Here is a 118967-nt window from a genome sequence, read left to right as displayed (position 1 = left end):
ATGGAAAGGATGCATGTCCTGTTCAGATGGAGACATCAAAGACACCTAGCTCCAGAGCCCAAAACAATCCCTTTTGGCTTGCATAGTTAGTTTATTCACAGTAAGACAAACCACCAAGGAGTGAAGTAAAAACAGTACCCACATGGCAATACCTTGACCTTTATTTTATCTTTATTTTAGCATAAAATATGGCCTTGTTTTGGATCAGAGGAATGTCAGACTGTGCGTCTGTACAGATTGACTACTTTTTCTATTAACTGCCTGCCTGCTCAAAATACTTCTGCATCAAATACTCTGCTGTGGCATTACATAGGGGTCATCCTTTGTAAACATGTATTGGCCATCTGGATGAGCAAAACAAGAGCTCTTTGTGTGGTAGAAAATGACACTGTCATTTCAGAACACACCCCAAAATTCAGATAGGCATTTTCCTCTAGGATAGCCCCCCCCCAAACTTAGCAACTTTAAGACTTGTGGACTTAAACTCCCAGAATTTCTCAGCCAGGTTTTCAGTAAATGTTTAATAGCTGTTCTCTACTTCTTAGCTAATATGCTCTGCAAAGCACAGTTTGTCATCCTATTTTATGCTCCTTGGAATATTGCAAACTTTGAAGTAAAAATTAACTTATAAGTGCACACACTAATAAACAGTTGATTAGGGACATATGGGTCTCTTAGTGATGAGCAAATGTGATGAAATGAAATCGTTATTCATCTCTGATGCTTAGTTCAATACGTTGCCCTAGTGAAGATTTAGTTTTCCTAGTTTTCTTCAGTTATTCATGTGCTGTATATTTAAAACTGCAGATTAATGTAGACATAGGCTTTCACACAGCCTGATGAATTAACTCATTCATAACTCTATACATTAGAAAGAATCTGCCTCCCTGGCTTTAATTGGATTTTAGCTCCTGGTGTTTTTTTTAAAAAAATCTGTACATAATCTGTGGGCTCTAGGTAATTGTGGAAAAAAAGAACCGTGAGAGTAACTGGCATTTTTTTGTGTGTGGGGGGGGGAGCCCTGACATTGCTTTTTTCCCCTTACTATTAACAGCAGCCTTTCCCTTCCTGTTGTTCCTTAAGTGCATTGGGCTTCAACTCTAATTACCTAGTATTGAAACATCTATCTGCAAGAAAATAACCACGGTTGGAAAACACCAAGGAACCCACAATTCTAATAATCTCAAGCAGATGGGTTTTGTAGCAGCTGGTCTAATGTATCAAAAGGACAATTAAGGACAATTAAGTTCGTTCATTCATTCATCAAATTTCTATATTTGACCTAAATTGAGTTGAGAAGGCTGACTTCTTGGTTCTGGTATAATTTAGTTGGAGCATCTGCAACACCCTTAAAGGTAATTGCTAATTCTGGGAACTAAATCTTGATTTGTTAGCAATAGTGGTTAGCTTTTGAGAGATGGATATATGCCATATGAATATGACAAATAAATGAAATAAACTATAAAAAGGTTCATTCAGTGGTATTAAGGTGTTTTTTTTAACTTAAAAAGGATATTAAAACAATGTAACTGATTGGAAACTTGGAGTTGCAGAATCTGTAGCAAAATTTAAAATGAGCCAGTCCTTGTTATGTTGATTTCAAGAACAACAATTATCAACAGATTGTTTCATTTTCTTGCTCAGGAGCAGCTGGGAAATAACTTGATACAACAAGTGTTCATGTATGCTAGATGCTTGAATAAAATGGATGCAAAGTTCCAAGGCCAGGGGATATGAGAATCAAAGTCATGGCTCAACCACACTTTGGTAGCCTTGATCCCCGAGAAATCCCAAAGGAAGGGAAAGGAGAGTTTAACAAGTAGCAGAGTTCCATATCATACAGCTGCATTTTATTTCTTGATGAAAAATTAGTAAAAATGAAAAATAAGCTACCCAATAATTGAATTACAAAAGGAGCAAAACAAGTCTGAGTTCACGTTTGCACTGAGTTCATTGTTTGCTCTGGATCTAGTGGGATTTACTTCAAAAACTCATATACAGGATTATAGCATATATTTGCACTGTTAAAATTCTTTATCAATCATTAAAAAAAAATCACAACAGTAGAGACTACCTGAGTGTCATTGTACCCGTATCTTTGAAGGAAACTAAGTCTGATAAATGATCTTAAAATAAAAAGTATTGGAAACATCACAGAAAGAAAGCCCAAAGCCACAGTGAGAAATAACAATTTGAGCTGTCAGTAAACATTATCTACAGATGGAATCAACGATGCTCTGTCTTTTAAGATTGTGTTTAGAGAGTGTAGCTGCAGGACAGATGTTATAGCAATAACCCCCTCCTGGGAGTGAATTTCCTCACATAGAGAAGAGAGCTCTAGACGTTAATGGTCCCCAGACTCTGCTTTTGGGTCCCATTCCATGGCATTGCACAAATAAGGGCTTTTACCACAATATTTGCAATTGTTACCTTATGTTCTAAGACAATCCTCATCTGTTCATTCCTTAGTTGGCTTGTGGAAAGAGGATGATTTAATTTATAAACTCTGAAAAAGGGCTTAAATCCCAGTGCTATTTTTAACTCCTCCCCACTGCCACAGTGAGTTTTATTCCGTTTATTCCACTCCAATTATACCATCGCAAAAATAGTTCTGGCAGAAAAGATAGGAAGCAAGAACAAAAAGTATAGCAGAAGTAGACAAAGGAAGAAGGGTGGGGGAGGCAAAGTGAGAACAGAAGGCAACAAGGAATTTCAGTAGCTAAATTGAACTTAGAAAATACATACATAATACATAATCAGCTGAAAGCAAACCACAGATATGCACAGGAATGACTGCGTATAAGAATTCAAGATCAAGAATTTGGGATGAAGAATTCAAGATACAACCTCTGGATAAGGAGTTCAATACACCTTAAAAGATTTTTACTACTGGTTCTGTGGCGTGCCTTGGTGGGCGTGGCTTGGTGGATGTGGCAGGGGAAGGATACTGTAAAATCTCCACTCCCACCCCACTCCAGGGGAAGGATACTGTAAAATCCCCATTCCCTCCCCACCCCACTAACCTGCTTTCTAGCTCCGTTCTCCTGTGCAGGGCAACAAAAGAAGACCCAGCCAATCAGCTGGGACTTGGGAGGCAGAGAATAGATGGGGCCAGGGCCAGTCAGAGGTGGTATTTGCCGGTTCTCCGAACTACTCAAAATTTCTACTACCGGTTCTCCAGAACTGGTCAGAATCTGCTGAATACCACTTCTGAATCTGACCATCTTGCACATTGTTATTGTGCACTTCTTTCAAGGAACTCAAGGTGGTGTATGTTGTCCTTTCTATTCTTATTTTATCTTCACAATAATAGGAGTAGGTTAGATGTTTGATGCAAAAGCCATTATAGTAGTGGTCATCCCAGCCAAGCAAAGAGTTCAGTCAGATTTCTTTTATTGGAATTCAGGCCTTAGTCCTTTAAATTACTGTCTCTTCTATCTCTAGGCATCAAAAGAGTCCAATTATGGGGGAAAATGAGTTTAGGATGATGATAAGAGAGGAAGGAAAATCAAGGACTACAGGCTCAGCAACCTTGCATTTGGCATCTTTTTAGAGCAGTCTCTTTAGGAATCAATTTATTTCTGTTCCCACATGTACCATAGTGTTAAAGGACAATGAACACTTCTATTAGAGTTCACCATTTCATTTTTAAAAGGTTTCTAAAGTAACAAAAGGACGCTTCTGCAATGGAAACAAGTTGCAAGGTTACATTAATTATGATTTCCATCTTTTAGATTCTACACAGCCTAGGTGCTTTGCTTGGAATTGTGCCCACCTGCCAAAGGGAAAAAACCCAGTCTAAATTTGACCGATATAAAGCATTCTGGAAGGTTAAGAGTGGGTAGGTAACTGTCTCGATGATTTCCTTTCAGGTATATGAGTACTTTGAGATTGACCATACCTACCATAGCAACTGTTTCATAGCAGGAGTCGTAATATGCTCTCAAACCCAAAAGGCATTCAATAGTATAAAGAAAGGTTGTGAGCCTTGCAAAAACCTGATCGTAATTCTTTTTTTACTTTGTAGGCAAGCCTGGGAGATTTGCTCATTTGGGTTCCCCCCACCTCTGAAGCATGTTTCTAATTTTTCTGGACTTGAAAGAAAACTTCCTGCAGAATCATTGTGACTTGGTTGTAGCATTTCCTTCTGGTCTATTACAGATTCTCCACAGTTTTGCATTTAGAATGTTTTCTAAGTCAGAAGAAACTTCCCTGGGAAAAGGGAAGCTCTGGAAATCAACCTTCTTGCTCCCTCAGGGAGCTGGGTACCCTCAGAGTGCTTTCTGAAGAACTAATCAGTTGAGTCTCCAGGGGTGGGGCAGCCAAGAAGCAAGTTGACTGTGGAAGAACCAGCCATTCTTCTAAATATTCTCCATGGATGCCCCTGATGACAGTCTTTTTAAAATTGGTGTCTTTTTTTTAAAATTGGTGGGCTACAACTTTAACAATTCTCAGCAATGATTACCATTAGCTAGGTACAGTAGGAAATGCTATCGCAAGGTAAATGACAAGAAAGATGATAGCCATGAACACATCACTGAAAGTCCATCCATTTCTTATCTGCATTTTCTGAGCTCCAGGGTAGTATCTGATTCAGGTGCTGAAATTTAGCAACATTATTCATGATTCTCTTATTTCATCCTCCTTTTGATCCAGCCCACTTTTACCATATATTAAAGTTCATCCTAGCTTCCCCTGTTGTAGAGTTGTAATTGCAGGAATGTTCCAATCTCGGATGGCAAACCTCAGATAAAGAATGTTTCCAAGCAAATACAACTCAGGCAAACAAAGTCACTAATCTATGGATAAAGGTGGATTAGAGAGGGAAAGTAGACATATGTTAGACTTTAACTAGAGATAATTAATTGTATGGATTACTGTACTAAACAGTAACGAAACTTAAGCAGTAACCAAAGTTAACCAATGATGGTGGATAGCTAAAAATGTATATAAATGCAAGACTATACTCCAATAAAGATCATCATCATAATTCAGTTGTTCATGATCAAACAACTCAACTGCCTCGACATTATAACACCCTGTGCATTTTTATAACCTAATGTAAATCTCTCTCAAGAATAGCCTGACCTGTTTTTCATAGCTTTCCTACTTTAGAATCTATTCATATCTTCAACAGCATTAAGGAAGGAAGATTTGAGGTACAGACCATTAAGGTACAGACCGGAAGATTAATGTTGAAGATGAATTACCTCATTCAGTTCCGATGTGCCACTAAAAACTTTCATTGAATATATACACATGAACTTTACAGAGAGCTGTACTATACCTGCATACACCAAAACAAGTTATTTCATACATCTAGCAGAATCTTTTCAAATGCAATTAAATCACTAAATTAACTTTTGGTAACAAGAGTTCCAAGCTTATTTTTCTATGTATTCTTTTAAGGCTGTATGACTGATCCAGCATGACTCTTTTGGTCTCAAAAATGCTGCCATATTTAGAATTCTCAAATCTGTAGTTTCAAAAAGTCATAATAAAAATATAGATTGCACAAGTCCTCAGCCTGGTGCCTTTCAAATTTGTTGGACTGTCTAGATAAATGGGTTATTTATTTATTATTAGATGTTATCCTCCTTTAGCAGTTTGTAAGTAACTCAAGATGGTAAACATACTTTCCTCCTCCTAGTTTTCCTCACAACCCTGTGAGGCAAATTGAAAGAGATGAATAAGATTCACTACATATTCAAGAATCACTGCTGAGGCTATAGTTGAAAAAAAGATAATTTCAACCTTCTGCTTGAATGTTGCCAGGCAAGTCTTTCTTTTTCTCTTTTCCCTCATCACTCTCTTTAATTTTATAAAACACAAAAAATAAATAAAAGTGTTTTGGAGAGACAAATACCTCTACTCAAACAAGCAAAAGGTTATGATACCAGAATATAGCCAGGTAGTGGTTAAGTCCACCATTTTAGTGACTCTAGATAGAGTCATAAGAGTCATATACAAGTGTGTCATTGAATAAATGAAATTGAGTGTTTTTTTCTGAGAAACAAAAAAATGAATTCCCTTTTTTCAAGCTGTCAGTTTACTAGTCCACTTACTAGATAGATGTTCCAAGGGCACTATTCTGCCATTCCAAACACTAGACTTTTGTCACAGACAAGCTGAGGTTGCTCTTACAAATGAAGAATGAAATAGCAAAGCATCTAAATTATTTCTAAATAGTTTCTTGCTATGCTTAAGTCATGGAGTTAATATTACCTGTAGAGTTTTCATCTGTTATTGTATTTGCAATCTTAATAAAATATGTGCATTTCATCCATGATATAGCTCAGCAACAGCCTTTCTATCTTAGTATTCCTTACCACAAAATCATTTCTCTAATCTAATCAGCTTAAAGGTTCAATTTGGTTGAAATGTCAATTAGGAATTACCCTACTTCACTTCATCAGGGAAAAAAACCTTCCTTGTTTCTATCTCATCAGGAAAAAAACTTCGTTTCTAATTGCTTTTTCTTCTTTTATCAACCAAGAAACTTAAGGAAACTCTTCTTATCCTAACAAAAGCAGAAAACAAAATCCAATATAGTAGTTACTATCCTTGGAGGCAAATATTCTTTAACTATAATGACACCTAAAATAAATTCTAATCAGAGGTAAATCCATTCTGTATGAACTATATAAAGTGCAGGCATCCTTATGATTTAAATAAATAAAAAATAAATATTTAAATAGATAGATAAATCTAATTCTTCAGCCATAGTTCTTCATATAATTACATCTCAGGTGTACTGAACAGCCAGGACTATGCTTAAACAATCAATTCAGCTGAACAAGTATTGTCTATACATATTAATCCAGCTTGATAACAATCTCATCTTTCTTCATTGCTTATACAATGATCCAGCACTTAAAAAACTTCCTAAAATAATTTAGTTGAAGAAGAAATTTAATGTGAAATTTGAGGATATATTTCTACTTAATTTTATTTCATCATCATCCATGACCAAGCACCCAATCAATTTAGAATCAGATAATTGGAAGGGACTTAATACAATCCCCTGTTCAAAACAGCATCAGATAGAGTATTTCTGAGGGATGATAATCCAGCATCAGTTTGAAGACTTCCATTGAAGACCTCACTATATTATGTGACAATTTTCCTTTGGCTGAAAGCTTATACAATCAATCTTGCCTACTTCATAATTTTAACCTGTTCATTTTGGGCCTATCTTCTGGGACAATAAAAAAGTCCACTCAATCTGTGGGTAATTTTCATATATTTGAAGATTCAAACAACTTCCCTGAGTTGACTGATCCATTGGCTAAACAAAAGTAGAAACTTTAACTGATCTTCCAGATTCCTCACCATTTTGGAAGCTCTTCTCTGAAGTTGGCCAATGTCCTTTCTGAATTATGGAATACAGAACTAAGTATTCCAAATAGAATCTGATCAGGGCAATGTAGAGTGGAACAAATATTTTGCATGACTTGGATTCTACAGTATATTTGCTTAGTGCAATATTTTATGATGCTTCACTAATCTAGAGAAAACACAAATTCCTTTGGAACCTATTGATTCAGATTAGTCTGATAAAAAAAAATGGTCAGAAAACCGAAAACTGAACACAAATACCCAATATTTAGAACTAATAATCATATGGATTGACATATAAATGTACCAATTGATGTGTGCATGTGATTACCAAGTATTTGGTAATATCTCCAAGAACATATACAATAAAAGAGACTTGTCTTCCAAATGCAAAAGCTACCATTTTATTTCAATTTATTTCTACCATTTATTTTCAGTGTTTTTTCACAAACAAGAAAATTTAAGTAACCATTGAGATTTTTAGTTAAGGAAGGAAAAGTAACTATCACATCATTTCCTTTCCTCTGCCTATCTTATTCTAGTGGGGCTGTTATATTTGCAAAAAATTGTTATGTACAACTGTGCATTGGCCCCTTCTTTTGTGGATTGTCCCAGCAACATTGCTGTTTATTTTAAACAATGATTCTTACCTAGAGGTGCTATCAATAGATGCAGCTGCCTTTCCCCAAACTGCTGGCAGTGTAGGGTGTTTTACAGACTTAAAAAAAAAATAACCTGGTAAGAATAAAGCTATTGAATTGAGAAGGCTGAAATCCCAATATTCTGGGGCTCCTCCTGAGTTAAACAAATAGAAAATAGCCAAGCAATGCAAGGTGTCTGGAGTGGAACAAAACTGTAGGAAATTCCTGCAAGTTCTGATAGAAATAAATTGTTCTTGAACAAGTTCTTGAACCAAAGGTTGAGAGAACAACAAAGAAATCAGAAGCCTTCAGATTAAGTGAGCTGTCCAATTGGAAGACTACATAAGAGATGCTACAGGACCTTTATTTTTGTGCTCATTCCTGTTGCAACAAAGAAAATGAAGTACATTCATGGAACTAGGCAGGCATGACTAAGCCAAATGCCAACACTTATATGAGTCAACGCTAAATTATGTGCTTAAAACAGCTCACATTTAACTTTGGCTGGGTCATGCCCTGAGAGATTAAGACTGCCTTTCTCTGCTACCCTCCAGAACTTCAAAACTCCCATATCCCAATCTAGGAAAGCTCAAAGGCTCTGGCTTCAAACATCTGGAGGACATCAGATATGAAAAGTCTGGATTAAGGCAAAGTATTGTGTTATCCATAATTTAATGTTTACTCACTCCCTATATTATGTTTTAAAGAGGCTAAAAATATGGAATGTTTCTGCTAATTCTGGAACCAGAGATTCTCAGATTCATAATAAAAAGTTTCTTGAGTGATTAACGTTGCAACCACATTTCTGGTAGTTATATGCATTTTATATGATAGGTGGCAGGTAGGAATTCCATTACTTGCCAATAATCAAGAAGCAATGAATAGGCATTAGGAAAAAAAAATTGACTGTAATTTGAGATGTACTCTTTGAGAGTTTCCAGTGAGCCATCATGACAAACTGATATTAGAAAAACATACCGTGGCTGAAAATGGCTCCCAAATGCTTTTGTGCTGCCAAAATATCTCTAAAGTAAAGAGATTGCAAGGTTACCCGCATGTACCACACACAGCTGTTTTTGTGAGGAGACAGCAGGAAATGCATTCTTTTTGTGGTCAACTAATTATGAGTTGTGAATTGTGGGGTTTCTTTGTGCTTAATAGCCACTAACATTGTCTGTATCAGGGGTGTCAAACTCACAGTGTCATCATGTTATCATCACATGATATATCGCAATTCCCCCGCCCCCTTTGCTATACCAGGGGTGGGCATGGCCAGCATGTGATGCCTATATGGATCATGTTTGACTGAGGTTCATCTCTTAATCACTTTGTATTTAATTTTTCTCCCATTTGGCTGGTTTTTCAAAAAAATAAGATTGAGAACTTTCAGTCTGGCAAACTTTATTGAAATTACGGGTGAGTTTCCTTCAATTCTTTAAAAAAACATTAAAGATTTCTAACATTTTTAGTATATAGCAAATAATAATTATTGCTGGAGTTAGAAAATGTTAAATCAAGGGATTGAGGTGACTTGATTTAAGACTTTGAATCTAATTGAAAGGGTGGATGCTCATGGGAAAAAGCTCTTGTTTATACTTTGAAACTGATAAGATGACTTTGAAAGTTCAACACTAGAGGACACCAATGGTTACCTTAAAATAAAGGTTTGATGAAAGAGTGAAGGAAGAGTTATTTATGTTTATAATACAGGGGTCTCCAACCTCTGGGTCATGGACTGGTACCGGTCCAGGCCATGTGGGAAACTGTGCAGTGCAAGTGATGGGTGAGAGTGCAAAGCTTCATTTATGCATGTATAGGATTAGGTTACACACACAAAACCATCTCCTCCCATCACTGATGCCGCTGCTCCATGGAGCCAGAAAAGTTGGAGACTACTACTATAATAGAATCAGAAGGTGTTATTGAACACATCCCATTGAATAAAACTGAAATTGACTTACAGATGGTTTAAAAAATTATAGCCTATAAGAAAGAGATAAAAACAATGAATTTACAAACTGAAATTGAATGAAGATTTTAAAAATATTAAAAAATGTACAAATAATAAATCAGAAGAGTGATGTGGATACTTTTCTTATATTGGATTTATCAAAAACATTTGCTGAAATTGTCACACTGGAATTACAAAAGGAGCCTGACAAAGTAGTCTGACAAAAATGAAAAGAATTTTGCGAGAAGAGAGAAATTGAACATGCGAAAGCAGATGTTGGAACTTTCTGTGATGAATTCAAAGATCGTTGGGAGAAAGAAGAATGAATACAACTCAATTTATTTGATCAAGATTAAAATAATGAATTGTTTTTGCTGGTGGAGTTAAATGGTTTCTGAGTGGGACTGGATGATGATGGTTATTTCTGGTAATGTTTAATTGTTTTTGATTGGGACTAAACTCTGATTATTTGAATAGAGGAAAGGGGGATTTTTAAATATAACTAGATATAAATACAAAAGGGTTCAAATTGGGTGTATCAGATAAAAAATTATAATACTTATTTCTGCTAATGCTTACTGGGTTTCACTGATTAACATGGACATTTTAGAGACAGCATGGAGAATAGAGTGAGCTGTGGAATGAAGCGGTGTTTGGTTGTATTAGTGATAACTTGTTGAGTATGCTTGCTGAGGATATAGGGAGAGGTTTTTTCTTTTACCTTTTTTGTTCCTTTTATTTCCCCTTTTTGCACTTCTTAAATTTTTAAAATGTCTTTCTGTACTTGCATTAGTTTGATCTGTATAACGAAACTATTGAGAAAGAGAGTCCAACATTTCATTAGCTATAAGAAGAAATTAAATGCCTGTTTGCTCATCATACAGTTGGATTTCTTTGCTAGTAGTACCATACATATAATTAGTGCACTTGATTTATAATATTGAAACTGTTGAATTGAAATTTCTGAAAGCTTCTAAGATGCGTATTTGATAACACTTCTTAGTGTTCTGAAATGTGCAAGAACTGATTCACCAAACATATTGCATTGCCCATCACAATGTCTCTAGCATTTCTGGGGAATACATTCATATGGACATATTAATTTCTTAAACAAGCTTTTCTTCAGAAGCTCAGTGTGGTATATATGGGTAGATAATTATGTTCTGTTTTAATCACAAGAAACCTATATTGCATGTTATCCAGGGCAACTATTTCCAATGCAGATACACAATGAGTTTGACAGGGCTGATCAAATTACCCTAACTGTCTAAGACTAACTAGATGCCAGCTTCCCTAGGACAATTTCACATATGGTCAAAAACTACATAATTAAATTATTAGTTTTTACTTTTTGGAAAACTTGAAAATATATGGATGCTTTTAATTAGCGAAACTAACAGAGGAAATTATCTATACAACCACAGAAAACAAAGTCAAGTGTCCTCTCAATATATAAGACAAAATATTGACATGAATTGTAAGTAATTAAAGTAATTCTTAAAAGGCCTCTGAAATTCCACATCAGGAATAAAACTAGAGAGAGCTTGCATTAGTTTGATTTTGGAAAATAGACCAGGTGACTGTAATCAGATTTAAGGCAATATCCACATATCACACTGTCTGACAAAGTTTGCCTACTTTTGGACCTTTTAAAACATTGGCCATACACTGTAAATGGTTTTTTTTTAAAAAAATCTATTCCTCAATGAATTAGATATTGTAGAATAGATGAGACTAATTAAGAGGAAAAAATGCCAGTGATTTTGATTGCAATTGTATATACAGTAGTAATTAAGAATTACATGGAACCTGAAACAAATCTTTAAAAGTTTCTGTTTAAAGCAAGCATGATTCTGTTTTATGTCAGCTCTTGTAAAAATTGTGACTGAACCAAGCAATGATGCAGAAAACAATCTTGCTGGTCCTAGTGTAAAAATGTAAATGTACAGCCCATTGTTGTTACTGATCGGCTGTTTAGGCATGGAGAATGATAATAGACTTTCCTGTTTGCTTATTCTAAAATCCATTCTGTTAAAGTGCAGCTGTCTGTCTACAGCAATGGCTGGTGAACCATGCATGCACATTCATATGCACACAGTATCTCTTATTTAGTTAGGAATACACACATGGCCAAAAGTTGGTTTAGGCTGGTTGATCCAGTGCAAACAGGCATTTGTAATGTTCATTGAAGAGAGAATTGGAACTAACCTTCAGGAGGCTCAGTGTAAGTGAATCACATTAAATTTTCTTCAAACAGCATGACAAGAGGTGGGGAAAATTCAAGAAACATATGCATATGCAAATCCCCAGCAAGTTTTTATCAAAATTCAGAGAAAACATTTTGCAGCTCTGATTCTCTCTCTCTCTCTCTCTCTCTCTGTGTGTGTGTGTGTGTGTGTGTGTGTGTGTTGGAAACTGAGAACAGAAGCTTCATTTGACGAGAGACAATGCTTCTTATTTGATTTTTTAAAAACAGAATTTAAGCATTTTCACCTGATGATTTTGGAAAAGGAGAACTGTTCTATTAGATGTCTGATAATACTTAGTTACTTGATCTTAAATCAAATTTAAAAAATCAATATCTGGGATTTGTTCCCCTAGATGGAATGCAAATTGTTTTACCTGATATTTTAGATATTATTCTCTGAATTAAATGTATCTCACCCTTTCCTCCTCTTTTGTATGACCATTATTCAGGAGGATAAATCCTTAAATGTGTTTGTTTACAGTTGATTCTTTGAAGGAACCAATTAAGCTTCCTGTATTTAATGTAGATCCAATGGATAGCTGGACTCTATGTAACCCAATCACCTCTGTAGCTTTCTTCAACCTGTGTTTTATAGAACCCTGGAGTTTCACAAGAGACTAAGAGCAAGAAAAAGATCCACTTAAACCTGCCTGCAGCAATTTTTCCATGATACAATGGAAAGGGTGGGGCTGTTTGGCTGACATTCAAAAACTCCAACCCAGTTGGGGAGGATGTTTGTATTAATGATGAATCATTGCTTTGTATAAATTTAATTGGGTTCTTAATTTTTGTTTTCAATTGAAGGTTCCAATCCTGAAGAAATTTGAATATCCCTGGGATAAGAGACAAAGCTGGAACTACAACAGCAAGACTTAGGAGAAGATTCAAAGATCAATTTGCTCCTTCTTTCACACCTTTATCTGTTCTCTTTAAAAGGTCCTAACCTTCTGAGCTACCCTTTGTTGAATCTTTTCTCTCTCTTTTTCCCCCCCAGTATCTGACACATCTAAAATGCCTTCTGATTTAAAATAGGTTCCCTCAATCTGCCTCAACTTCAGTTTGACAATACAGTACAGGAAACTTCTTTCCAAATGTGTGTACACATACAGACTGAAATCAGACAAGAAGAATACACATTACCCCTTTCCCCAGCCCTCCCCTTTGCTAAGTCATTCTCTTCACCAAAATCCAGCTTCATTTATGGAGGTAAGCATCCAACCACAGCGCTCCAGATTTCTTTAGGGATCTAAAGAGTAAAAAGAGAGGTGTGAGATTCCAATAGTATAACAGAAGTCTGATTGTGTAAGCCGACTCTGAGCTTTCTCCCAAGCTTCAGTTTATAGTAAACACTCCCAGATCTATCAGCATACAGATTAAGTATTTCTGCACTTCTGCATGTGGAACCCATTAGTATATAAAGTTGGCTGGCTGGCATCATGAAGTTGTACTGGTGTCTCTATACTCAACCAAAAGATAAAACAGACCAACAATCCCCATTGGGTCTCTTACCCAACAATGTCTGCAAATGCTCTCAGAAGAGGTTTTTCTTCATAAGGAACTTCATACTTGGCACACAGGGACTTTACCAACGGTGCTATCTTGTGGTAGTTGTGGCGTGGCATTGTGGGAAACAAGCTCAAATAAAACAGAAGAAGAAAGTATGAGGAAAGCTCAGGAGCAGCAGTTCTGAGGAGACATGCCATGCACTATGGAGATAAATAGAGCCTAGTCTGTTCAACAGCCAGATGAGATAGCTAAATCCAGAAGCAACATGATGGTCAGTAATTGCTTCAGCATCTAAGATATGAATACATTGCTTTGAGGCACTATGGCAAGTTTAGCTGGAACTCAACACCTTTTGCATTCTCTCCCTTTTTCTATCTGTATATCCAGGTCATTTTATATACACTTGCATTATATACTTTAAACTAAAACTGTGAGGAAAGATTTCATAATCTTGTTATTTTTTAATTTTTTCCAGAAGACAACAATTGCTTAAAGCTTTGGAAAAATGGGTTTTAAAACTCCATGGGTTTTTTTTTTTTGGGGGGTGCGGTTAGCCTTTCCATTTCTTATTAGATGGAATATTTAGATGTTTTATATGGAAGACCACTGGAATGGTCAAAATGTTCAAAATTCAGATGCTTGGCAACTAGTTCATACTTATGACCATTGCTGTGTCCTAAGTCCATGTGACCGCCTTTTGCAAGCTTTTGACAAGCAAAATCAATGGGGAAGCCAGATTCACTTAACAACCATGTTACTAACTTATCAACTGCAGTGATTCACTTAACAACTGTGGCAAGAAAGGTCATAAAATGGGGCAAAACTTACTTAACAACAGAATTTTGGGCTCAATCTTAAGTCAAGGACTACCTGTACAATAGTTGTGTACATTGCATTTTAGTTTATTGTCACTGCATCTTGTACAACGAAATCAAATACCATCTTCAGTGCATATCATGACCATGAAAATAAACATGAACACATCCTTCACCTTCCACACATTGAACTGAAAACCCCTGACACTGCACCAAAACTGCACTATACAGTAGAATTCAACAGAGCTACTGCCCTGGGATAGAAGCTGTTTTTTAGCCTATTTGTCCTTGTTTTTATTATTCTGTACCATCTGCTAGATGGTAATAGTTCAAAAGAAGGGTGCCCAGGATGAGATGGATCTTTAAGAACGTTTTGAACTTTCTTAAGGCAGCGGGAGCTATAAAGCTCTTCCAAAGAGGGGAGAGGGCAACCAATGATCTTCTGGGCAATGACGTTCACCCTCTGGAGTGTTTTCCTATCTGCCACTGTGCAATTGGCAAACCATACAGAGGGGCAGTAAGTTAGGATACTCTCTATGGCGCAGCGGTAGAAGGTCACCAACAGTTTTCCATCCAGTTGTGGTTTCCTGAGAAGTCTCAAGTAATGTAATCTCTGCTGGGCCCTTTTGACTAGAGCTGCAATGTGAGCATCCCAGGTCAGGTCCTCTTTTAGGGTAACACCCAGAAACTTAAAACTGGCCACTTGCTCCACTCGGTCTCCATTGATAAGCAAGGGCTGGAGGTCTGATCTGTTCCTTCTATAGTCCACTATAAGCTTCTTGGTCTTACTGGTGTTGAGGACCAAGTTATTGTCTCCACACCACAAAAGCAACTGGTCTACCTCATCTCGGTAGGCAGACTCATCCCCCCCGGAGATGAGTCCCAACACTTTTATTTATGTATTAAATTTATATGCTGCCCATCTCACTCTGCAAAATGACTCTAGGCAGCATATAAATTTAATAAATATTACATATCCTTGTGGCATACTGATATTCTATGGTTATTGCTTTTGGCCATCATTTTTTTCTTATTCCAGCTTCTCCAAGGTGACTATTACATCTTGTGCATGCATTTTCATTGCCAACATTCCTTCAGAAACAAATATTACATACTTACTGGTGCTCTATTTGAAAGTTCAGATGTCCACTGAACCAGTCATTGAAAAAAGACTGCTCAATATTGCAAGTAGCTACCAGCTGTGAAAGAAAGGCAATTGTGAATCCCAATAAATCTGAATTTGAAAAGGGATTAAGTTCAAATTCATTACTTTTGTAGGGGAGTAAAGTCTGCCATTACAGAACTGTGGACATGCTACAATCTATTACTCTGACTGCAGACTAAAATAGTAATCTTTTGAGTTCTTCAAAATAGTGAGGTATAGCAAGGGGCAGGAAATTAAAAAATAATATGTTTCAAACAACATTCAGAACAAAGTATAGATCTGAATTATAGCCAGCTTCATGTTTTTAGAAAAATAGGTCAACTATTGTTCCTTTGTTTCAAGATGCCAGACTAAATTGATATTTGCAGTATTAATGATGACTAAGGATTTAGCTAAATTAAAATTTTGCTAAATTAAATCCTTAACCCAGTATAGTCTGCTTTGGAAGAAGTGTGGAGCATGGAGGAACATTTTTTTAGTTTCATCTAACCTGAGATAAAGTCAGTAGGACACAGTAGGATTCCAAGCATGGTTGCTCATAAACTCCCCTGGACTCGGTGACACTTATTCCCAGATAGGAATGAGATTTCAGTAAAGTACGTTTACCTGGGAGCTGAGCCAGTCTCTGTGCTTCTCTCTGTCGATTTCCATTGGAATATGATTCATCTGAGTAACCCAAACAAACCAATGGCTTTCCATAAACCTAAAGAGCAAGAAAGAGAGAGGCGATTGAGCTCAAATGCCCAGAAGCTTTAATCTAGAGAAACTATGGCTAACAAAAGGATCAAAATTAGGTTTATGTCCAGTAATTTAATAATAGGTCAGAACAATCTGAGCAGTCTTAAACTTCCCACATTTTATAGGCATACAGTTGTTCTCTAATGTGCCTTTATTTTATTGATTTATACATCAAGTTTCTATCTCCAAAATTATTCTGGGTGGCTTCACAAGGTAAAAAAAAGAGACAAGCATAGATATATAGACACACAGATATATGCACATTATATAACAGCACAACAATCATCTGAGAGAACAATACATTGCAATATATATTTACAACATCCGGCAACTAACCCTCCACCCTCTCTTGAAACATCCAACTCAAGTCCTGGAAGGAAAAACAGGTTTTTAGAGTCCAATTAATAGTGGGAAAGGGTTATATGTGGAAATAGCAATAGCACTTAGACTTATATACCACTTCACAGTGCTTTACAGCCCTCTCTAAGCAGTTTACAGAGTCAGCCTATTGCCCCCAACAATCTGGGTCCTCATTTTACCGACCTCGGAAGGATGGAAAGCTGAGTCAACATTGAGCCTGGTGAGGTTTGATCTGCCAAATTGCAGGCACCAGCAGTCAGCAGAAGTAGCCTGCAGTACTGCACTCTATCCACTGTGTCACCACAGCTATTTCCATCTGTCTGTTCAGCAGCATTGATTAATGTCATCTTACAGGATTTTTCTGCTGTAAAACCTAGGTTTTGGAATACCTCATCTGTCAAGATATGGTTGAACTCAACTCTGCTAAGCTTCTGGAAAATGTTGAAGTCATGAATGTTTTCTGGGGGGTCAGGAGGTAAGTCGAAGCCAGCGTAGTTGTGGTTCTGAGTTCATTGTAGATTGGCTTTTATCAATCAGCTGCCTTTCTAGGTGATTTATTTTGTTAAATGTAATTGTCATTCATTTCACTCTGCAAAACAGCTCTTAATATTAATACTGTTTTGATGTTATCGTGGATTGTGTTTTAATGCATTGTTAGCTGTTTAGACTGGCCATGATGAGATGAGCAGCCACACAAATCAAATCTAACCAAATCAATCAATCAATGATAAGTATATATTAGAACAATTGATAAAATCAAGGACAGTCCTAGGAGGGCAAAATTCCAACAAAATAACCCACTGCTGGAAGGTTCAGATAATGCTTGTCTATAGCAAAAACAAGCACATGTAGAACAACCACTCATTCAACAATCAAAGTTATGATGACACTGGACAAGGGAACAGAAGACAGGTCCTTAAAGTTGCAGCCATTGCAGCATCTCCACAATCACATGATCACAATTCACAATTGGCTCCTATTTACACTGCCAGCTTCCAACAAGCCAAGACAAAGGGGAAGCTGGCAGGAGGTTGCAAATGGCAATTACATAACTGTGAGTTGCTGTAACCACACAGGATTCACCTAACAGTGACAACTGGGACTGCCACAACTGCTGTCGTAAGTCAGAATGATCATGTGAAGTCATACTTTACCAACCACGTTGCGTAGCAACAGAGTTCCCTCTTCCAATTACCATCATTAAGTGAGAACTTATATCAATCAGTCACAATGTGGTCTTTTTGTGCACGAACATTGGGCAGATTTGTTTGGAAATAGATGAATTGACATTATGACATTTGACATTAAAAATGGCAAATGCTATATGCCTTTTATCTCTAGGCCAACAGTTATTTTTTTCCAAAGAATATGCACAGAGAGCTTGCTTCATCGCCTCAGCTGAGATCTTCTTCAGATGAACTTATCCGGTCTTGAACTTCTCAGACTGTTATAAACTAGCAGAAGTACTTTTTAAATGTTTTAGTAGCTAACCCTACCTGACAAAGGTGAGGAGAAGCAGGGACCCAAGAAATCCATAAAATGGGATGTAGGTGATAAAGTAGCGTACATAGTAGCTGAAGGCCCATGCCAGGTCCTAGGAGACAAGGAAAACATTATACATGGCAAATGCTATATTTTTTTTTATCTCAAGGCCAACAATTATTTCTTTTCCAAAGAATATGCATAGGGACTTTGCTTCACCCCCTCAGTTGAGATCTTCTGCAGATGAATTTTCATTTCATGCAGAGAAATGAAAGCAATAAAAGGCATGTGGGATTTTTCACTTACCACCCAGAACTTGTGTTTGAACATTGTTGTGAAGATTTGCATTTGGAAATAGACTGGAATAAGGAGAGGTGGGAAAACTGTGAACAAAACAACACGCATTAGGGGAAGCAGGCAACACAAAACATAGAATGGTGTCCTGGGACTGTAAAACAACATGCAAAATAAATGTCTGCAGTGAAGCATTCTCTCTCTCTCTCTCTCTGGAAGTATATGGCAGTAAATGATGAGAAATGCTGTTTTGCATCTGTGTTTGGCCCAATATTTTAAGCTATTAAAATAATCAGGACTTGCGTTTCCAATATATACCCACTCGGAACCAATGTACCTACAGACATCTCCCCTCTTGCCCCCATGGCTCCTGACCCACTTCTTTAACTTTTAAAATATTATTTAACTGATAAAAAGGAAATGAGAATGCTGAAAGCAACACAAATCTCTAACATCAACACAGCTACTCCAGCCCTCCTTAGATAATAAAAATGGTAGGTGTGCAGCCCTGAACTGGGCTGGAAGTATCGATCTGCCTTTAAAAATACATTGGGTAAGATTAAGTTAATAAGAAAGATGTGGTGTGGCTGAGGGAATTGTGAGAGTGCTCAATAGGTGTTTCACCATACTTTGATTTCAATTTTAAAATGTTTACAGCTTAAAATACTGTTTCCAGTTCAAAACAGAAACAGTTGTTCTAACTTTACAGGAAATGTTTCAATGCTGTTCCAATTATTCTGGAAGCGTTCCAAAGTTAGGCATCTTTCAATATTCGACTACGGTCAGAACAACACACACCCTTATTGTGAGTGTGAAACGTTTTAAATTCAAGCTGCATTGCCTGTGCCCAGCAGCAATTTGTGCTTGTCATGATGGCCATTTTGGAATCTTGAAGTTAGCCAATTCCCAGGACTGTGCTCTGACACTGTCAAATATGTCCACTTCCCAAAAAGTTTAGAAAGAGATAGGGCTTCTAACTTACAAACCATTTTTAACATATAGGGGAAAACATCAGTGAATTGATTGTAATATCTGTGTTGGGGACAGTTTATGGGAAAATATGCAGAAAATAAACATCAGCTCTGCCTTCCCTGTAAAGAACTATACTTACTCAAAAAAAAGTATTCATGTTGATGATTATAAGGGAAGTATTTCAGCTTCTTCTTTCCATACTGAAGGGAAAGACAAAAACTTTTCAGTGCTGACTATTCAAGACAATAAAACCCCAATTTGGTACTATACCACTAAAATTATGTTAAATGAACAACAACAAAAAAACAAGACTTCAATGACATTGGGAAGATTAAATATATTAATTTGATACAGACATATTTTGCTGTGCCTGTTCACAATACTTATTTAAAATTGTAGGAATTGTAGTCCTAAAACACTCATATTTCTAAATATAAATACTAGAAATTTAGCTTGGTGCTATTTCAGATGACTTCCACAGATTTCAAGATTTTGAAGCAACATTATATTGCTTCAAAGAACTGAGATTTAGTGGCTACCATAATACAGAGGAGATAGTTTTGCATATAATATACAACCACAGATTCAGCAACAGCATTGAATGAATGGTAGTTATAATTGATCCTCAAAGTTCTATTTGTCATATCAAACTGACGATCACATGATTGCAATATGGGTGCTTAGCAACTGACTTGAATTTCTAATTGTTGCAACATCCTGTGATCATATAATCATTATCTGTGACCTTTCCTGCTGGTTTCCCACAAGCAAAGTCAATGGAGAAGCCAGCATGAAACCAGAATTCATAATTATGTAAGAAGCTTGCTTAATTACTACACCTGTCGTCCTTGCTTAATAATGGTGACTGGGGACAGCTAGATCTGCCATCACTGAGTTACACAGTCACATGATGTCTTTTACAACTGCATTGCTTAGCAACAGAAATTCTGGTCCCAATTACCATTGTTAAGTGATAATAATAAATATAATAATCATTTATATGCTGCCTGACTCCCAGTAACTCCAGTTAGTTCACACTTATTAAAAACAATTCAAAACAAAGAGCAGTACAAAAACAGCGTAATCGAAAAGAACAATAGCAGTCCTAATAATATGATTCTGAAAAAGAGTAATGCATTGTATCATGGCTGTGAGTTTTGCTAATAAATGTCATTCTGAGGAACTCCATCAGAGTGATGGAGATAAAGCAAGAGATGAGGATTAAGAGAGAGCACACCTGTTACGGACACTGGTTAATAGAAGCGTCTGTAGTATTCCCTTTTCTTCCAGGAATTAGTAATTTATCTATTTTTTTTTTTGCCTTGAGGGCTAAATTTTCCTGGGTACTGCCTCTGGGATTTTCTTTGGATCTGAGGTGCTTGAATTCACATCTTTTCATCTTACCTCCACAGGTTGGGTATCTCCCAAGACAAAGAGATGCAGCATGTTCACATCTGGGTCTTTCTTAAAGATGTTTGGCTTTGCATGGTGCTGAAAGTGCCGGTGATTCCACCAATTTGCTGAAGCACCCTATGGACACGTATGGAGAATCCATATTTTTTAGTAATGTTGAGGTCATCATTTGAATACCACCAAAGAGGGGGATTAACAATGTAAAGCCTTCCCTTGATAACATGGTAGACAGACCATTTGATTTTTTTGGCAATGACACAGTAGTTCTCTTTTGCTTCTGAGGTTCTTTTGATTTCTTTGATTTCTACAACCCTATGATTTGCTAGTTGTCTCTCATCCAATACAAACCTAAGTCCACTTAGCCCTTTCTGAGATTAGTCAAGATTAGTGAGGTGCTGTCCCTTAGCAGGACAACCCTTTCATTACAGGTAATAATTTATGTTCAGGATGATAAATATTTATGAAACAACTGAAAGAAATATAGAGTCCATTATAACTCTTTCCTCAAAGTATCTTCTGCAACCAACTAATACTTGGTAAGCTATCAAATGTAAAAATAAAAATGTTGGAGTCCTGCCAAATAAGGAATTCTCCCTCTTTTGATAAGAGTTGCCAAAAAAAGCAGCATGGCACAAAGGTAGAATGTGGAATATATACAGTACTATAGGTCACTTAATAGAATTAAAAGACAATTGTCTGGTTGTTGTTATTTGAGGATTGCAACATTAAAAAAAATCTTTCTGCTAAAATTGCAGAAAGATAACACCTTTTATTAATCCTTTGCCCTTTAGAAATGGGCTGCTAGCCAGAAAACCTTCAGAAGATTAAATATGTTTTTTACACAATAATAAAGCAGAAATAACAATTATTAGAATTGCATAGGCAAAAATATGGGACAACATAGGATCAAGTAACAACCAGCCTATGAACATGAACAGAAAAAATATTGGCATTTACTATGTTACAGATAATTATTAGTTTATATCTTTGCAAGGAAGAATTTGATAGGATCAGCTAATTTTTGAAGAGGTGCTCAAAATGCATAATTGGATCATATGATGCACTTTTTTGTTATAATGGTTCCCTTTTACACAGAAGTTGTTTCATGTATTACTTTTGTTCCAGATGGCTTATTGTTTTTGTGGATCCTCATGTTCTTTTCAATTCTATACCAGTGGCTTAGAAACAGAAGGACAATGGAAATAGATACTGCATGCTTTCATGATTACAAAATATAATACTCCAAAGTTGGAGGACACCCATTCTTCATCAATTATACAATGACTTTAAAATGTATTCTCTTTCTCCAATTTAAAAAGCTGGATTGCTTACATTAGTTTATGGTGTTTTCTCATTTTGTAATGCTTTTTTCCCGAACAATGCATTTTTTCCAAATAATATGCTTTTGTATATATAATTTTTCCTCATGTACATATTGTAATTTTCAAAGAATTATGAAAAGCAAGAAATTAGTAGATTTGATGCATATATCTTTATTAACTATATTGGTATTAAAATACAAAATACACACCTTCCTTCCATTAAAAGTAAGGGCCTGAATTCAGCTCACTGTGGCTACTTAACTGCATTGTGTTCCTTCCAACTAGATATACATATCCTATATTTCTTGCAGAAGATTTAACCTGACCCCAAGAATATCTATAGACAATTGTTAATAGACCAATTGCATTGACAGAGCTGTCCTCTATGAATTGAACTAATGTTCCATAAAGCCATCGAAGGTAATAGCCATTAGGGTTTGTGATTAAAAATTCTACAGAATAGAATAGAATATATTTTTTTATTGGCCAAGTGTGATTGGACACACAAGGAATTTGTCTTGGTGCAAATGCTCTCAGTATACATAAAAGAAAAGATACATTTGTCAAGAGTCAAGAATCATACAATAAAACACTTAATGATAGTCATAGGGTACAATAAGCAATCAAATCATACTAGGAAACAGTCAATATAGATCGTAAGGATACATGCAACAAAGTTATAGATAGTATAGAATAATTATAGAATAATTATAGATAGTCCTATTTAGCAACTGAATTATGCAAATAGACTCTAAACAAGTTGCCAATCCCAATTGTGACTGCTAAATGTGTTACATGGAGATTTTTAAACAAAGCTGTTCTAAGTGTTCTTCTAATCAGTTTAAAATAGATGATTTCTGATTATTCATTTTGTGCATTCCATGTATTATCATAAAATCACAGAGCTGGAAGTAGCCATAAATTTCATCATCTATCCCCTGGTCAATGCAGGATCTGGACAAACATCTCTGAGAGAAGAACATGCAGCTTCTGATAGAAGGTCGCTAGTAAAGAAGAACCACATGTTGTAGCAATCTGTTCTATGGGTTATTTAGTACCATTAGGAAGTTAGTCATCCTGATATTTAGCTTAAACTCCTTCCTTGTAACTACAGCTCCTAGCATCTCTCATTGTTGGCCATGTTCCCTGTTTTGTCGTGCCTTTAAGAGTTTATTGACCATTACTATAATTAACTTATCCTCAAGTAGCTCTTTCAGCTTTGGTTTCTGAATTATAAATTCTTCCCATGCAAATGGAGATTAAGTTGGATCTGGCTAAAATGGTGACATGATAATTGCAAAGAAAGGTATGCTTGTCTTCTTTAATACTGTTTAGGATCTATGAATGCTAGCTACCAACATACAATTCTCAACACAAACTCTTTTAAAATGGATTGCTTATTTCTTATTCAGAAGCAAATCTGGAAAGCATGATTGTAGAATTTAAGAGTGAAATATAACCCACCGGTTCTCTAAATTTTCCTGAATTGGGAAGCCCATTTCCTATGAGTACCTTCTATCGTGGTTATGTGAAAGGCCTAGAGTTGTTTCAGAAATGAGTGAGCAACATAGCATCATTAGATCTTGATGCGGTTGTTCTATTGTAATTTGACAGACATAGGCCTTACCTTCAAGTGACCAATCACAAACTTATGAACTATATGGTTCCATACAGACTTCTGAAATACAGAGAGATGTCCAAAGTCATGCTGCAACCACCCAGCCTGGGCCTGGGAAGAAAAAAAAAGGATTAAGGAGTGCAAAAACACTTTTGAGATGGCACAGTGGGCATCTCACCATCCATGAGTTGCACATCTAGTCTCTTCATCTAAATTTGAACTACAAAAACCAGAACTTAGTAAACCTAAAAAACTGCAAAGTTCATTCCTTCCCTAAAAAGAGGAGAGGAGAATTCCACCCCTGCTCCATACAGTAACATCATATAACTGATCTACACCTTACCTTCCATTTTAATTAATGGGACAACTGACTAAATTAAAGTTGCCCACTCTTTGGTTTGTACAAAAACACATACATTTATACATGTTTTCCACTCAGAATTTGTGGTTGAAACAAAATGAATTCAAACGCCACATTGCCAGCTCATAACCCAAAGGAATGGGTCCCCAAAGTTACTTTTAGTAGAGCTACAGCAGCCTCCGTCAATGGTTTTTGAGAGAAGGATGTTTGGAAAGTTGCTAACAACAATCTGTTAAGCAACATTCAGTAATGCTTCTCCAATATTACATCTGTGTTCAAAGGAAAGGTAGTCCTTGATGTATGACCACAATTGGGACTCGGATTTCCATTGTTATGTAAAGCAGTTGTTAAGTAAGCCTAATTTTTACAAACTTTTTTGTCACAGTTGTTAAGCAAATCACTGCAGTTGTTCAGTGAATCACAAGGTCATTAAGCAAACCTGACTTGTCCCATTGACTTTCCTTGTTGGAAGCCAGTTGGGAGATCACAAGTGGTGATCACATGACCCCGGGATGCTGCAACCATTGTAAATATATGCTAACTGCCAAGTTTTGATCATGTGACTATGGAGATGTGGAGATAGTGCAAGATCTGGTCATAAGTCACTTTATAAAAATACCAATGTAGCTTTGAATAGTTGTTAAATGAATGGCTGTAAGTCAAGGACTACTTGTAGATGTTTTTCCATTTAAATATTTTTTCCATAATGCAGAAATCTCTGCATTTGGAGTGTCTATCCAGTACTTGACCATCTTGTTACTGGCTCTTTCCTTACTCTGGAGCAGATCTGTGATTTTTGCATCTCCTCCAGTTTTCCTGCTTTTGCCCAGACTCTCTTGCTTCCCGGCCTTCAATTCTTAAATTGACATATTAAATAGTGCAAGTGGCTTTCTATGCAACAGTTGCATGCTGATTTTCAGTCATTAACACTCAATTGTGTGTAATGCAGGATAGTTGGTTGTCATTACTCTAGGCCTGGGCAGTGATGAGACCTAGTAGGATTGTCTTTTAGTAGGATTTTCTTTTTTTCTTTTATTTGGCAAAAACCAATTTAAAAAGTGGGGTGATAAATTCAATCAATTTGCAAGTCAAAAGCTGACAGTTTGCAACTATTTGGGGTGAGAGCAAAAAAATAATAATACTGAGAACAAATCATCTTTCGAATAATGACTAATTGATTTTAGTTTCTTGAATTATAATTTGTGTCAGTTTCCCCACCAAAAAGCACAGTCACCTAGAAGTTTAAGTAACTTGTATATTTATTTAAAGAGTTCAATGACAGATGAACATTGCGACCAAGCATTGATAACTTTCAGTATTTAGCAAACAAAAACTCACCTGAGAGACTGTGAGGATGATGGAAAGGACAAAGGTTATGCTCCAACTTGTCCCACAATATGATACCATTAACCAAGCCAAAACTTCCATCACAATGATGTGAATCAAATAAAGGGAGAAAAATATAGGATTGGATTTGAATAGCTTCATGTCCTCTGCTGTCTTTCTCAGGGCACGAAAATCTTCTACTAGCTGAGGCTGAAAAGAAGAAAAAACAAGATATTGGATGTTTTATACTCAAATGGGCAGCTTTACTTTTAAGCACTACACAATCTTCACCCTGCTAACCCTTCTCTCTCAGGCCAATGCTGAATTTCATGGATTCAGTGCTTGATTGTGTAGCAAGATTTCTATATAATTTTCTGCTTTAATATATCTACTTCAACTGCCCTGTAAAATAATTAAACACCATACTATACTATACTATACCACACCACATCATAAACAGCCAATTTGTGTTGCATTTGAAGCTCCTGGTTAAAAACTAGCAGACTGTGGGTTCTAGTGAAAACTGGCAGGGTGATTTTGGGTCAGTCATTCTCTCTCAGCCCTAAAAGAAACCACTTCTGAAAAATGGCAAACCAAATCTGAAAAACCTTTCCAAGGAAACTGCAGGACTTGTCCATACAGTTCTGAGAATTGGACACAAACTGAACAGAAGGGAAAAAATATTAATATTGATTTAGTGGTTAAGGCACTAAGCTAGAAACGAAGAGACTGAGCTTTAGTCCTGTTTTACTCATGAAAGCTAGCTGGGTGACTTTGGCCCAGTCACACTCTTTCAGCCCAATTCACCTCACAGTGTTGTTATTCTGGGGAAAATAGGAGGAGAAAATATGTTCGTCACCTTGAGTTATTTGTAAAAATTATACAGGTGGGATAAAATATGATATCATGATATGATATATGGTTTATATATGATATGATGTAATATAACACAACAAAACATATTATACACATCCTGATGCTCCAAATGCTACATTCTAGATCCAAGGATGCACAGAACACAGAGTTCTACTTTTTATTTCTGAATTCTTCTTGACTTTAGTGTGGGCTGCTAAATGAAAGCTCAATATTTTTTTAATTATTTTTTATTTTTAAAGTTTTATTAAGTAAATTGTTAAAAACATTGGGCGTGGTGTGATCATCCTGACAATCCTGTTTGTCATACATATTATGGCATGGAATACATGTTTTATATTCATTTATACATCTATATCTTTATACAGTATTTTCTAATTCTAATCATCCATTCTGCCAACTCTACTTTCTTTTGATTCTAGATCCTTCTAATTCTGGTACTTGGCAGCAAGGCTAACCTTGCTGCTGTAATCACATGTATTGAAAGCTCAATAATTTGACACGACAGGTAACTATTTGGTTCAGAGCAATAAGGATCTTTTGTATCATCCTTCAGATGTAGATGGCACAAATGTAGGGAAGTTTTTTTTAACATGAGGTCTTTATATAAATGGTAAAAAAATAATGCCTCCTGTGAGATTCTTTGAGTTTCTGCTCATGAAGTTTGGAGGACATAAATACCAAAGTATTTTGCCATTTTAAATTGTGGTGGCTGCTGTGGCCATTGTCAGGACTAATTTAATGAGATATAACATGATATATCTTATGCTTCTCAATATTTCCACCTAGCTGTAGGCTGTAGGAACCAATTAATACCACTTAAGCGTCACCACTCTCTTTGTTTGATAAGGAATACTGAAAACATTAATGGAGCATTTGCAGGGTGATGTTTAGACATTGGCTTGTTGTCCTAATTGTAACCTCCAAAAATAGAAAGAGGGAATAGAAGGGCTTTTGCCTGCAACTGCTCAACCAAAGCAGAGGGGCTGAATAATTGATAGCTTGAACAGCTGGGAGTTGTGGGACTCTGAATGGCTGGGAGACAAGGGACAGATGAGAAAAAAGAATCAGGGGCCATTTTTAATGAAGCTACCTTCCAAGTCAGAGTTCAGAAAAGCTTCAGGTTACTAAAGGGCCATGCACAGGTTGTTTTCAGGTAGAAAAACCAGATCCGATCTCATGTGAAGAAGAAGGGAAAGGGAGAGGGCTGTGAGCACTTTAGATTGGAAGATGAAAAGGTATTTTAAATCCTGAGAAAGATGCAGGGATTAAAGAATTCCCAACAGATCCTACATGCAGACCTATGTGCCTTCCCAAATTCTTTCTTTTTCTTTTTCATTTGAAGATGAAATATATATGATTGGTTTGATAAGTAGCTAATTGAGAGAAGGTAGGGAACAAAATCCTAGCACGTGGAATAAGAAGTGATGAAAAATCCCTGAATATTTACTTCCCTGATAATTCCTGCTTCCTGGTACCACTGTTTCTAACCTCAGCTGCATGCTTAGGCTTGTGTGAGGAGTCGAAGCTTTGCCTCAGGAAAGATCATACTTCAAAAGCAACATAACAGTCTTTATCAAGGTGTTTGATATCATCTTAAAGCCTCAATCAACAGTTGAGATATAGAAATTAAATTTTGCACAAGTTATGAATGGACAAATGCTGTTGCACTTTTAGTATTGCAACTGGAACTTCCAATTTTAAAACCATCAGAGATCCAGAAGACAGGCTTCTGGATGAAGGATGGCGAGCTAGCACATCCCTGAACAAATAGAGATGATGTCATGGTCTAAAAATTAAAAACTGTGAAATAGAGCAGTTCAGTGGTGGAATTCATTTTTTTTTTACTACCGGTTCTGTGGTTGTGCCTTAGTGGGAGTGGCAGGGGAAGGATGCTGTAAAATCTCTAGTCAGAGGTGGTATTTGCTGGTTCTCTGAACTACTCAAAATTTCTGCTACCGGTTCCCCAGAACTGGCCAGAACCTACTGAATATCACCTCTGGAGCAGTTCCATGGAAGTGAATACGTGTAGCTCAGACTGGAATCTTTGTGTTCACTGCTTGTTTGTTTACAGATGTTTCATTGTCCAACAGAGTAACACCAGTGCTAGTGAGTATGGGATTTGCTCCCTGTTTATATAAGTCCCCTCAGTGGGGATGTGATTTTCTCCTTGGTAGTTCCTTGATTAAGGTATTGTTTCCTGCAAGATTGCTTGTCTAGTGTTGTTTGTCTAGTGTTAATGCTTGTCTGGGCATTGGTTGTTGGAGAGGAAGTATTCTTGTCTTTTTATTTCCATCTTAGTCTTTTTATTGTCTTCTTTGAGTGGTATGTAAGTATAGCTTAGCTCTATCTGTCTATTTGTGATAGCTCATCTAGTAATTTGTTTGAATGCCAAACTTCTAGGAATTGCCTAGTATTAGATAACATCTAATTGAATTAAAGATCAAAATTGGTAGAGACAAAAGGAAGAAGTACAAAGTTGAATTCTTTGACCAAGGTTAAAATAAGACATTTCTATAAAATTCTGTGAATCCTTTACATACATTTTGCTGACCCTGATTTATGAAGTTGCATATGGATAAGGGAAGAAGAGATATGTATGCAGTCTTATAGAGATTGAACATTACTAAATTTGTTTGTTCTTGTGATGAAAAGTGGGAGTCATTTCTTTAAATATTTCTTTTCTCTTATCTTGCTTTTTTGCTAATTTTCTTTTCTCTTGCAGTTTCTATTCTTTATTTTTCTTTTCCTTTCTGGGTTTAGTTTGCATTGTCTTTTATGGAGGAGGAGGGGGGGAATAGGAGGGGAAGCAAAAGAGGGAGGGGGGAGAGGAAGAGGAAGAAGAGGAAGAGGAGGAGGAAGAAACATTTGGCTCTTCCAAAGATTGATTCTTTTGAATCTTTATTAAAATGAAGCACCCCTTCAAAGATTTGCACAACTCTGTTGGGTTAAATATCTTAGACATAATATAAATACTTTATGCATGGGTTTCCTTCAGCATATTTTGTTGCCTGAGTGGAATTCAGCTGGTAATAGGTAAGGAGACACAACAATGTATTCCCAACTTAAGGCACTTGCAATTTCTTCAGTATCTTATCTTGGTCTTCAGTTTCTCTGTTTTATTACTTTCTTTTCCACTTTATTTTCTTGCTGCCCTATTTTTAACCTCAATGCTTCTCTCCACTTCTCTCTTACAGATGCTTCATGTGATGCCACTTCCTTCAGGCTCTTTTTAGTCTTGCTATGTAAAAGAAAGGGAAGCCATCTCTTACTTACATTCTTTCCTCTATCTTGGCTGGGTTCTCCTGGAGCAAGTTCTCCGATTAATAATGGCTTAAGAAACTTCTTTACAAAGGTGATATCTGGATGAAAGGCCCGAAATGCATCCTGAAATTAAAAAAGAAGACATGGATAAGCATTGATATCCTAAAAGACTTTATATACATTATACCTCTGACATTTATTTCTGATTCTCCCTTCTGACTGCAACTATTCACTATGAATTATTTAGCCTTATAAAAAAGTGAGAAAGTACAGCCTGAAATATAGTTAGAGTTGAACCATCTAGAATGACTTATTAATTCTCATTTGTAAACCTGGCTGTATGATAGTGGTTTTCCCTTGTTATTCCCCTTTTCCCAAGTAAAGTTTCTTTATATGCAGTTTTGGCCTAGTGCAGGGATCCCCAAATTTGGCAACTTTAAGACTTGTGGACTTCAACTCCCAGAATTCTGGGAGTTGAAGTCCACAAGTCTTAAAACTGCCAAGTTTGGAGACCTCTGGCCTATGGTTCAGAAGCTGGGCTGTCAACTGAAACATTGACATTTTGCAGCCCAAGTACCACATGACTGGGTAAACTCCCATTCTTGACTCAGCTGCTGCCAACCTAGCAGTTTGAAACATGCAAATACAGTATGAGTAGATAAATAGGTAGCACTTCAGTGGGAAGGTAATAGTGTTGCATGAGGCGTGTGCCTCAGTGTATAGTCATGCTGGTCACATGTCCAAGGAAACATCTTTGTCAAAGCTGGCTCCCTTGGCTAAGAAGTGGGGATGATCACCCTTCCCACTCCAGAGTTAGACACGACTGAGCTTTTTATGGACATTTGGTGTCATTATTTTAAAATGGGATTTCTCATCGAAGCCTTCCTCATGTACAGAAATGCATGACTGCTAATCTAGCCTAAGTTGTGTAATACACACACACACACACACACACACATACACACACAAAACAGTTTTTTAAAAGAAAGTCTTCCATTATATTTTATTCTTTTTAGAGCAGAACCGAAGAGGCAAGGTTAAAATGACAAGGATCATCAAATAGCTGAAGAGACATGGGCTTTCAGGTAAGGATTAGCCTATTGATCATTTAGTTTTGAGAAATGCTTTTAAGGAAGGAACAATCTGGAGGAAAATTAGCCCTTTTTACCAGATCAATAACTTGAAGGAAAGAGTAACTCTGTATTGTCTTTGTGGAGAAAGCTGAACTGTTTCTTTCCTTCCAGAAATAACAGCAACATTACACGGGTGGTTTTTTTCTCAGTAGGAGTTGAATTTGAAGGTCCCCCCCCCCACCTTTTATAGGGTAAATGAAAGTCCCCCTCCTCTCTGTCAGGAGTCCACTTTTCTTGAAGGCAGCAACTTTAATATTTTTTGCTGAAATCCAGCTGAAGCTCAAAATTTCCCTCTATTTTCTCCAAATATGGAACAATTTGGAAAGGAGGTATCATTGGATATATGCTGGTGGGCTACATGTGTATACATTTATGCACACACACACACATTATATAGAGAACATACCACAGAGTTTTAGTCTTTAAGAGTACTAGATCCTGGGAGTTCCGGTTGACATCACGGCGGCAATGGCTGGAAAATAGCGGAGCCCCACGGGGCTCCATGAAATGCAGCTGACAACTGCTTGCTGGGAGACCCTACAGGTTAAGCCACCCTGGAGGTATGGTGAAGAAAAGAGATGGGCTTCGTCGATCTCAAGGAAACCTCAGTTTCCTCACTGATCTGAAGAAAGCTCTCCCAAACAGCAGCAGGGACGATGGCCATTTTGGTCTGTCACAAACTGGAACAACCGGGACAGTAAGATCTTATGCTGGAGCAGTGCGTGGACAGAGTAGTGAAACTGGGTGAGATAACTTCTAACTCCTACACCAAAGATTTAACCCAGGCAAAACTTATTAAAAATACCCTCCAAATAGTAAAAAGTGGTGATTGGATTTATTGAGAAGGAGTAAAGGCTAAAAATTAGAGATTAATTAATTAATTAATTAATTAGAGACTAAGGATTAAAAATTCAGATGCAAAAGAAATATTCTTTAAATTTCAAACTAGAAAAAGACTGGAAAAAATTGAACAACTTGTGAAAAGTGACTATTGGGAGAAATTGCTTTTCTAAACTTTATTTTTAACTCCCCTGAATGAATGATAGTCAGCTGTTTTGATTCTTATACTGTGTTAAAGGTTGGAATTGGGAGTGGGAGAGCCATCTACTGAAGGAAGAAGATTACTGCAATGTGATAAATTTGAAGGAAAGTGCTGAAAGGAAAAACAACAGCTGGAAACTATTTGACCTTGACTTTATCATTGCAGACAATTAGGGAGACCTGGAAATATTTACCAAGCTGTCGGAAAAAGTTTGAGGCAATTTGAACTATAAAAATTAAAACCTTATTGAAACGTTCATTGAAAGAAGAGAAAAAGAAGAAGAAAAGATAAATAAAACTTTAAAATTTGGACAATTGGGAAGGAGTAAACTGGAAATTACAAAGACTGTAAAGTAAAATTTATACCTTCTAAGGACTAGAAGCCCAGAAGTTTTGGAAGAATAATTTTGGGATTGATAAATTTTATTAATGATTTACTCTTTTGGCGTTTTTAGATATTGGGATACTGGAATATTAAAGATACATGAGTAATTTTTAATACATTAACCTGGTTCAAAATGATTCAACAGGAGACAATAGAGTTCTATGAAGAAATGCTAATGATGGTTAAAAGTTTTTGTGAAAGTATGACAAAGAAGTATAAGGAAATGATGGGATCATTTAACAATAAAGAAGTGAGTGTAGAAGACCCTCAACAATGATGAGAAAAGATGAATAACATATTCAGGTGACAGATGAGAAATTAGAAGAAATGGGGGAGGAGACAAATCAAAATAAGCTACAAAAAAATAAAAACAATGAAAAGACAATAACAATAAATACTAAGAATCAAGAAGACAATCCCGTAAAAGTTTACAATAGTATAGAGAAAAAAAAGGAGAACTTCCCCCAAATAATGGAAGGTTTATGGATGGGTATCCAAATGATGCAGCAAAAGGAGATAATGGGAAAGGCAGAAGGAACACTCTGTGTAGAAATGTTAGAAAGAAATATAGGATCCCAAGAGAGAAATATAAAAGAATCATTAAAAAATCAGTAAATGATGGAATTCTAAAAAGGCTGAGAGATGATGGATAGAGACATAAGATTATGTAATACTATGATTGTATTAAAAAGTAATGGATAAACTGGGAAAATAGCAATACATAATGTAGATAAAAATAGAATTTATTATAACCATAAATATATCAAGTTAGGAGATGGAAGACTCTGATTAAGCATACCCAAATGTACTATCATGATTAACAATGGGGAAAAATATATTGGAACTCCTAGTTTTTAGGATTACAAATTCAGGGGACTCAGAGATATAATCCCGGGAGCGACTGAGTTTTATTAATAAGTGTTTTTTTATTGGTGTTTATAGAAAATTGAGATTTTGGAAACATGGTAGATTTTGAGTAATATTTTAAATACTAAAATATTGATGATTTAATAGGGGGTCAACGAACAGATTTTATGAAGAAATGTAATTGATGTTCAAATATAGTATTATAAAGAGAGAATACTATTGTTTAAAGATAAAGAGGTGAATATGGAAGAACCTCAACAAGGGGAGAGGTACAAATTGGAAGTTAAAACCATGCATAAGTAATTGTATTATTATTGTCAGCACTGTGTAAAAAATGTATTGACCCACTCATTACACTGTCCACAAATTATGTTGGTTGTTAAAGAAAAACTGTAAATAAAACATATACCAAAAAAAGAGAGCACTAGATCTTGGGAACATCTTGGGATTGTCATAACCTAAGGACATTTAATTAAATTTGTTAATTCAGGATATGCAAATGACTTCCAACTTGGATTTAAAGGGAGATCAAACAATTCATGAAAAATAAGCCTATCAATAGCTGCTAATTATGGCGAGACTATATTCCCCCTATTATTAGAGGCAGGGTGCTTCTCTTTATAGAACTCAGTGACAAATACTAGTGGACCATGGCTGGTTTCAAAATGTATGATCAGACCTGGTTAGTATTTGAACGGGAAACCATCAGGGCAACAGGGCAATGCGGTCAGACTTAGGTATTGCATACAAAATTATACGTAGTAATGTTTTACCGGTAAATGACTTTTTTTGTTTTAATCGCAATAATACGCACACTAACAACCACTTTAAACTCTATGTAAATCATTCTAAACTTGACTGTAAAAAATATTATTTCTGTAATAGAGTCGTGAAAGTCTGGAATGCTCTACCTAATTCAGCTACACATTTTCAGAGTTTCAGTCACAAATTGACTTCCATGGACCTTACATCACACTTAAGTGATTACTAGAGCGGGCATGCATAAGTGCACTAACGTGCCTATCGTCCCTGTCATTTGTATTTGTATTTTTTTATTCTTGTTCTCATTTTTGTTTGACAAATTCTATTAAATAAATAAATAAATAGACTGGATTTGAAAATTAAAAAAACAAAACAAAACTATGGGGCTACTACTACAAAAGAGATGACTGCTTGGGGAGGCAGTAACGAGGAAATTCTCTACATCTCTGCAATTATCTTGAGTCATCTGCCACTTTGCAGACCAGTAGGGTTAACCCAATGAAAGAAGGCAATGGCAAATCATTTGGAGCCTGTTGCCAAAGAAAACCACAGTAATATGTCTGTGTAATTAGCAGGAGTCTCAAGGGAGTCCTAATCTTTTCATGCTTCTTAAAAATAGTTGTTAAGGAACACCCCTGGGAGAATATTACTACATTCATGTTCTGCAAATGGGCTTCTAAAACCATACATAATAACTGGCTTCTGTGGAAGCTGAATGAACAACCAAAGGGAAACACAGAAACATTCTTTTTCTATTAGCTGAAAACTGGTAGAAACTATAACGGTATTCCTTGACTCATAGCCATTCATTTCACAACCATTCTGAGTTATAACATCAATGAAAAAAGTGACTTATGATATGGTCTTTGCACTTAGGAACGGTGCAGCACCTCCAGAATCACATGATCACCATTTGCAACCTCCCCAGCCAGCTTCTAACAAATAAAGCCAATGGGGGAAACCAGTTTAACTCAATGCAGTGATTTGCTTAACAATCAGGACAAAAAGCAACTGGGAGCAACTCACTTAATAACAGCAGTCTTGCTCAGCAACAGAAATTCTGGTCCTCAGTTGTGGTTGCAAGTCGAGGACTGCCTGTAATATACTTGTTCCAGACTTCTGTCTATGCAGCTGGGTTTCTCCCACTTTGATTAGCTGCGGCACTTCAAAAGAGAGGATTCTACAACCCTGCTACATGCTTATTTTAGCTAGAGATGCCAACTTTGGATATGGGATCCCTTGTATGCCATGCTCAGATATAAATACTCCTAGCAGCTTCCCACTGAACTGTTTTATTTGATACAACAAAAAACCTGCCATCGTACTGTTTGATGTACTGATTCATTTTCAGAGATTACATGCAAAGGAGGTTTCCAGAGGTGGTATCTAGCAGGTTCTGACTAGTTCTGGAGAACCGGCAGTGGAAATTTTGAGTAGTTCGGAGAACCGGCAAATACCACCTCTGACTGGAGATTTTACAGTATCCTTCCCCTGCCATGCCTACCAAGCCATGTCCACAGAACCAGTAGTAATTTGAATTCCACAACTGGAGGGTTCCCCTTTTCCCAGTCCCCATTTCCCCCCCTACAAGACTGATAACCATTATTCAGGGGACAACGTTGGATTTGATATTTGCATGGCTGAATTCGCATTTCAACTGCGAGAGGATTATGGTGGAAGTGTAAGTAACTGTGAAGCAGATATATTCTTTGAGACATCACCCTCTCCCCACTTCCATTTAGCTCACTAGTAGCTTTAAAAAAAAATCTTTTTCTTCTTCTTAGATTCGTATACTCAGAAAAGACCCTTCTTCAGTCAACCTCAAATAGATGTCGGGACAGCTGGTCTGGAAACTGGAAGTCTGGCAGAAAGAAGCTATGGAGGCCATGAAGCTATGAGTCAGAGAATTGTTCCCAGCAACTTCATATAAAAGATTCTCAGGCAAGGCAGCAAAAGAAACAAGTCTTTAGCAGATCAGAATGGCCTTTGCAAAAGATTACTGGACAGTATCATTTAGAGCCAGAGAAAATACGATGTTCTTGAAAAGTTACCATTAGGGCCTTATACCTGGATCTTTTGCTAGTGGACTAAAGGATGTGGGGAGATTGTTAGCAATGTATTCTAGGAACTTCAGCCGATGAAGTTCTCTATTTCTGCTGCATTTTAGCACTTGCGTATACCATAATTTGCTTCTAACAGGACATACAGGAGTTATTGTTACAATCCTGCACATTTGATTATTTTCTTTAAGCAAAGAAAAGGTAATTAATAATAAGCATGGGTCTCCTTAAGAGCCATAATACTCTGGGGTCAAATGTGTTCTTATGGACAGGCACTAGGGAAGAAATGATCAAATTTCTACTTCCCTGAAGGATGGAAGATGAAAGGAACAAGCCTGCATGGATTGGATTTCACTAGTGAAAGAAAATTGGTTCCAGCACAGGATCTTGCAGCTGGCCATCAGAAACTTCAAGACTTCACATTCCTTGGCATTGTGTTTTTAAACTGAGTTCCAAGGAATACCAGTTCTCTGTGAACAACTTACAGATGTGCTATGCAAGTGCAGGTGACATCCAATGGCCAGTTTGAAGTGTGGCCCTTCAGGCTGGGTGCCCAACTAGCTAATTGGTGTTCTATCTGTGATCTCCATCTGTGAGACATACACACCCAGGCAAATGGGCTGTGCAAAGGAAAGCCAGGTACTGAATTTACCAAGTATCCTCTTATTTATTTTGAAAGTAACAGTCGAGATATTCCTCTTAAAAAAAAACCTGGTGTTCCATGCTTTTGAAAAATTGAAGAAACCCTATTATAGGGGAGCATTGTATACTTGCTTTGCTGTCTTTTAAACTGCATATTTATTTTTAAAAAATAGTCTAGTCTAGTTTAATCCTAGAGTTATGATTCTACCGTATTAAGTTAAATGAAGAAGGAAGTGTGGTAGCTCATGAGGTTAGGATGCTGGGCTGATGGTTGGCAAGCTTGAGTTTGAGACCCAGTTGCTGCCATGGGTGTGGGGAGAGTTCCCGCCATATGCTCCAGCTCTGGCCTACCCAGCAGTTCATCAGCAAGTGACTGCAAATAGATAAATGGGTTCCACTTTGATGGGCAACTTAATGGGGATGTGAAAGAATCTTTTCAACCCAGAAGTGCATTGGTGCTCTGACACAATTGTAGCAGCAATAGTTAAATTAACATATTCCTCAAAAAAAAGTATATAGGATTGTACATTACAAAATAACAAAAGGAAAACAGTCTTTTCCACAATCCTCTTCTACTGTTAAAAACATTGAAATGGAATACAAAGGATCTTTTTTAAGAAGCTTTGGATTCTTGGATTACACACATAGTTTAACTGACAAGCAAGCAACATTATTAGTATTTCATAATCCATTTAAGGACATGCAGCTGCTGTTGCTGCTACATACCCTTCATGTTTATGGCAAGCCATATTGCAAGCACAAAGGCTGATAAAGGTGCCTGCAGGGTATACTAGACCTCAAAGATGGCTAGCACCAGTCATACAGATTCTATTAAATGCTGACTGTCAGCAGAAGTCTGTTGCTTCCTCACCTGTCTAAAGGGACTCTTCCCATTATATTTTATGAGTCACTCTCTCCCTGTGCACTTCAGCTTGCATTTCTGCTGCTATCAATCAACCTCAATCATGGGCTCTAAGCTCACTGTGCGTCTTGCCCATTTCTACGCATCCGGCCAAGATCCATTGTTACTATCTGGATTATCCTTGAGTCAACTTTGACTATTTGTTTTTTATGACTAGCAGACCCCTCAACATCTAGGAGGAAAAGGGGAATAATTCTGATGGCAGGAAAGTACTGTTTTAATTTCAGGACTCTGAACCTCAGAGATGGTTTGATAGAACTAAAAGTTGCATAAAAAGTGTGTGAACTATTGGCTGCTTTAATTAACATTCAGTTCCTTGACAGAAAGCATCTTCCAACTGAAGGGAGAAGGTGGAAACTTTATGTCATCCTCTTCTGACAGCCTCCGTCCCAACTCCTAATAGTTTCTAAATGGTTACACTGGAGTCAGAATTGCAAGAGTGAGGAAGAATCTTTCCCTACCCAATTGGGCCAATTAGAAGCAATTTTTACCCTGAAATTCTCAACAAGCTTAGTTGATTTTTAAAAAAGTCTTATAGTATTGGATTAGTGGGGTTTATTTATGAATGACCATGTTTATGAATAAATATGTTGTTAAATTTTCATCTAAAAAAGAGAATAGAAGGCAGAAAGGCCAATGCCCATTTTACTTTTCTTAACCAAATAATCAAACTGGGTTAAAAACTGTTTTATCTCCTTCTAATGAATGTAAACAATGTATAAATCTTAGATTCCAGGATTTGTACGTGATAGAGGAGCGGGAAGATTTTAATATATCAATAAGGTGGAGTTTGCTGTAAAAAAGACGACAAAAGGCAGTGAAAACTGTCCCTTTGAGATTGCTAAATCATTGGGAAAATAGGATTAGCAGCTGCCCCATAGTTTATGAGGGGAACCATTGGCCTTAAGAAGTCCACATTTTGTGGACTCCATCACATACCCAAAAGACTGTTTTTCTATAATTCATGTTTTGCTCCCCCCCCCCACACCTGCAAAAGTAAGGAAATTGATACAATATCATTCTGCAAGAGAACAGCAGCTATGTCTACCCTTATCACTTTCAAAAAACAAAACCCCCAAGAATCCTTGGATTCCCCTCAATACACAATGCCCCTCCCCAAGCTTAAATTGTTAGCTTGTGCTCATCTAGTGACAACTTTTCATCATTGGACATTAACTCTTATGGCTTCTGAAGGGCAAAATATTTTTTAAAACTCTTATCCTGACCAGGCCCCAAAGGGTTGTCTATTAGGGACATCTTGTGATGAAAAATTGTTTCCTTCCTAGAAAGCAGTGACAGTATGTTTTTTAAAAACCCCTTTTTGTTCTACAGAATTCCATGGTTCAGACCTTTTAGCTCACAGTGTTTCAAGTTTTTAAAAATGTTGCCTTAGAAAGCAACATCTATCTTGAAACAACAGAGACAATAGAACCAACCTCTGTGTGCTTCAGTACCATAGACAAGCAGAACAAGTGCGGTATAAATTGTAGTATAAACAATTCGATAACTACAGTTGTAGATTGGTGGATCATCTGGACCAAATATATTTAATATGACACTGTTGCAAACTTTTTTTTGGGGGGGGGGATAATTGATGAACTTGACTCCATCTTCTGAAATCCTCCCTCCTCTTCACCATCATTTTAGTCTTTGAAGATTCAACTGTTTTGAAAAGATATGGATTTCTGGAACAACACAATATTCCACAAAAACTTTTACAGTGGGTCAATCCCAATGCTGACAGCATAGTTCTGGCTATCAGTTTTCTTAATTCTACTGTTGAGAAAGTAGAGGAAAAACTTAAAAGGAGCTGATTGGGAATAAGATGGTCTCTCTTTATATGGAGGAGGAGGAGGAGAAGGAGGGGTGATGGTGGTGGTAAAATAAATGCATGAGTCCACTCATTAAGCTACAAACATGTTCTGGCTCCTCAGGCTTTGCTGTAGATCATAAAAAGGATGACACAAATGAACAGGATCATTGTCTAGAATGCCTCTCTTAAATTAAAAAGTCAGTGTTAATATATTTAGGAACTAAGAAATAGCAATGCCCTCAATGCTTTTCATGGCCAGGACTACTGAATGCTAACAATTGGTGTTCCTCTCTCAGGATTTAGTTCCAGGATATAGGAGACAAATTAAAACAATGCTTCTCGGCATATGCAGAGATCCCGTCCTTCAGCTCTCATCACCTCACATTTAGCCACTTAAAGAAGGCTCTACTGTTAGCCTTAAGTCTTTCTTTTCCTCCTGGTAAGTTTGGTGCCCGGTGGCCCCTCGTGGAATGTCATAAGAACCCTGCCAAAATCGGGCTTGGCTGGATCACCTTAGAAGCCGGGCACCTCTTTGGTCTACAAAGCACGGATTCCGTTTGATCCTGGATCAAGCCCCGGTTAGGCTGCGCTTTTGTGGCTTTAGAAACCAACCGGCATCGCAAAAGACGGCCCTGGCTTTGCCAAATTTGGCTGCGTTTTATTGGAAAAGAACTCCGCTACTATTATTGCAAGGAGCTGAGGTGGGGTTTTGGGGGGCGGGGTGGGGTGGGGGAAGAGATGACGGTGGTGATCCAGGGTATCCAAGGCAACAAGCCAATCCCGAGCAACTGCCGGCCCAGGAGAGACAGCCGATTCTAATGTTGACCTCGCGTCACCCCGGGATGATCATCTCGGTGCAGGAAAGGGAGAGATGCAAGAAATGGGCGGCCGCGGTTTGCTCCCCGGCCCCGTTTACCAACGCCCGCTTTTGTCCCTCAGCGCTCCCGGATTCTTGGATGGGAAAAACTCCGGGCCGGCAGGCACTCCAAACCCTCAAAGCAGAGCAAACGCAGTTTTAGGGCAAACCCATTCGGCGTGTTTCCACAGCGCGCCAGCCGGAGCGACCGGTTTCCCTGCCCCGCGGCCGCGTTTCTAAGAGCAGCAGGTGAGAGAAAGAGATGGAGCCCCGGCGAGGGACCGGAGCAGCAGCAGCAGCCATTTGCTCCAGGCAAGGAAGCCTCCTCCTCCTCCTCCTCCGCCGCCGCCGCCGCCTGCGAAGAGCACTTACCGTGGCATCTTCGCCGGCGTAGTGACTGATCACGCGGATTCCCCCCGGGTGCCTTTTAACCCACTGGGTGATATTGTACACCTTTCGCTCGATCACCAACCACTTGTCCGTGCGCAGGTTGTGCTTTTGGATCTCCTCCCAGGTGTACGCGGGAATCGGCGCCTCCCGTTCGCCGCATTCTTCACCTTGCTCCCCGCCTTTCCCCATGGTCTCTTTGTCCGCCTCGTCCGTCTTTTCTCTGGATCCTGCGGGGAGCTGGAGAAAGGGCTGCTCGAGCTTCCCCACCCCCGACGTAATTCTGCGCCTTCGCTTTGCCCTCCTCCCTCTTTGTCTCTCTCTCTCTCTCTCTCTCTCCCCCCGCCCCCGCCTTGCCTGCTTCCCAAGCGGGTGAGATTCCCCGACTCCGCCGCCAGCTCAGAGTGCCCCCTAGGCTGCCGCGGAGGATTTTCCTTCGCCTATACCCCCCCCCCCCCCCGCCAGCGGGGCCACCTCCGCCTCTCCATCCCCGCGCCAAGAAACATCAAGGAGCTTTCCAGAGTGGATCAGCAGAGCTCCTGCGCCAATCCCCGCTCTCCCCCGGCAAACTGATGGTCCGCCATTGGCTGGCGACCATCTTTCGAAGGTGAAGGCCGGCCGACTTCGGCTTACATTTTGAAGACGAAGCCAGATGGGGCGACGCGATCCGGCATTGGCCGAGCCTGCCTTCCAATAAGATGCTGTGCGGAGGCTGCCGTCAGGCTTTTTTCGGCAGAAAGAGAGAGATTTTGACGTTGTCTGTGAAGTCCCGGCTTGCTTCTCCCATTATTATCATCATTATTACGATTATTACTACTGTTCTTATACACCCAGGCGGGTATAAAATCTTCAATTTTAAGACGGCTGGCCTTTAAAGGATGCCTTTCCCCCATCCCGCTTTCGTTGATCCTCTTGTTCCGCTGCCCACTCATTTTCTATGAAATGAAACACAATGAAAAAGAAACGGAAATTTCATTTCATTTCTACGATTACTGAGCCATCTCCTCGGAATGCTTAAGTGAATAACAGAGGAGCCCCGCAAAACGGCAGCTTCGAGGCCAGGAGAGAGCTTCATAGCTCCATCGGATTTTTGGATGGGCCGAATACTCCCCCCAAATGCCAGTTTACTCAAAAGTCTCACCCGGTCGCCTTCCTCGTTTGTGAAGGAGCTTTAGAGACTATAAGTATGAATTAATCACAAAATGTTGGCGGATCCTATTTTAAATGGCTGATGATCCCAAATTAGTCAGCAGGCTTTCATGGTAGAGATTCTCATTTTGCTGTTACCCAAACGATGCAAAGCTGGAGTAAGAAGCACAATGTCCCTGGCGGCATTTTTCAATTCTTAGCTCGTTGTATTCTGCACAAGGGCCAGCTGTCCAAATGTCACAGGATGCTTTTTTAAAATGATTTCTTCACCTAAAAACAAAGCATCACTCAATGGCATCAGTTTCTTATCGAAGACTCCATCCCCTGAATCTTGGGAGGGAAGGATGGTTCTGTTCCTTGATAAGGAAGAAGTGAAGATGGGATTGTGGGGTGGGGTGGATGTGAGATAACCAACATTTCCCAAAGATAGAAGATGGTCATCAGCTATTCATTTAGGCTGTTTTGCAATGCTGTGATGCAGACAACTTCTAATATACTTTCCCTGCCAGTTCCAGCTATTACCCTTTTAGCTAACTGACTCAAACTTTACCATCATTAGCTTGTTTGTATAATTAGCCTTTTGATATATAATTTGAGACAAATAATAGGCAGGCTGGCAGGCTGGCCATCCATTCCCAGAACAGCCAGAGATAGCTGTAAGTAAGAAAATTGGGTATCCCTTGGCCAGGATTTTTATTCTGGTAGTGCAGACATTTCATGACCTTTGAGCTGCATGTCATCCATAAAGCTGGATGTAAACAGCTTCTACAACCTCTGTAACATCTGGTTTCTGGTATTTGGCACATAGAAGAGGGCAGCTGCCAACTGAGACCCATCCCTGAACATCTGTAGTCACAATGGCGATCGGAACAAAGCCTGTATAACCATGAGTGAGTGTTCCAAAGCTGCACTTCAGCTTGTTTGCAAGACAAGTGTGTGCGGATGGATGGGTAGAAAGCTTTCTCCACCAACTCAAAGTGGCTCATATGAGCAAATCTCAATTTTCTCCCCATAATTATCATGTTGTATGGCAGACTGAGCTGAAAGAAAGTGACTAGCCCCAAACCATTCAGTGATTTTCCATAGTGGAGGGTGGACTTGAATGTAGGACTACTTCATCCTAGCTCAGTGCTTCAACAATTTATTCTTATATTTGCTTGTTCTGAAATGTATCTTTTATAACTGCAGAAACAGATTCAACTGATTCTGAGCCAGAGAAACTGATTCACCCTCTCCTACTCTTAAATATTGTATTTATTTTCCCCAATATAATGCAATCTTTGTTTCCCATTCAAATATACAAGTACCCATAGAAAATATACTTGTCCATAATCAGCTTTAATTCTTCTATGCACAGGTGTCAGAAAGAGAGAGAGAGATCCCCAGTTTTAGTAAAATAATATACCAATATCATTGTTCTTGAAGGTCATGCTCAGCTATTTCCTGTATCTGTTTTGTTTCTCCTTTGCAAATTATAAACAATTATTATATGCATTATGCAGCCAGTTTTAGGTGCACAATATAACCTGAGGCACTTTGTGAACCTTAAGAGATTTGGAATGGATAAAGAGTCTGGAGAAAGACAGTCAGGAACTTTGTGCATGCCACCTAGAACCTAGAGAATGAAAGAAATATTTAAACAATTGTTATTCCTTGTATGAACAGGTCTAAAGATATTTGCTGTTTAGGTAACTTTAGTTCCTCTTCCTTCTCCCGTTACAAGAATGCCAATTGATTTCTATATAATTCTCATGCTGTGTAATAAAAAGGCAATGTTGGCATCACCTTTATTACTAAAATAAATATTCTATGCTTCTGTATACAATAATATTAAATAATTATAATCACAATTGAACAATTGGAGCACCATTGGACACTATTGGCATTAACAAAATCGCCATCAGTCAATTTCAAAAGGCAGGTTTACTTGGAACAGCTTACACCCTTCAATCGTATCTGTAACAACATTAAACATCCACATATGCCTCTCTCAGGTCCTTGGGAAGGACTCAGTAGGCAGACAAAAATGCCAGATCCAGTCTGACCATCTGGCTGATTGTACAATGAACCATAATAATAACAACAAAGATGAAGTCCTTTTTTCCTGATAGCAGACTAAACATCATCTCCCCGCCTCCTGTTATTAACATAGGCTTTTATTTGCTGGGGCTTCTAACATTAAAAAAAAAGATTCCTCTTCAAACAATGTACACCATGTTCCTGTTTAGATCTGTGGAGAGGATTCTGCTTATAGGATGACAATGGGACATGGCACAAAGTGTTTGAAAAGTCACTTCACTTGGGTGAAAGTTTAAACAGAACAGTCTGTCAAACCTGCTCCATGAAATAAAGCAATTATTTTTGCTTTACTACCAATGTTGCTTGACCTTGTTTCCTCTGGAGCTCTGAAAGCTTTCTTCTGTAGAGCTGGCCTGCCAAGAAAATCCTGATTAGTGTTGGAGAAGAGGCTTCTCCTTTAATGTTGGCAGAGACAGTTCATAGGCCAGTTTCTGCACATCTAGTTGGCCAATCTGGCCAGTTTCAGATGTATTCCCAGCATCTCAACTATGCCTCATGGGAGAAAGGTAATCATGAGGCATAGTTCAGAGCACCCACCAGAATACCAGCAGACCAGCAACTTTTCAAGCCAAAGGATATGTCTGGATCACATTCCCAATAAATGAGCAGAGTGAAGATAAAAACTAAATGGAAGTTTTATATTGAAAAGTTTGACTCTTCAATAATAAAGAGTATTATTATTATCATGGTTCATAATACAGCCAGTGTTCAGACTAGATTTGGCCTTTTTGTCCACCTATTATTAAGTCCTTCCCAAGGACCAATGGCAGGCAGATGTTGTTTGATGTTGTTAAAGATATTGTCACAGGATTTAAGCTGTTCAAGGCAAAGCTGCCTTCTGCAATTGAATGATGATGATTTTGTCAATGCCAACAGTGCTTAAATGTTGCTCCAGGTGTTTTGGAATTGCACTCAAGGTGCCTATTACTTTTGATACTATCTTTACTTTCTTTTGCCACACTGGTATTAATTTATAACAGTGTGGCAAAAGAATTACTTAACAATTACTGCTATTATTACTATTTATAATATATTTCATTATATACTATTACATTCTTCAAACTTTATTCAAATTAATCTCATTCATTTATATAGGGTTACACTTTAAATATTTAACATTGACTTCTTATAAGATTCAAATTTATCATTTAACAGCCAATTTTCTTATAGTTCCTGGTACTTCACCTAAGACTTAGAGAGGCACAAATATTTTTTGTGGTACCACACACAGTTCTCTTTCCTTGCATGTGGTACATCATGCTTTCAAATGCTTAGTGGGGACTAACAGAAATGTGGAAAATGTGAAGGGGGAAAAAAAACTGCATTGCAAACTTCTCTCTTAAAGGGGTAGGTCACATATACCAAATTATACCCCACCCACAACTGCATGGTTGAGCTCAGCTAATCTTCCAATTCAAAATACTGTAAACATCTGAAAACCTTTCTCCAACTTATTGCCTTTCTGTTAACAACCACAGCTCCCTGAGTTGGCCAGCCTAGCTGGGAATGCTGGCAGTTATAGTTTCGACACTCTTAGGGGTTGGGAAAAAAAAATCTGAATCTGGGAATCAGGGATTCAAGCAATAATTCATGATGGAAAGGCAAGTTATGTATCCTTACTCCAGTTAACACTGCCACCAGATTTAGGAGGAGGAGGATTTCCAACTTGAAAATAATATCTAGATTGGACGCCAGAATAGCTATATTGAATTTAGCCATGAAGCACACAAAGGTTGTCAGATTGTACCAAGACCAGATACCCCAGCATTCTGTGACTTCTCTAGCCTCCCATTGCTTAAAGGTATCCTTAGGCTGTGAACATTATTATGCAGAAGACCAGTTCACCTCATTTAGCTGAGTTTCAGCTTTGGTTGCATCCCAAATAACATCTTTCTGTGGGGCATTCAACTTTGGCCACAAAAAAGAATATCAATTAATTCACCCTATTTTCTTTGAAGCGTGGTGCCAGTGGCCAATTAGGCAAAAGGTTACACATTGTAGCAACAGCTTGGGAAATCAGTGCAAACTAGAGTTGCTCTGATTAAAGAAGTGCTCTGTGTCTTGGAAAGAAGGAGAGAGATGGAAACTGAGAGGGTGGTGTGTGGGAGAAATAAGATGAGAATTACAAATAGGAAAAAGAAGGAAAAAGTATAGGGCAGAAAAGAAACAAAAAGATAAAGGAATGAGGAAAATAGATGCTGGCAGGTTTGCTGTTTTTTTTTTTTTAATATACAGAGAATCCTCTGCAGCTCAAGTCTCCTGCAGAAATTCAGAGTTATCTATATAATTTAACATATCATTTCCTTTATTTGGAAGAATTAAAATAGTCAAACGTGGTGCTAATTTTGTTAAAAGAGGATTCCCTTTAGAAATTAGCTTAAAGAAGAGATTATTATAGACAGTCTCATGTGGAGGCTGGTGTTTTTATTTATTTTTAGTTACAAGGTGGAAAAGAAATGTGAGAGAAAGGCTGTCCTGCATTGCTTGGTGCAATAATCTTTCCAGGAAACTGAAATGAAATTTAAATAGAAATTAGACTTTTATTTATAGACATAGAAGCACAGAATCATTGGGTTGGAAGGAACCTTGGAGGTCTTCTAGTCCAATCTCTTTCCCATGGAAGGACTTCTCAGATTGTCCCTCGACCAGGGTCCTCAAACTTGAAAGCTTTAAGACTTGTGGACTTCAACTTCCAGAATTCCTCCTCCAGTCATGTTAGCTCGGGAATTCTGGGAGTTGAAGTCCACAAGTCTTAAACTTGCCAAGTTTGAAGACCTTTGTCCTAGACCAGGGGTGTCAAACTCAAGGCCGGGGGGCCACATCCGGCCCATGGGGTGCTTAGATCTGGCCCTTGAGGCCATCCTGGAAATAGCAAAGGACTGGCCCATGGTGCCTCTGCCAGCAAAAATGGAACTTGTGAATTCCACCCAAGCTCCATTTTCGCTGGCAGAGAGTTGCAGGAGGTCATCACAACCGAAAATGGAGCTCAGGAGCCTGTTTTTGCTGGCAGAGCACTTGGCCACCACAAGCGCCCCTGACACTGGTGATGTTATGCCGGCCACACCCACCCTGGTCACACGCATCCCAGCCACCCAAGGTCAGACACAACCCTGATGTGGCCCTTAATGAAATCAAGTTTGACACCCCTGTCCTAGACCAATAGCTAACCAGCCTTGACTTGAAAACTTCCAATGGTGGAGCCCCCACAACTCCAGGAGGCAGACTGCCCTTAATACAGGTAGTCCTCAACTTATGACCACAATTGAGCCCAACATTTCTGTTGCTATGTAAGGCATTTCGAAAGTGAGTTTTGCCTCATCTCACCACTTTTCTTGCCCCAGTTGTTAAGTGACTCATTGCAGCTGTCAAGTTAGTTGTTGTTAAGTGAATCTTGCTTCCCTATTGACTTTGCTTGTCAGAAGCTTGCAAAAGGTGACCACATGACCTCAAGACACTGCAACCATCATCAGTATGAACCAGTTGCCAAGCATCCAAATTTTGATCATGAGACCCTGGGAATGTTGCAACGGTTGTAAGCGTGAAAAATGGTTTTAAGTTCCCTTTCTTCATGTCGTTGTAACTTTGATCACTAAATGAACTGTTGTAAGTTAAGAACTACCTGTAATTCTCCAATTCAGGAATTTATCCATTTTTTAAATTTTTTTTGAATTGCTCTGTAAAGCTTACATACTGTGGTTCTTGCTGTATCCTCAGGCAGGGTGGAAATAAATCCCTGCTCTTTTTAATTTTGGCAGCTCTTCATGTCCATTTTGCATAGGCAAAACCTCCTGGGTTTCGAGGTGTTGATGTGGAAATTCTTGTTCCTTATAAAGGAACAAGTCTTGCCCTTTCTCTGGGGTGTTTGTATCTTGGCAGAGAGTTAGATAGTTCAAAATAGTTCATAAGGTTTGCACCCTAACAATTGTTTGGCATGGAATTGCTCCAAACAAACTTTGCATAATTCACTCATTCAAAATGTACTGTGCAACATTCACACAATCATTTGTACGTTCTTCTTTAACTTCTCTTCTTTTTCCAAAGCTATCTTCCCAATGGCTTTAATGTGATCTTTGAGCTATCCACCATCATTTTGGGGGGAGGGGGGAGGGGTTCCTATATTTTAAAAGTGAATCTGGATTACTAATTGAGATTGTAATGTCAGGCTCAAAAGACCAGAGTCATACCAAGAACTAAGGAGAAATTTCCTGCCAGTTAGAACAATCAGTGGAACAGTTTTCCTCCAGAAGTTGTGAATGCTCCAACACTGGAAGTTTAACAAGAGATTGGACAACCATTTGTCTGAAATAGTATAGGATTTCCTGCTTGAGCAGGGGGTTGGACTAGAAGACCTCCAAGGTCCCTTCCAACTCTGTTATTCCAAAACATTAAGTTCCAATTAAACTGATTTATTGCTCATGCCTAGGCACAAGAATCTAGTCAACTAACGGTCAGCATTATTTTGGTGCTAGATAAGGGTTAATGGAATTTAAGAGGAGTTGGACTTAGACTACTTGTGGAAACGTAGAGTTTGATTCCTCTTTTGACTCCGCCCCCAAGGCCTGCCACTTCTTTACTTTTTCTTTATTAAAATCCCAAAGCAAGTTTGAATCTTGATTTTGCTTTCTGCATGCAGGCTTTCTTAATTAGTATCAAGTGGTCTGTGATTGTCTAGGCATCAATACAGACTTGCAATTTCTTGTTCCAGCCACTGGTTCAAATAGTTGTTCCCACCTGCTTATTATGTTCCCTTTTCTGTGCTTTATGTACTTACTGTTGTTTACCCAGAAAATAAACAACATGATGGGTGTGTATGTCTGTGGTGCTCATAATTTAAAGGGGGGGAAAAAAACCAAAGCCTTTTTAACAAGTGGAAACCACACTCTCTACTTTGAACCAAGTTCATTGTAACTGTACAGGGAAGAATGCTAGATGCTGCCCATTTGGCAGTGACTCTCCCACTCAAACCTTTGTACCATAGGCACGACATCATCTTGTCAACTGGAGAATGGTATTTATTTCAAAGATCTTTTTTTTTTTTTACTGGAAGTCAATAGAGATCCCTCTGAGGAGAACAAATGCCATGTGTTGTTACTGTTTGAACATCACCACAAAAGAGTCCATTCAGATCAAGAGTGTACATGGATGTGAGTGAGAACTGTCAGACAGTAACAAATCAGGATCTCTTTGTTTCACACACTGCATAATTCCAATGGAACGATTCCACAGAGGCCCAGGGATCTATGGGGAAATTTGGGTAGATTTCAGCGTGATTGACTTCAACATGTGTGGTTTTGAGAATAGGATTGCCCCAGGTATCACTATACATTCTTATGTACAACAATGTACACAATACACATGTACATTGTATATTGTGTACATTATACATAACACAATGTATTCTGTATAAGTACATAATACACAATGTAATATATAATAATATAACAATATACAGAATACAGCTCCCAATACCCTAAAATGAAATGGAAGCCCGCAAGTATGATCACATACTCTGCATTAATAATACATATTAATTCTCTCTTGGAAGTGCCTTGGTTTCCATGAGCAGATTTAGTAAGGGTGATAAGGGCTAATTAGTTGTCTTACAGTGGCCTCACAGATGCTCTATATATACTGTCAAATAGGGATTTGGGAAAGACTAAAGAAGCACCATCAATCAATGGTCTTGTCTGGTGGAATGATAGGAAGTGTTATGCAACAGAACTGAAAGGCTCCAGGTAGAGAAAATGCCTTAAATTTGGAAGAGCGTGCCAACTTTCTTCCTCCAAAACAAAAGCATCAAATGGAAGGCAAGGCACTTCCTAAAAGGAAAATAGAATAGAATTCTTTATTGGCCAAGTGTGATTGGACACACAAGGAATTTGTCTTGGTGCAAATGCTCTCAGTATATATAAAAGAAAAGATACATTCATCAAGAGTAAAGAATCATAAGGTACAAATCATACTAGGAAACAGTCAATATAAATCTTAAGGATACAAGCGACAAAGTTACAGTCATCCAGTCACAAGTGGGAGGGGATAGGTGATAAGGAGTGGTGAGAAGATTAACAGTAATAGTAGTGCAGACTTTGTAAATAGTTGGACAGTGTTGATGGAATTATTTGTTTGGCAGAGTTATGGCATTCGGGGAAAAAACTGTTCTTGTGTCTAGCTGTTCTGGTGTGCAGTGCTCTATAGTGTCGTTTTGAGGGAAGGAGTTGAAACAGTTTATGTTTGGGATGTGAGGGGTCTGTAAATATTTTCACAGCCCTTTTTTTGACTCTTGCAGTATACAGGTCCTCAATGGAAGGCAGGTTGGTAGTAATTGTTTTTTCTGCAAGCCTAATTACTCTCTGAAGTCTGTGTCTGTCCTGTTGGGTTGCAGAGCCAAACTAGACCGGTATAGAGGTGCAGATGACAGACTCAATAATTCCTCTGTAGAACTGAATCAGCAGCTCCTTGGGCAGTTTGAGCTTTCTGAGTTGGCGCAGAAAGAACATTCTTTGTTGTGCTTTTTTGATGATGTTTTTGATGTTAGGTGTCCATTTTAGGCATTGTGATATAATAGAACCTAGAAATTTGAAGGTCTGTACTGTTGATACTGTGTTGTCTAGAGGTGGTGGTGTGGGAGGATTTCTTCTAAAGCCTACCACCATTTCTACGGTTTGGGGTGTGTTCAGTTCCAGATTATTCCGGTTACACCACAGGCAAGATGTACCACCTCCTGTCTGAATGCGGATTCGTCGTTGTCTCGAATGAGACCAATCACTGTTGTGTCATCAGCAAACTTCAATATTTTAACAGATGGGTCGTTTGAGATGCAGTCAGAACCTGTTGGGAATGTGGGGAGGCGTCCAGAATTTTGACTTTTTTTTTTAAAAAAAAGGGTTTTACGGTATTCTCACGAGAAAGGAAGCGCTGAGGCAAGGAAAAGAAAAGGCACGGCGTAGTTCCATCAAAAGCAACCAGCCCCCAGAGCGCAGGCACCCGGCTACCGCGAAGGATCCCTTCCAGGGGCAAAATCCGGCAACCTTTCCCGTGCGAAGGCCGAGGAAATCGGCCTTCCAATCGGATCTCCGAGGGGCGGGCTTGGAGGCTGGCCCAGGCTGGTCGTTCGGTAGTGGGCGGCGCTCAGTCCCCACGGACCGCTGGCTGCAAGAGAGAGCAACTCTCGGTCCCTTGAGGCTGATGTTGCTGGGATGGATCCCTCTCCGCGGTTCTTCAGCTGGGACGAAATCAAGTCTTACTCGAGCCGGACGCCCGAGCGGTGGCTGGTGATAGACAGGAAGGTCTACGACATCAGCCGGTTCCACAAAAGGCATCCGGGGGGCTCCCGCGTGATCAGCCATTATGCTGGACAAGACGCCACGGTGAGAGGGAGAAAAGAGAAAAAGAGGGAGGGAGGGAAGGAAGGAAGGAAGGAAGGACGGTTGTCTGGAGGAGATCCCTCTGAGCTGTCGGAGACCTGGGAGGGACCGTGAGAGGCTGGGCGGCAGAGATCCTTTGTGAGCATCCTCTGGTTTGATGATGGAGGCTGGGAGAGCGTTTGCAGAGAGCCCGACCGGAAGCATGGATGGAGAGATGTTTCAGGGGCAAGATGTTTTGGCCTGCAGAGCAGAGTATCTGAAGCTAAATGAATGGAGCTTCTATGTATCACAGTCCACATGATGCATTCTTAGAAATAATCTCCATGCTGCACCGGTGTTCCCAGAGGAAGAGCACTGTGCTCTGCACTTTCTGTGAATTACGTTGGACGGCTCCACCCAGCCAGGCTGAGGTCCTTTTGTATGGCAGAGCTGTCCTGTTCTCCTAGGGTGTTATGATCCATTTGTTATTTGGATCAAAATTAGAGAAGGGGCCATGGTAAGCTTCTGCTCTGGCAACAAGGTGCAGAAGAGCTGACGGCAGCTCCTGTGGGGTGAAAGAAAGAGCACTCTGCACATGTTCAGAAAAACAATGGCTTAATGGCTTGAGTTCTGAGGTGAGCAGTGATCCAAAGGAAGGTAATAGACTGGAGTCTCTCTAAAAATTCGGAGTTATAGAATGACTAGCAGGATGAAAGAGGTTGTTTAAGAGTTCATGTAAAGGAAACTTTTTAATGTGGCATAAATTTTCCTGGATTAGAGGAAAGCTTATATTTTGACTCCCATAGACCCTAATCCAAGAAAATCATTGTTAGAATGTTCCCTCCACTGTAGAATGTTTATGATCAAAGTAAGATGAGAAGGACAAGAACAAAGAAAACTCTGTATGTGTGGAATGTAGAAATTTACCTCCTTATGCCAAAAGCAAAAACTCAGTCCCTGGATCAGAGGTACAGTAAATAATTTTCTGCAACCACACGAATGACTAGACACTGACCAACATAGTAAAAGTCCTGAAAGGACCTCCACTCCTCATCCTTCTAGAGTTTTGGATTTTACCTTAGTCCGTCACTTCTGGAAGATGTTCAGTTTGGAAGCTACATTTTTGCTGGAATTTGCCCCAGATCTGTTGCAGCTCCAGTGGTTCTCTGAATGTGGTAGATCTCTAAGCATGTACAGGGAGTCTTATTGCCACCTACAAACCTCCAAGGTAGTTTGGGCTACATTAACTGAGAGACAATAGAGGAATTGGACTATGAAGATATCTCTAGCTCTTTCTAAGAACACCCATGTAGGTAAATAGCATCTTAGACCAGGAGCCTCCATTCAATTTTCAACCAGTGGAAATATTGAGAATTCAAAGTATGTGGCATGGGCCCTTCCACAAAATGGCTACTATGGAGGGCATGATCAGTCATAGTTATCAGAAGGTAATGTGCGGATGTTTTTCATGTCACCACCCACGATGCTGTCTATTATCACAGCTTACCATTACTTTTTCTCTGGGTACTGGGTGAAACAACTTTAGTCACCCACATTATTATTTTCTTGGAATGCCTGGGGTTTTTGTGGCCCCAGAGTCGTTCGTAGAAATAAAGATAACACTTGACCATGATAATTTACAACATTTAAAGTTAGGAAATGAAAACAATGAGGAAAAAAAATCAGTAGTACATGTTCCTGGGAAATGCCAGGGAGGAATTAGCACACATGTTAGCATCCATAGGTACCATAATCCAAGAACTTGGTGGTGGTGGGGGGAATGGAACTTTGATGTGATATGTGGTGACAGCAGCAAGAATATGCAAAAAAAATGGAAGTGTACTTTAATTCCCACAATGGATGAATGGCTGCAAAAGTTGATGAAGTTAGCAGAGATGGTTAAATTGACTTTTTGATTAAGAAAAATATTTTTCTCCAATCCCCCTTTACCTTACTCTTCCCCCTTTTCTCCCTATTTTCCCATTATGGTCATTTTCCTTTGTATTTCTGTATTTTATATTTTGATAAGCTAATAAAAATATTTGAACCCAGGTGTCAGGGTTCCAGAAAAACAAACTCCAACATCAAAACTCTGAGAGAGGCATTTCCTCAAAGTTCCACTTTAATAGAGTTGTCATACTGGCACATCTGGGAAAATCCGAATCTGAGAGTTCCGTGTTTTCCCTCAGTAATTCAAAATCACAAACCCATCCCCTGCACCCATCAGTCCATCACATGGTCCAATCACCATCCACCCCAACTTGAGACATCCCTTAACCAGTCCCTCCTCCAGGTGCAGGAAAGACATGACCCTGACTGATAGAAAGAATGCTGTTATGTCTAACTACATAGGCTCTACAAAATCCCCCCTCCCAATTTCCCAGGCACAGGAATTTGGCAGTGTGGAAGCTTCTGGTGTTAATATGGCTTTCAAAGCTGACACCAGGCTTTAGAATATATGTCAAAAGAAGACTGCAGTCACCTTTACATATAAGAATTATAAGGTGGATCCTCTACTAGAAAACTTTCAACCTTTCAACTTTCAACCTAGCCATAAAAAGAAAGTATTTTCACACATACTTTTTTCAAATGACAAGCCTTCACAAGACCAATAGAAAGGTCACCCCTCTTCACCCCGCTTCCCCCAGTGAAGAATATTTAAGGAAATTCAACCCATTCCATGCCTGGGCATCTGTACATATAAATGTTCCCATGAATAATTCCCCTGACATTTTTGCTCATCTGATATTTTGGAAAAGCTTAGTTATCATGTAATTTTACAATAATTAAGAGAAGCTAGTATGTAATACTCAGGCTAAAAAAGAGGCCAAAAAAAAGAGAGATAATCATAGGAAGGCCTAACATTTGCTTTTGGAACTAATTTTAATAGCTCTTAAGTGCATAACATTCTGTTTCTAAGGACCAAACTGTACATTATAATCAGGAAGAAGATCTTAGGCTGTGGTGTATCATTTCAGACTGCAGGCAATAACTTGTACCCTTGTATGTCTCCCCTTGAAAAAAGGCCTCTTCCAATAAAAAAACCCTGAACGTATCTGAGATGAGCTGATTTACTAAGGAAAAAAGCTACTACCGGTACCAGGAGGAGACTAAATTTTCAAGTGGTAGTTGTTGGCCTTCATTGTCTTTCATCTTGTGCAATGGCACCTAACAAGTTTCTCCTTGTCCTGAAGCAAAACATTAATCCTTCTAACTCAACTTTGTCAAATAGAATGGCAGCAGTCATTCTCAAGTGGGGATCTTCTAGGATTGACTGGTTCCAAGATCTGAATTTAGGTTGCCCTCCATGCCAAATGTTGCTTTAACCATTCAGCAATGCTCTTCTACTCCTCCACCCCTACCCCCAACAAGTCTCTGCAAAAACTTCTTTGGCTTTGCTTCCCCACTTCCAGGTTGCTATATAATGCTCAATCAGGATTCTTGAAAGCAGGGCTTGTAAAACAAGCCATTGTAAGTTTGCACACAAGATGTGGAAAGGTGTACATATCACGCTATGGCAGAGGTGGTGAATCTAAGCTCTAGGGCAGGAGTGCCAAACTGGCGGCCCATGGGCTGATGCGTCATGTACAGGCCACGCTCACCTCGGCTCCACATATGCAAAAAAAACATCATGAGAAGTCACATGGTGCGATCGAGTTTGATCCCCGTGCTCTGGGGCAAAATGCATTCACCAAGCCTCTTTTTTTTGCTGGAATCTGAACCACAACTGTGAAAAAGACTTGGCTTTTTATTATTTTGAGCCACAAAACACCAAAACCAGTAGTACAGGTCAGGACATCTAATGCTTAAAAAAACTGAATGGAAATCATTATATTATTTATATGTATCTTTACAAATAACTCAAGTGGCAAATATATTCAATACACCTTCCTTCTCCTATTCCCTGCCCCACCCAACAGCAATCCTATGAGGTGGGTTGGGCTGAGAAAGAGTGATCTGCCCAAAGCCACCCAGATGGCTTTCATGCCTAAGGTGGGACTAACCAGTAGATCAAACTTCCTAAACTTGGAAAAAACTCCCCAAACCTTGATCACATCCATGCATACATACAGGCTCATTCATTTTAAATCAAGGCCCTTGCCCTTCTCAAAAATGGTCAGTGTGGACTTCATCTCCAGAAGGTTATATCATTTGAACACTTGACAAGTTCAGGCATGCAAATCATTGTTTAATTAATGGATTGGATATATTAACATGATATTCCTGATAGAAAATCTGGATGAAGTATTTTATATTAGTAACCTAGGTATATTTTTCCTTTTCTTTAAGCTACAAGAACAACTTTGCAAATACTGGTGTATTTTTTGGGACAACATTCTGAGCTTTTTTGACACTTTTATGGCTAAACATGTCAGTGAAAAATAGATTTTTGTTGTGACCCATTGGAGAGATTTTGTAGCTGCATAAGGCTCATGGTGCAGAAGACAAACCCCACTGAATAGCTGATTTTTAGAATGCTGTATTGATTGATTTTTATTTCACGGTTGCCTCTGAGAATGGAAGCTAAAATTTTCATTTGCTTTAATGCGCATTTAAAATCCAACTACTTTGCTAAGGATAGTCACTGCTGAGCTCCCATTTGTATCTAAATCAAGTCTGCTCTTCACTGATAGGATCTTTAGCCCAAATTTAATTTAAACCTCTATGTACAATTTTCCTTAATCTTAGTAACTGAGGGGAATCATTTCTACACTTATTATTTAATGTTTAATTGGACTCTTGGAGGTTCTCAGATTATTTTGTGCACACAGTGAACTTATTATCAAAACCCAGACCTTGTGATTTTGCATTGCAAAAAACTTTCAATCACTCAAGAGTTTCTGAGAAATATTAGGGCAAAACATCTCTGTATTTCTGAGATACACTTCATGGGCCTAGTTCATCACAAACATAGCCAAAGCTAAGCCTGTACAAGCTTCCCGAATCATGTTGTTCAGAGGTGGACAAATTGTCTTAATAATCCAAGACAATTTAGTTTACTAGAGAGAAATAGATGCTTTCGTCTTAATGTAGCTAGAGCACAATGCTTTTTGTGTAATCTGAAACAAAGCTGTTTATATAAAGAAAGAAAATATTGGAATAATTCCAATGTTTTAAAAATAAGATTTTTTTTTCACTGGCACGCTAAGAAAAGCAAGCAAGTTTATTTTTAAAAGAAAAAATATATAGGATCAGACCCTCATTTGTGTCTTGCCAACACACAAAGCACTGTGATTCTAAAAAAAAAAAATGCTGTGGAAATGTTCTGCCCATCATTGCTTCCTTCCTCTTCATTTCAGACATTATTGCCAGGTTTTACAGCCACCATTGTGATGATTGGTTGAAACTTATGGTGCCACAGTCTTCAGCTCTGGCTGTGACCCACCCACTTTCCCATTTCCAGTTTTTAAAAAAACTGACCAGGAAATGACAGTCTTCTCGCTCTCTCACTCTCACTCCCTTCCGATAAGTTTTACCAGGGAAGGTTTGATGTGGTTTTTTTTTTTCTGTTGAGATCTGGGAGCTCAGCTGGAAGCTGCAGTATCAACAATAGGATTAAATCTCTTTCTTGGTGCCACACCAGTTAAATGATTAATATTGCCCAATATGTACAACAGCAGGGCAGCCTGCCCTCAGCTGGCCTTTCTGGCTTTTGGTATATATCTGGAAAAATCTACTCCTATGGTACTACAGTAGGATGTTGGCAGTTTAGAGAGAGTGTGAGCTACGTACAAATGCAACAATGAAACTCTCAAGCATTTAAAGAAATTTAATCTGCCCTACGTATTCATGGACTCAACACCACTTCATAAGGCATGAAATATTTTTTGCCCTCCTTTCAATTCATTTCTATCATTCATTTGTAGAAAGATTTGCCCAGGAGGTAATGATGGAGAGGAGATGATTTATTCCAAGTATAGAGAATTTGATAGTGGTGGAGGCGGTGTCAACACAGTCAGAAAGGAAGTGTAATTGGAATATATATCTTGATGGTAACTAAAATTTCCTGTTGTCAGTAAGCTACTTGTCACAGAAAGATACATTTGTTTTACTCATTGCCAAAGGCACTGGATGGCTATCAGTCTTGACATATAATAATGCGTCATGTATGTATGCATGCATTGCATGTATGTATGTATGTTATATTTGTATCTACATAAAAAGAATGAAATCATATTATTGATTCATGACGCTTGTGATAAAACCGACTCATTTGAACTTGTAAGGTTCAGCTATAACTTAAGATCACGATGTGCCAAAAATGAACTTAAGCAGAGGCTTTGAAGAACAAAGTCTAACTTTTATTGATCAATAAAAGGGTAAGACCTCTCCTCTCATACACAAAGATATGTGAGGAAAGTTACAAAGCATATAGGCGAAAGTAACTCTTCTTATACCTTAAGATTCTTTTAGAAGTAGCATAATTGCATTGTAAAACACTCTAAGTTAGATTTACATCTTCCCTGCAAAAAGACAAATATTCTCCTGGCACTTGTTTATCTTTCAGTATCCTTTCTCCTATTGTCTGTTAATCAATCATAACTGACCATTTAAGCGGGCTATTAACAGCATACTTCAAAAGGTGTACATTGCTCCATATGTAGGGGGTTATGTTCCCAGGGAGTACATTCCATTCAGATTGATTTAGATGGGATAATCATGTATCTTCATATGAGAGAGATGTAACTAATTGCAGGCTGGTTTTACAACACAAAGGTTAGTGAAATATTTTCCACAACAGCAAGATAAGAAATGCCTATAGAGATAAATACTTCTATATACATAGGAAAACAACTGCCTAACATCAAGATAAGACATGCTTATAGAGTAACTCTCTCTCTATAATATTTTTTATTTCTTTCCTTTATTTATTACCCTAACAAACTGTTTCATCAGTCTGAAGTTCTTTTGCTTGAGAATAAACACTTTATTCAAAATATAATAACCTAGGAAAACAAGTTTCTATAGCAGCATCTAGTGGCCAAAAGCAAAGAGTGTAACTTTAGGGATTTAATTGTCTTGGCTTCCATTGAGATTCCTTTCAGGAAGTGCCAAAATGAATGCAAAGGATTTCAAATCAAAAGGAAGAAGCCATTAGAACCAATGTGCTGGCTGGAGACTAGTGCTTAAGATGCTTAAAATGATTAAACCAAGGCAGAATTTAAACTAAATGAGGCAAAGCAGGGAGGGAGAGCTAGGCTATTTTTGGTGTTGTTGTTTTTGTAATTTTAAAACTTGGACTTAGGTGAAAATTATAGGAGAAACTATTTGGATAACCATGTGAATTATTTGGGGACAATGCCATTTTATTATAGGGGAAAAATAGCATGCTTCTAAAATGAAGCTAAGAAAATGGAAATCTTTAACCTCCACACCCATGTTTATTCAACATTATCCTGACTCAAGAAGAGATAACAAAATCTGCTTCAGCTTTAAGAGTTGATTGGATTCCTTCAATTTTATCCCCACCCCCATCCCGGTTTATGGTTAGATTCCTTTAATATAAAGCAGAGAACTTCCGAAACAAAAACCAAAGACTTGTCTCGCTGATCATTTTGTGTACGCACCCATCCCTATTATTTTTGCCTTGTTCTGTTTTGGTTTCTCAGGATCCTTTCACAGCATTCCATTTGGACAAGAATCTAGTGAGAACATACTTGAAGCCTTTACTCATTGGGGAGCTTGCAGCAGATCAGCCCAGCTTTGAACCTAACAAAAATGTAAGCTTTTTGGAGAACTGCCTTGAGAAAGAGATCTTTGCTGATGCTACGAAGAATCTGCAGCAGTGGTTGTATTCAGCTGGTCCGCACCAAATCGGGCGAACCGGTAGCAAGAATGTGGCATGGGTTGCCGAACTGGTAGTAAGTTCTGGCTGGCCATGCCCCCAACCCAGTTGCTCTCCCGCCCCATGCTCACTCACCCCGCCCACCCGATGTTCGCCTAAGATATTTTTTTCTTTTTTCCCCCCTCCCGGCAATCAGCTGTACATAGTTCAGCTGTGCCAGGATTCCCCTTGCTGAGGCCCAGGAAGGCAAAAAGGTGGGTCAGCCCCCCCCTCCATTTTTTGCCTTCCTGAACTTCAGAGGAGCCTTAGGGGAGCAAAAATGCCACCCCCGAGGCTCTTCTGAGGCCAAGAAGCTCCCAAAATGGAGCTTGGAGGGATGCTGCGGGCCCCTCCCATGCTCTGGCTTTTTTTTGTCCTGAGCCTCAGAGGAGCCTTAGGGGAGCAAAAACGCCCCCCCCCCCAGAGGCTCCTCTGAGGCCCAGAAGACCCGAAAAATGGGTGGGGGGCTGCAAAAAAGAAAAAAAGCCACACCCACCCAGTCATGTGGCCACACCCACCAAGCCATGCCCACAGAACCAGTAGTAAAAAAAATTGAATCCCACCACTGATCTGCAGTAAAAAAATTGGGAACAAAGTCAATGATACCTTCCTTTGGTGACCTGCCCAAAATAGGGAATAGAGAAACATACTGTAAGGAGGAGTGGGACATGTGAAGAGGCAGTTTTCAGGTGAGAGAAGACTGTGTAGTAGTAAAACAACGCAAAAATGATGAATTAGAATCTCAAAATGTGGATAAGATCTAGAATATGTTTGGAGCAAGAAATGTTAAAATGTCTAAGAAGTAAAATGTCTCATATATTCACGTGCCGACTTTCAGAGCAAAGAAATTTAACTTGGAATGATAGCTCAGTAGGAATAGGCTTCCTAAAAAGTATATATAGATGAGTATGCACAGAGCCACACACTCTGCATTACAGAGTCTTTTTGTCATGAAACTAGAATAGGGATGGCATCCCTCTATTGAGTAGCACTAGGACAAAAGCCACATTTGTCTTTAATTTTATTAAGGTAAAAGTAGATTCAATGACTTGCCAAACATATATTGAATACTTTCTCCTTTTATTGTTATATTTTGCTCATAATTTTTGGAAGACTTTAAAGACTATTGTGGTCTTTAGAGGTGCCCACAACCCAAGGTGTCAGGTTGTCTACTTCTGAATATAAGTTGCCTTCAGAACAAAGGAAGTATAAACACTCTGGTTTTTCATAGAAAGAGCTTGTGGAGGACTTCCGGGAGCTCCGTGCCACTGTTGAAAAGATGGGACTACTGAATTCCAATCATCTCTTCTTCCTCCTGTCCCTTCTTCACATCTTGCTGCTGGATGTATCTGCCTGGCTCAACGTGTGGTATTTTGGAACATCTTTGGTGCCATTCCTCATCACCGCTTTGCTACTTGGGACTGTCCAGGTATTCTGTTATCAGATGAAGCAGAGTGGGGATTGAAGCTTCAAAAAAGCTGAATATCTGTGGTAAATTTAGACCTCTGTGAGGTATCTGTTTGGATTACCCTTAATTTCTAATTCATCTTTTCTCTCAAAATAAATGAATATGGTAATCATAAGTCTTTTCATTTGATCATTTTGGACAACTGTGCCTATTATCCTATGCTCATCTATGCAAAGAAAGCTCCCTCCAATTACATTAGTAATATTTTTTCTTCTTCAGGACTCTCTTTGGAGTCTACTTTTTCATGAAACTGATAGTTTAACTCCTCAGATCTAAGTCCACCTGCCTGTTAAACTTGTTTATTGTATTACCCAGATCTCTTCTCCTTCTCTCCTTCCCCCTCAACCTTCACTCTGTGTAATCTTCTGGGAGCAAAGTCTTCACAGGTTACATGGTAAAGCCTTGGGTGCAGTCATGGCATTGAGGTCATGCTAGCTATGGCAATGTTTTCCAGGCCCAAGCCGGTTGGCTGCAGCATGATTTTGGACATCTTTCTGTCTTCGGCAAGTCTAAATGGAACCACTGGATTCACAAATTTGTGATTGGACATTTGAAGGTGAGTTTCATGAAAATGGGCTTTGCTTTTAGCTACGTCATGGCATCGGAACTCAAGAATGATTGGGCCCCTTGCACTCAGGTTTTGCTCTTTCTAGTCAGAAAATAAATATCTGAAGAGGCCTCTTGCATTTGCATTGTTTTGCAGGGGGCACCTGCCAGCTGGTGGAACCATTGGCACTTCCAACATCATGCAAAGCCTAACTGCTTTCGCAAGGATCCTGATCTCAACATGCATCCTTTGTTATTTGCCCTGGGAAAGATACTCTCTGTAGAGGTGAGTCTTGTAGGATTTGGGAATGTTGTGGGAAGAGGGAAATTTTGCATGCATCCTGAAGCATCAGCTCTTTAATGGAGCCCCAATACACTTTTAGTTCTTCAAAAATTGTTACCATTGTGTAGTTTTGAACCTAAGAGAATGGAAACATTATCAATTACATCATTGGGATAGTGACATGAATTAGAAAGGAAAATGAAATCTTTAAAAACTCACTTTTGTCCTGGGCCTCTTTACATGAGTTAATAGTTAAATACTGTTGAAGCTTATTTTGTCATGTAGACTGGTTCAGAAATTTTCGTGCAATTTCAAATAAAAAAGCACAGTTATGTAGATTTATGTGAACACTGGCCATTTTTGCATATATTTGACATAAAAACATAGTGGATAAGATTAAGTATCATAATTGATATTGGTCAAAAGTACAGTTTTAAAATAATAAAAGGACTAACTATGTGTTGACTTTAAATGTTTTTAAATGGCTAGGTTGTAAATCTCATGGACGTAAGGATAGCTGACTTAAAATAAATGAAAATATTGGGAAATAGTGGCAAATGGGATGAATTTTTTTTTTGGACTTTAGGTCAAAGTTCAGTATAAAAATAGAACACCAGAGGTGAAGATACTTTCTGGTTTACTTCATAAAGCATCAGATGTAGGACTGTTTCTACTTTGAGCTTAAGTTGTGGGTTTATTGTCAGTGCCATGAGCTTTTGGTGCGCAGAGAACAATTTTGAAATGAAAGTTGTAGAGCTGGAGATGCTTAGACAGCCAGACAGTTACATACTTTTGGAATGCAATGGCTCACTTCACTCCCAGGAGAAAAGTCTCTTTTCTTTCAGGGAGAAAGAAATAAGGGCCCGGGGAAGGAGGATGTCATTTCAAAGAAATGTTCCCAGAAAGGGGACTTAATTCTTAGACAGATGCATCTATATCTTCTCATATTGAGAATAATCCTCTGGGGGAGTAAATCCTGCTTCCCCAACCTTGCAGAATTTCTTTTTGAGAATGTCAGCATGCTGTTAACCTGGATTCGCAAAAAGTCTTTAAGAAAGTTTCTCATCAGGGACTCTTGAGGCAAACCTGGCAACTATAGATAAGAAGACCTTCCCTTTACTGGATTGCTTGTTGGTTAAAAATCAGAAAGTAAAAAGTAGGAATGAATAGGTAATTGTTTTTCAGTGGAGAGAGCTATGAAGACCTGTGGCAAACAGTGAGGTGGCCAAGGCTGCACATCAGTGGTGGGATTCAATTTTTTTTAGTAGCGGTTCTGTGGGCATGACTTGGTGGCATGGCTTGGTGGGTGTGGTGTGGCTTGGTGGGTGTGGCAGGGGAAGGATACTGCAAAATCTCTGTTCCCTCCCCACTCCTGGGGGAAGGTTATTGCAAAATCCCATTCCCTCCCCACCCTGCTAACCTGCTTTCCAGCTCCGTTCTCCTGTGCAGGGCAACAAAAGAAGACCCAGCTGATCAGCTGGGACTCGGGAGGCAGAGAATAGATGGGGCCGGGGCCAGTCAGAGGTGGTATTTGCCGGTTCACCGAAGTACTCAAAATTTCCACTACTGGTTCTCCAGAACCTGCTGAATACCACCCTTGGTGCACATTATTCTAAATTGTTCACAATAGTAAGAAATAAAAGTATTTGGGAACACCTTGTCTTAGGAAGAAGGCAACTGAAAAGGAACATGCCTGAACATGTAAAATCATGTGTAATGTGGAGAGAATGTAGGCAGAGAGAAATTTTCTCCTCCTCTGAAAAGATAAGACCAGCAGGCATTCTGTAAAGTTGTTTGAAAGGAGGCTTAAAATAGACAAAAGGAAGCACTTCCTTGGACAATGTCTAATTAACTTGTGGAGTTCTTACCACAAGTGGCAGCTAACAGCTTGATTTAAAAAGGAATTGGTTACATTCATGGAAGACTAGTCTGTTAGTATTGAAGAGTGAACGTTATCACTCAGTTGTGTGTGGGGTGGGGGGGATGGCATACCAGGTGCAGTGACATTTAGGTTTCCATGTGCTGCTTGGAGGCACCTCAGAAAAATCTGCTTGGCCAGAAACAAACTGCTGGAGTAAGATGAACCACCACACTGTATGTGTTTATCCCCAAGTAAGTACGAATAGATTTGTTACTGCACTTTCTAATGTGTTGTTATGAATGAATTATTCATAATTTCTTTGACGACAGCAGCAGCAGCAGCAACAAAAACCTATTAAAGGATTCCAGTTCTTTTAGTGGCTAGATTATGGATGAAAGAAATCATACAAAGTTGCACACAGTACCTCCTTTTAGGCTCATACTGCTTTGATTACTTAGGTATGCGAGAGTAGTTTGAACTCATTCTTTGTCTGGGGGACTCCTTTCATCCATTCATTTTTTTTGCTGGCCAGATTTTATAGAGGAACCTCATTGGTTGTTAGCTGTCACTTTATTTTCCAGGATAAGCCTTATTAAAAATAAAGCAAAGTTGAAGATTTTGGGGTGTTTCCCTTTTCTTCAAATGGTGATAAGTACCAGGACGGTTTACTGATTTTAGTTTCTTTTGGGTGGAAAACATTTGGAGACTAATGACATTTTTGCAGTGCTCTTTATTGAAATATAAAGGCAAGGGACAAGAGAAGGGAAACAGGGACTTAAACCTGATATAAAACAATTTGCCTCCATAATTTCCTGTTTCACCCATTATGTGGGTTTAACTGTTTTCACCTGCAGTAGAACCATATGTCATTCTCGCTTCCTTCCAAGCTGACAATTGCTCTCCCCTCTTTTTTCTTTCGTGTATATTCTTCAATCTTCTACATATCACCTACTGGGAGCCACATATATATTTACTGATCATGAGCTCTCAAGAAAATAGGAGAAGTTGCCAATGCAGTTCTCTGGAATTTTGTATGGTGCCTTCCTGTGAGACAGTTTGCTAATCTGGGAGTGTAGCTTTGTCATACAAGCTGAGTGCAGATACACAGGACCAGCTTCTCTTGTAGACCAGGAGATTACACCTTCTTGTATTCTCTACCTACCTCTACCTCTTCAGACAGTGGTGTGCTATGTATTAGCAACTCCTAAATCAGATTGCATGTGGGTTTTAAAAACTGATGGCTTTAATGAAGAAACTGCAATTGCTTTTAGACTGGGTTTTAATCTCATTTGTGTTGTGCCAATGTATATGTACAATCTTTTATAGGTCAGAGCTACAGAAACACTGGCACTGCTAAGATATCCTTAACCTTGGCTCAAATAACCTCAGCATAAATGGTAGAAAGTCATTGATAGACTTATGTTTGCCTGGACAAGTTTGTGCATGTATCTGGTATGATTTGTTGAATGTTGACTTGCTATGAACCTTTCTCCCTATTCACAGCTTGGCATAAAGAAAAAGAAGTTCATGCCATACAATCACCAGCATAAATACTTCTTTCTCAGTGAGTATCACTTTCTTTCTGAAATATTCCTATTCTTATTAAGGGCACATAAGATACTAAAAAAAAAAAACCACAGATTTTTTTTGTGTGTGTGTGTGGTGTGGTTTTGCTGCCATTGGTTGGAAGGAAGAGTGAAACCTTATTTATCTGGGAAATATGGGGATACCCTTTTCCTGTAAAAATGTCATCTAGTTATATTCCTATCAAGCATCTTTAGAAGGAGACCTTTTTTGCAGCCTGTGTACAATATTACTGTAGCTGTTTCATTCACCCTAATATAATCTCAAATTTCTTTACCCATCAAATTATACTTAATACTCTATGGCAAACTGCATCACACCTGACAAATGAAGCTTTGTATCCCAGGGTTAACACAGACCTGGTCCACCTGGCTCAATACTATCTGTATCCCCTTTTAATAGTTGAAAATATGGTGGATGTAGATTCATATGAAGATGGAATAGAGCCACAGTGAACCAAATGGGATCTCCAGGAGCTGTGGTTACAATACAGTATTGCAGGCTAACTCTGCCCACAGCCAGGAGTTTGATCCTGACTGGCTCAAAGTTGATTCGGCCTTCTATTCTTTTGAGGTTGTTAAAATGAGAACCCAGATTGCTGTGGGCAATATGATGACATTTGTAAACCACTCAGAGAGTGCTGTAAAGCACGACGGAGTGGTAAACAAGTCTGAGTGCTATTGCTATTGCTACAGACATCCTACTTATTTTGGGGGAAATGTTAGCATTATTTTACATCTGTTGGGCATGTGAGGCTCTGAGGTTTGATCCATTACAACAATTCTTAGGGCTTCCTGACACTTAGAGCCAATGAGTGAGTGCATAATTCTTCTCTGGCTTGCAAGAAAGTGAGACCACTACATCTGAATCTTAACAAAGTCCCCCTCCTCTAATTCAGTAGGTAGGGAATAGAGAAAGTGAGATCATTAAATATCTATAAAGGAGAATATTTATAGCTCAGCACTGATGATGTTACTTAGTTTGAATAATGAAATGCCTGCAAGAAAACATCAAGGCTTAGAAAGCACCAAGGACACCTCATTTTAACCTTGAGCTACAAATATTCTATTTTGCTTTGAGTTGATTTTATTTAGACATGTAACTTCGCATTCTTCCTTAGTTGGTCCACCAGCTCTGGTGCCTTTCTACCTGCAGTGGTATGTTTTCTACTTCGTTGTTCAGCGCAAAAAATGGGCGGTAAGTAGTATTTCTACTATGGTTCCAAAAGGAGGTTGCATTATCCTTGTAGCATAATAAAGGGAGCCACAGCAAAAATGTAGACGAGTGTTTAGGATACTGCAGGTACATCTTGGTATGGGATTATACCATACTATTTAACAGAATATTTCTCTGTTTTTTGGGGGCAGGATTTGGCTTGGATGGTGACCTTCTATCTTCGGTTCTTCATAACATACTCATTTCTACTAGATCTCAAGAGCCTCTTGGGTCTCTTTCTCCTGCTGAGGTGAGTTCTATTTGATCCCACACTTTTCTTGATTTCTTTGGGTTGCCATGCCATGTTCTTGTAGGCAAAGCTCTGTGCCTTATGCAGGCACGTGTATTGGCTTTCAAGTTCTGCAATTCCCAAGACATTCTAAGAGTTGATTCTCACGCATTTGGAAGGACACCAATCGGGGCAAATTGAATAAATACATACATCAATATTCAGAGCCCAAACCAGAATTTTGCTTTCTCTCTTGCTTGAGTGCCCTGATTCAGACCAGGAATGGAATGCCTTAGCCTTCCCTGAGAGGATGTTGCAGGATGGAGCATGATCATGTACAATGCCCTTTTGCATCTATAGATGCATTGCGTCTTCTCAGAGTTGCTTTTCAGCAGTTGGCAACATCTAGTCAATCTTAGTTGATCTTGGAATACCCAAGATTCCAAGCAGCTTTGGCCATGGTTATTGTACTTGGATTTTAGACTCCTTGGAAGTTTCAGGGTTGTTGGTTAGTCCTGGAAGTTTTAAAAACTTCCTGGAAAAAGAGAATGTCAAATCCCTTCTATCACATTGCCAAGATATGGTATGTATACACTCATATAGAGGTGAACTCAACAAGAACATGTCTTTTCCTTTCTTTTTCTTTTAATCAGAGTTAGGGTCAGGGCTTTCTTTTCACATCTTCCCAGCCATTATACTGACATTTTCTCAGTGGAAAACAAATGCTTAATAGGCTACATGTTGTGGTTCGCCGGCAGCCTGTGCAGACGGCAGCAGAATAGGACAGTGGGGAAAAATAGGGAGCAGTCTGGGAGTCTGGGGAGGACTAGGATGAGGGTCCTGCATCCGATGCAGAGATGGGGCCAGGACCATCTGGGAGTTACGTGCTGACTCCGGAGCCTCCAGAGTCTGGCAGCAGCAAAGCAGAGGAACAAGGGGAGCCTCTTCCCAGTGTGTGGGTGTGCAGAGCTGCCAGAAGGCAAGAGCAGCTAAGACAGAAGGGGCGATTTGGGAGTAAGGCGATTGCCCCTCCCATAAGTTATAAGGGAAGTACAAAGGTAGAGAAACCTTTGCAGGAAGCAAAGTCATTCGCTATGTTCAGATTAAACCTTGAAGCTCTGTGTGGACTTTGTATTTCATTTGGCTTTTTACAGTTAATTTGGCAGTTTAGTTGTTCACAGCAATTCAAAGGAGATAAAGGTGGATGCTTATTTCAGGAGACTGGGGACTCATTACAGGCTGGGAATGAATATAATTCCCAGTGCTAAAATAAAACAAGAGTTGTTTCGACTAAGCATGTGCTTAATTACGGTCTCAAGAAGCCTTGGTCAGAATACTACACCCCAAGTCTATTTTTATCATGAAGGCTGATGGATTATTTGCCATCAAGTGGGTTTTAACTCCTGTGACAACATAGATTTTCTCCATGAGAATAGAGATTAATCTGCTCTAATTCACAGGGAAATCTACAACTCCAAAATGGGAATTCTTCCTCTCCTATCAAAAAGAGAACCAATTTGGAGTAATAATTAAGGTGCTGGGCTAGAATGTTAACCCTGGAAGCCACATTTCCTTTGGAGCTTCGGGGCTGCCAGATTTCATGCCTGCGAAAGCGGGAGGGGGGATTGCAAGGAGCAGTGGAAAATTAGCCACAATATTCCTTTCTCTGGGAGTCAAGGACAGTCAGCCTGCACCTGAATGGGAGTGACTGGGGGTTGTCTCCAGTTGGGACAATGAAATGATTGGCCCATGGGATGGGCTTGTGGGTGTAGGGGATGGATCTTTGACTTTCTTCTGGAACTCTCCTGGAATTCTCAGATTTGGGTTTTCCCAGATGTGCCAATGTGACATCTCTAATAAAATGGAACTTTGAGGAATTGCTAGCCTAGCCTTGGAGTCTTCTTTTGTGGAGGTTGTTACCTGGAACACTGACATAGAGACTGAGTTCCAGGATCCGCTTAGGCATGAAAGCCAGCTGGGTGACTTTGGGCCAATCACTTTCTCTCAGCCCAATTCATCTTTTGGGGTTGATATTGTAAGAAAAATAAGACGAAAAACATCACATACACCATTTTGAGTTGTACAAAATAAAGATGGGAAATTATTGTTAGGGTTATCGTAAACAATAAATATTATTTCTATAATTATTATTAATAATAGTAGAGGTTCTTAATATGCTACAGTTACTCTGAATAATAATGATCACGAATATTTCAGAAGCTCATTTTTTTTGCTAGAAAAAAATATCTCATATTTGATTAGTTTGCTTTTGTTTAATTTTTCTTTAGTTGCATTTTCCCCTAATTCTGCACCTCTCCTGGTGTTTCTCTGCTACTTCCAAACTGCTTTATTTATTATATAGGTTGCAGAAATTGTAATCTGCCTTTATTTTTGCTGCATAGAATCATAGAAAGTCACTGGTTTGTCTGGGTGACACAAATGAACCACATCCCAATGGCCATTGATTATGATAAGAACATGGACTGGCTTTCAATGCAGGTGAGATGCGCATTCTCCCAAACCCTTATTTCAGGTGACATTACGTATTCATATATAAATGCAATATAATAGATGGAGTGGAAGAAGGCAAAAGGGAAAAATGAAAATCTTCTTTTGAGGAAGAAGTCTGGTGTGAGGCAAGAATTGTCTGATCTCAACTTTTGATAGTCTTTAATAATAATACATTTTGCCCCTTAAAATACCCCCCCCCAAAAAAATATATTTAGACATGCAGATCAAGATCTGCCCTGCAATTAAAATACTGCACGGGACTAATCAGGTACCTGCAGATCCTTGAAGGGCTTTTGGGGTTGAGATCTGGTTGAGATTTCCTGCTACCTTCTGAGATTAAGAGGCTGTATTAAGAAATATGGTTTACCATTTAAGGAATAGCTATATGTTTGGGGTTTTTTTGGCCAGGGATAGGAAGATCCGAGTCATTGCAGCCATAACCTAGAAGTCATATTGTTAATGCCACTGCTTCATTGTTGGTTTTCTGCAGCTCAGATTGCAAGTGAGGAAGCGTATTTGTTTTGTAATAGACTTGATAGCATCTATGGGTGTAAATTGTTCAACTTTTCTTTTCCTTGTGGGTGAAATTCAGGGCCAAATTAAGAGTCCATTATAAGCAGAATATTTGCAAAGTGAACCATGCTATTACACCTTATTTGCATGTCAGTGAATTCTAAGGATATCAATTTATTTAATCCAGAACAGTAGAACCTAAACCTAGCTCTAATTCAGAGACCAACCCCTCTAAATCAAGGATCTAGAAAGTGGAGACAAGTCTTAAAGTTGTGATTGTTGTAACAGCTTTCTGCTTATATGAGACTCACCATGGAATTCTCATACTATCTTTATTTTGATCCAAAGTATAAAACTCTCTTCTTGTTTAGAGTACAGATTGAGAGATCTGCAGGAAATGTCCAGCCAGAAATAAAATCAATACATTCTTAGAGTTGGCTTATTTCTGTCTTTCTTCTCTTTTCAGCTTCAGGCAACATGCAACGTAAACCAGTCCTTATTTAACGACTGGTTTACAGGGCACCTCAACTTCCAAATTGAACATCAGTAAGTACATTTGTCTTAGGGGAAATGGAAATTTGGGGAGGGGGGTATCGCAGTTTCAAATAACCCAGGGCCTAAGAAATAAAGGGATAACTACTTTTTAAAAAAGTTTTTAATTTTATTTTAAGGGGATATCGCTTGATAATTATATTTGCTAATCTTTCACTATTGTTCTCACCATATTTGTCTTCTGAAGTTTCACATGGGCTCCTGAATGAAGGGAAACATAAGTATAATGTAGATTTAAAATTCTGCAGTAAGATCTCTGAGGTTCCTTCAAACCCTATTATTCTATGTTCTAATCATTTGTCAGACTCATTCCAAGGAATATCAAGTTGAATTTCACATCTTTCATTGTTGCTTTACCTAGAATAAATTTCCTCTACTCTCTTTCCTGAGAACTTAACCTTAATCCTCCTACTTTCTCCTACAAAGACTGGTCTTTGTTCTTTAGCCCTTAAGTCCCTTCCCCCTTTGCCTGCTTATTCTCCACATGTTCATCCTTATTTTTCCTTGAGGAAATCAAACTGCCATTCCCTCCTCTTTCACTCCTCCTGATATTCCAAACCTAAAATCATAAGCAATTTACTCTCAACAAAAGTGAATACTTCAATAGGGCAATACTTGCCTTCTGCCCTTCTCCTCTCTGACCAGGTAGGTCTTCTGTCAACCTGGTCTTTCCTCACATACAGCACCCTCTCCTGCTCTTCACAGTGTTTTGAAGTAGTATGAATAGCTGGCCTATAAAAACTGTATACGACTCAGTCAGTTGACATACAAACTTGCCAGGCTTCAGCAAAGATGAAATGTGGCTAGAAACCACTTTTTTTTTTTTCCTGTTGCAGGAAACAGATACTTAATTGTTTCTCACTGAGAGGAAACAGTTCTGGACTTTTCTGCACTATAGCAACTTGTTCATGCAGATCAACTTTCATAATTTGTAATCATTCAGATTTTGAATAGTTCATGCTCTCTTGCGATCCACCCTTCTTGGAGAGGAGACTTGGATTCCCTCTAACCTTCCTAGTGTCGATGATAGATGCTTGTTATATTCTCCTCATTCTAGGTTCAGATAGTTCAATCTTTCAGCCACTGAACCCTGACAAGACCCATTACAATAATCTGTGAAGATGGTTTAAGGAAAAAAGATAGCCATAGAAGGAAAACCCAATATGCAAGCAATCTTAGATACAGCGCTGCCTGTCTTGCTTAAGAACTCAATCAAGCTAGGCAAGAGATGGCAGAACTCTGCTTAGATGCTTCTTCTAAACCTTTCTGTTAAGCTCCTTTGGGAAGAGGTTTGTCATGCCCCTGGTGGAGACTGACTCTGAGGGAGAGGAGGAACAGCCGACAGGGAGTGGAAGTGTGGCTCCAGAGGTTGTGGAGGAGGCTGGGGAAGGGCAGAGACCAGCTGAGCAGTCAGAGGAGGACCCAAGCCCATCCCTTATCCATCGTAGGGCACGCAGGGAGGAGACGATAAGGGAGAGACATGGTCTACTCGGGAGGAGAGGGCCTTGATCCTTCTTCATGGGCTGCAGCTGTGACAACTGAATAAGAGTATGGACCTGCATACTGGCGAACGCTGGAAACAAAGTGTGGAAATATCTCTAGTTTATAGTTCCTCTCTGAGTTTGGCATCCTTCCCAGTGTGTGTTATCTGTGGACATCCTCCAGCCCTTATCTTGCCTGGTTTGTGTTGCTTTTTTCCTACTTCATGTAACTGTTTGTGTGGGAGTGTTTTTGTCTTCTGTCAAAGATATTTGGAGCTTGGAAACAAAGTGAAGGAATAAAAGGGGCTTCACCTGTTTTCTGTGACTATGTTTGTTTTGTATCCCACCCTGGGTCATCACAAGGTTGTTGTGCTTGAAGACATGACTATCTCATTGTTATAAGATGGGGAACACTGCATAACATCTTACAGGTCTCTCTCTCTCTCTCTTTTCTTTCATGTAGCCTTTTTCCCACCATGCCTCGACATAATTACTGGAAGGTGACCCCCTTGGTGAAGTCCATTTGTGAAAAGCATGGCATCCAGTATCAATCTAAGCCTTTGCTCACAGCCTTTGCAGATGTTGTATGGTAAGCATTGGTTCTTATAACAAAGTTGAACTTTTGTTGTCTCAAAGGCATGCTTTCCCCAAAAGCAACTGGATTTCTTGTTTTTTTTTTTCCTTGAAAATGTTTCACTTCTCATCCAAGAAGTTTCTTCAGTTCTCAGCTTCTTCAGCTTCGTAGATGAAAGTGAAACATTTTCAAAGAAAAAAAAAACCAGAGTAAATGCTCTCTAGTGTTTAGATATGATAAGTGTTGTTTGTTTCATTAATTCGTTAATTCATTAACTTTGTTTGCCACTAATCTCACTGTGAGATAACTCTGGGTGGCTTACAGTGTTCAAAAGAATAAAACAATACAGAAACCAATGATTAGCTATAACTAAAAGATGGGAGGGAGAGAGTAGGATGAGCAGAGGGTGTTGGATTGTGTTATTAATCTATCAAGCGCCTATATTGTGACGGTCCCCCATTGGCTAAGTATCCCCTGGGGAGGCAGATTATCTGTTTGTCCAAGCTAGATGTAATTAGTGCAACACATAGAAGAATCATTGCAGCATGGATAGCTAAATGTGGATCTGGCAATCAAGGATCATACCTCTTTAGCAGAAGTGTCCTTTGGCTTGTCCAGCGAAAGAAAAGATGAGGTGTGCTGTTTCTTTTGTGCTTCGGGTTCTCTTAATGCAGGAAAGTCCCCTCAGATTGGGAAGCAGATGAGGACATACTTTCTGTGAAGATACTGCTTGTCTGGAGTTGGTTTTGCTTACAAGATAGTTTGTTTTGGCAACAGCTACTTGAAGTTATCTGAAGTTATCTTTGACTACTTCTGGTATGGAACTCTCAGAAGAATCAGGGCTAGGGTCACTTTCGCTGTTATTGGTGAAGAAATGTGCTGACAGCTTTTTCTTGTATGAGTCAAACGAGAGACAGCAGTGTGAGATATTTTAGAACGGGGTGTCAAACCCCTGTCATATTGGGACTTTTCTCCCCTGTCGCTAAACTGAGCATGGGCACGTGATGCATCCAGCCTGGGGACGTCCATATTGCTATCAACGCTGTGTGTGTGTATATCAGAATTGTTGTTTTGATGTCTGCGAGCTTTTTTCTCAGATTTCTCAAAATGTGTTCTCTATTTTTATAGATTTAACTTCCTCTCTTAAAGTGTGTTTGGTTCTTCACTCTTGACATGGCTGGCAGATTTACTGGCATGCAGCTGCCTGCAGATTTACTGCTACCTCAATTTTTATGGCTCTTATGACAGAATCAGGACCATTTGCTACTTTTCAGTAATGAGGTGATAGACTAACTTATCCTTAAAGACTCTGACAGTTTGGATGTCATGAGCCTGCCATAGGATGGATTTCTAGGAGGAGTTGCTCTTGTGTAATACAGCTGTAGTTGGCTGCATTAACTTCTTCCAGATGCCCTCTTGACATTGAAGGACAGACTGCCAAAATGCCCCTGGGGCCAGCTTCTGCTGCCATTTTAACCCCCTGATTGCCACCGAGGATTTGCAAATCAAGGGCTTGTTGGAAGCTGTCTACCTTGAACTGCAGTATGATTTAAATTTTGCTCTATAAAGATTTCTGCAGACAAGAGGCAGACCTCATAGAAAGGCTGAGTAATGTGGTTGTGGGAAGTGCATGTGACTTGTTTCAGGAGGATGTCTCCCCTGCTCCCCTGCTCTGGAGGGTACTTGGGCTGAGGCTTTGGAAGGCTGAGGAGGAGCCTGACTTGTTCTATAGGGATTAAGGAGATCCTGAAACTGTACTTCTGTTTCTCATATTTGGTGTTGTCTCTGTGGTGGGGAGATAGTCAATCCTCATCTGTTTCTTTCCTTATTGGAAGTATTGGACCCCAGTATAATTACTGGGGCTCGACCAGGTTCGTTTCTTCCCTCTGGCTGGCATTTTTTGGCCATAGGACTGAGTCAGAAGGGATAAGGACAGTCGCAGGTCAGGAGCTTATTACAGGAGTTGTTAGTTTGTCACCACCTTTGTCCTCCAGTTGTCTTTGAGGAAGTCTTAGAGTTCTGAGATTGCATTGGTAGAGGGTAGCATATAGAAAGGAAATGCAGGTGTTCTAAGATATCGCATGCATATTTGGCTGGTGAATGGCATGCAAATCGATGTAAGCACATGAAGAAATCTCATAGGATTACTTAGTTCCCACAAGTCACAAATGAATGTGTGAACTGAATATGTTGAAAAGTATAGCCTTATACTCTGGTTTCTCTTCAGATCGTATAAATCTTTCCCCTTTTACTATTGAAAATGATAGCCTCAAAATGTGATGAAAACACCACCATGGCTTATTCACTGAATGGTTTATTCACACATGCAAACCTCTATTTCACCACACAGATAGTCCTTGATTAATGATCACTCATTTAGCAAATGTTCAAAATTGTGATTGTGCTGAACGAATACCATAGTACTTGCAACAGTCCTTGAAATTCTGAGTGTTGCAGCAACTCTCCCCCACCCCGCCACCATCAGGTCATGTGATTGTCATTTGGACATTTGGCAACCAGTCCACACTTACAACAGTTGCAGCATCTGACAGTCATGTGATCATTCTCAAGAGGGAAGGTTGCAAGTCGCTGCTGTTGCTTTTTTTTTGTTGCATTTTTTCCTGATGAACCTGCTACAGAGAATGAGATCTCAGGAATCTGGTACTTCATAGCACGCCCCTCCCTACAGTGTTCCCTGCCCAAATTGTGTAGCAACTCCCTTCACCTGGCTGTGTTTGTATGGTGTCATAGCATCCCTCCACCACCCCCAGCCACAATTGCTTGCACAATGCTGTACAGTCCCCTCACTCACTCGGCTGCACTTCAAAACACTCACCTGCCTGCCAGCCTGCTTGCAAGCTGCCTGAGACTTTGGATTTCCTACCAGTTTCCCCACTGACTTTGCTTGTTGGAAGTTGGCAGGAAATCGCAAGTTATAGTCACACGAGATCCTTGCTTAATGACCTGCAATCTTCCTTTAATGAAGGCAGTGGGGACTGCCAGGATTGTCATGGCTATGATGCAGTTAGATAATATTGTGCTTTACAATTATATTGCTTAGTGACAGACATTCTGATCCCACTTGCTGTTGTAACTTGAGGACTACCTGTATATCATTTCATGAAGAGCTTATGTACATAAATAAGTCCCATGGCTCTCTCCAGCTGATAGTACTGCTGTAATCCCTGTAATTTAATTCTCTCCAGTCCATGTTCTTCTATCTTGGATGATCGACACATTTCTTCTCCTACCATTCACATTTGTTCATTGGTGTATACCCCAGATTTCCTTGCTCAACTGTTAATACTTCTTTGTGATTTCTTCTTCATTGTGACTGAGCTGGCTTTACCTCTTTTCTATTCTTTCTTCTAGTTCTCTCAAGGAATCGGGGCAGCTCTGGTTGGATGCCTACTTGCACAAGTAGGAGCCAAACACCATACGTTGTGGAACAGTTTTGGCCATCCTTGTCACCTCCGCAATTGAAGAAAGCAAGTGCCTGGTTCACTCGGGGGAGATTACTCTTAAAAGCTGAATTCTGAAACCTTGTGTTGCTGCTCCAAACATTCTCATAGTTCCCTTTTTAACTTGTGCATCTACCATCTCTCCTTTCTGTCTGAGGATCTGAAAGTTTGTTCAAAAATGCATATTGTTCAGCCTTCAGGACCAAAAAGCAACACCAGGAAAGGCCTTCACTGCCACTTCACTAAACTTGGTGTTTAGCAAAAAAAAAAAAAAACAAAACACAAAAACAAAAACACACTACCTTAGTTGCCTAGTCATTGTGGAGTACAAGAGCCTATTTAGTGGAAGCAGTTGAAAGGAGAGAACCTGGAAAGAGAAATTCAGCAGCTGGGAATAGAAACTCCTGGTAAGGGAGATTCAAACTGGGCCATAGCTTAGCACTGGAGAAGTTTGGAGAAGAAAGAAACAAAGGAGACTACAGGGGCTGAGAGCCTTGATTGGAAGCAGCATATGAAGGAAATAAATCAATGATTTATTTAAATAGAAATCAGTCAGTTCCTGGATGTAATTCACAAGCACTAGAGAATAGTTAGGCAAGCTTAACTATGGGGAGAAAAACTGGTCCACAACTCCCTGACATTCCTGGATGTACTTTACATAAAAGGATAAAGAACATAATATAATTATCCACATGCCTCTTCTATAAGTGTATAAGACAAGTTAGTGAAAGGAGACTAATGAATGTTGATGGACTTATTATTAATTATTAGTGCAAATAAATGATTTGGGCAAATCTGCTGTTACATTTTGGAGGTGCAAAAGGAGAATTAAAGCAAATCTTTTGGTATTGCTTATTTATTATGGCCACTTTCTATGCCTGAATTAAACTTTGTTCTACAGAAGGGCTAAACTGCTAAACTTTATGACCTGTTGACTTCAACTCCCAGAATTCCTGAGCCAGAATGGTTACCAAGCACCTCTAAAGTTGTGTGCTACTACTCTTTGATTCTCATGCAAGTTGGCAGAGACAAGTCTTCGTGCTTTTCCCCAGAAAAATGGAGACCAATATCGCCCCTAGGGGCAAAATGTTCTACAGGACGGGGCAGTGGGAGATAAGTCTGTTGCCCTAGATCCCATCAATCATATCTCTTTAACTGAAGGGATCCATAAAATACCCTCTCACCATGACTGGGTGGTATGGTTGAGGTAATTCTGGCAAAACAGCTTCTCTGGTACCATGCCTTGAGTGGCTCTAAAGATAATAACCAATCCCTTGAACTGACAGCAAACTGGCACCCAATGCAGTTCACACAGTAGAGGTGTTATAGCACAGTCCTTGGGGCACCCAGTATGGCTCACTTGCTCACATTCTGCACCGCACTAGCTGGAACTTCCAGATACTCTTTGAGGATAGCCCCATGTAGGGTACATTGTAGCATAGGTTGATCCATACTACTGAATGATCCATACTACTAAATGAGCACTGAGGGAAATATCGTTTCTGTTGTTAAATGGATGGATTGTACTGGGTTTTATTGCATAAACTTTATATGGGAGTTACCCAGATTATCCAAAGTTGCCCATGTAGTACAAGAGCCAAGTATCTCCCCCAATGATTTCTCCATAATCATGCTAGAAATATTGTGTCTAGTTCTGAGTAATTCAATTTAAAAAGGACAATATGAATTGAAGGAAGTGCAGAGAAGGGCTACCAAATTGGGGAAGGATCAGGAAACCAAACACTATAGGGAATGTGTAAAAGGAATATCTGAATATCTTCAACCTGGAGAAAAGAGAGCGTACAGAAGATATGATAGCCCTCTTCAAGTATTTGAAGGGCTGTCATGCAGAAGAAGAGTGGACATGTCTTGTTGCCCCAGAGACCAGGATCAGAACTGATAGGTTAAAATTACATGGAAGGAAGTTCATACAAGCTATCAAGAAGAAATTTTCCAACTGGGTAGACTTAGTCAATAGAAAGCTTGTTATATGGAGTGATAAGTCCTTCATCAGAAGTATTCAAATGAAGAATGAGATGCTCAGACTGCTCAGGTGGATTCTGTATTAAAGATAGCTTCATACTTTTCACTGCATTGCTTCCTGATAGCCTCACTCAAACTGTCAGAAGATGTACTGGATCGTGCAGAAAGATTTGGGTGGATGTCCCCAGATTCTGATGATGTATGAAAAATTCTTGCTTGTTAGACAGCTGAGTTCTGTGAATTCCTGTCACTTTTCATTGCTTTGATCTTGTGGTCTTACAGCTTCTGCTCTAAGTTGCTTCACTAATTTAGTCTGTGAATTTCAAAACAATTTTGAAATGTTTTCCCAAGTCATCGTTTAAACATCTATCACATGTTCTACAAACTTGTTTGGAAATGCCATTTAATTGCTGCTTAGTTTTGAGCAATCTGTCACTGCTGCAATATAAATACTTTTTATGTGCTAACACTGCTGGTTGCCATCAGGCAAGACAGTTAATTGGATATCTGCCACAGTCCAGAGATATGCAAACTCAGACAGATGTTTTAGAAGTGAAGAATCCTTTTTACCTATAGAATTTGTATAGTATTTGGGTAAATATTAGAGGGGGAAAATTGACATTGCTATACATGTGTACTACAGGCCATCTATTCAAGCAAGCAAAGAAAATAGATGAACTTTTTGCTAATCAGTTAGTTGAACTGTGCAGGAAATATGCCACTATAGTAATGGGGGACTTTTAATTACCCTGACATTAACTGGGAAACAAACTTTCTAGTGAGATCAAACAGACTCCTGACATCCCTAGCTAGCTGACAGCTTTGTCATTCAAAAGATGGAGGAGGGAGCTAGAGGATCAGCTATGCTGGATTTGAGTCTTACTAATAGGGATGAAATGGTTGAGGGAGTGGAAGTTGTAAGAACTTTGGAGAAGAGTGACCATGTCATACTTGAATTAACCGTAATGCAGGTGCAGGTGACCAAACCAAGTTAGACATGTGTTTCAAATTTTAACAGAGCTAACTTCAATAAACTAAGAGAGAGGGAAGAGTCCACTGATAGAAATCCTAGGGGGGGGAAACAATCCAGGATTCTTTGGATACTCATAAAAAACAAGATAAAGGTCCAAGCAAAAACAACACCACAGAAAAAGAAAAACAAGAGATTCCAGATGAAATCAGCATGATTATATCAAGAGTTTTCTGAAAAGCTGAGGGACAAAAAGGACAAGTATAAAGAATGGAAAGCGAGACACATAACTAGAACAGAATACTAGCAAACAGTCCGAATCTGCAAGGATGGAGTCAGGAAGGCTAAGGTTAGAATAAGCTAAGACTTGCAACAATTGGTTTAAAAATAACAAAAAAGTTTCTTTCACTATGTAAGGAACAAGAAGAAAGTCAGAGAAATAATCAGTCTGCTAATCAGGGAAGATGGCAAGAAGGTGACAGGTAGTAGGAAGAAAACAACTGCTGAGTTCCTTCTCTCTAACTGTCTTTATGCAAAAGGAAAAATAGTACAACCTATCTAAACCAGCACAGTGGGAGACAGAACAGGAATGCAGGTCAAAATAAGCAAGGAATTGGTAAGAGAACATCTATCCACTTTGGACAAGTTGAGATCTCTGGGACCAGGTAGTTTCTATCCCAGGGTACTGAAGGAGCTGGCAGATGTGACCTGGGAACCAATGAATAGCAATAGCAATAGTACTTAGATTTATATATTCCACTCTGTAGTGCTTTGCAGCACACTCTGAGTGGTTTACAAAGAGGTCTTCAACAATCTGGGTCCTCATTCTACTGACCTAAGAAGGATGGAAGACTGAGTCAACCTTGAGCCGGTCAGGATTTAACTCTTGGCTGTGGACAGAGTTAGCTTGCAAAATGGCATGCTAACCACTGTACCACCATGGCTTATGAAAGAAATGAATCTGAGGGGATTGAAGGTGCCTCGTCAAATCAAGGTAAGGGGAATTACTAACACTTTGGAAGATAGCCTTAAGATTCAGAAGGATCTTGACATATTGAGCATTGGCCCTATCCAACAAAATCCAGTTCAGTGGTGGGAAAAGTAAAGTCCTGTGCTTAGGCAGGGAGAACCAAACACATAGATACAAAATAGTCAGTACCTGGCTCAACAGTAGTACCTTTTAGAGAGATCTAAGTGTCCTGGACTATTAAGTATAAGTCAGCAATGTGTTGCAGCTGCCAAAAAAAGCTAATGTAGTCCTAGGCTGCATCAACAGGAGGATAGATCACGAGAAGTGACAGTACCACTCTATACTGCACTAGTGAGGCCATACTTGGAATACTGCATACATGTGATGACCAGGGGTGTGGCACAAAGGTAACACAGTCAGATAATCAGTAGGAGTCCCTTTATTAGCTCCAACTTTGCCCGCATTGTCCTGGTTACCTTCTGGCTGGAGAAAAACTCCCAGGAACAGCCTTTGGCTGCAGAGAATCAAGTCCAAAACGTGGTCAACAAAAACTGTAACTGTAAGTCCAAACAAGGCAAAATGAGGTAATTAGTCTGGCAAGGCAGGAGAAGGAATTCCAGATGTGAAGGCACGGCAATAACTCAACATGGTTGGGAGGATGCCAGGAACTCAGATAACTAAAGTAAACACAAGATAAACTCACATTTGTTCCCAACAGATGCCACACTCAGCATGCATCTTTTAAAAACTCTGTTCCCAGTTGTGGCTAATGAAGGGAATCAGGACCCTTTCCTCCCCTGTAAGCCATGCAACCCATGTTGCTCTCTCCTCCATTCCTCCCTGCATGCCCTAGGATGAAGAGGGGGTGGGCCTGAATCTTCCTCTGAACTCCCTCTCCCCTGGTCTGCCCAGCCAGACTTTGCCCTTCCCCAGTTTCCTCCACAGCCAACAGAAGCCACACTCCCACTTCCTGTCAGCTGTTTGTCTTCCTCCTCAGATTCAGACTCCCAAGAGGGACGTGACAATACAGTTTTGAGCACCACAATACAAAGAAGATGCTGAGACCCTAGAAAGAGTGCAGAGAAGGATGGCAAAGATGATAAGGGGTCTGGAGGCTAAATCATATGAATGAATGGCTAAGGGAACTATCTATAAGTAGCCTCTGCTGTTATGCTTTTAAAACCTGCCACTGCTCCTGGTAGAGTGGCTGAACTTCAGGGGCTGAAGTCCTTGAGAGGCTGTGAATAGATGAAGGATGCAGGTCCGCATGGTTTTGCTGGTTCTGGTCTTCAATACAACCAAAACCATCTGCTCCAGGACTGTTATCCCTTAGACCCTGGCTATACCCCACATCTCACCCTTGCACTGTTCTCCTCCTCCTCCTTGCCTACAAGTCTAGTAGGGCCAATGACATTATGTTATCATTATAGCAGAAAACACATGCAGCATTGTATTGTATCACTTGACAAGTTTGACTTGTTTGACATGAACTATACATAGAATAGACTTGAAATATTTCTGAACTTTATTTTTTTTTAAAGAAGTTATGGCATTTTCTATTAAGCAAAATCAGCACTTTAATAAAGGGAATTTTGTGTGTGTGTGTGTGTGTACTTATTCTTCTATTGGTCTGTCTGATGTATGTGGCAGGGCATGATGCACAGGGGACTTCATATATGCCTTGGTTTTCCAGGTAAATTTTATCTATGGGGTTTCTTAGGATGGCTGCTATTTTTCTGTCTGTTTTGAAGGCAGTCTTGATGTGATGCCTGTGTAGTATCTTACTGATTTTGTCTGTAGTACCTCTTATGTAGGGCAGGACAGCTGTTCCATAGGTCTGTTCATCTTCTAGGTCTCCATTATGTCTCAGTGTGGTTTTGTGGATCAGGCCTGTGATTTTGCTTTTGTGGAAGCCGTTGGCTGTCCGTACTTTAATCAGGGTGCATAGTTCAGTCTTTATGTGTACATAAAAACTGAACACATAAATACTGAACTATGCACCCTGACTAATGTACGGCTTCCACAAAAGCAAAATCACAGGCCTGATCCACAAAAACACACCTTTACCCGCCTGGACGAACACAAAAATACAGTAAAAAAGCTGGAACACACTTCCTCACTAGTCCAACACATGAAAGCCACAGGTCATAGCATCGACTTCAATGGTACCAAAACCCTAGCTGCAGAACTATTAGAGAAGCCATAGAGATTGAAAAAAGACCTGAAAAAATGAATAGAAGAGATGACTCCACCAGACTGTCAATTATCTGGAAGTCTGCACTCACAAACAAAAAAATCTCCACACTACAAGCCAAGCAAACACCTGGGCACAAACAGACCCCACCGATACCTCCAGCTCAAACACACCCCAACCAGCCACCCAGATGAAACCTAGCTTCCTAATAAATGATTGTTGGCCATTCACCTGAAGCCAAGCCGCTCTAAAAGCCCCCAACACAGGAAACACTATGTTGCCAGCCAATCAAGACAAAAAAAATGCTACAAAACAGACAGAAGATATTAGAAACACCAATCAAACAGAACACAGCAAACTCCAAGACCAATAAACACAGACCAAGACTCCCAACTAATCAGGATGAAGAAAAAACCATCCTAACACAGCAATAGGCTAGCACCAAATTTAAAACAGAAATGACTGTGAAAGCGTGATTCACAGACAAACCCAATACACAAACCTGATGATGGCAGATGAGATTCTGCCTAAACGTCGCTACAACTTTAAAAGCACAACTATAATGACGTGGGAAAATACCCAAACAGAGCTGAATGCCATATATATATATAGCACATTAGGATTTTGAACTAATATGCCCACAGAAATGTCCCAAATTGCTTCTCTAAAAAGCAACTGGATATTCTTGGTTCTTTTCTTGAAAATGTTTTGCTTGTCTAAGAAGCTTCTTCAGTTCTGACCAAATGGTGGGGAATGGAAGGATTTATATTCTTCCATCCACAGAGTCACCTAAATGCAATCTCTCAGAGAGCAAATGACCAACCTTCAGGGTGCTACCGATCAGATGACCGCAAAGAATATAAATCCTTCCATTCCTTACCATTCAGCCAGAACTGAAGAAGCTTCTCAGATGAGAAATGAAATGCTTTTTCAAGGAAAAAAATCAAGGCAGACCAGTTGCCTTTTAGAAAAGCATGCCTTTGAGACAACCATGGCCTGGATGATTGAGAATCTCCATAGACATGTAGACAGACAATGGCAATGAAATAACATAAGCTCACAGAGAATAAGCAAAGTTCAGGTTGTTTCCTGAGGAATTTATAAGCTAAATTCTGATGCTATGGCAATAATGGAGGGAGGCAATAGTAGGAGGACGAAAAAAGTAAGGGTCTTTCTGTGCTGATTTATTAGTTATTAAAGAGTGTAGTAGTATTTAGTTGGCCTTGATGGATTTGACAAGGCAAACGTGGTCGAAACTGGTTAGTGGTTAGAGGGGAATTTCCTGGGAATCCCAGGGTTATACAGACTGAGATATCCCTTCACACACATCCCAAATCAGAAGAAAACAGTAAGTAACCTCCATATGATTGCTAAATTGGACCTGGAGAAGATTTCACTTTTTAAGAGAGACCCACATTTTCTGCCTGGTGCATCAACAGTAGGGGCCATCCTTCTCCTTTTGAATGCAATAAAAGACAATGACATTTTTTCCTCATTCCCAGTTCATCATAAATGCACCTCCATTGGGCTTTGAAGCTCTGCTATAAAACTGCTGTTTTCTGTCCCAAGCTCTTTTAAACCATTCTGAAGAAATGGTGGGCAGCTCTTCATTTTGGTTTAGGGAAAGCCCCAACCTACAGCTCCTGGTATGGCTCCTTCTGTTCAGAAGCTGGTCTCTGCCCCGTGTGGCCATTTCAACTGGGGTTGCCAAATTCCTATGCTCACTTCTGGTCAGCAATTAGCCTTTTATACAGTGTTATTTTGCAGGTCAATCCAACAATGGCCCGTTAAGCCAAGGCACTTTCCTCAAATTATTTCTCCACCCCTTCTGAATGCTCATTGCTCCATTCATTTTAGCATTTCCCAGTGGACATCCTTTTGTTTGGGTCCATACTGGGGGGAGCAAACTCGCTTTGCACTCCCTACCCATAGTACCACAAACCTTCTCTTTCTTCCCCAACCCTCACCTTTAAGTCGCAATGTAGGCAGGTGGGGATAAAGACATAAAGTATGTATGTGTTTGTGTGTGTATACATACACATAGTTTTATTAAAAGTTTCTAAAATTGAAGATTAAAAACTACTACAAACTATATAAAGGAAGAAGAGGGAAAGGACAAATCAAGGAAAAGCAAAAAAGGGAAAAAGGGAAAGAAAAATAGAAAAGAAAGATACAAAGAAATACCTTCTGACCTATTTTACAGTAGTAAACTGTAATTATAAATGTACTCCTTGCTCTGTATTTACAACATCACTATCTTCTTTTAATCTACCTATAGTCTATCCTGTCTAATCATCAAAACTGTAAATCATAAGTTCATTTTTTCCCATTTTGTGCAAAAAATAATAATCCTATAATGGGTTTCCAGTCAGCAATAAATGTATATGCTGTGTTTTCTCTAGTCAGCTAATTTTTTTTTAGCCATCTAGGAAAGTTTCATGATCTTTACCAACCATATCTCCATTGTGGGCAGTGCTGAATATCTTCACCTTTGTGCATACAATAATCTTACTGCGATTATTATATATGAAAATAAAGATCCATAACATTTTTTTTCCAATTGTTTGTCTACCAGTCCCAAAAGTAAAAGTTCTGGTCTCAACTGTATATTAATCTTTAAAATCTTCTGAATCAGTACATCTATTTGAATCTAGAATTTTCTAGCTTCTTCATAATCCTCAACATGACAAAATATCCTTTCTTCTTGTTCATATTTCCATAAATTTGAAGTGCTTACATACATTCTAGATAATTTCTCTTGTGACGTGTATCAATAATGCACCCTTTTGTAAACATTCTCTTTAACATAACATAGTGTAAATTTCAATACTTTTGCCCACATATTTTCTTATAGTTCCCATTGTATATTAAAATCATTTTTTAGCTCAGTGTCATACATTCATTCACTTGTTCTTTTTCTGTTTTAAATTTTAATAAGATTTTATACATTTTAGCAATAATGTGTTTATCATTTGTATACAGTTATATTTTAAATTTAGTCTTACAATGTTCATAACCATAAACTCTTGTCTACTTTAAATCTGTCTAATAATTGAAATAATTATTATAGTTATTGTAATAATTAAAATAATAATAAGGGACACGGTGGCTCAGTGGCTAAGATGCTGACCTTGTCGATCAGAAAGGTCGGCGGTTCAAACCCCTAGCACCACGTAATGACGTAAGCTCCCATTACTTGTCCCAACTATTGCCAACCTAGCAGTTTGAAAGCATGTAAAAATGCAAGTAGAAAAATAGGGACCACCTTTGGTGGAAATAACAGCGTTCTGTGCGCCTTTGCCATTTAGTCATGCTGGCCACATGACCACAGTGACGTCTTCAACCAGTGCTGGCTCTTTGGCTTTGTAACGGAGATGAGCACCGCCCCTAGAGCCAGAAACGACTAGCAGTGGTGGGATTCAACTGGTGTAACAACTGGTTCACTGAGCACATGCGGTGTGTTTGAAAAGAGCTCTAAAACTTACCTTCAACTGCAGCCCCATGAGTAAAACAGCTGAGGCTCAGCAATCCACTCTGTCGTGCCTATCAGCTGGGCTTCAAACAAAGGAAATATAGGACAGACTAGTCCAAGGGTGGGTGGGCAGGGCCAACTGATTGCCGCAACTACTGGTTTGCCCAAACCGGTCCGTACCGACTGAATCCCACCCCTGAAGAGAACCATTGACAACTATGTCTTTTTGCCACCAGTTATTCTCTTAATTTTATTTACCTAACTTTCACCCTTTCCCTCTCCCCTGCCAGCGATGCCCAGGCTCCTTCAGGTGGTTGAACTTACTGCATTTGCAAAAGCTGTGAGGATGGGCTTGAACTCATGCTGAACATTGAGCTTGGCACACTGATATTTGATCAGAAAAGCCACCTGGTAGTAATTGTGTCGAGGCAGGGTGGGCAAAAGGCTGCAAGAAGAAAAGAAGGTGTCAGGTGATGATCCCAGAACTTTTGCCAGGTCCAAAACATGCCAGCCCTGCTTAACATCAGCAATGTATGATCTGTGACTGCCTGGAAGGCCTCCCCCTCCCACACACATTTCTGTGCCTTGGCCTCTTCTCCAGTTTACACTCACTGATGCTCAATCTGGAAGTTCTGGTGCCCAATGAACCAGACATTGAACCAGGAACGGTCAACATTGCATGTTGCTGAGAACTAAAGGAGAAAGAGAACAGCAGGTGAAGCCCTCCGGTTGTCCCCTTTCTTTCCAGCCACTGTTGCTTCCTATCATAGGGAGGCTCTGTAATGAGTAACACTTAATCCTAGAGCCCTTAAAAGCCAGGCTGTAGACTCCTACAGGCAGTCAGATGGACAGCCAAAGCTTGCATTTTGTTGCACAATTTTTGGCAATGACCTTTGTTTTGTATTTTTTTAGTCCAGGGGAAAAAGCTGCAAAAAGATTTTATTTCCTTGCTTGCTGTGTTCCTTTATTCTGGAGTCAAGGCGAAGTTTTTAAAAGGGACAGAGATTGGAGAGCAGAGTTTAGTTTTAATACCTAACTTGGGGAAATGGAGGGGGAGGGAAGTCTGTCCCTCCCAGTTTTTTGGGGGGGAAGAAATGTAGCTTTCTTTGCAGGAGGGAAGAGAGGGAGGGGATTAAACAAGGGAAGGGTTTTTGGAATTTCATTTTAAAGCTGCCTTTTACGCAAGGGCTGGCTTCCGAAAGCCAGGCAAAAACCAGGACAGCTTTGCAGTCTCCTTATGGGCAGTTGGTAGGGGCCTCAGAAAGCAGTGCTTTCCTTCCCCATTGTTTTCCCCCAGAAAAACAGTCAGCCGTGGGGTGGGCCTGCATGCAGAGAGGGTAGGCCTTGAGAAGCCTGAAACAAATGGTCTTCTGCCTGCGCTAGGCCGCCCAGGATCTCCCCCACCCCTCAGCTCCCACTTAATAACTCCATGTTTAGAGAATATACTGGAGAAAGCAGTGATGACTGGCCATTGATTGAGGCAATTCATTTAATGTTGTCCTGACCTTCCACTGTAGAGGGCAAGCTCCATTACACTGGTAACACAAGGACTGCTTATAAATGTAAATGAAATGAAATAGATTATAGGTTTTGTCCTGAGCCCTACATACACTTTTTTAAAGATGAAATTTCCAGCACATCACTCAGATTCCAAGTATGGATGTCACTCAAAAGTGTTGTTGGCAACTTTACTCTCTCTTTTCACCTAAAAGCCTTTTGTCCTTTTGCCATCTTTTGGCAAATGATGACAAACAGCTGAGGAGAAGATGTTCTCCTACTGACCCTGTGTCTATTTCTCACCTGCCCTATGGTTAGTTATATGAGAGTTTGTCTTTAAGAGATAAAAGACAGTTATTATTATTTGCTTTTATTTGCATTATTTGCTTCAGTCCTTCCTTCCCATTTCTTTTTTCCTTTGCAGCAATTTTTTTTCCCAAGCTGGTAAGGCAATGAGCAAATCCAGGCAAAGAATCAAGACTTTGCTCTTTCCCAATGGTTTTGGTGACCAGAGGACCTAGTTGGCAGTCATGAAAATGCTGTATTTAGAGATCTGGCACTCCAAAGCATTAATGGACTAAGTGAAAGATGGCACCTCTAAGCAGAAAAATAGAAAGGTTTTCATGTGAGCAGGGATATGGTTCATACAAGACATCCCAAGAAACCACATGGCTTCCATGGGGAAAGAAGTAATTATGAGAAATAAAACAATAGTAATTAGAGAATACACTTTGAGAAAACTCACTTTTCCATGTTTTTAAATAGGCTGTCTGGGACAAACCTGGTTATTTTATTAAGGGTTTTCAATAAGAGGTGATTTTTAGCCTATTAGAAAAGCTTTCCTGACAAACCTCACTTGTCTCCAGACTTCCCTCTTTTCTGCTCTCTTTTCCTTTACAAACATCCCATTTGTTACCTTCCCCTAGTGGAAGACAGGTAAGAAAATGGGAGTAACTCAGGAACAATTGCCTGTAAAGATCTCCTATTCAGGTAGGTATGTATTTAATTATACTTCAAACATTTAAGGTCTGCCAATGCACATAGAACCACTATTCCCAGGGATGGTACTGTGGAAGTCCTGATGTCAGACTTTCATTCTCAAGCCAGAGCAGTGAATCCTCTTAATTCTTTACCACTATCAACCTTTGGTTGGCTTATTGCCTATGAATCACCCATCTGCTGGTGCCAAAAGCAGATTTTTTTTTAAAGAGAAGGAAGCTTTGGGAAAGTTCATTGTGCATCAAGATTTAGAAATTAAATCATGGTTATTGATTATATGCCATCAAATTGTTTTTGAACACACAGATTTTCCTCCATGATCTCTAAAAAAGATTTTCAGGTCTTCCAGTGATACATTCATTGCCAATGAAATTAAGTCCATCTAACTTGATGCTGGTCATCCTCTTCTTCTCTTTCCTTCCATCTTTCCCAGAACTACAGTCTTTTCCAGAGAGCTAGGTCCTTCTCATAATGTGTCCAAAATAGGAGAATTTGAGCCTGTTCATTTGTGTCTCTAGTGAGAACTCAAGGTTGGCTGGTTTGATGATCCATTGGTTTCTGATTTAAGAGATACTTCATTCATTGTTTTGTCTTTCCCTCTACCTTGCTGCTGAAACTGTTTATAACATTTTAGGTTGACCTACTGAAAATCTTTAAACATGTACAATTCTGTCACCATACTGTTTTAATTGTATTTAGACTACTGCAAATTTTCTTGGATCCTTCAGCATTTTCTCTAACAGTTTAGAAAAAGTCCCATTAGCTGAGAGATCCAGCTGTGGCACACAATGTTCAATCAGTTGTTTTGAAAAGTCTGTTTCTAGGCTTCCAAAGTAAGTTTTGGGCCTGTTGCAATGCAACCATTTCATTAGAATAAATACAAAATAGGGAGAACAACTGTAAGGCCCTAGAGTATACGTAATCCCTGAAATAAAAATTTCCCAAGACACAAACAAATTTGATCTGAGTTTAGGTATCTGAGCAACTGCAAGATGAGGTAGTTTACTAGTGATACGTCCCCTGTCACCCTCCCTTTCCAAGCTACCAGTAAGATATGTGTTTTGCCACTATAATACTTAAGCAAGTTCTGCAACCCAACAAGACAAACACAGACTCCAGAGAGTAATTAGGACTGCAGAAAAGACAATTACTACCAACCTGCCTTCCATTGAAGACCTGTATACTGCACGAGTAAAAAAGAGGGCTGTGAAAATATTTACAGACCCCTCACATCCCGGACATAAACTGCTTCAACTCCTACCTTCAAAATGACGCTATAGAGCACTGCACACCAGAACAACTAGACACCAGAACAACAAGGACAGTTTTTCCCCCAAATGCCATCACTCTGCTAAACAAATAATTCCCTCAACACTGTCCAACTATTTACAAAGTCTGCACTACTACTTCTACTATTAATCTTTTCATCACTCTTTATCACCCATCCCCTCCCACTTGTGACTGTATGACTAACTTTGTTGCTTGTATCCTTACAATTTATACTGACTGTTTCCTAGTATGATTTGATTGCTTATTGTACCCTATGACTATTATTAAGTGTTGTACTTGATGATTCTTGACTCTTGACAAATGTATCTTTTCTTTTATGTACACTGAGAGCATTTGCACCTTGTGTGTCCAATCACACTTGGCCAATAAAGAATTCTATTCTATTTGAATGAAAACTGTTTTGAATTGTATTAGTTTATCTGCACAGCGAGTAGAAATTCTCAACCTGTGGTATTCCAGGGATGGAGAGAAGGCAGACAGAGATAAATTAACAGTGACTCTTTGAATCCCACCCCAGTCTGTTCCCAGTATAAAGAAATACTGGCACAGCTGATTCCTGTCCTATCACTACTAGCTGGGGAGGGCAACTTTTCAAAATACAATGACTCACACCGGCCGGCAGCCTGCCCCTGCTTCGTACCCGAAAAGCCGAACTTCTTCGGCTCGGCCGAGTTGCTTTTTCGGAGTTTCTCAGTCTGCGTTTCTCCCACGAGAGTAGCGGTAATGAAACTCTGTCGGCCAATCGAAGACGGAAAAGGGAAGAACCTCCCTCGCAGGGACTCGCCCAGTCCGCCTTCCAGATGGTGCTGAAAAGGACAGTGCCAAGTTCCTGAAGCCTCAGTCGGGGGAGAAGATGGCTTCCCAGCAAAGCGAAACTGAGATCAGGCGGAGGGGGGAGGCTGATACTGAGGCCGATCTGTCCTGCCCTTCGCGGTGGTTTACCTGGGAAGAGATCGGGCTGCGCACTGGCCAGGGAGACCCGCCACGGGACCGCTGGCTGGTGATTGACAGAAAAGTCTATGACATCAGCCGGTTCTACAGGAGGCACCCAGGGGGCTCTCGGACTATCGGCTGCTACGCAGGGCAGGACGCCACGGTAAGGCGGGCGGCAGATGACGAGGCGAAGACTCGGGGGTGGCCACCATTTCTTTCGCTTCTATAGGGTGTCACAGGGAATACCATAGCTTACACAATTCTGATATTTGTAGCTGTGGGCATGGCATTGAAATATTTTTTCCAATGCTTCTGTGGTAGCTCTTCTAAGTGTTAATTCAGAGGTCTCCAAACTTGGCAACTTTAAAACCTGTGGACTTCAACTCCCAAAATTATCCAGCCAGCAAAGCTGTATACTTAAAAACAAGATGCTTGCATATTTATATTCCTTGTTTGATTTCATATACAAACTGTCCTACAAAGTGTGCATGTGAAAAATGCGGTAAAGCTAATCAACTTGTGCAGGGAAGGTTAGGAGTTCAAGACTACGTAGGGGCAGATGTTTCTCTCTCCCTTGGGTGGAAAAAAAACTGCTGCTGCGAGCAAAGCTGGCTGGAGAATTCTGGGAGTTGAAATCCACAAGTCAAAGTTGCCAAGTTTGAGGATCCCTGTGCAGCTAGTCTGATTTATTGACTGCTTGTTCCTTTATTGTTCAGGGTTGATTCTAAAAGTCAGACACTATTTGTCATTTTCAGCATCTTCACTGACAAAGTCACTGTACATTACTCCAATTAGTTTGGTCTTCTTTATATGTAATTTTAATCCCATTTTCCACTGTGCTCCTTGACTTTCATTATTAAAACTTGCAGATTTTCTATATATTCAGCTTCAGGGTAGGGCTATCAGCATAATATAGGCCAGGGGTCGCTAACCTTTGGACCTCAGGGATCACCAAACTCATACTTTTAAATCCTAATATGAATTTTGACTGACGGTGGCTTGCTGACGTTGGGGGGAGGGGAAATCTGATCTAACCCCTCTCTCTCCCTCCTTCCCTCCCTCTTTCTCTTTCTCTCTCTCTCTCTCTCTCTCTCACACACACACACACACAAACACAGAGTGGCAGGGGTGGGATTCAAATTTCTTAACAACTGGTTCTGTGGGCATGGACTAATTTATGGGTGTGGCCTGGTGGTCATATGACTGGCTGGGCATGGCTTGTATGTAAATATTATAAATATTTAGGTAAATATTGAATTTTTTTAAAATAAAAAAATAGTAGCTGGAGTAGTGGCAACTTTTGGCAACTTTTACCCCAAATCAGGCAAAGCAGGCAGGCAGATTGAGTTGCTCATAGAATCATTCAGAGATCTATCCATCTGCCATCGGCTACCTGAGTCTGCCACATAAAATTTGCTTGCAGTGAGTCTGCACTGAATAATAGAAGCTTCAGTCATAAGGAAGGTTTGGCTCTGCAGAGCTGAAGATCTAAATACTAGCTATAAAGCAAGAAATGTAACGATTTCCTGCTCTCTAGCTAATCTAAATCTTTCAGCACAGCAGAACAGCTGATGGTTGGGATAAAAAAAGAGAAAAATAGCAACTTAGCAGACAAATTTGCCAGGTACGGCGTGAGTTGGCGGGGAGGGTTCCCACAGGTCATGTGGGTGGCGCAGCCTGGATTAATTGCTTTGCTTCTATCTCCTCCTGTGCCTGTTCTTCTACTTCCTCCTGTGCTTCCTCTTTAATGGCTATTCTGGGTTTACGCTTGACACCAGCCAATTTTAGCATAGTTTGGAATCTCTTGCTAATAAACTCAATCCCGTTATCAGTAAATAAAGTAATTACTTTACTCCTCATTTTTCTCTCAGCAAATCTTAGCCAGTTAAAGAAATGTTGGAATTTTTCTGTTTTGTTTTTCATGAGATAGCAGAAACCGTCTCGTGAGTAATGGTCCATTATACTCAAAACACCTCCCCAACTGGGTTTCTTAGGACCAATCATGTCAGCAAAAACAACCTCTAAAGGTTCTTTGGTCTTAAACCCATTCAGTCTGTTTGCTGGAATAACCTTGCTTTTCTCTTGGCTACAGGCATTACAGTTTAAGTACTTACTACAGGGTTTTAATTTTACTCCCTCTGACAATTCAACAGTTTGTTTGAGCATTTTGAAATTAATGTGCCCCAGATGTCTATGCAGTAAATGTATATATTCATCATGTGGCTTAACATTGTTATAAACCGAGTTATCCATCTTCAACTGATCATCATGTATCACATATAAATCATTCTCTAAAGTAGCAGTAACACTCTTACCCTCTTTCTCTATTATACAGTTATCTCCTCTAAAGGTTACTATATAACCAATATTAACTAAAGCCCGTATTGATAACAAATTAAATTTCAAGTTAGGTACATATAACATAGTTAAATGCTCATTTATACAAGAACAATATGCAGTACCTTCACCAGACGCTTTCATCTTCCATCCATTTGCCAATGATACATGTTGCTTACTTGTGGACATCGTTACAAACCTCTCTCTATTTTTAGTAATGCACTGTGATGCTCCACTATCAACAACGCACAAAACATGGTTTACAGTTGAATTGCTAGACATAGCTAAACTAACATTCTTCTTAGCCTTCTGGTGATTACTAGTATTCTGTTGTTTTCCCTTCTTACAGAATCTAGCTATATGTCCCCTAGCCCCACAAGAAAAACATTTCCTAAGAGTATAGGCAGTTGAACACAAATCCTCTTCTTGTGGTTGTTCCTTCCTCAGTTGGTCCCTATCCAGTCGTCTTCTTGCTTCTTCTAACAACCTTCCGGTTATGTCAGTCAATGTCAGTTTATCTCTGGTCAGGGCTTCCAGTGAAGATACGTAATCATCATAACTTCCATCCAATGAGGAAAAAATGAGGTAAACCCAATGCAGCTCTGAAAATATCACTTCCTTTTCATGTAGCTCTTGAAAAGTTCTTTTCATGAAGTTCAAATGACCTAACATATCTCTACCTTTCAGAAGACGTGCTCTAAACAGTTTACGTGTAAGATGTATGTGTGCACCTACACTGTCACGAACATAAATCCTCTTCAAATTCTCCCAACACCTAGCAGCAGACTCTTCTCCATGAATATGGACTAGCTGCTGGTCACTCAGTGTTAGTCCAATTATACAAAGAGCTCGTTCGTTGTTTCGTTTAAAGTCAGCTAACTTCTTGGCATCGTCCTCATCATCTGGATCCCAAGCATTTACATCTGGTGGATCTTGAACTACAGTCCATAATCCTTCTCTATGCAGAAGTAGACTGCACTTCATAGACAAGGAAACATAGTTTGTTCCATCCAACCGGGTTATCAGTGATAGACTTGTTGATTGGTCTTGTGCCATCTTTACCAGGATAGTAACCCACAATTAAACAATAAACAGCTGTCTGTATACGGTACTGTGTATTCACACTAACTCTCAGTTATCTGAGCCTGGTATGGCCTGGGCCCATAACCAGTGTTGAGGTAATTCCCCTTTAGGAGAATGAGTGCACACAGGGAGACGTAATTATAGTGGTGAAGAAAAACAAACCACCAGCACACAGATACACTGTATAGTAAAAATGTAGGTTTTTACTTCCAATAAACATTTAAGCAAAGTTCAACAAATAGTCCAAGTCATTCACAGTTAAAGCAGTCAGTTTTCAGTCCAGGGATAATCCAATAAGAAAGTCCAGTATCAAAACAGTTCAGTAATAGACTCACATTAATCCAAGACTAATGATGATCAGCAACCGTCAATAGGGAAATGCAGGAATGGCAACACTCTCCAGAACAGGACAGGACAACCCAGGTTTCTGGTTCCATCTTATGGCCATTTGAGGAACCACACCCAATTACAATTTTAGCATTCTCTTAAAGAGACAGCATTAAAATGTCTATCCTGGTTTATATATTTTCCAACCCAACTGTTAGGTGACTTACATTCCTAACAGCAACAAAATGTCTCAGATTAACAAAGTTTGATCCAGTTGCCATGATTCCACCTTTAGACACCTTTGAGTCTTTATTGACATTAAAAAATGGAAAGGAAAAAAAGAAAAAGGGAAAGAAGTAGAATAAATAAAAAGAAAAGTAATATATAAAGAAGTGACTTCCAGTCTTCAGCATGCCAAGAAAAAGAAATTTGATAATTCATTACCTGCTGTTGTGATTCGCCGACAGCAGGTGCGGATGGCTGAGGTCTCGGAGAAGGAGGACTCAGATGAGGGGCCTGCGTGTGGTGCAGGGATGGGACCATCAGGGAGTGGAATACTACCTTCAGAGATTGTGGAGGCTGGCAGCAGTGATGAAGAGGTTCCTGAGGAGCCTGTGCCCAGTGCGCCTGCACGCAGGGCTGCTCGAAGGAAAGAGCAGCTGCTGCAGCAGCACGGGTGACTTGGGAGTAAGGCTGCAAGTAATGGCCCCTCCTTGAGGAGATAAAAGCCAGCTGAGAAACTGGAGTTCTTTGCAGGAAGCAAAGAAGTTTTTGCACTCAAGCCTTGTGGACGTTCGGAATATTTTGGTTGGTGTTTGGAGACTCTCTGTTTGAAATATTTCTTAGTAACTTTATCTAGTGTTCTTGGCAGCCTTGCACAACCTTGGCAAGGCTCGTTCTTATCAGAGATAATTGATTTGAAACAGCCTTTGAACCGTGAAGGAACGGATTTCATAAAAAATCATTAAAAGGTTTTTCTGTTACCTCTGTTTTGTATTTGTTTCCTTGGAACAAGCTTTGGGTCAGAACACCTGCTCTAAAGTTACAAATAAATATTTATCCTTCCCAAAACCCATCCTTCTATATGCATAACAATAAATGATCAACTTTTCAGTTCTGGTGTTAGCAAAAAACCCATAAAGAATTACCAGAGATTTATAAAAAGCATTTCTTATTTTAATCCTGATCAAAGAAAACAACTAACTCTCTTGATCTTTAATTCATTCAGATAACATCTTTCTTGTTGTATCAGAGGCTTCTTCAAGTCTTTAGCAGACCTCTTTTGTAAATCCACTGGCAAGTCATTATCCGGATCATTATTTTGATTTTTTTATATTTCTCCTTTATTTTCAAAGCCTTAAGCAGCTTCTTCCATGTCTTTTGTTTACTTGGTCTACATATTATATTTTGAAAAGTTGTACTTTGCTTTCTTTCAGTTTATACTTACTATAAATATCTTTAGAAAGAAGTATAGTTTTTCCTCAACTTTAAAATTAACTAAAAGTTAATGCAGAACTAAGCAAATTGTGCATGTTCCACCTATAAATAAATTGAAATGAGAGCAGAAAAGCAGGAATTCTATCTGCAGAGTAAAGCAGTAAAACTGGTTTATATTGCTGAGAAAAAATATTTATAAATACTACTTTTTAGAAAGAATTAAACAATTAAATTATGTGATTTATACATTTTTCTGTCTTTGATGTTTTCTGCAAAACACTGCAGTTTCTTTGTCATCTGTTGCTCCAGACTTTGCTTGAAGTCAAAATTATTTTCTGAATAATTATAGTTTAGAATTAATCATATCCCTTCAGAGCCAATTTCTTAAATAATAGTGCAGATGTCCCAGTATCTTGGGTCAAAACACCTCCTGGGAATTACTGTATGTCTGTCATGCTTTGAATTGGACCGAAGAAAGATAAGAATAAAATATTATCTATCAGCCTAAATATGTTTCTTCCAGATTGCCTTTAAGATGATTCTTATAGTATTTCATTATCTTTTGTCTTTCTGTTTTGTTTTTAGGATCCTTTTAGAGTCTTTCACCTTGACAAGACTCTAGTAAGGAAGCACATGGCATCGCTTTTGATTGGGGAATTGGCCCCTGATCAGCCCAGCATTGAGCCTGATAAAAATGTAAGTTTGGAGATAGAAAATTAAGATTGTGGTTTAATTTCAAAGTCTTAAATATTATAGGGCTTGACTCAGTGACCACCTTCATAATTGAAACTGTTCTGCTATTGAGGTCAACAAGAGGGATTTTTTAAGGTGCTTCTCGATCTTTCTGCATTGTCTTTGTACTTCACCCCAATCTATTTTATAACACTACTACAATGCTACATTTAAGTAAATGTTAATGAAATTGGAATACAGTACAAATATACTCTATATATGAATTTAATATGCACATTTATTACAATAAATATATAAATAAAAATAGTATTAAATAACACAATACTCAGTGGTTTTGTTTAAACTAGTAACCCTCCAACCATAGATTAGTATATACACTGGAAGAATTGGTGCTGCCTTGTGGACACTCAATCAGGCTGTACCAAACTTGTAATAATAATCACAAAACACAACTGGAGACAGTAAACAAGAGCTTTATTATTAAGCTTTTGCAAAAGGGAATTCTGCTCATAGCAGAAGACATTTTTCCCCAGGAAGGCTGGCATTTATATACAGTGTCTGCCCCTTTCCTGGGTTCACAATCTATCCCACTACATAATTCCCTACACCACACCCATAGCATACCACCTGTTTCCCTTTTCTTTGGACTCTACCCTTGTTCTCAGGGCTTCTTCCTATTATGTTCTTCTGGACACAATGGATCATTAAGCAGTTCCGTTCAGTTCAGAATGACCCTAACATCTCTTACATAGTCTTTAAGCCAAAATATACAACCCCCACTCCAGCCAAGGACATAATATTTTCACTTTACAAAACAAGAAGTTACAAAACATGATTTATTGGTTAGATACTGTTATAAAAGTCTAGAAATCATTCTAGATCAATAAACAAATCAACTCCTCTCTCTATAGGGCTATCTTCTAAACCAGTGGTAGTCAACCTGGTCCCTACCGCCCACTAGTGGGCGTTCCAGCTTTCATGGTGGGCGGTAGGGGTTTTCTCCCCTACTTTATAAATCACCATTACTGCGGAACCGGTGGGCGGTTAGAGAAAACTTTACTACTAACAGAGATACAAAAGTGGGCGGTAGGTATAAAAAGGTTGACTACCCCAGTCCTAAACCCTTCCATTTAATTCTACATAACCTGTGCTCTGACAGATACTCCATTGGATCTAAATTCCTATCTATTAAGAGAATTCAGTTCTCTTGGAATAACTACATCATAATGTTGGAAATGACTCCAAATAACAAAACGCAGATCGGTGAAAACACAGAGATTTTATTTGGAAGCTTATATCAAAGCTAACAAAAGAAAAAACAAAAAAGCTGTTTGCAAAGAGTGGTTAGATCTCAGCTTAACTTAACATGAAGTTTGAGCCAAGACCACACCTTGAGATTCCAAAGCATACTTTATATACAGTTCCATCTTGTCACCCAAGTTCCCTCCTTCTTGAGACTCATTCCCTTCCAATTTCAAACTCATTGGATTTGCCCTCAGGTGTTGCAGCTAATCCTAGCATGTCTCCAGGAATTATCTTCTTCCTTTATGTTCTCATCTGTACTCCTCCGTACCTCTTAGTTTGGCTGCCCACATGGCATCTTTCCTTAGCGTTAAGGAATGTAACATCTCCTCATCAGGGTCTCTTTCTAACTTCTGAATTTTTAAAAGCTCATCATATACTACCATTTTTCCAAACAGATTATAACAACCCCCCAAACATAATAATAATATAAAAGGCACATTATACATATGCCTTAAAAATATAAAAAGGCTTAACAATGGAACATGTCAAAAGTATAAAAGCAAAGCATGGGTATATAGGGAAATATATTTCATTTGATAACAGATTAACAGAATTGGAAGAGACCCTGTAAGGTCATCCAGTCCAACCCCCATTTGTGAAACCTTTAAGCATCTTATATACCATTTTATTTTTGAATTTACTTATTTCGAACAATAACAACATTAGTGAGCCACTGCTTGAATGCACAAAGGCCAACCACACACACTACCAGATCCATCAAAAATGCTACTGGTTTCTTCTTCCCAGTCTGTTTTAACTAGCAATCCTCTGGCCATGCCACCCTCCACTCCTCTCAAGAGAATTTTAACTTTCTCTGTAACATCAACAAATACTGTCATGTCCTCAGTTAAAGAGAATCATATATCCACATTTTACTGCTGCCATCCTGGCTTCTGAACTATCGCCTCAAGCTTCAGAGTACTACAAAGCTTCTAATTTAAGGCATGCAATGCACAAGTCCATCTCAAAATACTGTACTTTCTAGCTAGCCAGACCAAAAGTCCAGCTCTTCCTTGAGAAGCAATCCCTTCCCCAAGGAAATATCCACTAGGCCAGCAGCTATCTTTTGCCTTCCCACTTCTGGGCTAAAATCCTCAAAAACCTTCCCTTATCCGGGTTATACTAGTCTCAAAATAGTATAAATATTTATCCCTCTGGCTACATATTGTAATTCCTAATTCCTCTCTATTTTCTTTCTTTTTTTTTACAAACAAAACAATATTCCATAGCAGGTATTCAAAATGCACACACATAAAAGGTATAAAAAAACCCAATCTCAGAAATAAAGCAACCATCCAATTCAGGTATTTTGGGTCACTGCTCTGAAATATATTTGAACCAAACTAAAATCAAAATCACACTTCAGAGCAGGAAAGAAAACATACCATGTAGATTCGGATTTAGCAATGCTCCTCCCTCTCAGGCAGAGAAAAGAAAAGAAATGTTTAAACGAGCAGCAGACAAGCCTCATCCCACCCTTTCCTACTTCTTTCTTTCAAAGCAAAAAGTCCTTTCTGAATGAGCTGACAGAAGGGGGGTGGGGTAGAGGGAGGGGAAATATTCCACCTACACAAACTCCATTCCTCTTAACAAAATACTTTTCCATTTCCCTATCTCTAGCTTTAGTAAATCACACACATTTCCCATAGATATCTTTCCCACCATGGGGTATTTATCATAACAATTTGCCCTAATCACAAAAACAGCATTGAAACCTTGCCACTTTTCAGCACAAAGGAACACCCTGCTTTATGAGCCTCGGGGCTTATCACACACTCACATTTGTACAGCAATCAGACTTTTCTTTTGAACTAATATCACATACATAAAGTTCCATTTTTCTATTTAAAACAATCATCATAATTATTTCAGGGAACTTTTCACAAGGCAATAAGCTCAATTTCTTAAACAACAATTTGTGTACTATTATCACATCCTCCCAGAAGATTTTGGGAAATAATTACACATAGATACTTTCATGCAAACATATCACTATGAGCATCCATAGCCCATTCTTCAGGCACTGGGAAAGGGAGTGGCTTTAGTCAAAATGTAATTTTGGGCCCTAACCACTACCCATTTTTCCACAGCTCCAAATTCAAGCCAATAACATATCACAATCATTTCAATCTCATTTACTTCACATTATTATTATTAGATATAATAATAGAAACACATTAATCACAACACGTTAATCAAAGGCAAAATATCTATGTCTTCCCATTTAGACAAGCCTCTTACTACCTTCTAAAACCCAGGTGGGAAGAATATAATAAACATTTTTAGGACTGAAAAATGCTCAAGATTGATCTCAAGATCAAATTGTAGTTTCTTTCTAATTGTTTTCATAAATGTCTCATGTTTACTCAAAATTGCACACAGTGTTCTTAATTTTCATTAATCACAGGAGTTTTACTACCTGTCTCTAAGCATTGTCACTTCCTTCTAATGACATAATAACCTCCCCAGAGGGGAAGAGGGGGACTAAAAGGAATTTCTTTTTCAGGATCCTTAACAAAAATTCAGTTTCAGGGCCCCGTATTCCACCCAAGACTTTTACTCCCTCCTTTAACTGTTTCCTTTCACAGAAGCCACTCTACACTTCCAAAAGAAAGGAAGTCTCAGTCATGCGCACATCACCGTCAATTGTTCAAGGAGGGACAGATCACCCAGTCTGTCTAACTAAGTACCCTTTATGTACTAGTAGTCACCCGGGCACCGGTGTTCTCTCCGCTTGGGCTACTTCCTCATTCAGCTCCTTGTTTAGGGTCACCAGCAGTTCATTTGAAGAGCAAATCCACAATCCACCTCCAGAGAAGGAGAGCTCTCTCACAGCAGCTGCGGAAATCAGGGTGGGTGTCCCCCCCAGATAGCTCACCTCCACCAGCAGCAAATTGGACGTCTTCGAGTGCCTGTTCATGCGCCAATTGTGATAATAATCACAAAACACAACTAGAGACAGTAAACAAGAGCTTTATTATTAAGATTTTGCAAAAGGGAATTCTGCTCGTAGCAGAAGACATTTTTCCCCAGGAAAAGGCTGGCATTTATATACAGTGTCTGCCCCTTTTCTGGGTTCTGAACACAATGGATCATTTACCAGTTCCGTTGAGTTCAGAATGACCCTAGCATCTCTTACATTAGTCTTTAAGCCAAAATATACAACCCTCACTCCAGCCAAGGACATAATATTTTCACTTTACAGAACAAGAAGTTACCAAACATGATTTATTTGTTAGATACTGTTATATAAAAGTCCAGAAATCATTCTAGAAGGTCACATCATGAACATAAATGGAGTACCTTCTGTTCTATACTTCTCAGGTGTAACTTGCAATTCATATAAGTATTGCAAAACTATACCGAGCTATACTATAAAATCATCTTCAGTCATACCAATTATTTCTCTCTTTCTCTCTGTCTTTGTCTCTGTCTCTGTGTCAGTCAGTTTCCCCATTGGTACTTTTTGCCAAGATTGTTAAATCCAGATAGATCTTGATTTCTAGTATCCCAAACATGAGTTGTAAGTTGTGTAGCAGTCACTAAGAAGAAAAGTAGTTTATTTATGCAACAATTTTTCATCTGTTTTCTTCCACATTTAATATTTTTGAAAGAATATTTATCAATTTCTGGGGTCACACGCTTTCCTCTTCATTTCCCTATAAAATTTTGGAAGGAAAAGGATAGTTTAGAGGGCAATTCCACCAAGTGTTCTTGCACTTAACTGTTGATTCCACCAGCTAGCTATGCTGTATCCATAAAGTCAAAACTCCTCCAATTTTTTTGAATTTTCCCTCCATAGAAATTATTAGTAGAAGATTTTCGTGAGCTGCTGTCCACAGTTAAAAAGATGGGACTCTTCAAGCCAAACCAATTCTTCTTTTTCCTGACCTTACTGCATATTTTACTGCTGGATGCTGCTGGCTGGTTTGTGTTGTGGTATTTTGGGATATCTATGAACTCTTTTCTTATTGCCACAGTGTTGCTGACCTTTGCTCAGGTAATATTCTTGCCTTTATTTTTAGGCAAAATTGCATTTTCCATTAGATGGGCTTTTAGCCAAATTAAAATAATTTCTTTATAAGAAAAACAACCCATATTCAATTGCCATGGGCCTTGAGAAGATTGCATTCAATTGTTTGGAGAAATAAGGGTGGAAGAAGACTAAGCAATTCAGTTAGATAAAAAGGCCACTTCTGTTTTGCCCAGGATATTGGAGGCTTTTAAGAATAGTCTGGACATTTATCTTAGAAGACATGCAAGGTCCCTTCCAACTCTGTTATTCTATGTTCTATGATGCCATGTCATCTTACATATCAAACCTCCCATTCTGAAGGATAGTAAGTAGTGAAACGAGAATAGAGCATTACAAAGCAACTATGTCTTCTCACTGTCTATCACAAAATATCAGATAAATTTGTGGAAGATATCTGTGGTTATATTGTAGAATTGCTTTCTTGTGCATATTCTGTTTGGAAAGTTGCTCTGGGTGGCTGCCCCTTTGATTGAATTTAAAAAAAAATCCTAGAATGAATGAACCTGTATTTTATCTATCCCAGCAGTTCTTGCATAACTGTTACAGATACCATTGGATATAAGTTGTAGGAGTGACACAAAAGGTGGTCCTTCTGTTGTGAATCACCCTTTTCTTTTAGTCTCAAGCAGGCTGGCTACAACATGATTTGGGACATCTTTCAGTCTTCAGTAAGCCAAAATGGAACCATCTTTTTCAGGAATTTGTGATGTGCCATTTAAAGGTAAGTAAGGTATATTATTCTTAGAATGTTCCACAGAATTGAAGGGAAAGAATATGGAATATTGCAAATATACATGAAAAAGTTTCATGAGTAAATATCAAGTGTGTTGTGTTATTTATAACAGAGATGTCAAATGGGATTCTCATTTTCACATTCCCATACAAAGAATACAAAAGTTCTCTGATGTTAAATTGAACGATTTGTTTGTCTATGTCATTATTAACTGCAGACCAAGAATGGAATTTCATTTGTAATAAACAAGATGTATGTGTAAATTAACCAAAAGTGAATCCCAATTTAAGATCAGAAGATGGCAAGACCTGTTTCATATAGGAGATCTGAGATCAAGTTCATGTTAAATAAATTCAAGAAAGTTGTGTTTTTGACTTGAATGGGAAGGCATCAAAATGCCTATAACTGTTTCATTTGGGGTACAGAATAAAATGAAAATAACAGAGATAATAGACACCTTTGAGGGTATCAACACTGCAAAGTTTGAATGAAAAGACTGAAAGAATAGAATGGAATGGAATAGCATAGCATAGCATAGCATAGCATAGCACAGAATAGAATAGAATAGAATAACAGAGTTGGAAGGGACTTTGGAGGTCTTCTAGTCCAACCCCCTGCCTAGGCAGGAAACTCTACACCACTTCAGATAAATGGTTATCCAACATCTGTTTAAAAACTTCCAGTGTTGGAGCATTCACAACTTCTGAATGTGAAGCCATTCCACTGGTTTATTGTTCTCACTGTCAGGAAATTTTTCCTTAGTTCTAAGTCGTTTCTCTCCTTGTTTAGTTTCAACCCATTGCTTCTTGAATTCTGATATAATTCTGATATAAATTTTGAAACATTCCTCTTCTACTGTTTTAAGGCAGAAATAATAATGAAAAAGAGCAGCATAGTCTCTTAGTTGTCCAACAAAGAGTATATAGAGCAGTCATACTGAAGTAAAACGGAAAACACTTTAGTCAGATTTAACTAGAAAAAGCAGGTTATGTGCTATTGTGACTTTAAAAAAAAGACTGAAGAATGTTTCTGTATGAGAAGGAGAATCAAAGTTGGGGGAGCGGGGAGCCAAGAGAGGAATCATCCTGGAGTAGTTAAGTTCCCACAAGCAGTCCAACTCCAGCTGTCCTTGAATTTAATTAACTCTTGTCCGGTGCCAATTTAGCATGGACCATAAGGTCAATTTGGCATGGGAAAAACAGTTAGTGTTTTAAAAGTAGACATTCCATAAGTTTCTAAATAATGTAATTGTTTTCAGATGTCACAGAGTTTTATATATTTAGATCCTTATACTGTCCACCCAACCAAAGGTGCTGTATATGTATATTCTAAGGATGCCAAAATTGGAAAATTGACCCCAATTATTAGCTTTCAGTATTTAGTACTTGACAATAGTTCCAGATTCTAAAAACTGAATCCTACCTTCATTAATTACAAATAGGATTTTCTGTAAAGATATTCTCAGAACTCCATAGAAATGTAAAGAAGGAATCTATTTTCTGAAAATAGTTTCCAGATTTTAAAACTGGAATTCCTCTCAGAATATAAATTTATTTGGTAATAACATACATTTTGAGAGCATTCACCTTTTCCCTAAAGAGTAAGGTTTATGTCAACTCATAAAATATTTCTATGGTCTTTTTAGAGTTGCCAACATAAAGGGAAGGAGGAGCAGTGCAACAACTTGCAAAACCAAAACTGTATTCCATAAATGTTTTCAAAGATAGTAACTAGGTGATTGAAGTTTCTGCTGCACAAAATTCTAACTGGAGAGCATGATTGATGACTGTTGGCTATGGATATGTCCCACTGGAGAATATGAATTACGATACACCCAGGGGGTGGGGGAAAACTAGGGTCAAGGGCGACAATGAATTAAGTGTCTCAGAGTCAGCTACACCCAGGCAGTGCCGGCATGTTAACTCCCAATAAATCCTTTTGAAGTTTTGGAAGTTTGGCTCAAGATTCATGATTTAAATGGGGGTAACTGCCAGAATCCTGACAGTTGATCCGCATTTATTGATAACTGAAGAAACACCCCTCCCACAATTTTATTTAAATTACATGTTGTATCCTTTGGTATATACATATGCTAAATAGTTAATGGATTCAGTGCAAATATGGAATTGATATTTAGTGAATGGCTAACCCAATTTTTACTTATTAGCATCAAGATGGATTTGGAATATCATAGAATATTCTGTTGTTTTGCATCAATACTAAAATAATAGAATGAGGTTTAGAAATAAAAGAATATGGGCATTTGTATTCAACTGAGTTATGTTGCACTCCATAGATATTTCTAGGTTGTCTAATAGCACAAACCAATAATTACATTATTAAATATTGATTGAAGTATTATTTAATGTAGACATTAAAAAGCAAGGGTGAAACTGGATATCTGTGTCTGGTTTCTCTAAATAGTCAAGAAGTGGGGGGGAAACATCATTAAAATTTATTTTAGAAGTAGATATAATATTCTTAATCCATTTTATGAATTCCAAGGGATTTCCAAATCTATTAATATAATAAACATGCATTCTTTGTGTATTTTATCCAAAGTTTTCAGCATCTAATAATGAGATTACTAGTTGATCTTTATTTTAAGTCTATTATACCTACAATGAATCGTATATTATCTGTTGCATGCCTAGTTTTTTTCACCCTGCTTGATCATTGTTAAATGGTATCACTTTGCTATAATCTATTTCCTAACACTGGTATTAAAATCTTTGTATCAACATTATCAGTGAAATTAGATGAGCATACCAGGTGTTATTTTCACCTGCTTTTGGTACAACTTTAAGCCTGATTAAATGCCATTGATAAAATTCCCTGATCAATGAGCCTGATTAAATGCCAGTGACAAAGGAAGGAAAATACAGGACCCAAAGCTAACAGGTACTGTACTACAGATGAGTCAAAGAAAAACAAGAATAAAATGGTATGCAGGCAAGAAAAAGCAAGACTCATTAAAAGAGAGACCAAGCAGAATAAAGTTAGGTCTCTACTTTGTTTTATGTTTCTCCCCAGGTGAATCTCTCTAAATAGACAAATAGCAGAGCAGCACCTCTTCCATGCTTTGACAGGCAGGGTTTTGAAAGGTGATAAAACTCATTTGCCACCTACTCATGTTAATATCAGAGAACTCATTACAATACTCAAATTCCCCCCAGTTTTGTCCATGTATGCAATGAATGCTTGAGATTCTTCAAAGCTAGAAAAGTGCACTTAATCTTCAAACTGTTTTGTTGAAGATTGAAGATTGATTTTGAAGAATTGTTTCTCTCCAAGATAATTTAGAGTCAGCTGATTCAACACCTCAAACTTATTTTATGAATCTGATCCAAAGGTTCAATGGAATCTCCTCTATATTACCTCTTCCAAGCAAAATACTGTTGTAGTAAATAGTCAAGCAATCTTTTAAAAGAATCTGAATGTTTTCTTTCACTCTTCCTCTGCAGGGACTTTCAGCTAATTGGTGGACTTTGCACCATTCCCAGCATCATGCTAAACCCAACTGTTTCCAGAAGGACCCAGATGTTTCATTTCATCCCATTATGTTCTCATTAGGGGAACCTCTTTCTTTGGAGGTAAGAAGCAACTGCTTAGATGACAACAGAGTTTACTGAATCCTGGCCACTCTCCTTTCAGATCAGTGTTCAGAACAGAAATTGTTAAGGCACTTGATTGTCAATGTTTAGCATTGAACATAGCATAATACTTCTAGATTTATTATTTATGTTCATTAGCAGTGTTTGATAAAACAGATCTCATAGAGTTAGTAGATTAGTAGGGCTGGACAAAAGGTTCACCCAAGGTGGCCACAACAAAAGTGTATTTCCCTATATGGACCCCTCCTTTCTAAGGGCAAGTTCAAGGTCACCCAGTTGGCTTTGTTCAAGGAGAGTCTAGAACTCACAATCTTGCAATCTAGTCTAGCCTTAACTGCTACACCAAACTGGTTCTCCTGTTGTAGCTCATAGCTAATATTATGAATTGGACTACTGGGTGAATTATCTCACTGGATTGATTTAACAATCATGTACAAAAGCATTCTGAGGAAAGCAGCAATTTTTTATGGCCATGAGTGTAATCCTAAGAAGGTGTGTTAGGGAGGCAAAGTAACAGATTGTCTGCCTGTCCAAAAACCCTGGCAGCTCAGATAGGATAGAAGATGGAGTGGGGTATGGAGTTTAAGCATCTATTTGTTTGTTCCTGTTGGCTCCTTCTCTTGTTAATGTTATGAATTGAGCTGACTATCATGTGAATTATCTCAGTGGATTGTTTCAGATTTGATAAGCATATTCTGCCTTGGCTCTTTTTTAAAACAAAGAAAATATAGAATTACTTATGCCCCACAAGCAGAAATAGAAAATGTTTTATCTCTGATGGTTGAGGATGTGGCAGTCGGTAAAAATCTCAAAATGAAGAAGCTGCCTCTTTAGCTGAGATTCTGGATTCCCTTTTTGTTGTTAATTCACCCCTACTTAGACCAGTCAGGACATTAATTGTGGCAGCTATAGGGTGTTGTGGCTGAAGAGCTGATATTGAGACAATGGAGCACTTTGAACCCAGCAGATCCAAGTCCAGGTCCCAGAATGCTTTCCTTTAGAGCTTTCAGCTAATGGAAATCCTAGTATAATAGAATAGAATAGAATTCTTTACTGGCCAAGTGTGATTGGACACACAAGGTAGATTGTCTTAGTGCAAATGCTCTCAGTGTACATAAAAGAAAAGATACATTCATCAAGAGTCAAGAATCATCAGGTACAAAATTTAATAATAGTCATGGGGTACAATAAGCAATCAAATCATACTAGGAAACATTTATCCAGTAAAAGTTTATCTAGTGTTTCTGCTATCCTGGCTAAATATATATATATATCTAAGTTTAAGAATGCTCTTTCCGTATTTATATTGCAGGATTTAGTTGAAAAGCTATCTCGCCCTGCCATGTGTTTCTTCATATGAAACTTTGAAAATAAAGACTGTAATCTACTTTAACTACCACAATTACAGTCTATTATTGTGACAGCTGTGTAGATCTCACCTTTTTTGGTGCTTTTTTCCTGCCTGAGTATTTATTTTACGGAGAAGATGAAAAGGATGTTATAGAAATGGAGTCTTAAATTATAATTACCGAGTGAAAATTATTTGTTTTTTCCATGACTTAATTTCTTTTACAGTTGGGTTTGCAGAAAAAGAAACATATGCCTTATAACTATCAGCACAAGTATTTTTTCTTCAGTGAGTATCTTGTTTTTTTCCCTACCTCCTGAAGTGCAAATGACCTTTTTCTTGTGTAAAAAAACAACAACTTTCACAAAAAAGCTCTGGATCATCTTTGGATTCTTATCTTTTCTACCATGAGCTCATGGACAGATTACAGATGTATTCTACATAATGCCCAGGACAGTGCAGATTAATAACAACTCTATTAGTAATAATAAGATAAAGAGGAGGAGGAGGGAAGAACAGGAACACTGGCAGCAACTGCAGAACATCGCAGAGAATAAGGATTCTGAACAAGTTTTTTTTAAAAAATATCTTCCTATAAGGGTTAGGTAGATATTTTATCTTGAAAGAAACCCAAGATATAAAAGCTAAATATGAAACTTACAAGTTTAAATGTGTTTTCTATTGCCTCTACTTTATATTTTGTTTCTATCGCTATTTCTGTATTGCTAACATTAATTACAGCTATTATAATAATTACAATTATTATATTCTATTACAATACCATGTTCTGTGGTACTCTTATATAATAATATTTTCTTCTTACAAACTGTTACAAACTGTTCTCCCTTAATTCCTCTCTCTGGAATTTCTTCTCCCTTTCTTCTCTATTATTGGCCAGCAAGTAGAGTACTTGCAACTTTCCTGGTTGTGTCTCTATGCTTCTTTTCCACTGCCTGGACTATTAACCTCTCCCTACTTTTGAAGGAAAAATGTCTTTTATTTGGGTGATTCCAATAGAAGAGAATATTTGGAGCTCAGGGTGGAAGTGTGAGATTCTTGGTGCTCCCTGAAGTCGGTAGTTTATTGGTAGACATTTCATTACCCAATTAGGTAACATCATTGGTGCTAGGAGGGTTTGGTCTCTTTGTATATACGTGTAGCTTGCCTATCTCTAGTTTTAGGTTTTATATTGCTGTAAATCACCCAGAATTGTGTTTTACAAAATGGGCAATTTTACGAGATGTCTCTTATAAATGAATAAACACTTGAAAGCTGGTCTCACTGGATTTACCAGGGCTTTCTTCTAAATATACCTGAATAGATTAAGATAGTATTGTCCACTTATCACCAGGAATAACAGAGCTTCCTTTAGCTCATTCAAGTGGGTTTTAGTCAATCGGTTCTACTGGAGCCAACACAAATAGTTGCACAATTCAGGCAGTGTCTGCCATGGACGAAGTTTTGGGGTTGACTTACTTTTGATGATGAAATTCTCAAGTACAGTTATAATTATTAAATAAAATGTTAAATACAAAACATTTGAGGAGTGTGGTTGATGCTTTCTTTATGTTTAGAAAGGACAGTTAATGGCTATATGCATCTTGTTTCCTTCTACAGCATTGCCACTGATTGTAATGCCAACTTTTCAAGTTTACTCATTTTACTTTATATTCCAACGCAAACTCTGGAGGGTGAGTTCACAAATAATCCATAACAAATATTAAAATATTGAAATTCTCCTCCCCCCATGACATGTTTCTAGGTTTAGAATTTTATTTCCTTAAGAGGGCATGAAAAGTCTAGACCATTTTAGGCGCCTATGAAAATTGGTATGGGGATATTGTTAATAGGAAAGTCAATGCCACACCAAATCTAAAGTGCTTCCAGATGAACTATTGCTGGCTATCAAAAGGCCTTTTATGAAGGAGGCATTTGATTTTAGTCTGGGAAAACAAACATGTAGAAGGCATGATGGGGAAACTTTAGAGGCAATTGGAGAAAGGCATCGGTTGAACTAAGAATGTACAAGAATTACAACCCAGTTTTCTCAAGTTGTGATTTTGAGGGCTTTGATTCAGAAATGATTCATGGTAGCTTAATACAACTATAAAGTTATGGTTCATCTTTCTTTTTTAAAAAAGATCTAGAGGGATTGGAAGTGGGGTTGGACTTAGGTTTTTCTAATAAAGAAGATGGCAGAAGAGACCTTTCCAGCCTTATTTAAAGTGGGGATCTGCCATACACTATTGTCAAGCACTCTAATTAAAAATGGCTGAAATTTTGTGGGATATTCAAAACTAACAAAATCTCTACATTCTTCTCACCTGATATATAAACATGTCAGTTACTGAAAACAATGTTTTTTATGAGCTCAAACAGATCCACATACACAACAACACTGGTGCTTACAAGCACACATGGTATCTTGTATTGATAATCACTATATAAAAAGTTTGTCTTCCGTGGTTAATTAAAAAAAACCTTATAAAAATGTGCAAAGAAACTTCTCTCCTCCATCACTTTCTGGAATGATGTGAGCTCAAAATATTGTAGTTTCTAAAAAACAATTCTCAGACTTATTTAGTATATTTTTCTGTGACTCTTTTCAATCAGTTAAATCTGTCAATCCATTAAAAAAGCTGCCAGGGTAAAAAATGGTTTTGTCAAAATGGACAGTAAATAGAGCAGAGTTTCCAGAAGATATACATCTGGTTCTCAGTAAGATTCCATGTAGGGTGTCTACTTGGAGCAAGGAGAGTTGCTATTCTAATTTCCATCCCTTTTCTTCTCTTCTGCAGGAAATAGCATGGACCATGGCATATTTTATTAGATTCTTTATTTCCTTCAACCCCATACTGGGATTCAAGGGTGTTTTGGGATACTTCGTTCTTATAAGGTACTGTTCATTATATGTACTATTTTATTTGTGTTTCACCATTTCTTCACAGACCCTGACTATTCTCTAGATTATCCTTTCCCCAAATTGCCCACTTCCCTATGTGTGGGATTCAACTGTACCATTGACAGTAATGGTTTTGTTGGCTGGGGAATTCTGGCAGTCGAGTTGAACGCCCAGGCTGCGGAAGGCTGTCTGAACTTACTCCAAAAAGTCGTCCTCATTTTCAGGACGCCCATTCTCATTTTTTTTTTTTTTCCTGTTGAGGGCTGTGCAACATGCATTCATCACTTACTGACTACAGCATATACCTTTTTACAATCTGAATATGTGAATCAGTGACCACATATATGCAAAGCATCAAAGAGGTTCTTCATTTTGACTGAACCTTAGATAAAGTGCCACTTCGATGTAACTCCATGAAGTGAAGCAGTCCTCAGTTCTAAGTGCCCTATTGAATTGCCTGTCTCACAGGACAGTGGTTTTCTACAGGTTTGAGTCAGTGGAAGTGGTGGGCACACTTGTGTGAGCAATGGATGAACATGTGCATGAGCTTGCTGGCTGCTTGTGCAGAACCACCCCTCTCTCCGTCCCTCTGCCACCTCACAAAGCTTGAAAGGTTGGGGAACTCTGAGCTAAAGATTAAGTAAAATGAAGGAATATAAAATTGGTTTATTTGATCAATGTTAAAATAAGATAAGTTATGCAATAAGTTATCCTTTTTGTACTGTCTGCTGACACAGGACTGAAAAAGACAATGCTTTATCGATTTATTTATTGATGATATGGGATGAAGAGATAAATTTTTGTAATTTTACAAAGGGTGAAGAGTTATTAAATTTTTTTATACTTTGTGATGAAGATTGAAAGTAACCTCTTTATATATTTCTTTCTTGCACTTTTTATTCTTTCTGTTCTCTTTTATTTCTTTAAGTTGAGTTTATACAGTCATTTAAAAATGATAAAGAGCATCATGAGGGGCTAGAGAGAGTAGCAAGCACAACCTCACCAATTTGTCTTGCTCTGAGAAGGTCACCCATTTGCCATTATACATCTATCCAAGCCACTGCGTAGTTTCCATTCTGGATCAGTTTCCATGGATTCTGGTCAACCTTCCAAGTATGTCCGTTGACTCAGAAAGATTGGGGCTCCTGATATTGGGTTTGGATCTGACTCATTGTCACTGGGGGGTTAGACGGGTATTGGTTCCCATAGAAAGGCATCATTAAGTCCAGTGAAAGACTTGCATTCTAAGCCTAACAAACAAACCAATACATTTTCCCCACTATTCTACTTAATGGCTTATTTGTGTAAATATAATTTCTCTTCCTGACTTTGCCTCATTTCTGTGTCTCAGTGTTCTTGAGAGTATCCTATTTACATGGATATCGCAGATGAGTCATATTCCTATGCACATTGATCATGATAAAAACATGGATTGGTTCTCTACACAGGTGAGAGACATCTCAAAGATAAAATTGATGGCTATACATGATTAAACGTTAGCTTGTCTGTGTAACTTTATTATATGACAATAATTCACAAATCCATAATAATCCAATTACCACAGCATCAACTATAATTTGCATATGTGAAAACTGAATTCCTTTTTGGAAGTTATTTTTACCTATTATTATTTCTTTTACAGTGCTTTTCCTGTCATAGAAAAGTTTGAAGGCTGTTTCGAAATACCATGCCATTTCTTTACAGATTATGAGTGCCCTCGCTTTTGTTTGGACTTTATAAAAATGGAAATGAGATGAGCGGAACAAACATTCTTTGCCCTCATTTTAAGATAATAGCACTAACTGAAAGAGAAACTGGCCAGTGTAGGAATCAGTTCATTCTTTTCCATTCCCAGCATCAGGTTTTCATCCAGATCAAGATATTCTTTTTAGAAAAAGGTTGCCTGTGAGTTCAAATCATACCAGACAACTTGGTGTAGTCTGGAATAAGTAAGGGAAGATTTGAATGTAACTGTTGAAAAGAAATGTTTCACAAAATGAAAAATAAACATATTACTAGAATTAAATTTTAATTCCCCATGTTTTCAGAATTGTACAATGGTGACTATCAGAGTTGATGCCAAATCAGTATTTAAATTTTACTATTAAGGTAATATAATTTAAGCTTTCCAAAATTCAACATATTTGTCTAGAAATACTAGTTATATACCAATACATATACACAAACATACATGAATATAAATAATGAACATTTGCTTGGAAATTGTTCTTCCTTCATTCACAGTATGTCTGGACTAAAACTTGTCCTTCTCTCTTCTCCCAGCTTCAGGCAACATGCAACGTGAATCAATCTTTTTTCAATGACTGGGTAACAGGGCACCTGAATTTTCAAATTGAGCACCAGTGAGTACCGATTTAGGGCAATAAGACAGATATCAGTGAGAAACTGATTCATAGTTCGAATAAGACAAAAAGATAGTAAAGGATCACAACTTCTTTGCCTTCCTTTCTGCCTATAGTCTCTTCCCTACGATGCCCCGGCACAACTTTTGGAAAGTGGCTCCTTTGGTGAAATCCATGTGTGCCAAACATGGTATTGAATATCAATCAAAACCCCTCTTCACTGGCTTTACTGACATTGTGCAGTAAGTATCAGATTGCAAAGATATCAAGTCAGAGGAGGGGTTGGGGATCTAAGAAACATACAATACATAAAGGTTAGCCAAACAGCAAATCAAATGAACGATTTGCATGGTTTTGCTCTTCAGGACACGGGAAAGGAGAATATGCAGTGATATAGACTTACTTATATATGTGTGAATATGTCAATTGAACATTACGTCCATTGGGTAGAGGCTTCAAAAGAGAGTATTAAACTGTTAATGAGAACAAAGATTTTAGACGTACAGGTGAAACTTGAAAAATAAGAATATCGTGCAAAAATTCATTTATTTCAGTAATGCAACTTAAAAGGTGAAACCAATATATGAGATAGACTCATTACATGCAAAGCAAGATAGTCCAAGCCGTGATGTGTCATAGTTGAGATGATTATGGCTTACAGCTCATGAAAACAATAGAAAACTATTTCCATATTGCTAGCATGAAAATTATATGTCCAGGTCTGAAGATAGGTAGACTCTATCCTCTACCACCATGTCCTTGCAATTTGTGTGCTTAGATAAAGTGCGATTTTATGATAATGCTATAAGTCCATAAAGCATCAATGCAAGCTAGAGATAAGTATCAAGATATGTCAAATACCTAAAAGGAGAAATATCACTCACTGAGAGATTTTTGTGCTGCTCTCTCTATCCTCGATGTACTACACTTGAGTTTACTTCTCCGCTTGAATCAGAGGCATGCTTTTTCTAAATAGGACTTAACTCTCATGGCAATGAAGAGAATCTTACTTTCTGTTATTTTCAGTTCCTTGAAGGTTGCAGGAGAAATCTGGTTCAAAGCATATCATGAACAGAAAACACTAAATCCTAAAATCTGCCTTCAACAAGGGAAGAAGGATGAAGAGGCAAGATAGATCTGAGATGGACTTCACAGGCTTCAGGCATAGAAAACCTAACATAATTTGTGAATGAAACAGAATGCTGGAGAACCTTTTGGCCTCAGCTCAACTTTTGGCATGTTTCCTAATGAATATAAAAAAGCATTGCAAGCAACATGTTTGTTTTCTGCTTCTGGGTCTTGGGTGTATCATAAATAAAGTTTCTCAATACTTTTCATTTAATTGCTTTGTTTCTGCTTTTTAAACTTGACCTTTGTTTTGCAATGGTCATGAAAATAAACTTAATAGCTATTGCAGTGGATTCTGGATTATGATATGAGATTAAATTGCATCAGCAAATACAAAAGGGCAACTAAGGAAACAATCCATATTTCTTCTACTTTGTTTTCAACATTTGGAGGTTCCATATTATTTACCTGATGTTTTTCTCACCCAGGGCTCCCAATACCAGGAGAAATCTAGTAATTCTTCCACATTCATTAATAATAATAGAAATGAAAAGGGATCTTGCACCACTAAACAAATAATGTTACCAAGATGACCGTGCATGTCTATATTTCCGTGCTTTTCTTCATTCTAAGGGCTTCATTTTAGGGGCTTCTTCTTGGACTGGCAGGGTGACATAAATACAAGCTGAGAAATGGGGACATGGCAGGCAGTTTTGTTGATAGAAACACAGGATAAGTGTGTGTTCAAATCGATGCTGAAATGAAAACAGAAAAAGAAGCTGGTTTTACAAGAGGGCAGAGGAAGTGGTGTTTTTCAGTGTTCGCAACATGCTGATATTTCAGTATTGCTTCACTGCTGGCATCATGATATGGCCAGGGATATGTCCAACAGCAGATGCAAGATATAATCTTGGTGTATAAGGGCTTATAATAAACACAAGATTATGGTTGTTTTTAAATGTCCAGCCAGAACTAGAAAAAAATGGTACATAAGAAGAAAAGAAAATAAGAAAAATGTGAAATCAGCCTAATCTGAAAAGTAATGGTAGGTAGGGTAAATAATTCACCTTGGATTAAGAGTAAATCACTGAAGTAAGAGACTGAAAAGAGACTCAGATTTGCATTTTGTGTATCCATTTGGAATACCAAAATGAAATTAAAACAAAAAATGAAATAAAATAACAGTTATTATAATGGACAATCAGAAATAGTTAATATACATTTATTCAAAAGTAGCACAATTCAATGAAGTTTGCAATTCTAAATATATTTCCTATGACAAATTTTCTCAGTTTTCCCAAAGGTGCTTTTTCAAAAGGCAAGTGGACTTTCTGGTTTTTCTCTGAAGACATTTTAGTTCTCATTGAAAAAGCTTCCTCAGCTCTAACTGGATGGTGGGGAATGGAAGGATTTATGCTCTTTGCAGACAGCTGGTTCATTTGCATTCTTTTAGCAAATCATTAAGGGCCACCTGGAGGTTTATCTGTGTCATCAGGGTGGTGTAAATGGGTGTGGAACCTTCTTGGAACTGAAAGGACTGTGTTCCCCGTTAGGTGAATGAGCGCACTCAGGGAAACGTATTGAGAGTGATCTTGAATAACACACAACCAGCACACAGATACACCGAATAGTAAAATGTAGGTTTTTCTTCCAGTAAACAGGTAAACAAAGTCCAACAAACAGTCCAAATCATACATGGTTAAAGCATTTAGTATCAGTCCAGGGCTAATCCAAAAACGAAGTCAAGTATCATAAACAAAGTTCAGTAAATGTAGTTTGCTAACAGTTGCAAGACTCACAGCAATCCAAGCAGTACGACAATCAGGCAAAACGGCAAAATAGGAAATGCAAGAAGAAAACTGTTCCGGACTAGCAGGCTCAAAAGCCTGCAACTCTGATTGGCCCGCGAATAGCCGATCGTGATTGGTCGTCATAGACTGATGCGATTGGCCAGTAAACGGGCTGCCGCTTTTGGCCCTGCCAAGAGCGGCAAACTCAAATCGCCTTCATTGGCTGCCTAGCCGCAGCCAGCCCTATATAAGGGGCTGCTGCGGCTGGGATAGTTCGCTCAGATCTGAAGTCACTAATAAAGAGCTGTTGTTGCTATCTGAGTCTTGCCTCCGTTCTTGAACCATCCTCCCAGATCCAACACTGGCGACGAGGATGGGATGCGGAGGCAACGAAGTCTACTGATTTGAACTAGCTGAAGGAGCACGTGGCTGACAGAGCGCAACGACGGCGACATGGCCAGCAGCGCTATACCACCCACCCCATTCGATCCAGCTAGCGAGGACTGGGACTCATATATGGACTGATTTCAAATGTTCCTAGAGTCCAACAACCTCAAAGATGCCACGCCCAGCAAGAAATGAGCCATTTTTCTAACCCATTGTGGGCCAGCTGTTTTTAAGATGGCTAAAGCCTTAGCGAAGCCAGCTGAGGTTAAAACCATGGATTGGGACACCCTTGCTCCCATCCTGCGCAACCATTACGCCCCAGCAGTACCAACTCTCATTCGCAGACACGAGTTCTACCAGAGGGACCAGCGTGAAGGTGAGAGCGTTGGGGATTTTGTGGCAGACCCGAGGAACCTGGGCAGTTTATGTGGCTTCGCCAATCTCGAAGAAGCCATGAGAGACCGCATCGTCCTTGGCCTCAGAGACCCAACCGTCCAAAGCAAGATCATGGCCAAGGGAGACATCTCGCTTGCAGATGCCATAGCAGACGCCACTGCAGCTGAAGCCACTTGTAAATCAGCAGCACAAATGCGTAGAACCAGCGGAACCAACCGCCAACCCACCAACGATGCTGGGAAATCTTCAGACAAGTACACATAGACCACCCATCATGAAGATGTCGAGTCATCCTCAGACAGCGAGGAGGAAGAAGTCCACAGACTCCGGTCAGAACGTGAGCAACGGGACCAGCGGGGTTGTAAATCCAACTACCAATGTGCCAGATGCGGGGGAAACCATTCTTGATCCAAATGCAGATTTTTAGATGCCATGTGTTGTTTTTGCGAGAAACGAGGGCACATCGCGAAGGTATGCAGAAACAAGAGAAATTCCAGCCCCAGACGGAGAGGGAGCAGCCCAAAGAGGAACGATGGCAACTCCACCACACAGAGGGACCGCCCTAGCAACCAGTGGAACCAGTACAGCAAACCCTGAAGGTTTAACGACACACCCAGACGAGAGGAGGCTCATCAAACCATCACCATCGGCCACGCTTCATCACTTGACGCTAAAAAAATCCGAGTAAAGATCACCATTGAAAACAAACCATGCATCATGGAAGTCGACTCTGGGTCATCACTATCCATGGTATCCTGGAAAACACTCAAGCAACTGATTCCCAACATCCGATGCCAAGACCTCAGCAGTCAGAGACTCATACTGAAAGACTATCAAGGCAACCGGATTCCAGTCGCAGGTACCCGCCATTTCCAGGTCTCCTTCAAGGGACATAATACAATTCTACCACTCACCATCGTAGACAGAGACCGGCCAAGTCTATTGGGCCTTCAATGGTTCGCGCCATTAGGAATCGGAATGGCTGGCATCCATCATACTGAAGACGATGACTGGGAGGCGGCTCTCATCCACGACTTCCGAGAAGTGTTCAACGAAAGCCTAGACAAGTACAAGGGGTTCCCTATTTCATTTAATCTTCGCCCCGACATTGCACCCATTCCCCTAAAGCCACGCCAAGTTCCCTTTGCTCTCAAATCCAAAATTGATGAGCAACTGGACAAATTAATTGCACAAGGCATGTTAGAACCCATTGACCATGCCCGATGGGAGACACCAATTGTCACCCCCATAAAGCCTGACGGGTCCATAAGAATCTGCGGTGACTACAAGGCCACCCTCAATCACGCGCTACAGCAGAGCGCCTACCCAGTACCAGTTGTTCAACATCTCCTGCATTCACTTGAGGGTGGCAAAATATTCGCAAAATTAGATCTGGCCCAAGCGTATCAACAGCTGCCAGTTGACCCCGAGACTGCAGAAGCTCAAACTATAGTCACACATCGTGGTGCATTCAAATGCAACAGGCTCCAGTTTGGCGTAAGCGTAGCCCCAGGCATCTTTCAAAGCCTGATGGAGAGACTATTACAAGGTATAAAAGGGGCGTGCCCTATTTTGATGACGTATTAATAGCAGCACCCACAAAAAGTCAATTAGAGAAACGCCTCAGAACAGTCCTACAGAGGTTCAAAGATGCTGGCCTCAAGGTTAAGAAGGAAAAGTGCCAGCTTTGCACAGAAAGGGTGGAGTTTCTTGGCTACCTCCTTGACAAACAAGGAATCCACCCTACAGAAAAGAAATTGGCAGCTATCAAAAATGCCCCAAGACCCAAAAACAAAACTGACCTCCAAGCTTTCCTGGGACTTATTAACTTTTATAACATCTTCCTACCCCAGAAGGCGACTGTTGCTGAGCCCCTTCATAGACTACTCGATAAAAGGGCCTCCTGGATTTGGGGACGTCGGGAGGAACACGCCTTCCAGCAAGTAAAAGACCTCCTTACCTCTAAAGCAGTACTAATTCAATATAACGAGACACTCCCTTTGACTGTTACTTGTGATGCCTCACCATTTGGGGTGGGGGCCATCCTGAGCCACATCCTACCAAACGGCTCAGAGGCACCAATTGCATTTTTTTCAAGAACTCTATCAAAAACAGAAAGAAACTATAGCCATTTAGATAAAGAAGCCCTTGCTATTGTCTCTGCAATTAAAAGGTTTCATGAATATGTTTATGGGAGACCATTTTCTATTATAACGGATCATAAGCCAGGACTTGGCATTCTGGTGGGCGACAAACCTACTCCACACATTCTCTCTCCCAGAATGACGCGATGGTCGGAATTTCTCGCTGCCTACGACTATCAATTAAAGTATCGCCCGGGGAAATCTATTCCTCACGCAGATGCCTTGAGCCGCTCGCCATTACCCGAGCCACAGGAAGACCCAGCTCCCACGCTCCCAGTACTTCAAATAGAGACAATGCCCTCACCTCCACTAACGGCCCAGGACATCGCCTTTGAAACCAAAAGAGACTCTTGTTTGGCACGAGTTCTTGGCTGGGTGGAGAGGGGATGGCCAGATTACGACCCTAAGGAAATATTTAAGCCATTTAAAAACAGACAAACAGAACTTTTTTCACAAAGAGGGTGCATTTTATGGGGAGACCAAGTTGTTATACCAACTAAGTTACAAAAAAAAGTCCTGCAAATGCTGCACGATGGACACCCGGGCATCGTGCGTATGAAAGCTCTGGCAAGAAGTTCCGCCTGGTGGCCAGGTATGGACAAACAAATCGAAACCTGGCTCGCCTCTTGTAACAGGTGCCAGAAAAACCACTCAGCCCCACCAAAAGCTCCACCAGCAGAATGGGAAACACCGAGGGGTCCCTGGTCTCGCATTCATATTGACTTTGCGGGACCTACGAGAGGCCACACTTTCTTAATAACTCTAGATGCGTATTCTAACTGGCTTGAGGTCAATAAAATGAAAGCAACCACTACTGAGGCAGTCATCAAAAAACTGAACAGACTCTTTGCCACACACGGCCTACCAGATGTCCTGGTCTCTGACAATGGGCCCCAATTTACTGCCTTAGCCTTTGATCAGTATTTAGCAGAACGGGGCATCCGACACGCACTCACATCGCCGGCTCATCCTGCGGTGAATGGTAGGGCTGAACGAATGGTTCAGTTTACAAAGAAAACCCTGCAGAAAATGGAACAAGGTAACATCCACGACAAAGTCACTAGAATGCTGCTCCTGCAACACATCACACCAAACAGCACGACCAACAAGAGCCCAGCTGAACTCCTGATGGCCAGGAAACTCAGATCGCCTCTAGACTGTTTGCACCCTGCCTACACCCCGGAAAAGCCCCCGGGTTCCAGCAGCAAGCACCATGCCTTTAAGATAGGAGACCTTGTATTTGCAAAAAAAATTTCTGGGGATCCCCTCTGGGTTCCTGCCCAAGTAACTCAAGTCACGGGTCCCCGCTCCTATCATCTACTCACCACTGATGGCAGAGCATGGAAATGCCATATTGACCAGCTACGCTCCAGACTGACCACAACATCCACCCCTGACCCTAACTTTGACACCAGGGGGGGGAGGGGAAGCCGTGAGCCCAGAAATAGAACCAACACCTGTTTATTC

At 39.1% G+C, this 118967-nt stretch overlaps 3 protein-coding genes and 1 long non-coding RNA gene across 6 annotated transcripts; 2 read left to right on the top strand and 2 right to left on the bottom strand.

Annotated features, from left to right (window-relative positions):
- Window positions 1–9136: 9136 nt before the first annotated feature.
- LOC113440355 (acyl-CoA 6-desaturase-like) lies at window positions 9137–41263 on the bottom strand. 2 transcript variants are annotated; one of them, XM_087920858.1, is made up of 13 exons: window positions 41002–41263; window positions 40541–40889; window positions 29700–29810; window positions 25563–25760; window positions 23873–23974; window positions 20915–21040; window positions 19650–19710; window positions 18551–18627; window positions 18259–18356; window positions 16271–16367; window positions 15619–15698; window positions 13688–13813; window positions 9137–13424 (listed from the first exon to the last, which is right to left on the bottom strand). In XM_087920858.1, the coding sequence occupies exons 2-13, from the start codon at window positions 40745–40747 to the stop codon at window positions 13373–13375; spliced, it is 1335 nt and encodes a 444-aa protein (XP_087776984.1). In that variant the 5' UTR covers window positions 40748–40889; window positions 41002–41263; the 3' UTR covers window positions 9137–13372. The 2 variants fall into 2 exon arrangements, with proteins under 2 accessions (XP_087776984.1, XP_026562520.1); XM_026706735.2 differs by lacking the exon at window positions 41002–41263 and having other exon boundaries at window positions 40541–40902.
- A 9344-nt stretch (window positions 41264–50607) lies between these two features.
- Window positions 50608–76084, top strand: LOC113440356 (acyl-CoA (8-3)-desaturase-like). The gene is made up of 12 exons (XM_026706736.2): window positions 50608–51150; window positions 58737–58847; window positions 60183–60380; window positions 60874–60975; window positions 61123–61251; window positions 64613–64673; window positions 65814–65890; window positions 66061–66158; window positions 68540–68636; window positions 69628–69707; window positions 71658–71783; window positions 75141–76084. The coding sequence occupies exons 1-12, from the start codon at window positions 50980–50982 to the stop codon at window positions 75190–75192; spliced, it is 1302 nt and encodes a 433-aa protein (XP_026562521.1). The 5' UTR covers window positions 50608–50979; the 3' UTR covers window positions 75193–76084.
- LOC148128071 (uncharacterized) lies at window positions 73392–89310 on the bottom strand. Its single transcript, XR_015740871.1, has 6 exons — window positions 89215–89310; window positions 85431–85510; window positions 85143–85263; window positions 84832–84901; window positions 79629–79703; window positions 73392–74401 (listed from the first exon to the last, which is right to left on the bottom strand). It is a non-coding gene; the product is annotated as an uncharacterized LOC148128071 (long non-coding RNA).
- Window positions 89311–89443: 133 nt separating this feature from the next.
- Window positions 89444–113057, top strand: LOC148128070 (acyl-CoA (8-3)-desaturase-like). 2 transcript variants are annotated; one of them, XM_087920855.1, is made up of 12 exons: window positions 89444–89700; window positions 95307–95417; window positions 100522–100719; window positions 101375–101476; window positions 104953–105081; window positions 106678–106738; window positions 108068–108141; window positions 109249–109346; window positions 110704–110800; window positions 111636–111715; window positions 111832–111957; window positions 112742–113057. In XM_087920855.1, the coding sequence occupies exons 1-12, from the start codon at window positions 89458–89460 to the stop codon at window positions 112848–112850; spliced, it is 1428 nt and encodes a 475-aa protein (XP_087776981.1). In that variant the 5' UTR covers window positions 89444–89457; the 3' UTR covers window positions 112851–113057. The 2 variants fall into 2 exon arrangements, with proteins under 2 accessions (XP_087776981.1, XP_087776982.1); XM_087920856.1 differs by lacking the exon at window positions 100522–100719.
- Window positions 113058–118967: the final 5910 nt, after the last annotated feature.

The sequence above is a fragment of the Pseudonaja textilis genome, chromosome 1, assembly GCF_049901715.1.
Source record: "Pseudonaja textilis isolate UNSWEBS1 chromosome 1, rPseTex1.2, whole genome shotgun sequence".
Lineage (NCBI taxonomy): Eukaryota > Metazoa > Chordata > Lepidosauria > Squamata > Elapidae > Pseudonaja > Pseudonaja textilis.
The sequence above is the reverse complement of the archived record's forward strand: the minus strand, read 5'-3'. Positions and strand labels throughout refer to the sequence as shown.

Bases quoted from the DNA above. Each gene is read 5' to 3' on its own strand.
- LOC113440355 (XM_087920858.1), bottom strand. From the start codon at position 40,747: ATGGGGAAAGGCGGGGAGCAAGGTGAAGAATGCGGCGAACGGGAGGCG. The intron at 23,975-25,562 runs GTGAGTTTTTGT...TTTTCTTCCCAG, and splicing joins TCATCCTCACAGTCTCTCAG to GCCCAGGCTGGGTGGTTGCA. The intron at 21,041-23,872 runs GTAAGGCCTATG...ACGTGTCCATAG, and splicing joins TTGTGATTGGTCACTTGAAG to GGTGCTTCAGCAAATTGGTG.
- LOC113440356 (XM_026706736.2), top strand. From the start codon at position 50,980: ATGGATCCCTCTCCGCGGTTCTTCAGCTGGGACGAAATCAAGTCTTAC. The intron at 65,891-66,060 runs GTAAGTAGTATT...TTTTGGGGGCAG, and splicing joins TTCAGCGCAAAAAATGGGCG to GATTTGGCTTGGATGGTGAC. The intron at 66,159-68,539 runs GTGAGTTCTATT...TTTGCTGCATAG, and splicing joins GGTCTCTTTCTCCTGCTGAG to AATCATAGAAAGTCACTGGT.
- LOC148128070 (XM_087920855.1), top strand. From the start codon at position 89,458: ATGGCTTCCCAGCAAAGCGAAACTGAGATCAGGCGGAGGGGGGAGGCT. The intron at 89,701-95,306 runs GTAAGGCGGGCG...TTTTGTTTTTAG, and splicing joins ACGCAGGGCAGGACGCCACG to GATCCTTTTAGAGTCTTTCA. The intron at 101,477-104,952 runs GTAAGTAAGGTA...CTTCCTCTGCAG, and splicing joins TTGTGATGTGCCATTTAAAG to GGACTTTCAGCTAATTGGTG.